The following is a 144,179-nucleotide window of genomic DNA, read 5'->3' on the forward strand; positions in this document are numbered from 1 at the left end:
TCAATCTCCAGGGATGTTCCTGAAAGTCTCCCTTATTCGTTATACAATCTTCCATGGATACAGGGCCATAACTAGGTGTGTGCGGAGTGTGCCCCGCACATAGCACTGCAGGGTAGGGGGCGCTGTTGGCAGCACTTGTCAATTATGAGCAATCTAATTACTTTCACTTGCAGCTTCCCCCTTTTTTGAAGCCCAGTATCTCCTGACCACCCCTGTCTCCTACCCCAACCCCTTTTGTTGCTAATATTTATACAGCATTCATGGACTAGACGTGAATGCTCTTTGTTATTCAGTTTGTTATTCAGTCGCACTGTCCTTTATTACATTTCAGGATGCTGATGTGCCCAGGATTCAAACCCGTTCCCTATGACATTGCAAGTAACAGAATTCCAAGCTAGAGAGTTTTAACTATTTGAAGCTTACCTTGTACTATGTGAAGATGTGATCACGTTGTGACTGGGTAGATCTATGTAGTGTGTGGCTGCAAGAGATTGGATTTGTGGCTGTACACTGCATGGATCTGCTTAATTATGGTGCTTATTATTTTTTTACGGGATACAGGTAGCTTCATATAGTTAGAAATCTCATAGTTTTTCTGCAGTATCAAGTGGCTCGTGGGTGGGGTGTTTGGCTGGGATGCAGCAGGTTATGGGTTTGAGTCCTGGGTGTGGCAGTATATTGAAATGTGTTATTCTATGAGGGGTATTGTGGCTCAATGGAGGCAAGCTCTCAGGTTGAGTGGGTCACTAGCGCTGTCCCAGAGCCTAGAGCGCATGTGCAAATCACAGAGAAAATGGCACGGCAGCCATTAATTATTCCAGTGATATCTGCAGTGTTGCTGCTGCGCCGCGGGACGCCGGAAGGTAAGTATGTAAATTAATAGGTGCAGGGTGTGAGATGTGGACCCCCTGGACTCTCGGGGGAACCTGTGCACCGCACACACTGCACCCATTATAATTACGCCAGTGACCCAGTTCCATCTCTAGCTCCATTTCATAAAAATGAAAAATATCAGAATTAATAAGACCAAAACAAATTTGCCTAATTAAATTCCTTTGACCTTACGCATAGCAAAGGAGGCAAAGTTATATTGTTAGCAAAATATAGGTAACAAAAGCAAATCTAATCATTCATTGTGCAAACAGGTTTATGTCAAATGTGAAAAAAGCTGATAAACTAAACTTCGGCATTACTCTCTGATTAATACTGTATAAAATAATGTGTTTACAATAACTGAACACTGAAATTAAACATGATTATGCACTTTGTGAGTCTTAGCTGTTTATGATTCATCTAGTGCAGGACTATAAATTAGCTGTGAAAAAAAACAGATTAGCGGCTTGCTTGAAATCCATCTACTAAGGTGCCCCAAAGTGACTGCAGAGATAATAGCCACAAATTAGCTAAACAATATTCGCACAAACACTAAAACCTTCTAAATTATAGAGCAAGTAAAACAGTTATTATAACCTTAGCTCTAATGAACATTTCACTACGCATAACAACACTGAAAACATATTGGGCTTGTTGAATTTTGTAAACTATTAATATTACTAAGCACTGCTGTTTCCCATTTAAAACGTATGAAACAAAGGATTCAATTATGAAGGTTAAAAATAGCTCCTCCAGTAGAGGCTTGGAACTCCCAATTCCCTGGGCAGCACTTGCAGCCAATAATGAAGGCATTTTTATGCAGGAGCAACATAACACAGCATCTATGGACTGAGTACAGTAGTGATGCTATAAATCTTCCTGACTTTCAAGTAGTTATTAATGTTTGTAGACACTTTAAGTGATGATTTCATAATGGCTTCCCATCTATCTATGGCTTTGCTGTAGATGAGGGTCGTTTGGTTAATCTATGTTTCAGTCTTCATTGCCTTTTAACTAGCTTTTAATCAGTAATTATTGCTGAGTTGCAATGGAATACATACTCCCGCTCTCCGATCACCGGAATAGTGCCAGTTAATATGTCATGTCAATTAGTTTGTGGTGCGTGGGATGGCATGTGTGTGGTGCCACTTGTATTTTCCATTAAAGCTATAGCAATTTCTATTTACTGTATCTCAGTATTTTTACATGTCAGTTTTAGTGGCTAAAGTATTTTTTCCAGTAATGTTAATAATCTATAAACAAACAAGATTTCTATACATTGTTTTAAATACTATGCATTTAAACTGCTGCCATGTATTTAGTGTTAGTATACTTTATTATTTTAAACTGTCATAAACATATATTTTGATCTTACACTTACAAGTTGTTTATAGGTAAAGAGGAAATGTAAACACCCATAATATGCAGTTTTATTAAAACAGTATTCCATGTGCATGCCCTTTATGATGGTAAAAATGACTTATGTAATTGCATACTCTACAGTAGCTAAAATACAAGCTGCATAATGAAGAAACAACAAACAAACGCAATCAACCCCATGTAGATTGTATGCGCTTATTTTGTAATCTACATACTCTGAAATATTTTTAGTCTGCTTTTGTGCATTACCGACAATAGTCCCTCTTTTATGTATGGTTATTAAAGTCTAATTCAGTTGCTTAATCAATTTAACTACAATATCCCCATAGTCAAAATAGTAATTCTTCTAAACCGAAAAACTAGGATTTTAATACCAACCGGTAATTCCTTTTCTCTTAGTCCGTAGAGGATGCTGGGGATGCTTCAAGAGCCATGGGGGTATAGACGGGATCCGCAGGAGACATGGGCACTTTAAGACTTTAAAAGGGGTGTGAACTGGCTCCTCCCTCTATGCCACTCCTCCAGACTCCAGTTATAGGAACTGTGCCCAGGTAGATGGACATTTCGAGGAAACGGATTTATTTAATTTTTAAAACTAAGGTGAGATACATACAAGCTTACACCTCAAACACGCCGTACAACATGGCATTCAACAACAACGCATGACACGGCATGACCAACATCAGCCACAGACTGACTGAACTTAACTCAACATGAGTGTAACCATAACCAAACTGCAGATACAGCCCGCACTGAGACGGGCGCCCAGCATCCTCTAAGGACTAAGAGAAATGGATTTACCGGTAGGTATTAAAATCCTATTTTCTCATACGTCCTAGAGGATGCTGGGGATGCTTCAAGAACCATGGGGTTTATACCAAAGCTCTAGAACGGGTGGGAGAGTGCGGATGACTCAGCAGCACCGATTGACCAAACAAGAGGTCCTCCTCAGCCAGGGTATCAAACTTGTAAAACTTTGCAAAGGTGTTTCAACCTGACCAAGTAGCAGCTCGGCAAAGCTGCTTTGCCGAGACCCCTCGGGCAGCCGCCCAGGATGAGCCCACCTTTCTGGTAGAATGGGCTTTCACCGATTTCGGTATCGGTAATCCTGCCATAGAATGAGCCTGCTGAATTGTATTACAGATCCAGCGCGCAATAGTCTGCTTGGAAGCAGGAGCTCCAATCTTGTTGGGAGCCCACAGGACAAACAGAGCCTCTGTTTTCCTAATCTGCGCCGTTCTGGCGACATAGATTTTCAAAGCTCTGACCACATCGAAAGACTTCGATTCCGCCAAGACGTCAGTAGCCACTGGCACCACAATAGGCTGGTTTACGTGAAATGATGAAACCACTTTTGGCAGAAATTGCTGACGAGTTCTCAACTCCGCTCTATCAGCATGGAAGATTAAATAGGGGCTTTTGTGAGACAAAGCCGCCAACTCAGATACCCGCCTTGCGGATGCCAAGGCCAACCACATGACTACTTTCCAAGTAAGGAATTTTAACTCAACCTTACGTAAAGGTTCAAACCAATGAGATTGCAGGAACTGCGATACCACATTAAGATCCCACGGTGCCACAGGGGCACAAATGGAGTTTGGATGTGCAGCACGCCGTTCACGAAGGTCTGAACTTCTGGAAGGGAAGCCAATTCTTTCTGAAAGAAGATTGATAAGGCCAAAAAATGGAGCAAACGCCCCAGCTGAAAATCCTCCGTAGGAACCCTCTTGGATTCACACCAAGACACATATTTCCTCCAAATACGTTGTAATGCTTTGCCGTTACTTCTTTTCTAGCCTGAAGAAGTGTGTGAATGACTTCACTGGGAATACCCTTCCGGGCTAGGATTTGGCGTTCAACCGCCATGCTGTCAAACGCAGCCGCGGTAAGTCTTGATACACGCACGGTCCTTGTTGTAACAGGTCCTCCCATAGAGGAAGAGGCCAGGGATCTTCTATGAGCAACTCTGAAGATCTGGATATTAGGCCCTCCTTGGCCAGTCTGGAACAATGAGAATCGCCTGAACCCTTGTTCTTCTTATAATCTTTATCACCTTTGGAATGAGTGGAAGTGGAGGGAACACATAGACTGACGGAAACACCCACGGTGTCACTAGGGCGTCCACCGCTATTGCTTGAGGGTCCCTTGACCTGGAACAATATCTCTTAAGTTTCTTGTTGAGGCGAGACACCATCATGTCTATTTGAGGAATTCCCCAACGACTTGTCACTTCTGCAAAGACCTCTTGATGAAGACCCCACTCTCCTGGATGGAGATTGTGTCTGCTGAGGAAGTCTGCTTCCCAGTTGTCCACTCCTGGAATGAAGACTGCTGACAGAGCGCTTGCATGTCTCTCCGCCCAGCGAAGAACTTTCGTGGCCTCGGCCATCGCCGCTCTGCTCTTTGTTCCGCCCTGGCGGTTTATGTACGCCGCTGCTGTTATGTTGTCTGACTGAATCAAGACGGACAGACCGCGAAGAAGATGTTCCGCTTGCAGAATGCCGTTGTAAATGGCCCTTAATTCCAGAATGTTTATGTGCAGACAAGCTTCCTGGCTTGACCATTTTCCCTGAAAATTTCTCCCCTGTGTGACTGCTACCCAGCCTCGGAGACTTGCATCTGGGGTCACCAGGATCCAATCCTGAATCCCGAACCTGCATCCCTCCAGAAGGTGAGAACTGTGCAGCCACCACAGGAGGGAGATCCTGGTCCTGGAAGATAGGACTATTTTCTGGTGCATGTCCAGGGAAGACCCGGACCACTTGTCCAACAGGTCCCACTGAAACACTCTGGCATGGAACCTGCCAAACTGAATGGCCTCGTAGGCTGCCACCATCTTCCCCAGCAACCGAGTGCATTGAAGAATCGACACTCTTGCCGGTTTCAGAATCTGTTTCACCATGGAAATGTTACCTCAGGTTTCTTTCCTTTAAACATACAGACCCTTGTATCAGGAACAGCAGGGTCCTCCGTGATATGTAATACATCTTTTATCGCCACAATCATGTACTGAATGCTCTTAGCCAGTTTAGGATTTAATCTGGCATCACTATAGACGACACTGGAATCAGAGTCCGTGTCGGTATCCGTATCTGCTACCTGGGTAAATGCACGTTTCTGTGACCCCGAAGGGGTCTGAGCTTGCGACAATGGATCCTCCATGGATTTTCTCCATGTCTGGTTCTTAGACTCAGATTTATCTAATCTCTTAGTCAACCGAGCCACATTTGCATTCAAAACACTCAACATATTTACCCAATCAGCCGTCGGCGCCGACACGGTCACTCCCATCTTTTCTGTCCCCACTCCAGCCTCCTCCTGGGAAGAGCACTCAGCCTCAGACATGTCGACACACGCGTACCGACACCCACAACCACACTGGGGCTATAGGATACAGACCCACAGCAAAGCCTGTTAGAGAAACACAGAGGGAGTTCTGCCAGCTCACAACCCAGCGCCTATCCCGGTTCTGAAGCATGTAATATACTGCCCACACCTGTTAGCACTTTTAAATTAAATAAAATAGCACCAAATAACTTGATCCCAGAGAAAGCCCATGCTATGATGCCCCTTCCCACATAATATATATAATGGGAAGGCGAAGACCTCTTGCTCTGTGTTCCCACTTGGATGTGATGTCCTGATGATGACCACGTTCTGTGGTCGAAACCTCGACATGACTTTGTGATGACATGACCCGTTTACTGAGGTGAAGTAAAGTATTGCTCTTAGAAAAAGTCCCTGGTGAGTGCACCTTATTGTAACTTATTATATATGGATGTTTTCTGCACTGTCAGCATTGAGGAGCACCCCAAGCTTTCAGTGTGTGCCAAAAAATGCCAATGAGTATATATATATATATATATATATGTAGACCCTCTTTATACCACATTCATGCACTTAACTTGAGAGCTCATTGTTATTCGGTTACAGTACGCTTTATAAAATAACACATTTCAATATACTGCCATACCCAGGAATCAAACCTATACTCTGTTTAATTATACTCAAACACCCTACTCATTGAGCTATTTGATCCTGCATAAAACCTATGAACACTATATGAAACTACTGGTATTTTGTAAAAAAAAAAAAGAATCAGCATTGCAATTGAGCAGATCTATGTAGTGTGCAGCCACACATCCAATCTCTTGCAGCCATACACTACATAGATCTGTACATTCGCAATGCTGATAATTTTTTAACAAAGTACAAAGTAAGCTTCACATGGGGCCTAATTCAGATTAAATCGCTGCAGCGGCAGCAATCGCAGTCTTAATTCCCTATGTGGAGTGCGCTCGCGCAGCGGGCACACTGCACGTGCGCACCCGGGAGCCCAGTGAGATGCTAACAGCATCTCAGGGCTGCGATCGACTGCCTGATTGACAGGCAGAGGCGTTCATGGCGCGGTCCGGCAATGCAGGCATGTCCAGACCATTGCAGGGTCAGGCTGCGACGGCTGCGTGACGTCACACGCAGCCGCTGCGACCCGGGACGCAGCGGGCAGCGATCTGCCAGCACGTAGGAGCTGCGCTGGCAGGGAGCTACTCGCCGGGGCAAAAGCATCGCAGCCGTGCAATGCTTTTGCACCTGTGCAGGCGGGTAGGGCCTGACATGCGGGGAGGGGGGGACTGTGAGTAAATGATCGTAGATGTGCTAACTTTAGCACATCTATGATCAAATCTGAAGTACCCTCATACTTAGAATTCTCTTGCTTAGAATTCTCTAGCTTTCTATGGAAGGGCAGATAGCTCAATGACTAGAGTGTCTGACTGCAATGCCACAGGCGATGGGTTAGAGCCCTGGGTATGTCAGCATCTTGAAATTTAATAAAGGACAGTGTAACTGAATAACAAAGTAATCTCAAGTTGAGTTCATGAATGTTGTAAAGGTATTCGAAATAGAAGGGGTTATGGTAGGAGACAGGGGCGGTCAGGAGATGCTGGGCTTCAAAAAGGGGGGAAGCTGCAAGTGAAAGTAACATAGAAACATAGAAACATAGAATTTGACGGCAGATAAGAACCACTTGGCCCATCTAGTCTGCCCCTTTTTTTTATCCTTTAGGTAATCTCAACCCTTTTTGAACCTTAATTCTTTGTAAGGATATTAATATGCCTATCCCAAGCATGTTTAAATTGCTCTACAGTCTTAGCCTCTACCACCTCTGATGGGAGACTATTCCACTTATCCACTACCCTTTCTGTGAAGTAATTTTTCCTTAAATTTCCCCTGAACCTCCCCCCCTCCAGTTTCAGTGTATGTCCTCGAGTTCTAATATTTCTCTTCCTTTGAAGAATGTTTCCCTCCTGAACTTTGTTAAGACCCTTGATATATTTGAAAGTTTCTATCATGTTCCCCCTTTCCCTTCTCTCCTCCAAACTATACATGTTAAGATCTTTTAGCCTTTCCGGGTACGTTTTGTGATGTAGGCCATGCACCATTTTAGTTGCCCTTCTTTGTACACTCTCTAATGTATTTATATCCTTCTGGAGATATAGTCTCCAGAACTGGACACAGTATTCCAGATGGGGCCGCATCAATGACCTATACAGTGGCATTATCACTTCTTTTTTCCTACTACTGATTCCTCACCCTATGCAAGCAAGCATCTGACTTGCCTTTCTCATTGCTTTGTTGCATTGCTTTCCTGCCTTCAAGTCACTTGAAATAGTGACTCCTAAATCCCTTTCCTCCTCAGTAGTTTCCATTATAGTACCCTTGATACTATATTTAGCCTTTGGGTTTTTGAGACCCAAGTGCACGACTTTGCATTTTTTAGCATTAAACTGTAGTTGCCACGTTCTTGACCATTTCTCAAGCCTACCTAGGTCATCAATCATTTGTTTTACCCCTCCCGGTTTGTCTACCCTGTTGCATATCTTTGTATCATCTGCAAAAAGGCATACCTTCCCTTCAATACCATCTGCAATGTCACCAACAAAGATATTAAAGAGAACTGGACCAAGTACAGATACCTGGGGTACTCCACTGGTAACATTTCCCTCCATAGATTGCACTCCATTAACTACAACTGTCTGTTTCCTATCCTGCAACCAGGTTCTTATCCATTTAACTGTTTTTCTCTGACGTCCTAGTGGATGCTGGGAACTCCGAAAGGACCATGGGGAATAGCGGCTCCGCAGGAGACTGGGCACAACTAAAGAAAGCTTTTAGGTCACCTGGTGTGCACTCGCTCCTCCCACTATGACCCTCCTCCAAGCCCCAGTTAGATTTTGTGCCCGGCCGAGGTTGGATGCACACTAGGGGCTCTCCTGAGCTTCTAAAAAGAAAGTATATAATTAGGTTTTTTTCTTTACAGTGAGACCTGCTGGCAACAGGCTCACTACAGCGAGGGACTAAGGGGAGAAGAAGCGAACCTACCTGCTTGCAGCTAGCTTGGGCTTCTTAGGCTACTGGACACCATTAGCTCCAGAGGGATCGACCGCATGGAACTGGCCTTGGTGTTCGGTCCCGGAGCCGCGCCACCGTCCCCCTTACAGAGCCAGAAGCAAGAAGAGGTCCGGAAAATCGGCGGCAGAAGACATCAGTCTTCACCAAGGTAGCGCACAGCACTGCAGCTGTGCGCCATTGCTCCTCATACACACTTCACACTCCGGTCACTGAGGGTGCAGGGCGCTAGGGGGGGGCGCCCTGAGCAGCAATAAAAACACCTTGGCTGGCAAAAATACCACAATATATAGCCCCAGAGGCTATATATGTGATAATTACCCCTGCCAGAATCCATAAAAAAGCGGGAGAAAAGTCTGCGAAAAAGGGGCGGAGCTATCTCCTTCAGCACACTGGCGCCATTTCTCCCTCACAGCTCCGCTGGAAGGAAGCTCCCTGGCTCTCCCCTGCAGTCTACACTACAGAAAAGGGTAAAAAAGAGAGGGGGGGCACTAAATTTAGGCGCAGTATATATAACAGCAGCTATAGGGGACATAATTCAGTTAGTCCCTGCATTATATAGCGCTCTGGTGTGTGCTGGCATACTCTCACTCTGTCTCCCCAAAGGGCTTTTGTGGGTCCTGTCCTCTGTTAGAGCATTCCCTGTGTGTGTGCGGTGTGTCGGTACGGCTGTGTCGACATGTTTGATGAGGATAATGATGTGGAGGCGGAGCAGATGCCTATAGAAGGGATGTCAACCCCTGCGGGGCAGACACCTGAGTGGATGGACTTATGGAAGGAATTGCGTGCACGTGTCGACTCCTTACACAAAAAATTTGACGACATGCCAAATGCGGGACAGCCGGCTTCTCAGCTCGTGCCGGTCCAGGCGTCTCAAAGGCCATCGGGGGCTCTAAAACGCCCGCTACCTCAGATGGCAGACGCGGATGTCGACACGGATACTGACATCAGTGTCGACGACGATGAGTCTAGTCTAATGTCCACTAAGGCCATTCGTTGCATGATTGAAGCAATGAAAGCGGTGTTACAAATTTCTGATATAAACCCAGGTACCACTAAAAAGTAGAGATGTGCACCGGAAATTTTTCGGGTTTTGTGTTTTGGTTTTGGGTTTGGTTCCGCGGCCGTGTTTTGGGTTCGAACGCGTTTTGGCAAAACCTCACCGAATTTTTTTTGTCGGATTCGGGTGTGTTTTGGATTCGGGTGTTTTTTTCAAAAAACCCTAAAAAACAGCTTAAATCATAGAATTTGGGGGTCATTTTGATCCCAAAGTATTATTAACCTCAATAATCATAATTTCCACTCATTTTCAGTCTATTCTGAACACCTCACACCTCACAATATTATTTTTAGTCCTAAAATTTGCACCGAGGTCGCTGGATGACTAAGCTCAGCGACCCAAGTGGCCGACACAAACACCTGGCCCATCTAGGAGTGGCACTGCAGTGTCACGCAGGATGGTCCTTCCAAAAAACACTCCCCAAACAGCACATGACGCAAAGAAAAAAAGAGGCGCAATGAGGTAGCTGTGTGACTAAGCTCAGCGACCCAAGTGGCCGACACAAACACCTGGCCCATCTAGGAGTGGCACTGCAGTGTCAGGCAGGATGGCCCTTCCAAAAAATACTCCCCAAACAGCACATGACGCAAAGAAGAAAAAAAAGAGGCGCAATGAGGTAGCTGTGTGACTAAGCTCAGCGACCCTAGTGGCCGACACAAATACCTGGCCCATCTAGGAGTGGCACTGCAGTGTCAGGCAGGATGGCCCTTCCAAAAAACACTCCCCAAACAGCACATGACGCAAAGAAAAAAAGAGGCGCAATGAGGTAGCTGTGTGAGTAAGCTCAGCGACCCTAGTGGCCGACACAAACACCTGGCCCATCTAGGAGTGGCACTGCAGTGTCACGCAGGATGGCCCTTCAAAAAAACACTCCCCAAACAGCACATGACGCAAAGAAAAAAAGAGGCGCAATGAGGTAGCTGTGTGACTAAGCTCAGCGACACAAGTGGCCGACACAAACACCTGGCCCATCTAGGAGTGGCACTGCAGTGTCAGGCAGGATGGCCCTTCCAAAAAATACTCCCCAAACAGCACATGACGCAAAGAAAAAAAGAGGCGCAATGAGGTAGCTGTGTGAGTAAGCTAAGCGACCCTAGTGGCCGACACAAACACCTGGCCCATCTAGGAGTGGCACTGCAGTGTCAGGCAGGATGGCCCATCCAAAAAACACTCCCCAAACAGCACATGACGCAAAGAAAAAAAGAGGCGCAATGAGGTAGCTGTGTGAGTAAGCTCAGCGACCCTAGTGGCCGACACAAACACCTGGCCCATCTAGGAGTGGCACTGCAGTGTCACGCAGGATGGCCCTTCAAAAAAACACTCCCCAAACAGCACATGACGCAAAGAAAAAAAGAGGCGCAATAAGGTAGCTGTGTGAGTAAGATAAGCGACCCTAGTGGCCGACACAAACACCTGGCCCATCTAGGAGTGGCACTGCAGTGTCATGCAGGATGGCCCTTCCAAAAAAACACTCCCCAAACAGCACATGACGCAAAGAAAAAAAGAGGCGCAATGAGGTAGCTGTGTGACTAAGCTCAGCGACCCAAGTGGCCGACACAAACACCTGGCCCATCTAGGAGTGGCACTGCAGTGTCAGGCAGGATGGCCCTTCCAAAAAATACTCCCCAAACAGCACATGACGCAAAGAAAAAAAGAGGCGCAATGAGGTAGCTGTGTGAGTAAGCTAAGCAACCCTAGTGGCCGACACAAACACCTGGCCCATCTAGGAGTGGCACTGCAGTGTCACGCAGACTGGCCCTTCCAAAAAACTCTCCCAAAACAGCACATGACGCAAAGAAAAATGAAAGAAAAAAGAGGTGCAAGATGGAATTGTCCTTGGGCCCTCCCACCCACCCTTATGTTGTATAAACAGGACATGCACACTTTAACCAACCCATCATTTCAGTGACAGGGTCTGCCACACGACTGTGACTGAAATGACGGGTTGGTTTGGACCCCCACCAAAAAAGAAGCAATTAATCTCTCCTTGCACAAACTGGCTCTACAGAGGCAAGATGTCCACCTCATCATCATCCTCCGATTCATCACCGTGTACATCCCCCTCCTCACAGATTATCAATTCGTCCCCACTGGAATCCACCATCACAGCTCCCTGTGTACTTTGTGGAGGCAATTGCTGCTGGTGAATGTCTCCATGGAGGAATTGATTATAATTCATTTTAATGAACATCATCTTCTCCACATTTTCTGGAAGTAACCTCGTACGCCGATTGCTGACAAGGTGAGCGGCGGCACTAAACACTCTTTCGGAGTACACACTTGTGGGAGGGCAACTTAGGTAGAATAAAGCCAGTTTGTGCAAGGGCCTCCAAATTGCCTCTTTTTCCTGCCAGTATAAGTACGGACTGTGTGACGTGCCTACTTGGATGCGGTCACTCATATAATCCTCCACCATTCTTTCAATGGGGAGAGAATCATATGCAGTGACAGTAGACGACATGTCAGTAATCGTTGTCAGGTCCTTCAGTCCGGACCAGATGTCAGCATCAGCAGTCGCTCCAGACTGCCCTGCATCACCGCCAGCGGGTGGGCTCGGAATTCTGAGCCTTTTCCTCGCACCCCCAGTTGCGGGAGAATGTGAAGGAGGAGATGTTGACAGGTCGCGTTCCGCTTGACTTGACAATTTTCTCACCAGTAGTTCTTTGAACCCCTGCAGACTTGTGTCTGCCGGAAAGAGAGATCCAAGGTAGGTTTTAAATCTAGGATCGGGCACGGTGGCCAAAATGTAGTGCTCTGATTTCAACAGATTGACCACCCGTGAATCCTTGTTAAGCGAATTAAGGGCTCCATCCACAAGTCCCACATGCCTAGCGGAATCGCTCTGTGTTAGCTCCTCCTTCAATGTCTCCAGCTTCTTCTGCAAAAGCCTGATGAGGGGAATCACCTGACTCAGGCTGGCAGTGTCTGAACTGACTTCACGTGTGGCAAGTTCAAAAGGTTGCAGAACCTTGCACAACGTTGAAATCATTCTCCACTGCGCTTGAGACAGGTGCATTCCACCTCCTATATCGTGCTCAGTTGTATAGGCTTGAATGGCCTTTTGCTGCTCCTCCAACCTCTGAAGCATATAGAGGGTTGAATTCCACCTCGTTACCACTTCTTGCTTCAGATGATGGCAGGGCAGGTTCAGGCGTTTTTGGTGTTGCTCCAGTCTTCTGTACGTGGTGCCTGTACGCCGAAAGTGTCCCGCAATTCTTCTGGCCACCGACAGCATCTCTTGCACGCCCCTCTCGTTTTTTAAATAATTCTGCACCACCAAATTCAAGGTATGTGCAAAACATGGGACGTGCTGGAATTTGCCCATATTTAATGCACACACAATATTGCTGGCGTTGTCCGATGCCACAAATCCACAGGAGAGTCCAATTGGGGTAAGCCATTCTGCGATGATCTTCCTCAGTTGCCGTAAGAGGTTTTTAGCTGTGTGCGTATTCTGGAAAGCGGTGATACAAAGCGTAGCCTGCCTAGGAAAGAGTTGGCGTTTGCGAGATGCTGCTACTGGTGCCGCCGCTGCTGTTCTTGCGGCAGGAGTCCATACATCTACCCAGTGGGCTGTCACAGTCATATAGTCCTGAGTCTGCCCTGCTCCACTTGTCCACATGTCCGTGGTTAAGTGGACATTGGGTACAACTGCATTTTTTAGGACACTGGTGAGTCTTTTTCTGAGGTCTGTGTACATTTTCGGTATCGCCTGCCTAGAGAAATGGAACCTAGATGGTATTTGGTACCGGGGACACATTACCTCAAACAAGTCTATAGTTGGCTCTGCAGTAATGATGGATACCGGAACCACGTTTCTCACCGCCCAGGATGCCAAGGCCTCAGTTATCCGCTTTGCAGCAGGATGACTGCTGTGATATTTCATCTTCCTCGCAAAGGACTGTTGGACAGTCAATTGCTTGGTGGAAGTAGTAAAAGTGGTCTTACGACTTCCCCTCTGGGATGACCATCGACTCCCAGCAGCAACAACAGCAGCGCCAGCAGCAGTAGGCGTTACACGCAAGGATGCATCGGAGGAATCCCAGGCAGGAGAGGACTCGTCAGAATTGCCGTGACATGGCCTGCAGGACTATTGGCATTCCTGGTGAAGGAGGAAATTGACACTGAGGGAGTTGGTGGGGTGGTTTGCGTGAGCTTGGTTACAAGAGGAAGGGATTTAGTGGTCAGTGGACTGCTTCAGCTGTCGCCCAAAGTTTTTGAACTTGTCACTGACTTATGATGAATGCGCTGCAGGTGACGTATAAGGGAGGATGTTCCAAGGTGGTTGACGTCCTTACCCCTACTTATTACAGCTTGACAAAGGCAACACACGGCTTGACAAATGTTGTCCGCATTTCTGTTGAAATACTTCCACACCGAAGAGCTGATTTTTTTTGTATTTTCACCAGGCATGTCAATGGCCATATTCCTCCCACGGACAACAGGTGTCTCCCCGGGTGCCTGACTTAAACAAACCACCTCACCATCAGAATCCTCCTGGTCAATTTCCTCCCCAGCGCCAGCAACACCCATATCCTCCTCATCCTGGTGTACTTCAACACTGACATCTTCAATCTGACTATCAGGAACTGGACTGCGGGTGCTCCTTCCAGCACTTGCAGGGGGCGTGCAAATGGTGGAAGGCGCATGCTCTTCACGTCCAGTGTTGGGAAGGTCAGGCATCGCAACCGACACAATTGGACTCTCCTTGTGGATTTGTGATTTCGAAGAACGCACAGTTCTTTGCTGTGCTTTTGCCAGCTTAAGTCTTTTCATTTTTCTAGCGAGAGGCTGAGTGCTTCCATCCTCATGTGAAGCTGAACCACTAGCCATGAACATAGGCCAGGGCCTCAGCCGTTCCTTGCCACTCCGTGTGGTAAATGGCATATTGGCAAGTTTACGCTTCTCCTCCGACGATTTTATTTTAGATTTTTGAGTCCTTTTTTTTACTGATATTTGGTGTTTTGGATTTTACATGCTCTGTACTATGACATTGGGCATCGGCCTTGGCAGACGACGTTGATGGCATTTCATCGTCTCGGCCATGACTAGTGGCAGCAGCTTCAGCACGAGGTGGAAGTCGATCTTGATCTTTCCCTATTTTTGGAACCTCAACATTTTTGTTCTCCATATTTTAATAGGCACAACTAAAAGGCACCTCAGGTAAACAATGGAGATGGATGGATACTAGTATACTTATGGATGACGAGTGACTGCCGACACAGAGGTAGCTACAGCCGTGGACTACCGTACTGCGTCTGCTAGTATAGACTGGATGATAATGATATAAAAAATATATATATATCACTACTGCAGGACAGGTATATATTATATAATGGCGGACCTGCTGGACACTGTCAGCAGCAGACTCCTAAACTACTAATATGAAGAAGATAGAAAAAAAACCCCACCACAGGTAGGTATACAATTATGGACGAGCACTGCCGACACAGAGGTAGCTACAGCCGTGGACTACCGTACTGCGTCTGCTAGTATAGACTGGATGATAATGATATAAAAAATATATATATATCACTACTGCAGGACAGGTATATATTATATAATGACGGACCTGCTGGACACTGTCAGCAGCAGACTCCTAAACTACTAGTATGAAGAAGATAGAAAAAAAAAAACCACCACAGGTAGGTATACAATTATGGACGAGCACTGCAGACACAGAGGTAGCTACAGCCGTGGACTACCGTACTGCATCTGCTAGTATAGACTGGATGATAATGATATAAAAAATATATATATATCACTACTGCAGGACAGGTATATATTATATAATGACGGACCTGCTGGACACTGTCAGCAGCAGACTCCTAAACTACTAGTATGAAGAAGATAGAAAAAAAAAACCACCACAGGTAGGTATACAATTATGGACGAGCACTGCCGACACAGAGGTAGCTACAGCCGTGGACTACCGTACTGCGTCTGCTAGTATAGACTGGATGATAATGATATAAAAAATATATATATATATCACTACTGCAGGACAGGTATATATTATATAATGACGGACCTGCTGGACACTGTCAGCAGCAGACTCCTAAACTACTAGTATGAAGAAGATAGAAAAAAAAAACCACCACATGTAGGTATACAATTATGGACGAGCACTGCCGACACAGAGGTAGCTACAGCCGTGGACTACCGTACTGCGTCTGCTAGTATAGACTGGATGATAATGATATAAAAAATATATATATATCACTACTGCAGGACAGGTATATATTATATAATGACGGACCTGCTGGACACTGTCAGCAGCAGACTCCTAAACTACTAGTATGAAGAAGATAGAAAAAAAAACCCACCACAGGTAGGTATACAATTATGGACGAGCACTGCCGACACAGAGGTAGCTACAGCCGTGGACTACCGTACTGCGTCTGCTAGTATAGACTGGATGATAATGATATAAAAAATATATATATATCACTACTGCAGGACAGGTATATATTATATAATGACGGACCTGCTGGACACTGTCAGCAGCAGACTCCTAAACTACTAGTATGAAGAAGATAGAAAAAAAAAACCCACCACAGGTAGGTATACAATTATGGACGAGCACTGCCGACACAGAGGTAGCTACAGCCGTGGACTACCGTACTGCGTCTGCTAGTATAGACTGGATGATAATGATACAAAAAATATATATATATCACTACTGCAGGACAGGTATATATTATATAATGACGGACCTGCCGGACACTGTCAGCAGCAGACTCCTAAACTACTAGTATGAAGAAGATAGGAAAAAAAAACCCACCACAGGTAGGTATACAATTATGGACGAGCACTGCCGACACAGAGGTAGCTACAGCCATGGACTACCGTACTGCGTCTGCTAGTATAGACTGGATGATAATGATATAAAAAATATATATATATATCACTACTGCAGGACAGGTATATATTATATAATGACGGACCTGCTGAACACTGTCAGCAGCAGACTCCTAAACTACTAGTATGAAGAAGATAGAAAAAAAAAACCACCACAGGTAGGTATACAATTATGGACGAGCACTGCCGACAAAGAGGTAGCTACAGCCGTGGACTACCGTACTGCGTCTGCTAGTATAGACTGGATGATAATGATATAAAAAATATATATATATCACTACTGCAGGACAGGTATATATTATATAATGACGGACCTGCTGGACACTGTCAGCAGCAGACTCCTAAACTACTAGTATGAAGAAGAAAGAAAAAAAAAAAAAACCACCACAGGTAGGTATACAATTATGGACTAGCACTGCCGACAAAGAGGTAGCTACAGCCGTGGACTACCGTACTGCGTCTGCTAGTATAGACTGGATGATAATGATACAAAAAATATATATATATCACTACTGCAGGACAGGTATATATTATATAATGACGGACCTGCTGGACACTGTCAGCAGCAGACTCCTAAACTACTAGTATGAAGAAGATAGAAAAAAAAAACCACCACAGGTAGGTATACAATTATGGACGAGCACTGCCGACACAGAGGTAGCTACAGCCGTGGACTACCGTACTGCGTCTGCTAGTATAGACTGGATGATAATGATATAAAAAATATATATATATCACTACTGCAGGACAGGTATATATTATATAATGACGGACCTGCTGGACACTGTCAGCAGCAGACTCCTAAACTACTAGTATGAAGAAGATAGAAAAAAAAAACCACCACAGGTAGGTATACAATTATGGACGAGCACTGCCGACAAAGAGGTAGCTACAGCCGTGGACTACCGTACTGCGTCTGCTAGTATAGACTGGATGATAATGATATAAAAAATATATATATATCACTACTGCAGGACAGGTATATATTATATAATGACGGACCTGCTGGACACTGTCAGCAGCAGACTCCTAAACTACTAGTATGAAGAAGAAAGAAAAAAAAAACCACCACAGGTAGGTATACAATTATGGACGAGCACTGCCGACACAGAGGTAGCTACAGCCGTGGACTACCGTACTGCGTCTGCTAGTATAGACTGGATGATAATGATATAAAAAATATATATATATCACTACTGCAGGACAGGTATATATTATATAATGACGGACCTGCTGGACACTGTCAGCAGCAGACTCCTAAACTACTAGTATGAAGAAGATAGAAATAAAAAACCACCACAGGTAGGTATACAATTATGGACGAGTACTGCCGACACAGAGGTAGCTACAGCCGTGGACTACCGTACTGCGTCTGCTAGTATAGACTGGATGATAATGATATAAAAAATATATATATATCACTACTGCAGGTATATATTATAATATAATGAATGACGGACCTGCTGGACACTGTCTGTCAGCAGAATGCGTTTATAGAATAAAAAAAAAAAACACCACACGAGTGTTTAACTTTTTCAGGCAGACAATATACTGGTGGTCACTGGTCAGTCACACTGGCAGCAAAAGTGTGCACTGTTATGTACTCCTGCTATAACTGCTCCCCAGTCTCCCCCACAATTAAGCTGTGTGAGCAGTGAGCACTCAGCACAGTCAGATATACATAGATGATATTATCATGCAGCACACTGAGGCTGAACACAGATATGGTATGTGACTGTGTATCGTTTTTTTTCAGGCAGAGAACGGATTTTAAATAATAAATAAAACTGGTGGTCACTAGTATAACTATCAGCAAAACTCTGCACTCTCTGAGTACTCCTAATGCTCCCCAAAATTACTAAAATTAAATTACTAGTAAATCAAGTGTCTCACTCTCTATCTAAACGGAGAGGACGCCAGCCACGTCCTCTCCCTATCAATCTCAATGCACGTGTGAAAATGGCGGCGACGCTCGGCTCCTTATATAGAATCCGAGTCTCGCGATAGAATACGAGCCTCGCGAGAATCCGACAGCGGGATGATGACGTTCGGGCGCGCTCGGGTTAGCCGAGCAAGGCGGGAAGATCCGAGTCTGCCTCGGACCCGTGTAAAAAGGCTGAAGTTCGGGGGGGTTCGGATTCCGAGGAACCGAACCCGCTCATCTCTACTAAAAAGGGTATTATGTTTGGGGAGAAAAAACTACCCGTAGTTTTTCCCCCATCAGAAGAATTAAATGAAGTGTGTGAAGAAGCGTGGGCTTTCCCTGATAAAAGATTGGTAATCTCTAAGAAGTTACTAATGGCGTTCCCTTTTCCGCCAGAGGATAGGTCACGTTGGGAGACACCCCCTAGGGTGGATAAAGCGCTCACACGTTTGTCTAAAAAGGTGGCACTACCGTCTCCGGATACGGCCGCCCTCAAGGAACCTGCTGATAGAAAGCAGGAGGCGATCCTGAAGTCTGTATATACACACTCAGGCATTATACTTAGACCAGCTATTGCGTCAGCATGGATGTGCGGTGCTGCCGCTGCGTGGTCAGATTCCCTGTCAGAAAATATTGACACCCTAGACAGGGACACTATTCTGCTAACCATAGAGCATATAAAAGACTCAGTCTTATACATGAGAGATGCACAGAGGGAGATATGCCGGCTGGCATCTAAAATAAGTGCATTGTCCATTTCTGCTAGGAGAGGCTTATGGACTCGCCAGTGGACAGGGGATGCAGATTCAAAAAGGCACATGGAAGTTTTGCCTTATAAGGGTGAGGAGTTATTTGGGGATGGTCTCTCGGACCTAGTTTCCACAGCAACTGCTGGGAAGTCAGCATTTTTACCCCATGTTCCCTCACAGCCTAAAAAGGCGCCGTTTTATCAGGTACAGTCCTTTCGGACTCAGAAAAACAGGCATGGAAAAGGCGGGTCCTTTCTGTACAGAGGCAGAGGTAGGGGAAAAAGGCTGCAACAAACAGCAGGTTCCCAGGAGCAAAAGTCCTCCCCCGCTTCTTCCAAGTCCGCCGCATGACGGTGGGGCTCCACAGGCGGAGCCAGGTACGGTGGGGGGCCGCCTCAAAAATTTCAGCGATCAGTGGGCTCGCTCACAGGTGGATCCCTGGATCCTGCAAATAGTATCTCAAGGGTACAAACTGGAATTCGAGGCGTCTTCACCCCACCGGTTCCTAAAATCTGCCTTGCCGATTACTCCTTCAGACAGGGAGGCTGTGCTAGCGGCAATTCACAAGCTGTATTCCCAGCAGGTGATAATCAAGGTGCACCTACTTCAACAAGGACGGGGTTACTATTCCACACTGTTTGTGGTACCGAAACCGGACGGTTCGGTGAGACCCATTTTAAATTTGAAATCCTTGAACACATACATAAAAAAGTTCAAGATGGAATCGCTCAGGGCGGTTATTGCAAGCCTGGACGAGGGGGATTACATGGTATCCCTGGACATCAAGGATGCTTACCTGCATGTCCCCATTTACTATCCTCACCAGGAGTACCTCAGATTTGTGGTACAGGATTGCCATTACCAATTCCAGACGCTGCCGTTTGGACTCTCCACGGCACCGAGGGTGTTTACCAAGGTAATGGCGGAAATGATGATACTCCTTCGAAGAAAGGGAGTTTTAATTATCCCGTACTTGGACGATCTCCTAATAAAGGCGAGGTCCAAGGAGCAGTTGTTGGTGGGAGTAGCACTATCTCAGGAGGTGCTACACCAGCACGGTTGGATTCTGAATGTTCCAAAATCACAGCTGGTTCCGACGACACGTCTACTGTTCCTGGGTATGGTTCTGGATACAGTCCAGAAAAAAGTGTTTCTCCCGGAGGAGAAATCCAAGGAGCTGTCATCTCTAGTCAGAGACCTCCTGAAACCAAAACAGGTATCGGTGCATCACTGCACGCAGGTCCTGGGAAAGATGGTGGCTTCTTACGAAGCAATTCCATTCGGCAGGTTCCATGCCAGAATCTTTCAGTGGGACCTGTTGGACCAATGGTCTGGATCGCATCTTCAGATGCATCGCCTAATAACCCTGTCTCCAAGAACCAGGGTGTCTCTGCTGTGGTGGCTGCAGAGTGCTCATCTTCTAGAGGGCTGCAGATTCGGCATACAGGACTGGGTCCTGGTGACCACGGATGCCAGCCTTCGAGGCTGGGGGGCAGTCACACAGGGAAGAAACTTCCAAGGACTATGGTCGAGTCAGGAGACTTCCCTACACATAAATATTCTGGAACTAAGGGCCATTTACAATGCCCTAAGTCAGGCAAAATCCCTGCTTCTACACCAGCCGGTACTGATCCAGTCAGACAACATCATGGCAGTCGCCCATGTAAATCGACAGGGCGGCACAAGAAGCAGGATGGCAATGGCAGAAGCCACAAGGATTCTCCGATGGGCGGAAAATCACGTACTAGCACTGTCAGCAGTGTTCATTCCGGGAGTGGACAACTGGGAAGCAGACTTTCTCAGCAGGCACGACCTCCACCCGGGAGAGTGGGGACTTCATCCAGAAGTCTTCACGCTGATTGTAAATCGATGGGAACAACCACAGGTGGACATGATGGCGTCCCGCCTAAACAAAAAACTAGAGAGATATTGCGCCAGGTCAAGGGACCCTCAGGCGATAGCTGTGGACGCTCTAGTGACACCGTGGGTGTACCAGTCAGTTTATGTGTTCCCTCCTCTGCCTCTCATACCAAGGGTACTGAGAATAATAAGAAAACGAGGAGTAAGAACAATACTCGTGGTTCCGGATTGGCCAAGACGAGCGTGGTACCCGGAACTTCAAGAGATGATCTCAGAGGACCCATGGCCTCTGCCGCTCAGACAGGACCTGCTGCAGCAGGGGCCCTGTCTGTTCCAAGACTTACCGCGGCTGCGTTTGACGGCATGGCGGTTGAACGCCGGATCCTGAAGGAAAAGGGCATTCCGGAGGAAGTCATTCCTACGCTGATTAAAGCCAGGAAAGATGTAACTGCAAAGCATTATCACCGCATATGGCGGAAATATGTTGCTTGGTGTGAGGCCAAAAAGGCCACAACAGAGGAATTTCAACTAGGTCGATTTCTGCATTTCCTACAAGCAGGAGTGACTATGGGCATGAAATTAGGCTCCATTAAGGTACAGATCTCGGCTCTGTCGATTTTCTTCCAGAAAGAACTAGCTTCACTACCTGAAGTTCAGACGTTTGTGAAAGGAGTGCTGCATATTCAGCCCCCGTTTGTGCCTCCAGTGGCACCTTGGGATCTCAACGTGGTGTTGAGTTTCTTAAAATCACATTAGTTTGAGCCACTTAAAACCGTGGATCTAAAATATCTCACGTGGAAAGTGGTCATGTTATTGGCCTTGGCTTCAGCCAGGCGTGTGTCAGAATTGGCAGCTTTGTCATGTAAAAGCCCTTATCTGATTTTCCATATGGATAGGGCGGAATTGAGGACTCGTCCCCAGTTTCTCCCTAAGGTGGTATCAGCTTTTCACTTGAATCAACCTATTGTGGTGCCTGCGGCTACTAGGGACTTGGAGGATTCCAAGTTACTGGACGTAGTCAGGGCCTTGAAAATTTATGTTTCCAGGGCGACTAGAGTCAGGAAAACTGACTCGCTATTTATCCTGTATGCACCCAACAAACTGGGTGCTCCTGCTTCTAAGCAGACTATTGCTCGCTGGATTTGTAGCACAATTCAGCTGGCGCATTCTGCGGCTGGACTGCCGCATCCTAAATCAGTAAAAGCCCATTCCACAAGGAAGGTGGGCTCATCTTGGGCGGCTGCCCGAGGGGTCTCGGCTTTACAACTTTGCCGAGCTGCTACTTGGTCAGGGGCAAACACGTTTGCAAAATTCTACAAATTTGATACCCTGGCTGAGGAGGACCTTGAGTTCTCTCATTCGGTGCTGCAGAGTCATCCGCACTCTCCCGCCCGTTTGGGAGCTTTGGTATAATCCCCATGGTCCTTTCGGAGTTCCCAGCATCCACTAGGACGTCAGAGAAAATAAGATTTTACTCACCGGTAAATCTATTTCTCGTAGTCCGTAGTGGATGCTGGGCGCCCATCCCAAGTGCGGATTGTCTGCAATACTTGTACATAGTTATTGTTAACTAAAGGGTTAATGTTGAGCCATCTGTTGAGAGGCTCAGTTGTTTCATACTGTTAAACTGGGTATAGTATCACGAGTTATACGGTGTGATTGGTGTGGCTGGTAGGAGTCTTACCCGGGATTCAAAATCCTTCCTTATTATGTCAGCTCATCCGGGCACAGTGTCCTAACTGAGGCTTGGAGGAGGGTCATAGTGGGAGGAGCCAGTGCACACCAGGTGACCTAAAAGCTTTCTTTAGTTGTGCCCAGTCTCCTGCGGATCCGCTATTCCCCATGGTCCTTTCGTAGTTCCCAGCATCCACTACGGACTACGAGAAATAGATTTACCGGTGAGTAAAATCTTATTTATAATCCACCCCCACGCTTTCAAGTTTATTTAGCAGTCTGCGATGTGGGACAGTGTCAAATGCCTTACTAAAGTCTAGATATGCTACATCTACAGCTCCCCCCGATCTATTATTTTTGTCACAGAGTCAAAAAAGTCAATAAGATTTGTTTGGCATGATCTACCACCAGTAAATCCATGCTGTTTTGGATCCTGTAAGTGGTTTGATTTAAGATATTCCACAACTGTTTCTTTTAATAGTTTTTCCATTACTTTCCCCACTACTGATGTAAGACTTACTGGTCTGTAGTTACTTGCTTCTTCCTTGCTTCCACTTTTGTACAGTGGAACTACATTTGCTCTTTTCCAGTCCTCTGGAATAGCACCTGTATTTAGTGACTGGTTAAATAATTCTGTTAACGGTGTAACCAGCACATCTTTTAGCTCTTTGAGTATCCTTGGGTGTATCCCATCTGGTCCCATTGATTTATCCACTTTTAGTTGTGAAAGTTCTGTTAGGACCTTCTCCTCTGTAAATGTACTTTCAACTACCTTATTTTTATGAATGTCCTTGCAACTTAACTGTGGCCCCATCCCTTCTTCTGTAGTAAATACTGAGCAAAAATAATTATTTAGGTGATCTGCTATTGCCTTGTCACCCTCCACCAAATGCTCACTCTCTGTCTTAAGTCTTATTATTCCTCCATTTGATTTTCTCCTTTCACTTATATACTTAAAAAAAGTTTTGCCCCCTTTATCTACTGACTGGGCCATTTTTTCCTCAGCTTCTGCCTTTGCACGTCTGATCACTTTCTTAGCATCCTTCCGTCTGTCAAGATACACCTCTTTGTCATTATTATTTTGAGTCTGTTTTTATTTCCTAAAAGCCATCTTTTTTGCTTACACACTAGTTGATACTTCTTTTGTGAACCACACTGGCTTCCTTTTCCTGGTGCTTTTCCTAACCCTTTTGAAACAAAGAACAGTTGCACTTAGTATTGCACTTTTCAGTTTTTCCCACCTCTCCTGCACTCCTTCCAAATTCCACCAGTCCGCCAATGAATCACTTAAACATCTCCCCATTTTTGCAAAATCAGCATTTCTAAAATCCAACACCTTTGTTTTTGTGTGACAGGAGTTGGATCCTGTCTTTATACTAAACCATACTGCTTGATGATCACTGGATCCCAGGTGCTCACCCACATATATGTCGGATATCCTATAACCATTTGTAAGAATTAAATCTAATAAGAATTAAATCTAATAAGTAATTAGATTGTTCATAATTGACAAGTGCCTCGAACAGCGCCCCCCTACCCTGCAGCGCTATGTGCGGTGCCCCTTCCGCACACACCTAATTACGACCCTGGTTGGGATGCCACTAATAGGAGGGCCCTATTACTAGCAAATATGGGAGTTTTACTGACATTAGCATTTTTTTTATTTCGCACTATAAATTACAGATTTCCCTCAGCAATATGCCTGCTATTCTCTACCATCGGCAAGTACGGACCGTGTAATGGTTAGCATTACTGCCTCACAGCACTAACGTCATGGGTACAATTCCCACTATGGCCCTAACTGTGTGGAGTTTATATATTCTCCCCATGCTTGTGTGGGTGTCCTCCAGGTATTCTGGCTTCCTCTCACACTCTAAAAATATACTGGTATGCTAATTGGCTCCCAACAAAATTCACTCTAACATATAAGTGTGTGGTATACATGTGGTAGGGAATATAGATTGTAAGCTCCACTGGAGCAGGGATTGATGTGAGTGGCCAAATATTCTCTGTAAAGCGCTGCGGAATATGTGTGCACTATATAAATAACTGGTAATAAATAAGTAATAAGATTGCTTTTGTCTTGTGTGATGGCTGGATTAACTTTTTGGTCCTCAATGGTTTTAATGAAAACATTGACATTGATTCATCTTTAAGCACTTGATATGGCATACTTACTGACTTTCTGAGGTCGGTACAGCAGGTGGCCTAGCTTCATCATTGAAGGGTGGTGTGGGGGCGTGGACACACAATTGCATCATTGTGGGCCCTCCCCCTGCTATTCAATGCCCAGATTACCAGTATTGAAAAGTAGGGGACGGGGCTACGATGACGCAATTCAGCAAGAATAGTATCATCAGCCTCCCCAAACCGTCTACTTTAAAGGACGGCCATGGGGAGGCTGCATTGGATGCAGGAGGCTGATGCCAATATAAGAGAATAGTTATACCCTCATTATTTCCGGATATTGTTCCTTGACTGATTGTAATACGCAGTTTACATTATAAATCTTTCCTAATTTAGTCCTTTCACTATGTGAAATAACATACAAGACTCACAGCTCTCTGTATAATATTTACTATTCCAAAATGGGATTACAAAGTGCATACATTTAATTACACATACAAAATGCAGTTTGCGCAAGAATATATATTTTAACTGAAGTTTTGCAATACAACAGGAAACATATGATACTTATGGACTTTGTAGCCCAGACATGTGTTCTTCCTTCAGCAGCTAAAAAGCGAGATCCTCCCAGTCTAATAATCCTATATATATATATATATATATATATATATATATATAGAGAGTCAGGAGGGATGGATGGCACTCCAGCATACGAATAAATAGTCAGGAAACCAAGTGAATAGCCAACGTTTCGGAGCGGTGCTCCTTTATCAAGACTTTAAAACTTACTAACATACATAACATATATATACCTAACTGTATACTCACCACGTGTGCACAGGGGAACCGCCGTCGCCGTCCGCTCCGGAATCCATTTATTTATTTATTTATTAACAGTTTCTTATATAGCGCAGCAAATTCCGTTGCGCTTTACAATTTGAAATAACATGTGACGTCATAGGCAGCCGCCGGCGCCCAGGATCCGTCACAGAGGCTGCAGGCGGGGGGAGTGACCATCACCATGGTAACTAGTGATAACAAACTACGGAAAGAAACAGCAATGATGCAGCCGCGTATACAGCCCTGAATCCTAGGATAAAACACTACAGTCTAATTGTGTAACACACTGTGCTATCTGTGCAACTGCAAGAAATATAGGATATATAAAAAACTGCTATATTAATTATATGCAATATTGCTATAGTGATAAGATCCATAAAGGGCTGTAACAAAAAATGCATTACCAAGAAGCACATCTAAAGCAGCTAATCTCTGACATGACAAATGATATATGAGCTGTCTAAAACACTAATCAAAATGATAGGTCACTGCAAGAAGAAGCGCACAGTGTAGCCCAGATGGACCACACATAACGAGTGTAGTATTAATGGTCTTAATAAAACTGCTACTGGAGCTGAATACAACAAAGCAGGAATACATTATAGAAAGCAATTCAGTGTTAATGATTCATTCAGTCCGAATGGTTGGACCGTTTGTAACAGATGTATCCACCTCGCTTCTCACTGGAGTAGAATACGGCCCCTGTTCCCACCTCGTGGACAAGGGGGTACCCAATCAATGATGCGGTACCTAATGGAGGATAAATTATTGTGTAAATCCCTAAAATGTCGAGCAACTGGCTGATCACATTCTTTGCCTTCAAGGGCTGCACGTATACTGGACCTATGTTGGGTCATGCGTTCCTTCATTTGCCTTGTAGTCTTGCCCACATATAGTAGACTGCAAGGGCATTTAATATAATAGACCACGAATCTCGTGGTACATGTAACTGGATGTTGTATCTTGAACACTTTACCAGATCTCGGATGTGAGAAACTGTTGCCAGTCTCCAAGAAACTGCAAGTGGTGCAGCCCAAACAACGGTAATTGCCACCCTTCCTGCTAAGGAAATGAGTGGCTGTAGAAGTGGTATGCTGACTGATGTCATTGTGGACCACCACATCTTTAATGTTTCTACCACGAAAAAAAGACGGTAGGATAGTGGTGTTATATAATGCTGGTAAACTGCGATCTTGTGACACGATGGGCCATATGCTTTTGGCAGATTTCATCAGCGCACTACTGGAGGTGGTATATTGTTGAGTCCATACTATACGGTCTTGTCGTGCTGTGGAATTACTCTTGTGTAAAGCCAGTTCTCTGGAGATTGAGAGGGCCTTTTGCTTGGCTGCTTTTAATGCTCGAGGATGGTAACCGCGTGCCAGAAATTTGATGAGCATCTTATCAATTTGGTCAATAGTGTCCATAGGATCACTACATATGCGGACAATTCTCAAAAATTGTGAGAATGGAAGGCCCTTAATTAGAGATGGTGGATGATGACTGGCGGCATGTAATACCGTGCAGCCAAGCAAAAGGCCCTCTCAATCTCCAGAGAACTGGCTTTACACAAGAGTAATTCCACAGCACGACAAGACCGTATAGTATGGACTCAACAATATACCACCTCCAGTAGTGCGCTGATGAAATCTGCCAAAAGCATATGGCCCATCGTGTCACAAGATCGCAGTTTACCAGCATTACCGTCTTTTTTTCGTGGTAGAAACATTAAAGATGTGGTGGTCCACAATGACATCAGTCAGCATACCACTTCTATAGCCACTCATTTCCTTAGCAGGAAGGGTGGCAATTACCGTTGTTTGGGCTGCACCACTTGCAGTTTCTTGGAGACTGGCAACAGTTTCTCACATCCGAGATCTGGTAAAGTGTTCAAGATACAACATCCAGTTACATGTACCACGAGATTCGTGGTCTATTATATTAAATGCCCTTGCAGTCTACTATATGTGGGCAAGACTACAAGGCAAATGAAGGAACGCATGACCCAACATAGGTCCAGTATACGTGCAGCCCTTGAAGGCAAAGAATGTGATCAGCCAGTTGCTCGACATTTTAGGGATTTACACCATAATTTATCCTCCATTAGGTACCGCATCATTGATTGGGTATCCCCTTGTCCACGAGGTGGGAACAGGGGCCGTATTCTACTCCAGCGAGAAGCGTGGTGGATACATCTGTTACAAACGGTCCAACCATTCGGACTGAATGAATCATTAACACTGAATTGCTTTCTATAATGTATTCCTGCTTTGTTGTATTCAGCTCCAGTAGCAGTTTTATTAAGACCATTAATACTACACTCGTTATGTGTGGTCCATCTGGGCTACACTGTGCGCTTCTTCTTGCAGTGACCTATCATTTTGATTAGTGTTTTAGACAGCTCATATATCATTTGTCATGTCAGAGATTAGCTGCTTTAGATGTGCTTCTTGGTAATGCATTTTTGTTACAGCCCTTTATGGATCTTATCACTATAGCAATATTGCATATAATTAATATAGCAGTTTTTTATATATCCTATATTTCTTGCAGTTGCACAGATAGCACAGTGTGTTACACAATTAGACTGTAGTGTTTTATCCTAGGATTCAGGGCTGTATACGCGGCTGCATCATTGCTGTTTCTTTCCGTAGTTTGTTATCACTAGTTACCATGGTGATGGTCACTCCCCCCGCCTGCAGCCTCTGTGACGGATCCTGGGCGCCGGCGGCTGCCTATGACGTCACATGGATTCCGGAGCGGACGGCGACGGCGGTTCCCCTGTGCACACGTGGTGAGTATACAGTTAGGTATATATATGTTATGTATGTTAGTATGTTTTAAAGTCTTGATAAAGGAGCACCGCTCCGAAACGTTGGCTAATCACTTGGTTTCCTGACTATTTATTCGTATGCTGGAGTGCCATCCATCCCTCCTGACTCCATATTACCTTAGGAAGGGCACCCAGACGCGTTGATCTCACAGATATTGGAGTGCCGGACACTACCCTTGTTTATATATATATATATATATATATATATATATATATATACAGTATAAACCCAGCTCACAGGAAGCGGGGGTAGAGATGTCCTTCCCAATTGGTGTGTGTTTGATGATGCAGGCTCTGAGAGATTTGCCTATCCTTCCGGGGGGGCCAGGGAGCGTCACCCCAATTTTGGGAACCTCCTGGCCGATCCGGGAAGGGGGGGGGTTAAGCAAGTATGTATACACTACCCTGTGCCATTAATTTACTCTATTTTATATCTTATACTGGTACTTTATTAGAAGGGTATTTGTAATACCTTCTAGATCAGATTTTATGAAATTCCTTCACATTCATTATTCTTTGTCAAAAAGTCGACAGGTTAATGGGTGACACAGGAAAAGGTCAACATGAGTTTCTTACAAAAGTTTTTTATATTTTCAACTTTTTCATACTTTACCCTCCACGTGGACTATGATTAGGAATAGTAACCTGTGCTGATTGCATCCGCAGCAGAGCGAGTCACCTTGCCCGCAGCATGATGAGCAAAGCAAGCCATGCAAGGGGACGTGCTACACTAATTGCGGTTCCCAGTAATTTTATAGAGAAAACGACACCCAAAAAAATAAAAAAATTCATGTTGACCTTTTCCTGTGTCGACCTTTTCTGTGTCAATCTTTTTACCATTTCAACCTTTTTACCATGTCGACCATGTGCATGTTGACCTTTTGGGGTCAACCTAGATACTGTCAACCTTTTACAGGTTGACCCAATGATCCACCCCCACAACGGCCAATGGTCACTCAGATGATACAATTCTATGTCTTCTATCAATACAAACGCCTCCTGCAGCATTAGCATATAATTGCACAGCCGCTACATACTTGGCTACTCTCCCGGAAGTTGCAGGAGACTCACAATATTTCAAGTAGTCCCCCGCAACCACAGATGAGTAGGCAAATCTCCAGCATCCCACCCGCTTCCTAGTGAAGTGGACATGTTTGGGAGAAAGTCAGCAAACTTGCAGCCCCGGGGGCGGAGAAGGCAGGGTAAGTGATGCAAATCATGGCATTCAGCCTCACATCTTACCCATGACCCGCAAATTATGGCTGTTTTCTCAGGTTGCGGCAGGGCGTAATGACATGTAAGTCCAACCCTTTTCCCCGAAGTCTCCAGCTGGTTTCTCACGGAGAGGAGACAGAAAATGTAGGCAAGTATGTGCTACATACAAAGTCCCAGTGTCTGTGCAATAGCGTCCATCTCTGAATCAGGCATTATGGCATTTTCAAGTTTACTTTTTTTTTTTACTGTAGTAGGCATCTTTATAACTTCATATCACCTTGAGTAGTGTTTTGCAGTCTAACTATTTCCAGTAGATGTATCTGGGATGGTATCCGGATCCTGGTGCTTGGGTTGCCGGCAATCAAAATGCAGACAGTGGCATTCCAACACTCATGATCCCAACACCTATTTGGTAAGTAAACTACCCCTAACCTCCCTAACCCTCCTTTGCAGCCTGACCCTAACCCTCCCCCCTCCTCCCTGCAGCCTAACCCTACCCCTTCCCGGTGATGCCTAACCCTAATCCCCCTTCCACACAGCCTAAACCTAATAACCCTCCCTCCCCGTAGCCTAACCCTAACCTTCTCACAACCCCCACCACAGCCTAACCCTCCACCCGCAGTGTAGTCCTAACCTTTCCTCCACCGTGGCATACCAGTGCGGTATCCCAACAGCACGGCATTTCAATTCATGTCGGGATGCCGGCGACAGCATTCCAAGCAAGGTCAGGATTGTGTAATCTATTATTTATCGAATAATGGGGGTCCTTCCGACGTAATCGCATGCTGCAGCTTTTCGCAGCGCAGTGATCAGGTCACTACTGCACATGCGTATGCACCGCAATGCACAAGCGCGTCGTACGGGTACAAAGCGGATCGTTGCTAGGTGATGGATTTAACAAAGAATCCATTCGAACAGCCGATCACAAGAAGACTAACAGGAAGAAGGCGTTTATGGGTGTCAACTGACCGTTTTCAGGGAGTGGTTGGAAAAACGCAGGCGTGTCCAAGCGTTTTCAGGGCAGGTTTCTGACGTCAATTCCGGGACCGGACATTCTGAAGTGATCGCAAAGGCTGAGTAAGTTCAGAGCTACTGCACAAAATGTTTTTGTAGAGCTCGGCTGCACAGGCGTTCACACACTTGCAAAGCTAAAATACACTCCCCAGTGGGCAGCGACTATGCGTTTGCATGGCTGCAAAAAGTAGCTAGCGAGCGATCAACTCGGAATGTCCCCTAATAATATGTAACTAATTGCCATGCTTAAAAGATGTTTAATTTGATGCTCAAGTAATATTCTTTTCTCAACTAAATGACTTTTGGCTAATTGGTTTCCTGATTCATTTCGTAGTAAGTGAAAGCAGGTAATGTTTGGTGTTTCAAGTTCAATTATTACACTATTAACATTTATTTACCTGTTTTTTTTTACTACACAAAGCTGCTACACCACACATGTAGAAACACTGATGCGATCTCTAACCAACAGAATCTATACACTTGACAACAAGTATTTCCACAGAGCTTTTTATAGCAATGTATCTATCAACAAAAGAGGAAAAGCTCCTTCTGGCCTTTGCAGATGGTCCCCCCCACATAAGATAAGAAATTTACAAGATAAGAAAAAAATACAGCTTTAAAATGCAAATTAACAGCCGTTCTAATGGTTTCAGTTGACTAATGGAGCCATGATTATTTTCCTTTTCAGATGCTGTGCAGTAATTCTTTGCAATCCTGTTTACATAAATAAATGATGCATGTTTTCACCGTCTCTTCCCACCATCACAACAGAAGAACAATTTGCTCAAATTGTTGGATGACACATTCATACCCTTCAGCATTTTGTTAAACAGTTGCTTAGCAGATATAAATGTGACTATCTACCATCTATTTTTTTAATGGGTAGCATATGACAGAAGTTTGGTCATCTGTGAGCAGCAAGATATATTACAAATAGGAGCAGGTGCCTCACACATGACATTTATGTTCAAGAAATATGTCTCTCAATGCTACAAATATATGTGATGATGTTTTCAAGTTAGAAGATTTGAAGTGATTTTTTTTTCCCTCATAGGTTGCACATTATAAAGTCACTACAGACCTCTGGTAAGCAACCAACTAAGTGATTGCAAACTGTGAAGATCATAAATTGACAAAGGTCCTACATCTTGATTGCCAAATAAAAAACATCTTTGTTTAAAAGTTGATTTGAAGAGTGGTTTTTTTAGATTACATGGGAATAATAATATTTCATAGGTGTGGAAATTTTTTCTGTGTTCTAAATTGTGAAAGAATAGACACAAAGTAATTGAGAGGTATTTAGGATGAAAGGGGGTTATTCAATATCCCCGTTTGAGGCACTACCGCACACGTGCTGGTCCCGTCCTGCGCATGCGCAGCCCAGCCAATGCGATTACATTGCATCGACTGTGAACGCCTCTACCTGATTGACAGGTAGAGGCGTTTGCGGGGCGGTGACGGCAATGGATCATTGCAGGGAGTCTTGGGGAAACAGGGAAAATGGAGGCAGGTCAGTGGCATTTTCAGGGCGGCTGCGTGACATCATATGCAACCGCTCCAAAGGGAAAAATGGTGGCAGGCCATCTGCCTTCGCAGCCGGGGTGCCAAGGTAGGGGGTTGTCCACAGTTGCTGTGACCGCAATTAAATTGCGGTTGCAGCTGATGGGCGGTCTAGTCAGCATGCTGGGCGGCCCTGCCCTACTATGGGCAGCCCCCAGCATGCAAAAGAATGGATTGCAGATTCTTCTTTTTAGCAGAATCTGCCATCCAACCCCAAAGTGCAAACTTGTAGATAACAAAAGTAACCCATCAGACATTTCTTTCATGTATCAGAGCTGAATGTATGCCTGTTTTCTGAGCATATATTACATGATCTTGCACTACACATGCAAAAAAAAAGTGAGAACATGCAAATACAGGTAGGGAGAGTCTTATGCATTTTGAATGCATTTCAGCATGTAACTGAAGAGGTGCAATAGGGATGAGAATAGGTCTTAGGCAATGTCCAGTGGGGGTTATGTTGGCGCAAGGATTGCTTGGATACTCATTACCATTTGATTTCCAGATGGCAAAAAATAGATCTGTTCAGAAACTTGAAGATGTTTTCTGGTAAATCTCAAAACATTTCTTCCTGTACAGCAGTGATTTTCAACCTTTTTTTTACTCGCGGCACACCAAATAGTATTTTATAATTGCCAAGGCATACCATCAGTTCCCCACAGAATAAAAGCAAAAAACACACATTGGCCCTCACAGTAAAAAAAAGTTCCACACATGCATTGGCCTACACAGAAAAACATTGCTCCCCACATAAATCTTATTGTTACCCACATGAATAATTTACATTGTTCCCCCCCATAAATCCTTATTCCCCCAACATAAATCCTATTGTTCCCCACAGGAGAAATAAAACAACAAATATTAACCCCTACTGGTCAGCTGTCCTCCTCCCTGTCCCTCAGTGGCGGGGGTTGTTCATAGTGGAGGGTTGAGAATACTGAGCAGTGGGCGGTTGGGCAGGTGTGGATGTGGGTGGGAACGCTGTGTATGCAGGCGGGAACTGGAAGATGTGTATGCTGGTAGGTGGGCTAGCTGGGTGGTGAGAAGCGGCGGCCGTGACCTAGGATATCACACCGCCGCATCTTCAAGGCATAGGTCACGGCCGGAGCACGACTGCTCCTCTAAGAAGAGCCTGGGCCAACAGTTCACTCTGAAGGTGCACGAAGCGGCTCTGGCACCGCGGCACACCTTGCAACTGGTCGCGGCACACTAGTGTGCCACGGCACATTGGTTGAAAAAGCCTGCTGTACAGGATATGACATCTTTTCTCGGACTCATCCAAGGAATTAATAAAGATAGTGGGTAAAAAAATATATTGGGATCTTTCAGGGGTGAATGGAGCCACTGTAAGCATGGGACAGTTCCTGGTGGACTGCCACACAGTTGTGCACTGCACTCTCCTCAACAGCTTATCAAAGCCCCCAGCCCTCCACTATCAATAAAGCTTTTCATTTTTATTGCGGTGCAGCACACTCAGCATCACAATGCTGCGCCGTGTCATGACATAATGCTGCACTGCTGTTCAGAGGAGCCACAAAGAGGAGCAGCCAGAAGACAGAGAGAAAAGATAAATGTGGGCTGGAACTGGAGGGATGCATCTGCCACAGGCCAGCGGGTGGTAAAGTGGCGGTGTTTCATACCTTAATTTCCCCTGATGATGTGGGTCACAGTCTTCTTGGATTCTGCTTTCTTGTCACGTCTGGACACCCGGCAGAAGGATGAGTACCCCCAAACAGACCCCAGACAAACAAGTCACCACACGTTTGGACAGTGACTGGTATTTTATTATCACCAATAAGGTGTCACTGCTGTCGGGTTAAACGGGTTAGTAGGGTAAAATTGAAATTAAGCAATACCACCATATATAAGAATAGATCAATATACAGAAGATCAGCAGTTCAAGATCATGTGGTATCACAGGCAATATAGTCAAGCATTAAACATTTTAGTTACATATAACAAGTTCACGGCTTTTAGGAGTACTCACAATTACAAGTACACTCGTCGTAAACGAACTTCTCACAAATTATTTATCGTATACGATTACGTCACTATTAACCATAACCTTAATTGTCTACCAATTGACTGGCAGCAAGTAACCAGGAACGGTATTCAAATTAGTGTCCCAAGTGTACACACGGTGGCTGTAGACTTACTATTAACCGTAGTGTTCGTTACAGTATCTCAAGTGTCCACTAGAGGGTGCAGGACTACAATCCGGCAGTAACTAGTAACTGGGTTTTCTCCGGCTGGGTCCACAGGTTATCCACAGGATAACAATGGGATATGATGGAGCGATAGCGGATTGGCACCAAACGATCACAAGCTTTTAGTCCTCCCAGGATGCAATGGGCCCGTCCATATATCCCCGCCCACTGGCTCAGGCAAATCAGTTTTTGTTTGGTGCGGCAGGAGCCGGACCATGGTCAGAGGGCTGCTGTTTCTTGGCAGCCCTAAGCTTTCTTATTTTATCTCTATAGTCTTACTATGGTTTTTGAGTGATCTTTCCTAACAGCGTCTTATACGCATATTGGAAAAAGTCGCTCCAAGAACTCTCCGCCGGGTCGCAACAATGCTTACCCACGGTACAGTGCTGTCTCGGCAGGCATCTGTGTCGGATATATTAGCAGGTCCAGCAGACGTTACCAGGCTGTGGCCGGAGCACGGGGAGAAGGTAAGGCATCGGTTCCACTTAGAAGGGGAATACGGATGCAGCCATACTGTATTGGGAGCAGACTACCAAACAGTAGCTGGCGCGCCGCCACCACGGGTGCTCCAGCGCTAGGCCTTAGGGATCATAAGGCACCAGGAATAGCATGAGGCTGCGATCCCTAGGGTTGATGTCAGCGGTGGGGAGTCAGATGCTCTCCTGGTCGCCCCTCCCCCTAGTTCATGCCCAGTTTCCGTCAGTCTCCCGCCATGAACTGTTGCCTCACTTCTGTCTCAGACACTACTATGAGGGGTCTCGGTCGCAGCATAGGCCGCTGCGTCTGTGTTCACTAAACGCTACCGCGAGGAGACCCGGTCGCAGTACAGGCGTCTGTATGATCAGTGAGCCTGTATGCACAGTGCGTCTGTGTTCACTTAAAGTTCCTGGAGTGGGAGTGTACACTAGTAGCATCTAGATCCACTCAGCATTCGCTAACGTATTGATTGATCTTGGAAGTGAGGCGAGTCTGCCTGTATCCCACTCTACTGAGTACGGGTTATACAGCACTAAATTTCTATCTACTTTTGTTAGTATGAATAGTTAAGTTTAGTGCCTATTGCATATGAGTCTGTGTACATTACTGTGGTTTTCTTCGCATTGCGTCTGAATACGTTAAAATCTGTATAGAACAGAATTCAGTAATATGTACTCCTACATACTTTAAAATGTGTGTAGTTGATATTATGTTCATAATATGACTAATATATAACATGTGACTGACTGCTAGTGTGATTGCTGACTTTAATATATGTTTGTCAGTTGATCTTCTGATCCTCAATGCGGGTGCATGGGTAAGGTCAGATTGATATCACTTTAGAGAGATGGAAGTGCTGATTATTTATCATGTCTAAGAGCGGCAAAAGTGATGAGGGTACACTTACAGTAACAACAACACTCAAATCATGTTGTTTTGCAAAAAATTTTTTATCCTCTATGATCTGGTACAGGATGGTTTACAGGTATGTGTAAAATGGTTTGCTGTTCAGCATAATACATCCCTGATCTACATCAGGTATAGATAGACCCATTGGGGCGATGTTTGCACAGACCTTGTCCAGTTTAGGTGAAAAGTTAATTCTTACAGCTTCAATACCAGGAATAGGGTTCACTATTGACCCATACATGCAGCTCCCTACCTACGGTATGTCCCCAACAGCTTCTCCAATAAGACAAGCTGATGAACCGAATGTAAATAAATCATCGACTTCACAGGCTACACATGCTGATCATCAGACAATGAAATCTCTATATACTCTACTTCAGCATACGAAGAACAGGTAAAAGGTATCAGCTGAATGAATAAGCTGAATAAATGAGAGCAGAAAAGGCTAGTCTGTCATTAGAGGCAGCAGAGCCTGGGTTAAAAATAAGGCACCTGTGTTTAAACGTTCCAAAACAATAATAGGGCCTCCTCACGAGGGCAGAATTCATGTAAAAGGTTTGGGCTACACCCAATAAAATAGAATTCCCGGTAAATGGGATTCCAATATCCTTTTCCAGCTGGGTACTGTTTAAAATAGGGAAGTGCCTCCTAAAATAGATACGCATGTCATTTGATAGTGCAAAAATCTATATGGCCTCTGCCGTCAACATCAAAAGAGGAATGGTTTTCAAAAAATAAAACATAATGTCTCTGCTTGAGGCAGTCATAAGGTCAGCCATGACTTCAGTTTGCATGGAAAGAAGCAAAATATCTGCCTGGGCTTGTAACAGGCAGAAATAGATATGGGTAATGCTTCATGGAGGCGTCACCCTTCACAATAGCTGCTCGCACAGCAGTTTGCTTACATACATGGAAAGCTGATTCAGAATCAAAGTAGGTTCTGGGAACTTAACTTTGGCTGGAACTCTCTGTTGAGTAAAGAATTAACAGATATTCGGGAGTCAGAAGCAGACTCCAAGAAGGTCACGTTTCCTTTCACATATAGCCCCTGGCTAGGGGTCTGATTTTCGGCCTTGTCAATCGTAAAGGAAAAGCAAAAGGATCATAACAGCGACCAGAGGGACAGCTTCCAAACAAGAGGATAAGCCATCAGCATGACGGTGCAGGTCTTCTTCTGGGGAATCCCATGGTAGCGGGCCGACTTCTTCAGTTTGCACAGATGGGTATCTCTAGTTTATGCTTTCCTTTCAAGAAGCATCCTCCTCGAAGGTTCTTCTGTTCCAGCCCGTCTCGGGTAGAGGCAAAGGCGAGGGATTTGCATGAAGCAGTTCAGAAATTGCTTTTGTCAGGAATAGTCATTCCGGTAACCCATGCACAATGGGGGGATTTTACTCCAACCTGGGGTTGATCAAAAGGATCCTTCGCTCTATTCTTAATCTAAAAAAGTCTAAACAGATAAGTTTGGGTACCACGGTTCACATGGAGATATTGCGCTCCATAGTTTTGGCGGGGAGCCAGTAGATTACATAGTATTCCTGGATAAGTCAGGAATCTTACCTTCAGGTTCCTATAGCACTGTCCATCAGTGTTTTCTCAAGGTTTATCATCCTTCAGCAACATTTCAGTTCTAGGCCTTACCCTTTGGGTTAGCCACAGCCCCAGAGTATTTACCAAAATGATTATGGCAGTTTATCTCCGCTAGCAGGGGATAAGAAAATTGCCATACCTTGACCACCTTTTTTATCCTGGCACAATACAGGAAAGGTTTCTGTGCCATCTCCAACACACAATAACTTGTCTGCAGAGGCACGGGTGGTTCATAAATTGGCAAAGTCATCTCTGGTTCCGTCACAACAGATGACTCACAGTGGGGCTGTACTGAATTAAAGTCTGCAGAAAATATTTACCTCGGAACAAGATATCCAAGGTACAGTCAGGGGAGTTGTTACACAGTCAAACAATATCAATTCACGCAGCAATGCGAAGGATGGGTTTGATGGTGTCAACAATAGACATGGTGGAGTATGCACAATTCCACTCAAGGCCTCTACATCATCTGTTTCTATCTACAGCCGCATCACACTGGATATGCCCAATCTCATCTGATATTGTTAGTTAAGCAGTGTTGTGCCTGGTTAAATTCTCTGACAGGAGACCACCTGTGAATACCAGGTGGTGTAGGTGGGCCAGATGGACAATAAACAAACAAGTACATGGTACTGTCAGAAAAGGTAAGAAAGTCAGTAGCCTGGTGGCTACAGACATTCCATCTAGACCAGGGGACACCGTTTTGGATATCAGGTTGGGAGATCCTGACAACAAATGCCAGTCTCTGGGGCTGGGGGGGCCATTGTCTGGAAGATCATGATTCTGGGGACTATGGACCACAGAAGAAAGTTGCCTGCTAATAAACCTGTTAGCACTTCGGGCCATATACATGGTCCTGATTCAGGCATGGGACACTCCTAAAGGAAAACCAGTACAGATCCGCAGGGACAAGGCAACGGCAGTAGTGTACCTCAGAGAGAAACATGCAGCTAAACAGCAAGGAAGGAGGTAAGTCACATACTAAAGTGTGCAGAACTCCATCTTCCAGCCTTGTCCGCAGTGTTCATTCCGGGAGTCCTAAACTGGAGAGCAGACTTTCTCAGTCGACGTGCCATTCAGGTAAGCGAATGGGCTTTGCACCCAAAAGTCGTTTCAGACTCGGGTAGACAAGTGGGGTTGGCCAGAGATAGATCTCATGGAGTCCCATCTGAACAACAAAGAGCCCATAATCGGGTCAGGAACAAAGGATGATCTTTGTGGACGTCTTTTCAATGGGAATTTCATTTCACTTATGTGTTTTCTCAAATCATCCTGCTACACAGGATAGCAAGGAAAATACAACAAAAGTCCCGGGATTCTAATAGCTCCGGCTTGGCCCAGAAGGCGTTGGTACACAGATCCGTAGAAAATGTTGAATGCCTTTTCTGTTTCCTCTACGCCCAGATCTACTAATGCAGGGTCCTTGTTATCACAGATATCTGGATCGACTGTCTTGACGGCGTGGCTCTTGAAATCTATATCCTGAAGTCAAGAGGATTCTCACAGGTAAATCAAACAATGCTCAGAGCAAGAAAAACTTCCTTGGCTCGTATTTATCACCAAATATAGCAAGCCTATATTCATTGGTGCAATGGAAGAGGTATGGACCTGAAATCTTTCAGAGTTTCCAGGATTCTAGCATTCCTTCAGACAGGAATGGCTAAAGTTTTAAGGGGGCTTCCTTGAGAATGCAAGTGTCAGCATTGAATGTATGGTTCCGAAAGAAAATTGCCAAATTGCAGGATGTGCGCACTTTTTCCAGGGAATGCTGCGCATTTAACCTCCTTTTGTTCCTCCTACAGTGCCTTGGGACTTAAGTCTAGTCCTCAAAGCTCTTCAAGTTGCTCCGTTAGAACCACTAAATAAAGTGGATCTTAAATGGTTGACAGCTAAAGTTCTCTTTCTACTGACTATGGCATCAGCTAGATGTTACGTTCCTGATGCTCAGAACTAGAGAGATGTTGCGTAGTGAGTCCAGAGCACCAGGACGTGACGCTGAAATAAGGGGTGGTATGGGAGTAGCCCCTAGCACCCTACCTCCATTGTTTTACCCGTGTGGTCAGTTCACGCCTGAGTGACTATGGTTTCTTGGGCCCACGGCAGCTGCGTTTGAAGGGCGGATTAGGTCTGCCCAGCTCCGATGCCCCCAGGTCTTAGAGTGAGATAAGGCGTGAACCGAGACAGGATAATAACAAGGGGACCTCTAACTAAAGCAAACAGAAAGCTAGGGGCTACTAACTACCCTAAAACTAAATATATGTGCGGCACGCCGCCAAAGGAAAAGAACAACAAAAGATACCACTGTCCACTCCCCCACATGGCACCGCCGAGTTCCGGGGAGGACAGTGAAAAGCGGAAACCTCCGCAAAAACCACCAATACAAAATTAACACAAGGACTAAGCGGCCTAGGCCGCAACACGCGGCAGAAGACGTTACTCACGAAAACCGGGAGAGAACCCCAACAAGCGAGAACCCCCAGATGACTGCAACAGGTTCACTTGGACAGGAAGGATTCCCAGGACCGGCTTCAGAACTCCAGAACTCAGGAGCACAGGGAGCAGGATCGACCAGATACAGCTGACCAGGAACAGACGTTGCAAGGTAGGAACAGCATACAGGAAGCTATCACCGGCGAGGCTGCAGTGTGCTGTCTCCCATAAAAAGACCCTGCTGGCCAATGACAGGAGGGCCAGCAAGACAAGCCCCCAGACCCTAATTACTAGTTGCCGTGCAGCTGCCCTGCTGCACGAGCAACTAATCAATCCTATCTGGCAACGGCGAGAGCGGTCCGCCAATGGCGTCCCCGTTGCTATGGACCCAGCGGCTGAGGACACCCGGCGTCCTAGCGTTGCCAGGGACCCGGCAACTACAGTACGCACGGCGTCCTGGCGTTGCTAGGCGCCGGGCGGGCAGGGAGGGAGGTGCGGCGGCCATGAGCGTCGCTCGGAAGCAGACCGAGCGGCGCCGTGGACCGCGGCGCCTAACACTAGAAGAGTGTCAGATTTAGGTGCACTGTCATGTCGAAGGGTTCTCCTGTCCAATCAGGAGCGTCCCCACCACTAAAAATTGCTTTGGGAAATCCCATTGTTATCCTGTGGATAACCTGTGGACCCAGCCGGAGAAATATATACGTTATGGTAAGAACTTACCGTTGATAACGGTATTTCTCCTATGTCCACAGGTTCTACAGGGATCCCACCCTGACGCACCTGATTTGAGAATCTTTCTACTCACTAACCTCTTCCTTCTTGTACGGAAGGGTGTGCATGTGTGTTCTTCTCGCTTGATTAGGGCTCTACATGATGCTCCTGCCTAAATGCTTTGGAATCCAACTGATTTGCCTGAGCCAGTGGGCGGGGATATAAGGACAGGCCCGTTGCATCCTGGGAGGACTGAAAGCTTGTGATCATTTGGTGCCAATCTGCTATCGCTCCATCATTTCCCATTGATATCCTGTGGAACCTGTGGACATAGGAGAAATACCGTTATCAACGGTAAGTTCTTACCATAACGTATATTTGTGTATTGTTTCAGATATCCTATAGGAAGGCTTTCAATACAAGGTACTGTAAATAGGTACTGAGATAACTGGATGCAATTCTGTCAGATAGCCACTCAATATCAAGGGTAAGGGGGAATCAATACTGTTCGCACGGGCTGGTTCTGTCGGTAGTAGTGCTAACTAATATCACCCTCTTTAAGGTAACTCCTAATAGGCAGTAACCTCTTTTCCCGTTCCTTGAATGCAACACTGTCGCTATCCCCGGGTGACCTTTGCGCAGACGAAAAGCATCAAACTCTCTCCCTGGACTCGGTCTGTCGGGCAAGACTGTGCTGCTGCTGTACTGGTTGGCTGACAGGGGTCATATATCTCAGAGCTCACAGTGGAGAAAGTCTCTTCCCCTCTCTGTCTGTATTAACATAGGGGAGTTATTGCTGCATGATGGAAGCACCAGGCTGAGTTGGCAAGGGTTGGCTAGCTGCCAAGCTGAGCTGCTGCTGAAATGGCCTCACTGACTGACACCACCTCCAACTATCTGTCTGACCCTAGCAGTCTCAGGTGATGGGTGACAGGGGTTTTAGGCTGTGCTGACAGACTTAAGCAGGGCTAACTGGAGGATGACACAAAAAAGGATCCTAGCTGTCACTGAGGTATGGCTGGCTATGCTGAGGCACTGTCACGGACACAATGTGAAGGGGCAAGGTTACTCACTGTTCCCCGCAGCTGCACTCCACCCTCTGACTGTCGGGCAGCCTCTTCAGTGCTTCCCGGCAGTGGTGACAGGGACTCCCTGCTGCTTCACTTGCGGCTCGCATGCTGATCTGATTCCTGTCAGCACTTCTCTCTCAGTGGCTGCGATGCTTCCGTCCCTAGCGTCAGGCGCAGGCGGCTCCACATGCGACCGCTCACCCTTCTCTGCTGGTCACCCCTTCAGGGCTCTCTGGACGACAACTATCCACGCTGCAGCCTCACACACTCTCCTCAGAGCAGTAACCCCGCCTCCTCAGCTTCCTGCTCTCCATACGGCCAATCCAAAGGCCCGTTCCTTTCCACTCTGTAAATGTCAGGGGGTCAGCCAATTGCAGGGTATTTTTCTCCCTGCTCTCTGGCTGTGACAGTTGGGCTCCTCTGATTCTAGGCTTCACTCCCTGGGGTCCTAGTGCCCTTCATGTCAGCTTCTGCTGACGTCATTAAAAGTTAGGAGATAGTTAACCTACGCAGGGCTGCGTTTCGGGGCATCAATATGCACGGGCCTGTGCTGCAGTGTGGCACAACAGGATAGTTGGGTGCCACACATCATGCAGGGAGCTGTATCCAGAGTGACAGGCTGAAGCGGCACGAGAGGAAGTTACTACAAAACTCCAGGGCGGTTGAAGATGCATAAGGGGAAATGGTTCTGGGGAGCCATAGAGGGGCTGGAATGATACAGGGGAACTGGAGCCAGAGAGAAACAAGGGGACTGCAAAGACACAAGGAGACTGGAGCCAGAAGATACAGGGAGGCTGGAGAGACAAATGGACACTGGAGAGACAAGGAGACTGGAGCCAGAGAGACACAATGGGTGGGTAGCTGGAGAGACACATGGGGACTGGAGCCAGATAGACACATGGTGCATGAAACTGGAGAGCTACAGGGGAGATAGTTCTGTAGAGGCATAGCGTGATAGTGCTAATGAGGTACAGGGGTATAGTACTGAAGAGACATGGAGGGATAGTCCTGGAGTGCTGGGGTTAGTGTTGCAGAGGCACAGAAGGATGAGACTGAAGAGAACTGGGGAGAGAGTTGTTGGAGTTTATCCACAACTTTGAGGATCTAAAGAAAAGGCGGGCGGAAAGTAATCTACTTTTATACACCAAAAAAAAAGAAAAGAAAAGAAAGACCCTAAGTTCTGCAACCATCTTACAGAATGTGATACACCCAGGTCATCCTGTATTTTCTTTATATTTTTAAGATGGACTGGGTGGAGACCTAGGGGGTCATTCTGACCCGTTCGCTCACTGCTTTTTATCGAAGCCGAGCGAACAGGTACCCACTGCGCATGCGCCGGCGCATGCCAGATGGCTGAAGGCCGTAGCAGGGCTGCGATTGCCTCTGCCTTTTTGACAGGCACAGGTGGTCGCTGAGCGGGCAAAACGGCAGCGTTTGGCTGCCGTTTTGTGGGCGTGGTCTGGCCAACGCAGGTGTGGCTGGACCGTGCTGGGAGTGGCCTGCAGTGGCTGCATGACATCACACGCAGCCACTGCGGGCCAGGTAGCGATGAGTAGCTCCCGGCCAGCACGCTAAAGCTGCGCTGGTCGGGAGCTACTCTTGAGGTGAAAAGGCATCGCTGCTGTGCGATGCCTTTGCACTTCTGCGCGGGGGGGGGCACTGACATGCAGGGCAGACTAGCCCTGTGCTGGGCGTCCCCCCCGCATGTCTGAGTTCATGATCGTAGCTGTGCTAAATTAGCACAGCTACGATCAACTCGGAATCAGGACCCATGTTTGAGAAATAAAACTTTGCCTCTCTATGTGCAGAGAATTTTCCACAATAGCTTACACTCGACAGTGGTATGAGTTGATGGTGATCCTCCGACTGCTTTATAGAATAGTTGGCAATACAAGCTATTCATACAGTAGTATGGGCAGGCGGATTAAGGGGGGGTCATTGGGGTTAAGTACACCGGGCCCCCCTGTCTGAGAGGGCCCCCTGCCACCCGCCACAGATCATATCTCTATGACCGATCTGCGGCACGGCACAGCACTGTGATCCCCTCCGACAGCTGATACTCACAGCCGCCGGCGCTGCACTCCACACCAATAGGAACTCGCCTGCACGTGATGTGAAGACGCTACGCCTTGCGTGCTCTCCTCCTGTACGCGCTCTCCAGTCTCTCCTCATGTGCGCGCTCTCTTCCTGTACCCGCTCTCCAGTCTCTTCTCATGTGCGCTCTGTCCTCCTGTACCAGCTCAACCCTAGTCCTAGGACACCATCCAGGTGATTGCTAAAAGTAATGCTACAGTTTGTGGGGGGGGGGGGGGGGGATTGTTAGGAATGCTGCTTGACTATTTTGTTGAGGAATATTTGATTGTGAGGCTAGTATGTATGTAACTTATTATATATATACACACACACACACACACACACACACACACACACATATATATATATTATACACATCTTCCAAACATTCTAATAGGCTCTACACACTGGGCGATATTAGTGAAAGATATGAACAATCTCGTTCATTAATGAACGAGATAACGTTCATATCTTTGAGTGTGGAGGCACAAGCGATGAACGATACGCGGCCCCGCGTTCGTTCGTTCGTTCGTTCGTTGCTGGTGCCCCATCGCCTGTGCATGCAGGCCAATATGGACGAGATCGTCCATATTTGCCTGCACTTCTATGGAGCCGGATGACCGGGGGAGTGAAGAAACTTCACTCCCGTCACTGTCCCCCCACCGCCGGGTCGCTCAATGTGTAGGGCCCTTATCTTTCCTGATACATATGTTATGTCCCTTTACCTCACCCTCCCTGTAACTCCCCCTCAGAGTCCCTGCCCTCACCCTCCCTGTAACTCCCCCTCAGAGTCCCTGCCCTCACCCTCCCTGTAACTCCCCCTCAGAGTCCCTGCCCTTACCCTCCCTGTAACTCCTCCTCAGAGTCCCTGCCCTCACCCTCCCTATAATGCCCCCTCAGAGTCCCTGCCCTCACCCTCCGTGTAACGCCCCCTCAGAGTCCCTGCCCTCACCCTCCCTGTAACTCCCCCTCAGAGTCCCTGCCCTCACCCTAAGCATCCCTGCCCTCACCCTCCCTGTATCTCCCCCTCAGCGTCCCTGCCCTCACCCTCCCTGTAACTCCCCCTCAGCGCCCTTACATACCTCCCAGCTGTCCCGATTTTGATGGGACAGTCACTTTTTTGGGGACTGTCCCGCTGTCCCACCCAGTGTCCCGCAGTGGGGTGGGGGGAGGGGCAATTGGGAGGCTCCTGTAGTCACTGCTCTGCGGAAAATAGACACTGTGTTCATGCGCACAGCGTCTATTCAGTGGAGACAGTGGGAGAGAGGGCATGCCAGCAGCTCACAGAGCGCTGGGCATGCCCCCTCAGTGACGAAAACAGAGGCGTGGCTCAGGATCGCGGGCTCTCCTGCTAAACCATGCCCCCCTTTTCCATAGACCACGCCCCCTTTCGCACAGGTGTACCTCTTCATGGTTTTCTAATTTTGGGAGGTATCTCTGCCTATATATATATATATATATATATATATAATATTTTCATTTTATACCTTAGGGCCCCCCTGTCTGAAGCACCCCAGGCCCCCCGAAGCCTTAATCCAGCTCTGAGTATGGGAAATGCGTGTCACATTTTGTTAACATTATCTTTTATTTATTGTTACTGTATATACTATAATTGTCACAATGTTATTATTGAGATATTTCCTTGTGTAATATGCATCATTTGGTAGATCACTGCTGTATCTTTGTCACTAATATTACCGCATAACTACATTACAATTCCCTTTTTGTATTGTATATTCTCTAATGTGTCAATAAAATAATTAAACATGTTATTAATGCAAATATTATACCAATTTTGCAAATAGAGGTTAATAATAATGTAAAATTGTTTGATTAGGGAAATTCACATTTTGTCCTGCACTAACCCTTCTTTTACTAAGTATTATCTGGTTGAACCTCTATTCCATGGTGATGACATTGGTTATATTTCTATGCAAACAGGTGTCTTCTGGATCATGTTATCTTCTACATCAACAGTGAATACTGGCTGAAGACACTGTCGGTTATTAAGGTTCAAATTCTTCAGTGGGTCCTCAATGCAGAGAAACTACCATATAAGTAAGAAAAGACTCTTAAGTGACTGGCCTATACATGTCAGGGAGGTATGGTGGCACTGAAAAACCAGGGCCTCATGATTTCTGTTGCTGGCCCTGTGTGTTGCTAAAAGTGGCTGTACAGTATACAGAGATGCTGAATCAATCCCACTGGAGGCCATGCTAGGATGTATGATCTGCACCTAGCATAGCGTTTATGTAAGTATCAATGGTGCGACTGGTGGTGGCTTCTAAAGATGCACATAGTATGATTGCAGCATCCGCAGACTCTGAAAGTGGGTTCTCATTCCTTGCACATTTAAATGCACAGATGTACACCAGGGAAGGGCTTTGTAGCAGCATTATCATAAAGTCGCAGACACAACTGCAGCAGAAGTTGCAAGGAGGGCTGCAACTGTGTCTGACTCATAATGAGACCGTATGAGCAGGGAGTATCCTAGCCCCTCCATAGACACCCGCACCCTTAAGACTGCTTCCAGAAATTTCCGGGACTGGTTTTCCCAATCTATCCCTAATATTGCTGAGAATCTTTTAGGGATAAACCTGGTAGATCAACTTGAATGTTTCATCTCCAAAGAACAAACAAGGCACCTTGCAAGAAAGAGACTAAGGGGCAGATTTACTAAAGCTTCTAGAAAACAGACAAGTGGTAGTGTTGACCATAACAACCAACCAGATTCTGTCTATAATTTTCTAGAATTCAATAGAGAAATAATAGTTACACTCGGATAGGTTGCGATGGGCAGCATCACCATTTTTCATTTTTTAGAAACTTTAGAAAGTCTATCCCTAAGAAGCTAAGGCAGATTTGAATGAACTCCTGCATGAGTAGTGCACCTTGCATTTTTCGGCTCTACAGTACTTTAGCTCTGAAACCAACCATATGCAAGAATTAGCAATACAGATACAGTGATATTGCCTGGGCAGTCTAGCTCCTCGCTTGTTCTGAAAAGGTCTTCCTGGGTTCTGTATCCCAAGTCGGCTACTCAGGTTGTGATCAGGGAAGAATCTGGGACCAACCTGGATGGGCTGCAGTGTGAAGGAACAATCCGAGTCATCCGATCCAGGTCAGGCTAAAAAGAACCGAGAGGAGGATCAGTTGCACTTGGAAATTATGTCATCAACAAGTGCCAGAAGATTTGGAAGAATTGTTGACACGGCAATAATGCCCTCAGTGTGAACACAGTTTTAGCAGCTGAGACACAGCTTGAAACCATGTCCAATAACCTAGGTTAGATCCAGGTTTTCAGTGTGAAAGAGGTATTAAATACTCCTGTTTAAAGGCGTATCATTTGCACCAATTACAGACTGTGCTAGTGCACCCTAATGATATTAAACAGATGGGGAAATGTATCAAGCCTTGTAAAAAGTGGAGAGGTGGACAACAGCTTATACCTATCATTTTATAGAATGTACTTGACAAATGTTAGCTAGATGCTGATTGGTTGATATGCGCAACTTCTCCACTCTATAGAATGCTTGATACATCTCCACTATGTGTATGTATAGGGAAGGGGGGTACTCAGTTATATACAGTGGGGGGGAAAAGTATTTGGATAGCCACCGATTGTGCAAGTTGACCCACTTAAAAAGATGAGAGAGGTCTGTAATTTCCATTACAGGTACACTTCAACTGTGAGTGACAGAATCTGAAGACAAAAAAAACTAGGAAATCACATTGTATGATTTTTAAACAATTTACTTGTATATTCTTGAGGAAAATAAATATTTGTACACCTACCAAGCAGCAAGATTTCTGGCTCTCACAGACCTGTTACTTCTTCTTTAAGAAGCTCTTCTATCCTCCACTCGTTACCTGTATTAATGGCACCTGTTTGAACTGGTTATCTGTATAAAAGACACCTGTCCACACCCTCAAACAGTCAACTGCTACCTCTCCACCATGGCCAAGACCAGAGAACTGTCTAAGGACACCAGGGACAAAATTGTAGAGCTGTACAAGGCTGGGATGAGCTACTCGACTATAGGCAAGCAGCTTGGTGAGAAGAGATCAACTGTTGGCGCAATTATTAAAAAATGGAAGAAATACAAGATCACTGACAATCTCCCTCGACCTGGGGCTCCATGCAAGATCTCACCTTGTGGGGTATCAATGATTGAGAAAACAGTGAGGAATTAGCCCAGAACTACACAGGGGGACCTGATCAATGACCTCAAGAGAGCTGGGACCACAGTCACAAAGGTTACCATTAGTAACACAATATGTCGTCATGGATTGAAATCCTGCAGCACCCGAAAGCTCCCCCTGCTTAAGCCAGCACATGTCCAGGCCCATCTAAAGTTTGCTAGTGACCATCTGGATGATCCAGATGAGGATTGGGAGAATGTAATGTGGGCAGATGAGAGCAAAATCAAACTTTTTAGTATAAACTCCACTCGCCGTGTTTGGAGGGAGAAGAATGATGAATGGCATCCTAAGAACACCATACCCACTGTGAAGCATGGGGGTGGAAACATCATGCTTTGGTTCTGTTTTTCTGCAATAGGGACAGGATGACTGATACGTATTAAGGAGATGATGAATGGGGCCATATATTGTGAGATTTTGGGCAAAAATGTATTTCCCTCAGTAAGAGCATTGAAGATGGAACGTGGCTGGGTCTTCCAGCATGACAATGACCCCAAACACACCGCCCGGGCAACTAAGGAGTGGCTCCGTAAGAAACATTTCAAGGTCCTGGAGTGGCCTAGCCAGTCTCCAGACCTCAACCCAATAGAAAATCTGTGAAGGGAGTTGAAAGTCTGTGTTGCCCGGCGACAACCCCAAAACATGACAGATCTAGAGAAGATCTACATGGAAGAGTGGGCCAAAATACCTGCTACAGTGTGTGTAAACCTGGTCAAGAACTACAGGAAACGTTTGACCTCTGTAATTGCCAACCGAGGTTCTATTACAAAGTATTGAGTTAAACTTTTTGAGTGTCCAAATATTTATTTTCCGCAAGAATATACAAATAAATTGTTCAAAAATCAATGTGATTTCCTCGTTTTTTTTTCCAGATTCTGTGTCTCACAGTTGAAGTGTACCTATGATGGAAATTACACACTTCTCTCATCTTTTTAAGTGGGTCAACTTGCACAATCGGTGGCTGTCCAAATACTTTTTTGCCCCACTGTATATATATATATATATATATACACACTGCTCAAAAAAATAAAGGGAACACTAAAATAACACATCCTAGATCTGAATGAATGAAATATTCTTATTACATACTTTGTTCTTTACATAGTTGAATGTGCTGACAACAAAATCACACACAAATTATCAATGGAATTCAAATTTATTAACCAATGGAGGTCTGGATTTGGAGTCACACTCAAAATTAAAGTGGAAAAACACACTACAGGCTGATCCAACTTTGATGTAATGTCCTTAAAACAAGTCAAAATGAGGCTCAGTAGTGTGTGTGGCCTCCACATGCCTGTATGACCTCCCTACAATGCCTGGGCATGCTCCTGATGAGGTGGCGGATGGTCTCCTGAGGGATCTTCTCCCAGACCTGGACTAAAGCATCCGCCAACTCCTGGACAGTCTGTGGTGCGACATGGTGTTGGTGGATGGAGCGAGACATGATGTCCCAGATGTGCTCAATTGGATTCAGGTCTGGGGAACAGGCGGGCCAGTCCATAGCATCAATGCCTTTGCCTTGCAGGAACTTCTGACACACTCCAGCCACATGAGGTCTAGCATTGTCTTGCATTAGGAGGAACCCAGGGCCAACCGCACCAGCATATGGTCTCACAAGGGGTCTGAGGATCTCATATCGGTACCTAATGGCAGTCAGGCTACCTCTGGCGAGCACATGGAGGGCTGTGCGGCCCCCCAAAGAAATGCTACCCCACACCATTACTGACCCACTGCCAAACCGGTCATGCTGGGTCATGCTGGAGGATGTTGCAGGCAGCAGAACGTTTTCCTTGGCGTCTCCAGACTCTCATGTCTGTCACATGTGCTCAATGAGAACCTGCTTTCAACTGTGAAGAGCACAGGGTGCCAGGGGCGAATTTGCCAATCTTGGTGTTCTCTGGCAAATGCCAAACGTCCTGTAGGGTGTTGGGCTGTAAGCACAACCCCCACCTGTGGACGTCGGGCCCTCATACCACCCTCATAGAGTCTGTTTCTGATCGTATGAGTAGACACATGCACATTTGTGGCTTGCTGGAGGTCATTTTGCAGGGCTCTGGCAGTGCTCCTCCTGTTCCTCCTTGCACAAAGGCAGAGGGAGCGGTCCTGCTGCTGGGTTGTTGCCCTCCTATGGCCTCCTCCACGTCTCCTGATGTACTGGCCTGTCTCCTGGTCGCGCCTCCATGCTCTGGACACTACGCTGACAGACACAGCAAACCTTCTTTCCACAGCTCGCATTGATGTGCCATCCTGGATGAGCTGCACTACCTGAGCCACTTGTGTGGGTTTTAGGGAGATCATACAGGCACGCGGAGGCCACACACACTACTGAGCCTCATTTTGACTTGTTTTAAGGACATTACATCAAAGTTAGATCAGCCTGTAGTGTGTTTTTCCACTTTAATTTTGAGTGTTACTCCAAATCCAGACCTCCATGGGTTAATAAATTTGATTTCCATTGATAATTTTTGTGTGATTTTGTTGTCAGCACATTCAACTATGTAAAGAACAAAGTATTTAATAAGAATATTTCATTCATTCAGATCTACGATGTGTTATTTTAGTGTACCCTTTATTTTTTTGAGCAGTGTATATATATATATATATATATATATATACTATTGCATACAGATGTATATATGCATTTAGTTCTGTGCACCCAATCAGGGGCACATTTACCACTACACAACCAAAGCGGGCCCAGCAGGTCCCAGGGAGCTCACTGACAGGGCTCAATCATGGAGCCAGGAAGGCATTTCTGATTTCCGTCATATGCTGACTGGGGAGGGGGCCTGTCTGCCTGCCTCAATCAGGGGTGAGCGTGGGGGCACACACTGAGGATTATATGAGAATGGGAGGCCCCAAATCGGTGTCTTGCTTAGGGCACGATGAGGTCTAAATCCACCTCTGCACCGAATACGAGAGCAATTGTTGCTGAGTTGCATTTAACTCATCAGACCACAGCTCATTGATTCTTCTGACTAAAATCAAGGCTAACAGCAAAACAGCAAGAAACCATGACATGAAGAAAATATATGCAAAGACACAGCCATAAGGGGCTGAACTTGTTTCCCCCCAAAATATGATATGGTATATTGTGCTGCCTAATTAAGCTTCTAAAAATATATTGCCTGAAATACAGCTGTACCACATAGTGTGCAAGTTGGAAAAATACCACTACTCTTATTGGTTTTTTACTTACCTGGTTACCGGCTGGCGTGCAACCTGTTCCGGGGACAGTGGCAGGTGGGGAGTTTGACTAGGGCGGAACACCTGTCAAACCATAATGCAGGTGTCCTAAGGCATTCACCAGATGGACAGAAAACTGCCCATGAATAAGATGCACCTAAAACTTGTAAGCAGAAATGCCACAGGGCAGTAGTAACAGAGGTCAGCTACTAATGTGACTGCTGGCACCCCCCACGTGATTGCCAACAGTGCTGGGAAAGTTATTCTTTCATTTTTTTAGAGTGCATGGCCACACCCCCATTCAGCACCTGGGCCCATCGCAATTCTCGGCAGCCCTGGTTACACAGCTAGGGCTCCCTTTTGCTTAGATAAGATAAAAAAAGCATTTTTTAGTTTGGTGTTCTTTGATGTGACTGCTAAGCATTCCTGTGATTAACAACAGGACTTATTGCTGGATAGTCCTTGGATCTAAGCCTCTGAAATATTTAGCTGGAACTGCTGATACATTTCTATCCGTAAACATATTTGGCTGGCTAGAAAAGTAATTAGAGCGCTCCTTGTTCCCCATAGTCTGTTGAGATATGTTGCTGCTGGTCCCTAATTCATCCTGATTTTCACAGCCAAACCTATTATTCTGAGATTTTAGCACTCTCCAAATTGCCAGAAGGTCCAGATACCTGGAAAGAACACACTCCGTCTGTGACCACTTTTCCTTATTAGAGTCAGAAAGCTCTGTATCCTTCTATCTGACATCTCTGGCCAGTGATATCCAGTTTTCCGCCATCCAAGGTAGTTTCTGTCTGCTCCACTGTGATAAGAATGTTTTTTTTCTCATGATGAAATCTATATTGGATAATGAAACTGCTGTAGGCTGCTTCTGATCAATGCACAGAGAAATGTTAATTGCAGTATCCTTACAGACAAGCTTAAAAAGGAAGAGGATAATGTGCTTTGCAAACCAGAATCTGTTGATGAAGACTCATAAGCACTGGCGTATTTATATTGGGTGCAATGTGTGCAGTGCACAAGGACCCCCGGGGTTCAGGGGAGCCCACACCAAAGAACCTGCACACATGTTTTTCAATACTTATCCCCGGAATCCCGTGTCACAGCAGCAGCACTGCAGAAGTCACCAGGAAAATGGTGCAGTGGCCTGGTGTTTCGCGCATGCACAGTAGGAAAATCACTGTAATAATGGCTGCTGCACCATTTTCCCAGAGTCCTGCACATGCACACTATACTCTTGGACAGCACTAGGGTCCCCTAGTGACCCTAGTTCCCAGAGTCAAGAGAGCTGCTGGCTAGAGATGAGGGGTCACAGAAGGAGACTGCACACGGGCCTCCTCCTCTCTGAAGAAGCCCCATTAGATCTCTTCTGATAGGAATGGAATGGATCCAGAAATAAGGAAGAAAACAGCACTGCATTTGGCAAATAAATATTACGTGCCAGAGCTACTTCTGTCTTAATAAACTAATGAAGAAGCTACAACATTGTTGTTTTGTGAGCTTATCTTCCATAAAGAGATATAACCCTATACTCCTGTCCCTCCAATGGATTACTACTTCAAAAATAAATACCCTCGGTGCCAAATTCAGAGACAAGGTACAAATTAAACATGTGAACCCTTTTGCCTGGAACAGCATTAGAGAAACATTAAATGCTGTACTGTAATTTGATGGGGCATGTGGGTATCATGTAGATCTAGGAAGTCTCCCTGACTTAGCATATTTACAGAATGTAAAGTATCTGATGACTCTGTTTGGGAATTGTAAGTCCAGAATTAGTTGAAACCCTCCAAGAGCTTTGGAATGAGGATAACTATTACATATCTGTGCTGCATTGTTGTTGTGAGCAGTATATAGTAGGACAGTACAGCATTTTGGTGACCAACAGTATATAGTTGTACAGTACAGTAGGCCATTGCTGTATCTTGCAGCTCTGTGTCAAGTATACTATCCATATCTATGCTGCATTGTTGTTGTGAGCAGTATATAGTAGAGATGAGCGGGTTCGGTTCCTCGGAATCCGAACCCGCCCGAACTTCAGTTTTTATTACACGGGGCCGAGCGACTCGGATCTTCCCGCCTTGCTCGGTTAACCCGAGCGCGCCCGAACGTCATCATCCCGCTGTCGGATTCTCGCGAGGCTCGGATTCTATCGCGAGACTCGGATTCTATATAAGGAGCCGCGCGTCGCCGCCATTTTCACACGTGCATTGAGATTGATAGGGAGAGGACGTGGCTGGCGTCCTCTCCGTTTAGAGTGACTAGAGTACTAGAGAGAGATACAAATTTTGGGGAGCATATAGGAGGAGTATTACTTGCTGCTGATAGTGTGACCAGTGACCAGTGCCACCAGTTTAATTAATCCGTTCTCTGCCTGAAAAAAAACGATACACAGTGTGACACAGTCACACATACCATATCTGTGCTCAGCCCAGTGTGCTGCATCATATACTGTATATCATTATCTGACTGCACTTAAGTACAGTGCACACTTTTGCTGCCAGAGTGCCACTGCCAGTGTGACTGACCAGTGACCACTGACCACCAGTATTGTGATTGTCTGCTGACCACCAGTATATTGTGATTGTCTGCCTGAAAAAGTTAAACACTCGTCGTGTGGTGTTTTTATAAACGCATTCTGCAGACAGTGTCCAGCAGGTCCGTCATTACATAATATATACCTGTCCGGCATCAGTACTAGTGTGATATATATATATATTTTAATTTTATCTCATTATCATTCAGTCTATATTAGCAGCAGACACAGTACGGTAGTCCACGGCTGTAGCTACCTCTGTGTCGGCAGTCGCTCGTCCATCCATAATTGTATACCACCTACCCGTGTTTTTTCTTCTTCTATCTTCTTGATACTAGTAGCTTACTTTAGGAGTCTGCAGTGCTGAGTCTGACAGACAGTGTCCAGCAGGTCCGTCATTACATAATATATATACCTGTCCGGCTGCAGTACTAGTGTGATATATATATATATTTTAATTTTATCTCATTATCATCCAGTCTATATTAGCAGCAGACACAGTACGGTAGTCCATGGCTGTAGCTACCTCTGTGTCGGCAGTCGCTCGTCCATCCATAATTGTATACCACCTACCCGTGGTTTTTTTTTTTTCTATCTTCTTGATACTAGTAGCTTACTTTAGGAGTCTGCAGTGCTGAGTCTGACAGACAGTGTCCAGCAGGTCCATCAACTGTCCTTCCACCGGAAAATTATGAATATTATGCCCACTCCACTATCCACTCCTCCCCTGCGTATTAAACACCCCCTTCCACCCTGGTAGTCATGTACCGGGGCCCTTTCATTCAGCCCAATGCCTCCTTCTACAGTTTAGTGTTCTCCCTTCTGCCCTATCTTCCACCATCTGTGCAGTAAAGAAGTAAATAGCAGAAATTACTGCTCCAGGTCCTACATTCTGAGGGGAAGATAGAACACCCCAGAGCCGTAACTACCTATGGGCAAACGGTGCGTTGCACACAGCGCAAATGCGCTGAGGGCGCAGCCGCTGCCATGTCTCTTTGCCGGCACCCGCTTAGATGAGTGTTACCAGCGGTGCTCAGCTCACTGCTCGCGGCTTCAGTTAGAGATGAGCGGGTTCGGTTCCTCGGAATCCGAACCCGCCCGAACTTCAGGTTTTTTTACACGGGGCCGAGCGACTCGGATCTTCCCGCCTTGCTCGGTTAACCCGAGCGCGCCCGAACGTCATCATCCCGCTGTCGGATTCTCGCGAGGCTCGGATTCTATCGCGAGACTCGGATTCTATATAAGGAGCCGCGCGTCGCCGCCATTTTCACACGTGCATTGAGATTGATAGGGAGAGGACGTGGCTGGCGTCCTCTCCGTTTAGACTAGATACTAGAGAGAGACACAAATTTTGGGGAGCATATTATTAGGAGGAGTACTTCTTGCTGCTGATAGTGTGACCAGTGACCACCAGTTTAATTAATCCGTTCTCTGCCTGAAAAAAAACGATACACAGTGTGATACAGTCACATACCATATCTGTGCTCAGCCCAGTGTGCTGCATCATATGTAATACTGTATATCATTATCTGACTGTGCTGAGTGCTCACTGCTCACACAGCTTAATTGTGGGGGAGACTGGGGAGCAGTTATAGCAGGAGTACATATTTTAAGTACAGTGCACACTTTTGCTGCCAGAGTGCCACTGCCAGTGTGACTGACCAGTGACCACTGACCACCAGTATTGTGATTGTCTGCTGACCACCAGTATATTGTGATTGTCTGCCTGAAAAAGTTAAACACTCGTCGTGTGGTGTTTTTATAAACGCATTCTGCAGACAGTGTCCAGCAGGTCCGTCATTACATAATATATACCTGTCCGGCTGCAGTACTAGTGTGATATATATATATTTTAATTTTATCTCATTATCATCCAGTCTATATTAGCAGCAGACACAGTACGTTAGTCCACGGCTGTAGCTACCTCTGTGTCGGCAGTCGCTCGTCCATCCATAAGTATACTAGTATCGATCCATCTCCATTGTTTACCTGAGGTGCCTTTTAGTTGTGCCTATTAAAATATGGAGAACAAAAATGTTGAGGTTCCAAAATTAGGGAAAGATCAAGATCGACTTCCACCTCGTGCTGAAGCTGCTGCCACTAGTCATGGCCGAGACGATGAAATGCCAGCAACGTCGTCTGCCAAGGCCGATGCCCAATGTCATAGTACAGAGCATGTAAGATCCAAAACACCAAATATCAGTAAAAAAAGGACTCAAAAATCTAAAATAAAATTGTCGGAGGAGAAGCGTAAACTTGCCAATATGCCATTTACCACACGGAGTGGCAAGGAACGGCTGAGGCCCTGGCCTATGTTCATGGCTAGTGGTTCAGCTTCACATGAGGATGGAAGCACTCAGCCTCTCGCTAGAAAAATGAAAAGACTCAAGCTGGCAAAAGCACCGCAAAGAACTGTGCGTTCTTCGAAATCCCAAATCCACAAGGAGAGTCCAATTGTGTCGGTTGCGATGCCTGACCTTCCCAACACTGGACGTGAAGAGCATGCGCCTTCCACCATTTGCACGCCCCCTGCAAGTGCTGGAAGGAGCACGCGCAGTCCAGTTCCTGATAGTCAGATTGAAGATGTCAGTGTTGAAGTACACCAGGATGAGGAGGATATAGGTGTTGCTGGCGCTGGGGAGGAAATTGACAAGGAGGATTCTGATGGTGAGGTGGTTTGTTTAAGTCAGGCACCCGGGGAGACACCTGTTGTCCGTGGGAGGAATATGGCCATTGACATGCCTGGTGAAAATACCAAAAAAATCAGCTCTTCGGTGTGGAAGTATTTCAACAGAAATGCGGACAACATTTGTCAAGCCGTGTGTTGCCTTTGTCAAGCTGTAATAAGTAGGGGTAAGGACGTTAACCACCTCGGAACATCCTCCCTTATACGTCACCTGCAGCGCAATCATAATAAGTCAGTGACAAGTTCAAAAACTTTGGGCGACAGCAGAAGCAGTCCACTGACCAGTAAATCCCTTCCTCTTGTAACCAAGCTCACGCAAACCACCCCACCAACTCCCTCAGTGTCAATTTCCTCTTTCCCCAGGAATGCCAATAGTCCTGCAGGCCATGTCACTGGCAATTCTGACGAGTCCTCTCCTGCCTTGGATTCCTCCGATGCATCCTTGCGTGTAACGCCTACTGCTGCTGGCCCTGCTGTTGTTGCTGCTGGGAGTCGATGGTCATCCCAGAGGGGAAGTCGTAAGCCCACTTTTACTACTTCCACCAAGCAATTGACTGTCCAACAGTCCTTTGCGAGGAAGATGAAATATCACAGCAGTCATCCTGTTGCAAAGCGGATAACTGAGGCCTTGACAACTATGTTGGTGTTAGACGTGCGTCCGGTATCCGCCGTTAGTTCACAGGGAACTAGACAATTTCTTGAGGTAGTGTGCCCCCGTTAACAAATACCATCTAGGTTCCACTTCTCTAGGCAGGCGATACCGAGAATGTACACGGACGTCAGAAAAAGACTCACCAGTGTCCTAAAAAATGCAGTTGTACCCAATGTCCACTTAACCACGGACATGTGGACAAGTGGAGCAGGGCAGGGTCAGGACTATATGACTGTGACAGCCCACTGGGTAGATGTATGGACTCCCGCCGCAAGAACAGCAGCGGCGGCACCAGTAGCAGCATCTCGCAAACGCCAACTCTTTCCTAGGCAGGCTACGCTTTGTATCACCGGTTTCCAGAATACGCACACAGCTGAAAACCTCTTACGGCAACTGAGGAAGATCATCGCGGAATGGCTTACCCCAATTGGACTCTCCTGTGGATTTGTGGCATCGGACAACGCCAGCAATATTGTGTGTGCATTAAATATGGGCAAATTCCAGCACGTCCCATGTTTTGCACATACCTTGAATTTGGTGGTGCAGAATTTTTTAAAAAACGACAGGGGCGTGCAAGAGATGCTGTCGGGGGCCAGAAGAATTGCGGGACACTTTCGGCGTACAGGCACCACGTACAGAAGACTGGAGCAACACCAAAAACGCCTGAACCTGCCCTGCCATCATCTGAAGCAAGAAGTGGTAACAAGGTGGAATTCAATTCTATATATGCTTCAGAGGTTGGAGGAGCAGCAAAAGGCCATTCAAGCCTATACAATTGAGCACGATATAGGAGGTGGAATGCACCTGTCTCAAGCGCAGTGGAGAATGATTTCAACGTTGTGCAAGGTTCTGCTGCCCTTTGAACTTGCCACACGTGAAGTCAGTTCAGACACTGCCAGCCTGAGTCAGGTCATTCCCCTCATCAGGCTTTTGCAGAAGAAGCTGGAGACATTGAAGGAGGAGCTAACACAGAGCGATTCCGCTAGGCATGTGGGACTTGTGGATGGAGCCCTTAATTCGCTTAACAAGGATTCACGGGTGGTCAATCTGTTGAAATCAGAGCACTACATTTTGGCCACCGTGCTCGATCCTAGATTTAAAACCTACCTTGGATCTCTCTTTCCGGCAGACACAAGTCTGCTGGGGTTCAAAGACCTGCTGGTGACAAAATTGTCAAGTCAAGCGGAACGCGACCTGTCAACATCTCCTCCTTCACATTCTCCCGCAACTGGGGGTGCGAGGAAAAGGCTCAGAATTCCGAGCCCACCCGCTGGCGGTGATGCAGGGCAGTCTGGAGCGACTGCTGATGCTGACATCTGGTCCGGACTGAAGGACCTGACAACGATTACGGACATGTCGTCTACTGTCACTGCATATGATTCTCTCACCATTGAAAGAATGGTGGAGGATTATATGAGTGACCGCATCCAAGTAGGCACGTCACACAGTCCGTACTTATACTGGCAGGAAAAAGAGGCAATTTGGAGGCCCTTGCACAAACTGGCTTTATTCTACCTAAGTTGCCCTCCCACAAGTGTGTACTCCGAAAGAGTGTTTAGTGCCGCCGCTCACCTTGTCAGCAATCGGCGTACGAGGTTACATCCAGAAAATGTGGAGAAGATGATGTTCATTAAAATGAATTATAATCAATTCCTCCGTGGAGACATTGACCAGCAGCAATTGCCTCCACAAAGTACACAGGGAGCTGAGATGGTGGATTCCAGTGGGGACGAATTGATAATCTGTGAGGAGGGGGATGTACACGGTGATATATCGGAGGATGATGATGAGGTGGACATATTGCCTCTGTAGAGCCAGTTTGTGCAAGGAGAGATTAATTGCTTCTTTTTTGGTGGGGGTCCAAACCAACCCGTCATTTCAGTCACAGTCGTGTGGCAGACCCTGTCACTGAAATGATGGGTTGGTTAAAGTGTGCATGTCCTGTTTATACAACATAAGGGTGGGTGGGAGGGCCCAAGGACAATTCCATCTTGCACCTCTTTTTTCTTTAATTTTTCTTTGCATCATGTGCTGTTTGGGGAGTGTTTTTTGGAAGGGCCAACCTGCGTGACACTGCAGTGCCACTCCTAGATGGGCCAGGTGTTTGTGTCGGCCACTTGGGTCGCTGAGCTTAGTCATCCAGCGACCTCGGTGCAAATTTTAGGACTAAAAATAATATTGTGAGGTGTGAGGTGTTCAGAATAGACTGAAAATGAGTGGAAATTATGGTTATTGAGGTTAATAATACTTTGGGATCAAAATGACCCCCAAATTCTATGATTTAAGCTGTTTTTTAGTGTTTTTTGAAAAAAACACCCGAATCCAAAACACACCCGAATCCGACAAAAAAAATTCGGTGAGGTTTTGCCAAAACGCGGTCGAACCCAAAACACGGCCGCGGAACCGAACCCAAAACCAAAACACAAAACCCGAAAAATTTCAAGTGCACATCTCTAGTATATAGTAGTACAGTGCAGCATTGTGGTGACCAGTATACTACAGTACAATAGTCCAGTGCTGTTCTCGCTGCTCAGTGTCAGTTCTCCATAGTATCATCAGTGCTCAGTAAAATCAGTGCTCAGTATAATCAGTGATTGATCAGTATAATCAGTTCTCAGTATAATCAGTGTGCTGTTAGACGTGCGCCCGTTTTCCGCCATCAGTGCATTGGGATTTAGACAATTGATTTAGAAATTGAAGTTATTCTGTCCACGGTACAAAATCCCATCTAGATTCCACTTCACTAGGCAGGCGATAGCGAGATTTTACCAATTAATATCAGTGATTTATAATTAATTATTAATTACAGTGATCTTGCCAAATGATTCCAGTGAATTGGACCAATAATACCATTGATTAGAACAAATCATTCCTGTGATTTTGTAATTTTCTTCCAGTGATTTGGACCAATAATACCATTGATTAGAACGAATAATTCCTGTGATTTTGTCATTTTCTTCCAGTGATTTGGACCAATAATACCATTGATTGAACGAATAATTCCTGTGATATTAAGGTGTTTGTGTAGCTTAGCTTAGCCATCCAGCGACCACAGTGCACCTCTTTTTCTTTTTTCTTTGCATCATGTGCTGTTTGGGGACTATTTTTTTAAGTGCCAACCTGTCTGACAGTTCCATATACGTCCAGTGGTACTGCCATTTGATATAATTCCCGACATTACTGCCATATAATTCCAGTGATTTTGTCATTTTCTTCCAGTGATTTGGACCAATAATACCATTGATTAGAATGAATAATTCCTGTGATTTTGTCATTTTCTTCCAGTGATTTGGACCAATAGTACCAATGATTACAACGAATAATTCCTGTGATTTTGTCATTTTCTTCCAGTAATTTGGACTAATAATACCATTGATTAGAACGAATAATTCCTGTGATTTTGTAATTTTCTTCCAGTGATTTGGACCAATAATACCATTGATAAGAACAAATAATTCCTGTGATATTGAGGTGTTTGTATCACTTAGCTTAGCCGTCCGGCGACCACAGTGCACCTCTTTTTCTCTTTTCTTTGCATCAAGTGCTGTTTGGGGCCAATCCTGTCTGACACTGCAGTGCCACTCCTAGATGGGCCAGGTGTTTGTGCCTCCCTCTTGGGTCGCTTAGCTTAGTCATCCAGCGACTTCGGTGCAAATTTTAGGACTAAAAATAATATTGTGAGGTGTTCAGAATAGACTGGAAATGAGTGGAAATTATGGTTATTGAGGTTAATAATACTATATGATCAAAATGACACCCAAATTCTATGATTTAAGCTGTTTTTGAGGGGTTTTGAAAAAAAACACCCGAATCCAAAACACACCCGAATCCGACAAAAAATTTTCAGGGAGGTTTTGTCAAAACGAGTCCGAATCCAAAACACGGTCACGAACCGAATCCAAAACCAAAACACAAAACTCGAAAAATTTCCGGTGCACATCTCTAAATAATAATAATAATTGTGTTACAACTTAATTCGTTTTCCTTTCAAAACTCCAATCCAGATGGTGTCAGAACTTGTTATTTTATTGGGACTCTCAATGGTATGCGGTTAATGAACCGCCTGTCGGGATCCCGGCATTCAGGATCACAACAGTGGAATCCCGACAGGCGGCTAAATGCCAGCAGTCAGAATCCCTGACCATAGCTCTGTATTCCCACTCAAGTGGTGGGTCCACGCCACCACCCGAGTGGGAATATAACTCGGCCCCCCGGCCCAATGCGCTCGCTGACGCTATGCCGGCTGCCGGCATCCTGACAGCCCGTATTTCAAATGTATTCTGAAGAAAAGAGACGCCTCCATCCGGCATCGCATATCTGACTGCTGTATCCAAAGACACAGCATCAAATAACCATCGCAGCCATCTGCCATCTGAATAAGTCTGAGCTGCCCCACTTGTAGTGTAAATTGGCTTCGCCAAGTTGCAATGTTACTTGGTTTTTCCTTTTTTTTTTTTGTTGCTCCCAACTCAGTAACAGCCCTATGTCTAATCCTTTTTTCACTTGAGGTATCCACATTTTAAGAGCACTAAATCAAAGAATAAGAGTGTGTGGTCACAGCAAGCATTCATGTATGATCTTTGGCTCCTGAATATCCTCACAATGTGCTAGCTGGAAAATTTCCCAGAAGCCTGTACGGAATTATTACTTACATGCCTGAAACAGCTTGATCTCTGGTACAAGCATTAACTATTGTTTGGTTGCACTGAAACTTTGCCTGTGTTTACTGTAATACATTATGTCTAGTTTTACTTTTATTTGAGGCATCCACGTCTTTGGAGCACAAATCAAAGCATTTTTAAGAGTGAGTTATCACAGCAAGCATTCATTAATGGTATGCAATCATTTATATGTATTCAATTGTTTTTGGCACCTCCAGCTTTTGCTAATGTATCTACATTTTTTACATGAGAACAGATGTTACTCAGTGTAAGCTGCCATTCTGTATGTACAAAACAACTGTTTTCAAATTGAATTCACATTATTATATACCTATCTTTAGACACTGAGCACTGATACTGTATACAGGTATACAGGAAACTCAACACAATTTGCCCTGGGGCACTGACAATAACATGAAATTGTTGGCAATGATGTGTGTGCAGGTGTTGATATTGCAGAGTTATATAGGCACACACCAGCTGATGACTCAAACTATGAACAGCCCAGTTATTTAACCAGTGGGATTGATTGATTGATTGATTGATTGATTGATTGATTGATTGATTGATACAACTGTACTCACTGTTACATGTATACTGGTGATGGAGCGTAGCTTGAGCAGAATGGGGTTTCATACAGCCCACTAGCCAGTGAGTGTATGCTGTAAATGGGTAGCAGTGCAGGGATGCAGGAACAGCTTCCTATGCAGATATTAATCAAGTCTCTTATAGGATGTAAGCAGGAGACTTCTGTCTCCCGCCATGTCACTGTACACAGACTCACACAGTCTCAAGATGGTTCCCGCACATGCTCAGCAGAGATCTCTGTGGCCATCTTGTGATAGGGCATGAAGCCTCCCTGGAGAACAGGGTCACTGGATTCTGCACAGTAGTGCATTCCTCTTTCAACAGAAAAGAGGGAAAGAATGGAAAGCTAAATTCTTATTCAATAATACTTTGTACAATGCCAACTTTCAGCAATGTTTTCAAATATACATTACAGTATATGATACATCAGTTTGCACTTAAAAAGCACCAAGTAAAGTTTCTACATAAAAAAAGACCAAGTAAAGCCAATATCTCACAATATTGAATCAAAAGTATTACATTACTAAGCTGCATAACATTCACGAATTAACTAGAGCAATATCAGTCGCTGAAATAAATGTAGGTTCAGCTTTTTGCCCCGCATTAGAACATGGGGGTAATTCAGAATTGATCGCAGCACCATATTAGCAGTTGGGCAAAACCATGTGCACTGCAGGGGGGGGGGGGGCAGATTTAACATTTGCAGAGAGAGTTAGATTTGGGTGGGTTATTTTGTTTCTGTGCAGGGTAAATATTGGCTGCTTTATTTTTACACTGAAATTTAGATTTCAGTTTGAACACACCCCACCCAAATCTAACTCTCTCTGCACATGTTATATCTGCCTCCCCTGCAGTGCACATGGGCCCTCATTCCGAGTTGATCGCTCGCTGCCGTTTTTCGCAGCGCAGCGATCAGACTAAAAATCGGCACTTCTGCGCATGCGTATGGTAAGCAGCGCACACGCGCAAAGTACTTTCACACAAAACTATGCAGTTTTACACAAGCTTGAGCGACGCTTTTCAGTCGCTCGAGTGTTCGTAGTATGATTGACAGGAAGTGGGTGTTTCTGGGCGGCAACTCAGCATTTTCAGGGAGTGTGCTAAAAAACGCAGGCGTGCCTGATAAAAACGCAGGAGTGGCTGGGGAAACGGGGGAGTGGCTGGCCGAACGCAGGGCGTGTTTGTGACGCCAAACCAGGAACTAAACTGTCTGCACTGATCGCAAGATAGGAGTTGGTCTGGAGCTACTCAGCCGGCATGAAATTTTTTCAAAGCAGTTTTGCTAATCTTTCGTTCGCACTTCTGCTAAGCTAAGATACACTCCCAGAGGGCGGCGGCTTAGCATTTGCACTGCTGCTAAAAGCAGCTAGCGTGCGATCAACTCGGAATGAGGGCCATGGTTTTGCCCAACTGCTAAGAAATTTGCTGCTGTGATCAACTCTGAACTAGGCCCATTGTCCTAAACACTGTAGATGAGAGAAGCTTTGGGTGTCTTTAATGGAGACAGTATATAATAATTTACTTTCTAACCAGAATATTGATGTTAATTAAAGTAACCATTAGTAACAGGATGTGAACTGCAGCATTCACATCTGAAAATTAATATTTTGGTGTTAAACGTTTTTTTAATTGTTGTTCTGAAGTGAGATTGATTGTTGTTCTTATTGTAGGCAAAGTCAGATTACTGAACATCCTCTCATGGTAGCACCAAAGACGAGATTGAGAACATCCTATTTTGTGTTAACTGCTGGGATGGCTAGCAATACCTATGCCCATATGGCGGAATCAATTTCAGGTGAAGGGTGCAAATTAATGTTGCCATTGCTTTTAAATGCTGGCAACAGCACCACATCTTGCACTCTTCATCCACCCAACCAAATGCAAAATTCACTCAAAAGTGCTAGCTACCCTATAGGGTAGCGAACATTTTTGTGTAAGATCGGGCTGCTGTGATGCGTGACTATTGCTGTTCTGATTCGGCCAGGTGGATGTATTTGCCAGCAATTGAATTTCCCCCTAAAAGTCAGTGGAGTGGTAAAATGTGTGGAGTGGGTACTTGGTGACCCTTGGTAGCCTGGCAGTGAAGATCAAGGTTGGGGCAGATAGGGCTTCGGCTTCAAACATGCTGAGTTACAGTATAGGAAGACACTATGCAAAGCATTAGTTTCCTATTGATTTGTGTGGTCACACTGCTTATGGGTTGTCCACATACTGTAACACTGGTTTATACTGAAGCTGAAGAGTATGAGCCTTGAGAAGAAGCCAAAGAAGCCTGAGAATAGTTTTGGCAGTCCTACAAAAAGGACATGAGATTAGAGCCTCTAATATCAACTAGAGATGAGCGGGTTCGGTTTCTTTGAATCCGAACCCGCACGAACTTCACTTTTTTTTTCACGGGTCCGAGCGACTCGGATCTTCCCGCCTTGCTCGGTTAACCCGAGCGCGCCCGAACGTCATCATGACGCTGTCGGATTCTCGCGAGACTCGGATTCTATATAAGGAGCCGCGCGTCGCCGCCATTTTCACACGTGCATTGAGATTGATAGGGAGAGGACGTGGCTGGCGTCCTCTCCATTTAGATTAGATTTAGAAGAGAGAGAGAGAGAGAGATTGCTGTGATACTGTAGATTAGAAGAGAGTGCAGACAGAGTTTAGTGACTGACGACCACAGTGACCAGTGACCACCAGAGACAGTGCAGTTGTTTGTTTTATTTAATATATCCGTTCTCTGCCTGAAAAAAACGATACACAGTCACACAGTGACTCAGTCTGTGTGCACTGCTCAGCCCAGTGTGCTGCACATCAATGTATTGTATATAAAGCTTATAATTGTGGGGGAGACTGGGGAGCACTGCAGGTTGTTATAGCAGGAGCCAGGAGTACATGATAAATAATATTATATTAAAATTAAACAGTGCACACTTTTGCTGCAGGAGTGCCACTGCCAGTGTGACTAGTGGTGACCAGTGCCTGACCACCAGTATATTAGTAGTATTGTATACTATCTCTTTATCAACCAGTCTATATTAGCAGCAGACACAGTACAGTGCGGTAGTTCACGGCTGTGGCTACCTCTGTGTCGGCACTCGGCAGGCAGTCCGTCCATCCATAATTGTATTATAATATATACCACCTAACCGTGGTTTTTTTTTCATTCTTTATACCGTCGTCATACTAGTTGTTACGAGTATACTACTATCTCTTTATCAACCAGTGTACAGTGCGGTAGTTCACGGCTGTGGCTACCTCTGTGTCGGCACTCGGCAGGCAGTCCGTCCAACCATAATTGTATTATATACCACCTAACCGTGGTTTTTTTTTCATTCTTTATACCGTCGTCATACTAGTTGTTACGAGTATACTACTATCTCTTTATCAACCAGTGTACAGTGCGGTAGTTCACGGCTGTGGCTACCTCTGTGTCGGCACTCGGCAGGCAGTCCGTCCATCCATAATTGTATTATAATATATACCACCTAACCGTGGTTTTTTTTTTCATTCTTTATACCGTCGTCATACTAGTTGTTACGAGTATACTACTATCTCTTTATCAACCAGTGTACAGTGCGGTAGTTCACGGCTGTGGCTACCTCTGTGTCGGCACTCGGCAGGCAGTCCGTCCAACCATAATTGTATTATAATATATACCACCTAACCGTGGTTTTTTTTTCATTCTTTATACCGTCGTCATACTAGTTGTTACGAGTATACTACTATCTCTTTATCAACCAGTGTACAGTGCGGTAGTTCACGGCTGTGGCTACCTCTGTGTCGGCACTCGGCAGGCAGTCCGTCCAACCATAATTGTATTATATACCACCTAACCGTGGTTTTTTTTTCATTCTTTATACCGTCGTCATACTAGTTGTTACGAGTATACTACTATCTCTTTATCAACCAGTGTACAGTGCGGTAGTTCACGGCTGTGGCTACCTCTGTGTCGGCACTCGGCAGGCAGTCCGTCCAACCATAATTGTATTATAATATATACCACCTAACCGTGGTTTTTTTTTCATTCTTTATACCGTCGTCATACTAGTTGTTACGAGTATACTACTATCTCTTTATCAACCAGTGTACAGTGCGGTAGTTCACGGCTGTGGCTACCTCTGTGTCGGCACTCGGCAGGCAGTCCGTCCAACCATAATTGTATTATATACCACCTAACCGTGGTTTTTTTTTTCATTCTTTATACCGTCGTCATACTAGTTGTTACGAGTATACTACTATCTCTTTATCAACCAGTGTACAGTGCGGTAGTTCACGGCTGTGGCTACCTCTGTGTCGGCACTCGGCAGGCAGTCCGTCCAACCATAATTGTATTATAATATATACCACCTAACTGTGGTTTTTTTTTCATTCTTTATACCGTCGTCATACTAGTTGTTACGAGTATACTACTATCTCTTTATCAACCAGTGTACAGTGCGGTAGTTCACGGCTGTGGCTACCTCTGTGTCGGCACTCGGCAGGCAGTCCGTCCATCCATAATTGTATTATAATATATACCATCTAACCGTGGTTTTTTTTTCATTCTTTATACCGTCGTCATACTAGTTGTTACGAGTATACTACTATCTCTTTATCAACCAGTGTACAGTGCGGTAGTTCACGGCTGTGGCTACCTCTGTGTCGGCACTCGGCAGGCAGTCCGTCCAACCATAATTGTATTATAATATATACCACCTAACCGTGGTTTTTTTTTCATTCTTTATACCGTCGTCATACTAGTTGTTACGAGTATACTACTATCTCTTTATCAACCAGTGTACAGTGCGGTAGTTCACGGCTGTGGCTACCTCTGTGTCGGCACTCGGCAGGCAGTCCGTCCATCCATAATTGTATTATATACCACCTAACCGTGGTTTTTTTATACCACCTAACCGTGGCAGTCCGTCCATAATTGTATACTAGTATCCAATCCATCCATCTCCATTGTTTACCTGAGGTGCCTTTTAGTTCTGCCTATAAAATATGGAGAACAAAAAAGTTGAGGTTCCAAAATTAGGGAAAGATCAAGATCCACTTCCACCTCGTGCTGAAGCTGCTGCCACTAGTCATGGCCGAGACGATGAAATGCCAGCAACGTCGTCTGCCAAGGCCGATGCCCAATGTCATAGTACAGAGCATGTCAAATCCAAAACACCAAATATCAGAAAAAAAAGGACTCCAAAACCTAAAATAAAATTGTCGGAGGAGAAGCGTAAACTTGCCAATATGCCATTTACCACACGGAGTGGCAAGGAACGGCTGAGGCCCTGGCCTATGTTCATGGCTAGTGGTTCAGCTTCACATGAGGATGGAAGCACTCAGCCTCTCGCTAGAAAACTGAAAAGACTCAAGCTGGCAAAAGCACCGCAAAGAACTGTGCGTTCTTTGAAATCCCAAATCCACAAGGAGAGTCCAATTGTGTCGGTTGCGATGCCTGACCTTCCCAACACTGGACGTGAAGAGCATGCGCCTTCCACCATTTGCACGCCCCCTGCAAGTGCTGGAAGGAGCACCCGCAGTCCAGTTCCTGATAGTCAGATTGAAGATGTCAGTGTTGAAGTACACCAGGATGAGGAGGATATGGGTGTTGCTGGCGCTGGGGAGGAAATTGACCAGGAGGATTCTGATGGTGAGGTGGTTTGTTTAAGTCAGGCACCCGGGGAGACACCTGTTGTCCGTGGGAGGAATATGGCCGTTGACATGCCAGGTGAAAATACCAAAAAAATCAGCTCTTCGGTGTGGAGGTATTTCACCAGAAATGCGGACAACAGGTGTCAAGCCGTGTGTTCCCTTTGTCAAGCTGTAATAAGTAGGGGTAAGGACGTTAACCACCTCGGAACATCCTCCCTTATACGTCACCTGCAGCGCATTCATAATAAGTCAGTGACAAGTTCAAAAACTTTGGGTGACAGCGGAAGCAGTCCACTGACCAGTAAATCCCTTCCTCTTGTAACCAAGCTCACGCAAACCACCCCACCAACTCCCTCAGTGTCAATTTCCTCCTTCCCCAGGAATGCCAATAGTCCTGCAGGCCATGTCACTGGCAAGTCTGACGAGTCCTCTCCTGCCTGGGATTCCTCCGATGCATCCTTGCGTGTAACGCCTACTGCTGCTGGCGCTGCTGTTGTTACCGCTGGGAGTCGATGGTCATCCCAGAGGGGAAGTCGTAAGCCCACTTGTACTACTTCCAGTAAGCAATTGACTGTTCAACAGTCCTTTGCGAGGAAGATGAAATATCACAGCAGTCATCCTACTGCAAAGCGGATAACTGAGTCCTTGACAACTATGTTGGTGTTAGACGTGCGTCCGGTATCCGCCGTTAGTTCACAGGGAACTAGACAATTTATTGAGGCAGTGTGCCCCCGTTACCAAATACCATCTAGGTTCCACTTCTCTAGGCAGGCGATACCGAGAATGTACACGGACGTCAGAAAAAGACTCACCAGTGTCCTAAAAAATGCAGTTGTACCCAATGTCCACTTAACCACGGACATGTGGACAAGTGGAGCAGGGCAGGGTCAGGACTATATGACTGTGACAGCCCACTGGGTAGATGTATGGACTCCCGCCGCAAGAACAGCAGCGGCGGCACCAGTAGCAGCATCTCGCAAACGCCAACTCTTTCCTAGGCAGGCTACGCTTTGTATCACCGCTTTCCAGAATACGCACACAGCTGAAAACCTCTTACGGCAACTGAGGAAGATCATCGCGGAATGGCTTACCCCAATTGGACTCTCCTGTGGATTTGTGGCATCGGACAACGCCAGCAATATTGTGTGTGCATTAAATATGGGCAAATTCCAGCACGTCCCATGTTTTGCACATACCTTGAATTTGGTGGTGCAGAATTTTTTAAAAAACGACAGGGGCGTGCAAGAGATGCTGTCGGTGGCCAGAAAAATTGCGGGACACTTTCGGCGTACAGGCACCACGTACAGAAGACTGGAGCACCACCAAAAACTACTGAACCTGCCCTGCCATCATCTGAAGCAAGAAGTGGTAACGAGGTGGAATTCAACCCTCTATATGCTTCAGAGGTTGGAGGAGCAGCAAAAGGCCATTCAAGCCTATACAATTGAGCACGATATAGGAGATGGAATGCACCTGTCTCAAGTGCAGTGGAGAATGATTTCAACGTTGTGCAAGGTTCTGATGCCCTTTGAACTTGCCACACGTGAAGTCAGTTCAGACACTGCCAGCCTGAGTCAGGTCATTCCCCTCATCAGGCTTTTGCAGAAGAAGCTGGAGGCATTTAAGAAGGAGCTAACACGGAGCGATTCCGCTAGGCATGTGGGACTTGTGGATGCAGCCCTTAATTCGCTTAACAAGGATTCACGGGTGGTCAATCTGTTGAAATCAGAGCACTACATTTTGGCCACCGTGCTCGATCCTAGATTTAAAGCCTACCTTGGATCTCTCTTTCCGGCAGACACAGGTCTGCTGGGGTTGAAAGACCTGCTGGTGACAAAATTGTCAAGTCAAGCGGAACGCGACCTGTCAACATCTCCTCCTTCACATTCTCCCGCAACTGGGGGTGCGAGGAAAAGGCTCAGAATTCCGAGCCCACCCGCTGGCGGTGATGCAGGGCAGTCTGGAGCGACTGCTGATGCTGACATCTGGTCCGGACTGAAGGACCTGACAACGATTACGGACATGTCGTCTACTGTCACTGCATATGATTCTCTCAACATTGATAGAATGGTGGAGGATTATATGAGTGACCGCATCCAAGTAGGCACGTCACACAGTCCGTACTTATACTGGCAGGAAAAAGAGGCAATTTGGAGGCCCTTGCACAAACTGGCTTTATTCTACCTAAGTTGCCCTCCCACAAGTGTGTACTCCGAAAGAGTGTTTAGTGCCGCCGCTCACCTTGTCAGCAATCGGCGTACGAGGTTACATCCAGAAAATGTGGAGAAGATGATGTTCATTAAAATGAATTATAATCAATTCCTCCGCGGAGACATTGACCAGCAGCAATTGCCTCCACAAAGTACACAGGGAGCTGAGATGGTGGATTCCAGTGGGGACGAATTGATAATCTGTGAGGAGGGGGATGTACACGGTGATATATCGGAGGGTGAAGATGAGGTGGACATCTTGCCTCTGTAGAGCCAGTTTGTGCAAGGAGAGATTAATTGCTTCTTTTTTGGGGGGGGTCCAAACCAACCCGTCATATCAGTCACAGTCGTGTGGCAGACCCTGTCACTGAAATGATGGGTTGGTTAAAGTGTGCATGTCCTGTTTTGTTTATACAACATAAGGGTGGGTGGGAGGGCCCAAGGATAATTCCATCTTGCACCTCTTTTTTCTTTTCTTTTTCTTTGCATCATGTGCTGATTGGGGAGGGTTTTTTGGAAGGGCCATCCTGCGTGACACTGCAGTGCCACTCCTAGATGGGCCCGGTGTTTGTGTCGGCCACTAGGGTCGCTAATCTTACTCACACAGCTACCTCATTGCGCCTCTTTTTTTCTTTGCGTCATGTGCTGTTTGGGGAGGGTTTTTTGGAAGGGACATCCTGCGTGACACTGCAGTGCCACTCCTAGATGTGCCCGGTGTTTGTGTCGGCCACTAGGGTCGCTAATCTTACTCACACAGCTACCTCATTGCGCCTCTTTTTTTCTTTGCGTCATGTGCTGTTTGGGGAGGGTTTTTTGGAAGGGACATCCTGCGTGACACTGCAGTGCCACTCCTAGATGTGCCCGGTGTTTGTGTCGGCCACTAGGGTCGCTAATCTTACTCACACAGTCAGCTACCTCATTGCGCCTCTTTTTTTCTTTGCGTCATGTGCTGTTTGGGGAGGGTTTTTTGGAAGGGCCATCCTGCGTGACACTGCAGTGCCACTCCTAGATGGGCCCGGTGTTTGTGTCGGCCACTAGGGTCGCTAATCTTACTCACACAGCTACCTCATTGCGCCTCTTTTTTTCTTTGCGTCATGTGCTGTTTGGGGAGGGTTTTTTGGAAGGGACATCCTGCGTGACACTGCAGTGCCACTCCTAGATGGGCCCGGTGTTTGTGTCGGCCACTAGGGTCGCTTATCTTACTCACACAGCGACCTCGGTGCAAATTTTAGGACTAAAAATAATATTGTGAGGTGTGAGGTATTCAGAATAGACTGAAAATGAGTGTAAATTATGGTTTTTGAGGTTAATAATACTTTGGGATCAAAATGACCCCCAAATTCTATGATTTAAGCTGTTTTTTAGTGTTTTTGGAAAAAAACACCCGAATCCAAAACACACCCGAATCCGACAAAAATAATTCGGTGAGGTTTTGCCAAAACGCGTTCGAACCCAAAACACGGCCGCGGAACCGAACCCAAAACCAAAACACAAAACCCGAAAAATTTCAGGCGCTCATCTCTAATATCAACCACACTTCTTCGGCAGAATCCACAGGTTATCCACAGGATAACATTTGGATATGATGAAACGACAGCGGATTTGCACCAATCGGTCAAAGCTTTTCGGCCTCCCGGCATGCAACGGGCTGTAAACGTCGGTTTACTTACAGGGCTAAAAGCACTACTTTAAAAATACATTTAATACACTTTAAATGGAGCTGCTGTGGCCGCTGTACTCAATCCTTAGCCTACGTACTTTTTACACCATTAGCATACAAAGCCCCGTACCGTATACGTACTTTGAGTACAAACGCTGCGCTGGCCGTACAAAGTACACTCAGTGCGTACACCCCCCCAAGATACTCCGTGAGCACTTAGCAGCTACACGGGTGACTGTAATACACTTATAACCTTAACAGGGAAAAGAGACACGACACCAGATTGTATTTAAAATGCCAGGTTCCGACACACCAACATATAATTACTAAAAGGGGGTTACAATAACAAAACAATACAATACAATAGAATAATGGCTACAATCAATGGTACATACGCGTTTGGTTTCGCCTGCGCTTCCCAGTCTGGTCTTCAGTCATCAAGGTAGATGACCTTCAGAGTCTCTGTGTGACCGGGCATGCAGCTGGCTCTTTTATATAATAGTCCAAAACCTAACACAATGGATACTGTAATCTCTTTGTCCATTGGACACAGGGATGGTCATTTACAGTACAGGAGAGGTCATAGGTCGGTTTGAATATGTGGGCGATGTCTGTTCCAGGTGCACTTGCAGGTGGTCTCCTCTGGGTTCCCGCCGCATACCAAATGTACACAGTTAATATTTATATTCTGCTCCTGCGCATAACTATTCGCAGGAGCGTGCGATCTTCTGCAAACCAACACCAGAATATTTCCCTTAATATACCCTAAAGCTGGATACCAAACACCACCTTATAGCCTTGTTCTGTCCCCTCCTATCCTGTAAAGGTGAATCCCTTTGTTCTGATACCATTTGAACTATTGTTACTTGCTGGTGGGGTGCAGGGAGACTATGTGTACATTGTGCACTATTTGGATTAAATATGTAATGTGTTTTTATGGCTTTTCCATGCGATCACAAACTCTACCGTAATTACCCATACCACGCACTAATACGCAGGACCACGGGAGCGACCATATGCAAATTGTGAATATGTGCACGCACGGCAGAATAAGTACGCGCTTGGGGGCCATCTGTGTGTAGTTTGTACGTGATGTGTGTACTGCAATATTTTTCTACTTCGACAGTCCACCATTTGGCACTCACCAATAACTGCCACTAACTAATCAATAAACAGAAAAATATCTATACAATATATACAGAAGCTTGGATGATCGAAGGAGAGTTGTAGGTGGAAAAGGCATGACCTAGTGGGATAGTAAAAAGCATGTATGTATGAATCCATGTCTGAGGGGCATGTATCATCGTGCCGTATATGTTCTAAATAAGCTTTGAGGTATTGTGAAGTATACATTAAATACTTCTCATCCCATATTAAGGGTCTGTAAATGGGCCAACAAACACTACCGAGCTCTTTTCGGCTTCTTGCTCCAACAGATGGGGTGCACATTTAGTTGATGATACATGGAGGGGGAACATATGTGAGTGCTAGTATATGTGGATATCACCTGTCGACTATGTGTGCCATTAACTGGAGGTTGCAGAGATGAAGATAAGACATATATATAAAATTACATTCACATAAACATTTTGGGTAGGGTTGACGTCTTTTCTGGTTGGATGTATCTGGGCAGAGGGGGAGACAAAGAAAAACGGGTGAAAGAAACAGGCCATGAAATTCATTTGCAATCCTTATCATAACGCTGTCTCTATGGATGGATCATAAATTAAATCTGCTGCTGTAACAGCGCCCTCGCTCCTTAGACTCATCAAATTTGTGCCGTGCTTGCGCTGCGTTAGAATTTAAACACACCTAAATATCAAACCAATAATTATGATGACTCCCAGTATACAAAGGAGAAACTTCCCCACACTCATAATGACATTTTGAGCCCACTCTCCTAAACCTGGGAACCATTTGCGTGGGTTCAACCATGAGACCCAGCCGGTCAGTTCATTACCCACAGTCGCTAAGGAAAGGTTGTGCTTCCTCCTAAACTCCCACTTCAACTGCAAGATCTCGTCCATCTTCTGATCGATGATCTCCGTGGGGTCATCAGTGCTGTTTGTAATATACGTAGAGCACTTCACACCATATTGAGTTGCCAGAGTAACACAGTACCCACCTGTCACGGCTGTGACATAATTAAGGACCATCCTGTGCTGGATCAGTTCCTTCTTGTAGGCTTGTAACTCCCTTCCCATATACCTGAAGGTGTCATCATACATCTCAGTGATATTATCTATCAAGTTCGCTAGCGCATGGATATACCTATAGTTTATAGTTCCTCTGGCAGTACAGGTGATGTTTAATGCGAGAAGGAACTGAATCCCAGTGGATTCATGGATCAAATCAGAGGCTGCGTGCTCTGCCCTATCTATGAGGTGTCTCTTGATGATGTGTTCATAGTGAGTATGAGTATAAGGAGCATGAGCACTGCGGTGAACGTCTTTCATTTTATCATTGGTTATGGTCATGACCTCCGGTAGTACTCTCCCAATATAACACAATCCCTCAGAGCTCGGGGCAAGCCACTTGTACGCTTTCCTCCCACATATGAAATAGGCATCATCTGGGAGAACATAGGGGACAAAATGTAACATCACCATATTGCAAACTTTCCAAGTAAAGAAACCAATCCCTAGTTCTCCCATCTGCTCAGTACAAGTATCGGGCTGGATGATATGGGCACAATAGCCTGACGATACTTTTCCAACCCACATGGTCTTGCTTCCACGGGTATACCTATACGAAAATACCTCCCACTGTTGGCTATTTGGCGTACAAGTTCAGAGTCTATGGGTATTTTATCAGCTCTGTGTGAAAAGGTCACTGTCTGGTTATTCCACGTCACTTCCCAATTTCCTGGTCTTCGGTGATACCAGCCTTTACTCGAGTGATGTGCTGCTCCTGAGATCCTACAAATTCGTACTCGCCATCAGAACCATTCCAGATCCCCGCTCGACCTCTCTGGGACCCTCACCAAAGCAAATTGTCCTGATCAAAAACAGAATTACTAGCAGAACCCGAAACACAGTCTCTTGTGATAGATCCATTTCGTTAGGGGAAAGAAGGAAAATAAGAAGGAGAAAAGGAAGGAAAATGCAGGGGGGGTGAAAAAGAAAATGGTGCAACAACCGTCCTAGATCTTGCTGCTCTCCGTGCTCAGATGCCTTTCAACAGTCTTGCCTCTCAACTTTCCCGGAACAAACACTCCAGTGATACGAGGTACTCCACACCCTGCTCTTTGTCACGAGTACTCTCCGGGTGAGCGACCTTTTTGCAGTGGGACGAGTGGACCCAGTCTCTCTTTCAGCGACCTTTAGTGCTGTCGTGCTGGTTAACAAGACTTGGTATGGTCCTTCCCACCTGTCTATGAGGCAACCTGAGCATAAGAAATTTCGAATCATCACATAATCCCCAGGCTCAATGTCATGACAATTACTTTTCGGTAGGTCAGGAATCACCAGCTTTAGATTTCTTTGTTGATTTCTCAGCTGCTGGCTCATCCCAACCAAATATTTCACAGTCACTTCATTATTGCATTTCAAATCATCCTGGGGGTCTATCATTACATAAAGGTTGTCGACCAAAAAGAATTTCAAAGGGTGATAAGTTAAGTTTAGACCTGGGAGTGGTTCTGAGTCTGTACAACACGAGTGGCAAAGCTTCTGGCCACAGTAATCCAGTTTCAGCCATCATTCTGCTCAGCTTGTTCTTAATAGTGCTGTTCACTCTCTCTACCTTTGCACTCGCCTGTGGCCGGTACGAAGTATGCAGCTTGCTATTAATTCCCATCAGTTTGCACATGACCTGAAATACTTCACCTGTAAAATGGGTACCCCTATCACTTTCAATCATTCTAGAGATATCATATCTACATACAAATTCCTGCACAATTTTCTTTGCAGTGAACGTAGCAGTATTTGTGGTAGCAGGGAACGCTTCTACCCAGTTGGAAAATACATTGATAAAGCTAAATATTTATCTTATATAATACCCTTTATGAGGTCTAAGAACACTGTACGCTATCTACGTATGAAGTACCGTAAGGGTACGCTCGTTGCGTAACAATCGCTTAGCCGTAGTCGAGACGCTCAAGCGTCACGTTCGCTCACGGCCAAGAGATCACAGGCAGGCACGCTATTGGCTGCTGACTAACTTAATGATTCGCTATAGCGTAGCGGACGCTCGGGACCACGAGGAGATCACCAGCGGCGCTGACGCTCACAATGTTAAACCTTTGTATCTAAACCATAAACAATGTAATATGCTGTAAAACCTTAGTGTATAGATAGAGTGTAAATGCAACACAGTGTAACCTTATTAACTCAAAAGCTGTATGAGCGTCACCGACGCTCTGAGAATACTTAACACTATAAGAAATACACAGATACCTGGGCTTAGGGTCCAACGCCTAATATATATATTATGAATGATGTACTTGCAAAAGAATTAATACAAATACAAATCATACACTACAATATAACATAGACTACCTAACCAGATAACTACACAGGAAATACAATACAATTACTATTTAAGGGAAAATAAGAGAGAAAGAGGAGAAGAGAGAGAGAGAGAGAGAGAGAGAGAGAGAGAAATTGGCCCACAATAACAAGAAGATCAATATAGTTGCGGAGAAACACTTACGCACAAAGGAAACGATCGCATGCGCCTCGATATCCAGCTCCCGATTATCAGCAATGAGAACCATTGAAGAGAGTGAACTGGATATGGTCGGCCTGCCTATTTATGCCCCACACACAATACAATTCAATGGTCCCTACAATCTCATTGTTCATTGGACACAGGAATTCGGCTTCGCATTATAACAAAAGGTCATAGGTTGATTCATACAGGTGGGCTGTGACTGCTTCCAACTGTTCAGGTGGGTGGGATACTGAGTTTCCCGCCGCATGACTAAATAAGAACAAATAATAGTAAATGGACATAAACTTCTTATGTCCATAACTATTCGCACGAGCGATTAATCCGCTCCAAACCAACACCGGAATATTGCTATTTAAATACTCTTCCGATGGGTACTAAACACCACTGTATTACTCCTGTCTGACCCTTCGTATCAAACAAAGAGGGATTTCTCTGTTCAGGAACATTCTATATTAACCAAACTTTCAGAATCTATCAAAGGGACCATGATCTACAAAATACATTATATAGTGAAAATATGTAACGATTGAGTCGCACGCTACGATCACATAAACTCTACCGTAAATACGCATACCGTGCGCCTGCGGGTGCCCGCGACTGTGAGTATGCGCACGTACGGGAGAGCGTACGCATGCGCAGCACGGACCTGTGTGAGGTGCAAATATGGTAGTGTGCATAGAGATATTTTTCTGACTTTGACAGTCCACCCTTTGGCAGTCAACAATAACTGCCACCTTCTAAAACATTTCAAAAAGAGAAAAATATATGTCAGGGGTTAATACATTTACATGGTTGGGTAGGGGAGGAGAGGAGAAGGTAGGAAAAGGGTATGACCTAGTGAGATAGCAGAAGCATGTGTGTATGAATCCGTGTTTGGGGGTCATGTATCATCATGCCGTACGTGTTTTAAATTAAGCTTCGAGGTATTGCGAAGTATACATTTGAATTCCTTCTTATCCCGTGGTACGGGTCTGTGGATGGGCTGTCAAACTTTACCGAGCTCTTTTCGGCTTTGGTTGTAACAAAATGAGGGAGCACATTTTAGTTGATGATACATGAATGGGGGAGATATGTGATTGCTGATATCTGTGCCTGTATTCCCTATCGACTATGTGTGTCATTACCTGAGGGTTGTAGAAATGAAGAAAAGACATAATTACGGTAAATGCGGTGGTATTCTATGTTAGGTAAATGTACATTCGTCGATTGAGGTCTTGTTTGGTGTCTGTTGAATGCAGTCTTCTTTGTGCTTTTGCCCATAAGGTGCGAGCAAAAGCTGTCAATGTCCATAGATTTACAAAAGTGTTGGGCTAGCGTAATTTTAAAATTTCTAGGGAAACTGGGGATCCATGGCATAGTTCATCAAAAATCTGTGTATCAGGTTGTCAAAACTTCTTCTTTAATCCCTCTGTTGTCTGTATATCGGCTCATCAAATTCCTCGTCCAAGTGGGTCTTTTTACCTTGGAGGAAACGGAAAAACAGGTGAAAGAAACGGACCGTAGAAATCGCATTTTCATCACATCATTGTTTCTACATTTGGGTCATAAATCAAGTCCATTGGAATTACAGTTTCCTCACTCCTTAAACTCATTACCCTAGTACGACGATTGCACCTCATTAAAGCCTGACCGCATCTAAATTTCAAACCAATCATTATGATAACACCTAAGATACATAGGAGAAACTTCCCAACATCCATTATGACTCCTTGAGCCCAGTCTCCTAAACCAGAGAACCAATTTCGCGGGTTCAACCATGACACCCAACCAGTCAGCTCATTACCTACAGCAGCAAGAGTGAGATTGTGTCTCCTGCGAAATTCCCACTTAAGTTGGAGAATATCGTCCATCTTTTGGTCTATGACCTCGACCGGGTCCTCGGTGCTATTCGTAATATATGTGCAACATTTCACGCCGTATTGTGTTGCCAGTGTGACACAATATCCGCCTGTCACTGCTGTGAGGTAATTAAGAACCATTCTATGCTGTACCAGTTCTGTTTTATAAGCCTGAAGTTCTCTTCCAGTATACCTAAACGTGTCATCATACATTTCAGTGATATTATCTAACAAATTGGCGAGCGCAGATATGTATTTATAATTCAACACTCCTCTGGCGGTGCGAGTGATATCTAACGCGATTAGAAACTGAATCCCGGTGGATTCATGGATCATGTCAGAGGCCGGATGCTCTGTTCTTTCTATCAGGCGCCGTTTAACTACGTGCTCGTAATGGGTGTGAGTATAAGGAGTTTGGGCAACACGGTGTATGTCTTTCATTTTGTCATGTGATACAGTCATTACTTCAGGCAGTACTTTTCCAATATAACACAATCCTTCAGAGTTTGGGGCAAGCCACTTATACGCCTTTCTCCCGCATATGAAATATGCATCATCGGGGAGAACATATGGGACGGAGTAGGACATAACCATATTACACATCTTCCATGTGAAATCTCCTAACCCTAATTCTTCCATCTGCTTAGTACACGTATCAGGTTGTACGATATGTGCACAGTATCCTGGTGATACCTCTCCAACTCTCGTGATCCTATTTCCTAAGGTATACCTATACCGGAAAGATTTTCCTCTACTGGCTATGTGGCGTATAAGCTCTGTATCTGTAGGCATTCTATCTGCTCTATGTGAAAAGGTCATGGTTTGATTACTCCATGACACTTCCCAATTTCCCGGCTTTCGGGGATTGGAGATGTTAAAACATAATAGGGACCTATCCACATGGTATTGGTGGAGCTTCAAACTAGGAGGGCTGGAGATATTAAACCTCCTGTCCACCGGTCTCCCACCACTTAACTCAAGTACCTCCCCTAACGTTAAAGGAAATGGTACTAGCCCTGATTTGCTATGACCTTGAGGTACTTGAGAGCATACCCAACAATCTGTTTTATTTAACACACTACCCACTAAGGAGTGATAGTCACTCAATGGATGCCGGTCCATATGGATATTAAAACTGGATTGGCATTTCTTTATGCACCCATCCTCAATGACATTGTTACAGAGCCGACAGATACAGTTTTCTTCAGCTAACAATCCTTCACAATTCCTTCTATGGTCAATGCTATCGGATCGTTTTCTGATACTCGCCTTTACTTGTTGGTTAAGTTGTTCTTGGAAAACTACGCCTCCATCTTTATCATCAGAACCCATTCCAGAACCTCTGTCGACCTCCATGGTACTCTCGCCGGAACAGACTGCTCTGGTCAACATCATAGTCAACAGGAAAATCCGGATCACAGTCTCTTGGGGCAAGTCCATCTTGTAGGAGGAAATGGAGAAGAATGAGAAGGGGGAAAAAATAATTTGAGGGAGAGGGGATGGGAAGTTGGTGAAAAACAATAAAAGGGAACAGGGGATCGACAACTGCTTTTGGTCTTGTGATTTTCAATGCTCAGGTGCCGCCTCAATCCTCCTGGAACAGACACTCCAGTGATACAACCTCTACCGTCTGTTCCTTATCACGGGACCTCTCTGGATCAGCAACCTTCTTACAGTGGGACGAATGAACCCAAGTCTCTCTCTCAGCAACCTTCAATGCTGTAGTGCTAGTCAATAAGACCTGGTATGGTCCTTCCCATCTGTCAATAAGGCAACCTGAGCGTAGAAAATTCCGTATCATTACATAATCCCCAGGTTCAATGTCATGACAATTACTATCTGGTAAATCAGGAATCACTAACTTCAGATTATCATTTTGATTCCTTAACTGTTTACTCATGTTAATCAAGTATTTTACAGTCACTTCATTGTTACACTTCAAATCATCCTGAGGGTTAATCATAACATGCGGTTGTCGACCAAACAAGATTTCAAAGGGAGACAGATTAAGAGGGGGCCTGGGAGTGGTTCTGATGCTGTACAGTACAATGGGTAAAGCTTCTGGCCATGTCAATCCTGTCTCTGCCATCACTTTACTCAGTTTATTTTTAATAGTGCTGTTCACTCTTTCCACTTTCGCACTCGCCTGTGGACGGTATGGAGTGTGCAGCTTGCTATCAATTCCCATCAATTTACACATTCCTTGAAAGACATCACCTGTAAAATGGGTACCCCTATCACTTTCGATAATTCTAGGGATACCATATCTACATACAAATTCCTGCACAATTTTCTTAGCAGTAAACATAGCGGTATTTGTGGCCGCTGGAAATGCTTCGACCCAATTTGAGAAAACATCTATACAAACAAGTACATATTTCAAATTTCAACAAGGGGGTAATTGAATAAAGTCAATCTGTATTACCTGGAAAGGGCCGCCGGCAGGTGGGATATGAGATGGTTCTGTAGGTATTGCCTTTCCGATCTTCTTTCTCAGACAGGTAAGGCATGACATTGCCCTTTTACTCGCATGAGATGAAAATCCTGGGGCACACCAATATGCTCTCACCAACTTGCACATCCCTTCCTTGCCCAGATGAGTCAGCCCGTGAGCTGCCTCAGCTAAACATGGAAGGTATGCTCTGGGGGCCACTGGTTTACCGTGTCCATCCGTCCAGAGTCCTGAGGACTCCTGGCCATATCCTTTTGCCTTCCAGACTGCCTTTTCCTGTGTGGAACACAAATTTTGCATCTCACACAACTTCTGTGTGTTGATGGTATTAAATACCATCAGTTGTGTGGTGTCTGTCTGTCTGGGGGTAGCAGCTGCTAATTTAGCAGCTTCGCCTGCTCGGCTGTTACCAAGTGATACTGGGTCTTGGCTATATGTGTGTGCTTTACACTTGATAACAGCCACTCTGTCGGGTTCCTGTATCGCTGTTAGAAGCCTTTTTATGTGAGCTGCATGCGCTACTGGTGTACCAGCTGCCGTCATGAAATTTCTGAGGCGCCATAGGGCTCCGAAATCATGGACTACCCCGAATGCGTATCTAGAATCGGTGTAGATATTGGCTGATTTGCCCTTAGCCAATTCACATGCTCTGGTTAGGGCGACCAGTTCAGCAACCTGGGCTGAGTGAGGTGGGCCTAGCGGTTCCGCTTCTATGGTGCCTTGGTCATCTACGACTGCGTATCCAGTACACAAGTCTCCCGAGTCTGACTGTCTATGACAACTACCGTCCGTGTAGAACGTAAGTTCTACATCTTCCAGTGGGTTGTCACTGATGTCAGGCCTTGCGGTAAAATTTTGGGTCAAATATTCCATACAATCATGTGTGTCTTCCTTTGTATTAAATTCTCCTTCCCCACCACTCTCATCCTCCACCCTTTGTGCCTGTCCAGGCACACCTGGGAGATATGTTGCAGGATTTAATGCACTGCATCTCCTTATGGTGATGTTTACGGGGGCCATTAGTGCCAATTCCCATCTTGTAAACCGCGCTGATGAGACGTGTCTGGTTTGGGCAGAATTTAACAAGGCTGACACTGCATGTGGTGTATGAATTGTGAGGTTGTGACCTAGCACGACGTCTTCGCTTTTCGTTACTAGCAATGCTATCGCGGCAACGCTTCGCAAGCATGTGGGGAGGGATCGCGCTACCGTATCTAGCTGAGCGCTGTAATATGCTACCGGCCTGCTGGCATCACCGTGCTTTTGGGTTAGTACGCCTGCCGCGCAACCAGCACTTTCTGTTCCGTATAATTCAAAGGGTTTCCCATAGTCTGGCATACCTAATGCTGGTGCCTGCGTTAGGCACTGTTTAAGTCTCTCAAATGCTGTCTCAGACTCGTCTGTATGCGAAATCCGATCAGGTTTGTTTGAGGAGACCATCTCCTGCAAGGGTAACGCTAGAATGGAAAACCCTGGGATCCAGTTACGGCAATACCCACACATTCCTAAAAATGTTCTGATCTGTTGCTGGGTTTGTGGCAGAGTCATGTCTCTAATTGCTTGAATTCTATCAGCGGTCAGGTGTCTCAGTCCTTGTGTTAGACAGTGTCCCAAATATTTTACCTTAGTTTGGCATAATTGCAACTTGTCTTTGGAAACCTTGTGTCCTGTGTCTGAAAGATGAAACAGGAGCTGTTTCGTATCCTTCAGGGATGCTTCCAATGAATCAGAACACAGTAGTAGATCATCCACGTACTGTATTAATACTGATCCACTCACTGGTTGGAAAGACTGTAAACAATCATGCAAAGCCTGGGAAAATATACTTGGGCTATCTATGAATCCTTGTGGTAATCGAGTCCATGTGTATTGGACTCCTCTGTATGTAAATGCAAACAAATATTGACTGTCAGGGTGCAGAGGTACCGAAAAGAAAGCGGAGCAGAGGTCAATAACAGTGAAAAATTTCGCAGTGGGAGGGATTTGCATTAGGATGACAGCTGGATTTGGCACTACGGGGAACTGACTCTCAACTATTTTGTTAATCCCCCTTAGATCCTGCACTAGCCGGTAACCCCTCCCCCCACTCTTTTTAACAGGGAAGATGGGACTATTGGCAGTGCTGGACGTTCTTACCAGAATGCCCTGTTGTAGCAAGCGCTCTATTACGGGATACACTCCTAACTCCACCTCTGGCTTCAGAGGGTACTGTGGGATTTTTGGAGCTATCCTACCATCTTTTACTTGTACAACTACCGGAGCTACGTTTGCCATTAATCCAGTGTCCTGTCCATCTTTAGTCCAAAGTGACTCTGGTATCTGAGATGTCATTTCTTCTACTTAGGAGGGAGTCCTATTTGTCATAATGGTATGTGACATTAATTTTGACGGGGAGTCTAACATGTCTCGCACTTCCTGAGCGTGATTCTCAGGTATGTCCAAGAATACACCTTCAGGAGTACAATAAATGACGCACCCCATTTTACACAGTAAGTCTCTTCCCAGGAGATTAGTCGGTGCCGATACAGCCAGCAAAAAGGAATGCTTGGTATGTAAAGGCCCTACTGTAATCTCGGCTGGTTTGCTAACAGGGTAGTGCTGGACTACTCCCGTTACCCCTATGGCTGGAATTGTCTTACCAGTGGTTCTCATGCCCACTGTCGAATTTATCACTGATTTGGCCGCCCCTGTGTCTACAAGAAAGTTTAATGATTTACCAGCTACATTGATTGCAATTTCTGGTTCACTTCCAAGACTTGCAATCAATTTTACTGGCTGCAGATTACAGGTATGGCCACACCCCTATTGGGTATGGTGACCTCCCTGAATCCCGCTGGCAGCAACTACTTGTGATGGAGTTAATTGGGAGCTACCAGAGGCTTGCCAGTCTCTGTTCGGGGGATATCTTTTTGTTTCCCCTGTATGTGGCTCATAACTCCGTTTCTGCGGACCCTGATCCCAATGTCGTGTGTCGTGTCGTTGTCTAGGGGGTTGGTATGAGTTTCGTGAATTCTTCACTCTACAATCTCGTGCCATGTGTCCCTGTTTATGACAAGAATAACAAGTAACCACATTTGACTTACCCACAGGGTTTGGTGATATAAACAAAGGCTGCCTTGTGGTCAGGGCCTGTATACTTACTGCCATTAACTTATCACCTTGTTGTTCCCTGTGTCTGGTGATGTTCCTATCGTGATCAATAGCAGCCTCTCTCAAAGTAGCCACAGACAGACCTCGCCAACATGGTTGTGTGGTCTGTACCCTAGTCTTTAATGATTCTTTTAAACCATCCATCAGTACCGATACTGCTACTTCTCGATGGTTTATGTTTGTTTTAATGTCCTCTATGCCTGTGTATTTTGCCATTTCTGATAATGCTCTGTGAAAATACTCTGCAGCTGTTTCTGACTCCTTCTGTTTAATGGAGAATATTTTGTTCCATTTAACTACGGCTGGGAAATACTCCTTTAACTGTAAACTTATTCTTTTTACATTGTCTTTGTTGTACACTTCTGTAAGAGGTACATCCTGATCTAATCCACAGTCAGCTAAAAATTGAGCTGCGTCGACATTGGAGGGTAAACATGCTCTCAGCAATATCTGCCAGTCTTTATTGTTGGGCTCTACTGTGTTACCTAGGTCTCTGATGTATTTTTGGCTGGCAACTAAGTCTTTTCTAGGGTCAGGGAATTCCGACACTATGGTCCTTAATTCCATTCGGGAAAATGGGCTGTACATGGCAATGTTCCTAACAGGAGTGACTCCTGAAGTGTCTGTTTTCCTATTTGGAACTACTATTACCTTAACAGGATTAACTCTAACAACCTCATTCTGTGTATATTCTACAGGCTGTGGTGAAATAGTTTCAGCATAGTGTATGGTGCCGTACTTACCCGTTGATACGACCTCACCTATCCCTCCGCTATGGGCCTTTGTTACTAATCTCGGGGGTGGAGCTGTGCCTACTGTGGTCTCTGCTATGGTGGCTGCTAGAGAGAGCGCTGAAATTGTTGCCGATTCGTCCTCTTGATCACACTCCTGAGGAAAGTTCAAAACAGGGTACAACTTGCACGGGTTAATATTTGCATTGGTTAATTGGTTAACATTATCTTTAACATTTACACAGTTGCTAAGTGTTTGTGTGTTACACCTTAGTGCGTCATTCTCCGCATCCAATTTCTCTCCTGATATGTATGGTGGCGGTGGGGCCGTGGCTATCAGTTTTCTGATCGAGCCAGATCCCGCCGCCTGAGCCAATCCTCTCTGTATGTCACCCTCCTGTTGCCACAACTGTAAATAATCATAATGCTTGATTCGTCTCTTGGCTGATTTAATGAGACATATCCTTCTCCTTAAATTCGTTAACACTTCTGTGCTGAAGCTACCTACTCTTGGGAATTTCTCCCCGTCATGTATTGTCATTCTCTCCCATTCATCACATAAAGCTTCTGTGTGACTTCCGTATTTCTCACACATTACGTACCTTGCCGACCCGACTGGTCGGTTCACTGAATCAACCCGAACCGAGGTTGATCGCCCCCTACCTGAACAAGTGGCCCCCATAGTTCGAAGGTGTTGCTTTATTCAGCCAACCCTTACGCAAACCAAAATGTTCAAAATAGGCTGACGGTGGCGGTTTACCGAGTACCCCACTCACTCGCCCACGCCGACCAATACGACCTGATCACACCGATATGGTGCTGGCGTACTCGACCCAGGGCCCCTGCGACCTGAACCTCTATTTACTGGAACCTGTGAGGGTGATCCGAAGAACACTTACTCTTTCCAGTAACTATTGGTTGTTGGATAGTTCCTGAGTGAGCAGCGAACCTCCCTTAAAATAAAAAAAATTACACAAATCACGTTAGAATGTACAAATAGCGTTTATGACCTTCGTACACAAATAGTACCGGTCAGGTTTACTAATGCACACAATTACGTGCGGTACAATCGTTCAGCACATAAGCAACTAATCTTATGTACGGAGCGACCAGTGGAATCGAAAATTACGGCTGCGAATTCCTTCAGCCAGAGCTTGTATGGCCTATATGGGTGTTGCACCAACCCTTTTAGGTGTTGTGCCTGTGGACTGTATAGCGGACTTCCTTGTCTGCTGTACCTGAACCTGCTGGTCTGCTATGACCTCCTGGTCTGTTACAGTATGACCTCCTGGTCTGCTACACTCTAATGCTCAAATTGTATGTTTTAACCAGGGATGCCTCCCTAGCCACCATGTACGTCACTTACACGCATGTACCTCACGAGAACTCGACTTTTCTTGTGGTTCAACCTCAAAAATTGTAAAAACAAGCACTCACTCACCACATATACACTTTTGTTTCTATTTCTATTTCTGCGCAGAAATTTCTCTTTAGACCAGATGTGTTACAAATTAGGAGAAGGATCTGTTAATTTAAATTTCGAATGTTAAAATAGATTTGCGCGATTTATCGCCTTGCGTTATTTACCGCGTTGCGCTATTTATCGCGTTGAAAAAAAAAATTAACACTTGTGATTTGAGTTACGTGGGCGTACCCGTACGCTCCGTTGCGTGATATACGCTGCGTGCGTCGGCCCTTGGGTTGCGTACGCAAGTCTCAGTCCTTTGTTAGAGACACGTGTACGCAAAGCAAAGATCCACCGTAACACAATTTATACGTTTATCAATGTAGATGATCCTTTATCATCTACCACGCACCACACTGACTTCGCCTTGTCTCTCAGGCACAGCTGTGTTTGTCTATACTTTAACTATATTACCTTTTTACTCTTAAACTATGAAATAGCAGCAAATCTCTCTTAGCACGTTTATCAACTATAAAACTGGCAAACAGGAGAGTGATATACGAAAATACACAAATGAAAAAAAGAAATGCAGATATATATGTGTGCGTGCGTGTGTACGCAAGACAGAAAAATAAACAGTTTTAAAAGAGACTAGCGTGTTGTTCTTACCTCCGGTTCCCGGATTCCTTCAGCACCCTTTACTAAGAGAAGCAGACGCTTATCCAAACAGCACTACAAGGAATATGATCTCCCGCCCTTTGCTGCTGGATAATGTCTGCTGAAATTACCTAGTGCAGATATGTGAAGGACAGGACGAGCCCGCAATTGATAAAGCTAAATATTTATCTTATATAATACCCTTTATGAGGTCTAAGAACACTGTACGCTATCTACGTATGAAGTACCGTAAGGGTACGCTCGTTGCGTAACAATCGCTTAGCCGTAGTCGAGACGCTCAAGCGTCACGTTCGCTCACGGCCAAGAGATCACAGGCAGGCACGCTATTGGCTGCTGACTAACTTAATGATTCGCTATAGCGTAGCGGACGCTCGGGACCACGAGGAGATCACCAGCGGTGCTGACGCTCACAATGTTAAACCTTTGTATCTAAACCATAAACAATGTAATATGCTGTAAAACCTTAGTGTATAGATAGAGTGTAAATGCAACACAGTGTAACCTTATTAACTCAAAAGCTGTATGAGCGTCACCGACGCTCTGAGAATACTTAACACTATAAGAAATACACAGATACCTGGGCTTAGGGTCCAACGCCTAATATATATATTATGAATGATATACTTGCAAAAGAATTAATACAAATACAAATCATACACTACAATATAACATAGACTACCTAACCAGATAACTACACAGGAAATACAATACAATTACTATTTAAGGGAAAATAAGAGAGAAAGAGGAGAAGAGAGAGAGAGAGAGAGAGAGAGAGAGAGAGAGAAATTGGCCCACAATAACAAGAAGATCAATATAGTTGCGGAGAAACACTTACGCACAAAGGAAACGATCGCATGCGCCTCGATATCCAGCTCCCGATTATCAGCAATGAGAACCGTTGAAGAGAGTGAACTGGATATGGTCGGCCTGCCTATTTATGCCCCACACACAATACAATTCAATGGTCCCTACAATCTCATTGTTCATTGGACACAGGAATTCGGCTTCGCATTATAACAAAAGGTCATAGGTTGATTCATACAGGTGGGCTGTGACTGCTTCCAACTGTTCAGGTGGGTGGGATACTGAGTTTCCCGCCGCATGACTAAATAAGAACAAATAATAGTAAATGGACATAAACTTCTTATGTCCATAACTATTCGCACGAGCGATTAATCCGCTCCAAACCAACACCGGAATATTGCTATTTAAATACTCTTCCGATGGGTACTAAACACCACTGTATTACTCCTGTCTGACCCTTCGTATCAAACAAAGAGGGATTTCTCTGTTCAGGAACATTCTATATTAACCAAACTTTCAGAATCTATCAAAGGGACCATGATCTACAAAATACATTATATAGTGAAAATATGTAACGATTGAGTCGCACGCTACGATCACATAAACTCTACCGTAAATACGCATACCGTGCGCCTGCGGGTGCCCGCGACTGTGAGTATGCGCACGTACGGGAGAGCGTATGCATGCGCAGCACGGACCTGTGTGAGGTGCAAATATGGTAGTGTGCATAGAGATATTTTTCTGACTTTGACAACATCAATACAAACTAACACATATTTCAAATTCCTACAGGGTGGTAACTGTATGAAATCAATTTGTATTACCTGAAAAGGTTTGTCTGTCGGAGGGATATGGGATGGCTCTGTTGGTATTGTCTTACCAATATTCTTCCTCAAGCAAGTAAACATGTCATTGCTCTCTTACCTGCATGAGAAGAGAATCCTGGCGCAAACCAGTAGGCTCTTACCAACTTGCACATACCCTCTTTGCCCAGATGAGTCAGACCGTGTGCCGCCTCAGCTAGACTTGGAAGATATGTTCTGGGGGCCACCGGCTTGCCAAGAAGACATTAGTACACAGATCTGCAGAGAATGTCGATGGATGCCCCATTCCTGCTCCCTCAACATCCAGATCTACTGATGCAGGGTCCTTGTTATCACAGATATCTGGATTGACTGTCTTTGATGGCATGGCTCTTGAGACCTCTATCCTGAAGTTCAGAGGATTCTCACAACAGGTAATTCAAACAATGCTCAGAGCAAGGAAACCTTCCTCAGCTCGAATTTATCACCAAATATGGCAAACCTATATTCATTGGTGCAGTGAACGGAAAATGGACCATAAGTCTTTCAGAGTTTCCAGGTTCTTAGCATTCCTTCAGGCAGGAATGGATAAAGGTTTGAAGGTGGCTTCCTTGAGAGTGCATGTGTCAGCATTGATTGTATGGTTCCAAAAGAAAATTGCCAACTTACAGGATGTGCATACTTTTTTCCAGGGAATGCTGTGCATTCAACCTCCTTTTGTTCCTCCTACAGTGCTTTGGGACTTAAGTTTAGTCCTAAAGGCCCTTCAAGTTGCCCCATTTGAACCACTTAATAAAGTGGATCTTAAATGGTTGACAGATAAAGTTCTCTTTCTACTGGCCATGGGGTCAGCTAGAAGATTGTCAGATTTAGGGGCATTGTTATGTCGTCCTCCATTTCTGATCTGTTATCCAGATAGAGTGGTTCTCAGAACTAAATCTGGGTATCTTCCTTAGGTGGTGTCAAAATTTCACCTTAATGAAGAAATTGTAGTCCCGGCTTTCCAGGAAGCGGGCCTTTCTGCGGGAGATGCATCGCTGGATTTGGTCTGTGCCTTAAGGACGTGGATTGTACCAGTGCCATCAGAAAGACAGATTCTCTCTTCATTCTCTATAGATTTCACAAGAGAGGATGGCCTGCTGATAAGCAGACACTGGTGAGGTGGCTTCGGATGACTATTTCAGAAGCATAGTCTTACGCTGATCTCCCTGTTCTGGATAATGTCTCTGCTCACTCTACTCGTAAGGTAGGTCCATCATGGGCAGCACAACGTGGTGCTTTAGCAGAACAGATATGTAAGACAGCCACATGATCTTCCATTAACATTCATTAGACATTATGCCGTGGATACCTTTGCCTCTCAGGATGCTGAATTCGGGCACAGGATTCTCCTGTCGAATCAGGAGCGTCCCCACCACTAAACTGCTTAGGGAAATCCCAATGTTATCCTGTGGATAACCTTTGGACCCTGCCGAAGCAATATATGTTATGGTAAGAACTTACCGTTGATAACGGTATTTCTCCTAAGTCCACTGGATCAACAGGGATCCCACCCTGATGCACCTGATTTGAGGATCCTTTTACTCACTAACCTCTTTCTTCTTGTACGGAAGGGTGTGGATGTGTGTTCTTCTCGCCTGATTAGGGCTATCTATGATGCTTCTGCCTTAAGCTTTGGGAAAACAACTGATTTGTATGAGCCAGGAGGCGGGGATATATGGATGGACCCATTGCATGCTAGGATGCCAAAAAGCTTTGACCGATTGGTGCAAATCCGCTGTCGCTTCATCATATCCCAATGTTATCCTGTGGATCCTGTGGACTTAGGAGAAATACCGTTATTAACGGTAAGTTCTTACCATAATGTATATTTTCCATGCTGTACATTATCGTTGGAATAAATGGACAGCTAAGTATAGCCTATAGCCCATCTTTAGATTCCCAACCCATCACTTACATGTCGGAACAGCCAACATTTCATAGGTGAGAATTTAGGGTCAGATTTATCAAAGCTTGGAGAAATAAAAAGTGGAAAGAGAGAATGTAACAAAGCTCCTAACTGCTATTTTACAGGCTGTGTTTGCAAAATGTTAGATAGGAGCTAATTGGTTGATACTTTCTCCATTTTATCTTTCTTCAAGCTTTGATAAATAATGTATTTGAATAATGACAGTAATGTAATTGAATATATCACTTATTAAGTGTTTTAGGCAGGCTCTAAACCTTGGTGCCTTAGGTGACAGTCTTAGGTTGCATAGTGGTAGTACTGACACTGCTCACTGCCATATGCTTTGGCTGATTTGTAAAATGTATTTGTGATCATTTTTAAGATGCAGTCATGATTCCAGCCTGTGCCCAGATACCACAATCTAAGACAGCTGGGTCATGATGTATAATTTAATGGGCCCGGCTAAGCTAAGGATAGACAGGAACTGCAAACTGGACCAACAGTCCAGGGACGTGCGGTGAGCTAAATAGATCAGGAGGCACTGGCTAGAACCAGAGCCAGATTTACATGCAATTTTCGAGCCAAAGCGTACATCTGGTCATTATACACAGGTACAGCAGGATAAACTCCTGGAAATTTGGTGAGGTTTGATCAGAGATGTGCGGAAAAGTTAGTCAGGTGAGGCAATGAGTCACTGTAGCTTGCAGAGAGATATCCAGCATTACTAAGGCACAATGAAAACAGGAGCCTTGAAGTCAGCAACTGACTTGTTTATCTGGTGGAGAAGTGATGCATTGAAAAGACCTAACTAAACTTTCCTGGGAGTAGATAGGCTGCAGTAATCATGTGAAGTAATGCATGAACCAGATAGGTGCAGGAGTGATCACATGACGAGAGTCAAGATGGCCATGCCCATGTTGTGCTGGGCCTAGTCACACACCCAGACTGGAATCAAAAGCAATGCAGGATGTGACATGCACAGGGTGCTCCAGGAGACAATGCATGCACAGTGGACCACAGGACATTCCAGGATGCCACATGAGCAAGGTCAGCTGAACCATAGGAGTGGGTCATGACATATGCATCCTCAACTAGCAGTTTTCCCCAATGAATGCACACTACTTTAAGTTAAACAGGCATTTTCATGCTTGCAGTAAACTGTTCCTTGGCCCCCACCTTTTGAATTAACTCCTTCAGTAACAAAATTAATTGGTTGAGGCCTGTTTGTATAGTCTCCTTTGTTCTTTTGACACTGGTTCTACCTGTCACACTAGCATGGTCTCTTATCACTCCTATTGACAGATTATGGGTTAATCAGGAAGGAGATTCCAGGAAGGAGATTCACCTTATTGAAGGTTTCTCAGATCCCTTCTCCTTAAGACATTTTTGTCACTTGTGCAGCCACACAGTCAGTTTCCAAAGCAAAAAAGTAAGAATTCCCTAGGCCACACACAGCCCCCTGTGGTGTATAGTACACACAGTTCTCTTTACAACCTGGGAGGGGCACAGACCACCAGATGTATTTTGACTTTTCCATACAGAATATACACTGATTGGCAGGGGTGTATCTTCCTATTGGCCATGATGACACTCGCCGGGGCGCCAGTCGAGGAGGAGCACCATCCAGAGGTGCCAACCGCGGGCAGTAGGTACTGTAGATTCACTTTTACAGGCAGCAGCTATCCCCCCACCCCCGTGTAGTTCCTCACCAGCATGGATGCCCAGTAACGATCACAGCATGCAGCAGCAGCTGCTGGGAAGTGTAGTTTACAGTATGTAGAGTTTCTTGTCTGTATTGTGGTGTGGTGCTGGACCACGGCGCCAACTACAGTGGCTGCTGCTGCTGCATTCTTTGATCAATAATGGGCATCCCTGCTGTTGAGGAACTACATGGGGGTGGGGGGATACAATAGCTGCCGCCTCTAAAAGTGAATCTACCTAAAAGTGCTGCCTTTAATAGTAAAATCAACATGGGGGAATACTGAATGTGTGTCTGGCACTGTGGGGGCATATATGTATCTGGCACTGCGGAGGCATACAGTACATGTATCTGGCACTGTGGGGGCATACATGTATCTGGCACTGTGGGGGCATACATGTACTGTATCTGGCACTGTGGGGGCATACATGTATCTGGCACTGTGGGGGCATACATGTACTGTATCTGGCACTGTGGGGGCATACATGTACTGTATCTGGCACTGTGGGGGCATTTGAGTGTCCGGCACTGTGGGAGCATACAAGTGTCTGATACTGTGGGAGTATACTGTATGTGTATCTGGCCTCTGTGGGGGCATACAGTATGTGTATCTGGCACTATACTTGGAGGCATTACAGTATGTGTATTTGGCACTGCACTACTGGGGTCATTATGTGTAACTGGCACTATACTGGGGGACATTACTGTATGTGCATCTGACACTATACTCGGGACATTATGTGTAAGGAGAACTACTGTGGGTATTGTGTGTAAGGCTGCTAATTGTGTGTGTGCATGTGTAGGGGGTGTGATTATATGGTATACTGTATTTATAGTTTGATATCATAATATAAAATTGTGAGGCCATGCCCACTTTCCCAGGAGCGTGCATGCCTGCCCATATATATGGGCACTACTGTGTGGCATAATGTGTATAAGGGGTAGAAGGGGTGGCATATCTATAATGGGACACACACACTGCACCCATTTCTCCTATACCTGTACTTACCTTTCCAGAGTCCATCGCTGATTGTGTGTGGGCCCCCTCCTCTCCTGTAGCCATCACTGCCGCTGCTATTGAATTGAGCACTAGAGATTATGGCACAGTGCCAGAGTCTACAGTGCATGTGTGGGACTTTGAAAAATGGTGCAGAGTCCTGCGCATGCGCTGTAGACTCTGGCACTCAGAGCACTAGCAGCAGCGGTGACGGCTACAAGAGAGGATGAGGCCCAAACATGGAGTCTGCACATGGATTCCCTCCTCTCTAGAGACGCCCCTGGTACTACTGTGTAGCATAACGTGAATAATGTACTGTACATTACTGTGCTGTGTAATGTGAGTAAGGCACACTATTGTGGTGTACTTTGATTTGAATTGGGGTACTATTGAGTGGCCACGCCCCTTTTTTGGAACGTGCCTTCCCTATTTCAAATATGGGGGGGGGGGGAAGGCACCAGTCCTTTACTTTGCCAGGGGCGCTCGGACCCCTAAATACACCCCTGCTGATTGGTTACACATAGGAAAATAGCATTTTATGGTTCCTATGTCACAGATGCTATCCAGCTTTTGCTGCTTTTTAGTAGTTATTGCAGCTTAGCCATGAGGACATGCAGGAATTGTCTTTTAACAAACTAGAGATGAGCGCCTGAAATTTTTCGGGTTTTGTGTTTTGGTTTTGGGTTCGGTTCCGCGGCCGTGTTTTGGGTTCGAACGCGTTTTGGCAAAACCTCACCGAATTTTTTTTGTCGGATTCGGGTGTGTTTTGGATTCGGGTGTTTTTTTCAAAAAACACTAAAAAACAGCTTAAATCATAGAATTTGGGGGTCATTTTGATCCCAAAGTATTATTAACCTCAAAAACCATAATTTCCACTCATTTTCAGTCTATTCTGAATACCTCACACCTCACAATATTATTTTTAGTCCTAAAATTTGCACCGAGGTCGCTGTGTGAGTAAGATAAGCGACCCTAGTGGCCGACACAAACACCGGGCCCATCTAGGAGTGGCACTGCAGTGTCACGCAGGATGTCCCTTCCAAAAAACCCTCCCCAAACAGCACATGACGCAAAGAAAAAAAGAGGCGCAATGAGGTAGCTGTGTGAGTAAGATTAGCGACCCTAGTGGCCGACACAAACACCGGGCCCATCTAGGAGTGGCACTGCAGTGTCACGCAGGATGTCCCTTCCAAAAAACCCTCCCCAAACAGCACATGACGCAAAGAAAAAAAGAGGCGCAATGAGGTAGCTGACTGTGTGAGTAAGATTAGCGACCCTAGTGGCCGACACAAACACCGGGCCCATCTAGGAGTGGCACTGCAGTGTCACGCAGGATGTCCCTTCCAAAAAACCCTCCCCAATCAGCACATGATGCAAAGAAAAAGAAAAGAAAAGAAAAAAGAGGTGCAAGATGGAATTGTCCTTGGGCCCTCCCACCCACCCTTATGTTGTATAAACAAAACAGGACATGCACACTTTAACCAACCCATCATTTCAGTGACAGGGTCTGCCACACGACTGTGACTGATATGACGGGTTGGTTTGGACCCCCCCCAAAAAAGAAGCAATTAATCTCTCCTTGCACAAACTGGCTCTACAGAGGCAAGATGTCCACCTCATCTTCACCCTCCGATATATCACCGTGTACATCCCCCTCCTCACAGATTATCAATTCGTCCCCACTGGAATCCACCATCTCAGCTCCCTGTGTACTTTGTGGAGGCAATTGCTGCTGGTCAATGTCTCCGCGGAGGAATTGATTATAATTCATTTTAATGAACATCATCTTCTCCACATTTTCTGGATGTAACCTCGTACGCCGATTGCTGACAAGGTGAGCGGCGGCACTAAACACTCTTTCGGAGTACACACTTGTGGGAGGGCAACTTAGGTAGAATAAAGCCAGTTTGTGCAAGGGCCTCCAAATTGCCTCTTTTTCCTGCCAGTATAAGTACGGACTGTGTGACGTGCCTACTTGGATGCGGTCACTCATATAATCCTCCACCATTCTATCAATGTTGAGAGAATCATATGCAGTGACAGTAGACGACATGTCCGTAATCGTTGTCAGGTCCTTCAGTCCGGACCAGATGTCAGCATCAGCAGTCGCTCCAGACTGCCCTGCATCACCGCCAGCGGGTGGGCTCGGAATTCTGAGCCTTTTCCTCGCACCCCCAGTTGCGGGAGAATGTGAAGGAGGAGATGTTGACAGGTCGCGTTCCGCTTGACTTGACAATTTTGTCACCAGCAGGTCTTTCAACCCCAGCAGACCTGTGTCTGCCGGAAAGAGAGATCCAAGGTAGGCTTTAAATCTAGGATCGAGCACGGTGGCCAAAATGTAGTGCTCTGATTTCAACAGATTGACCACCCGTGAATCCTTGTTAAGCGAATTAAGGGCTGCATCCACAAGTCCCACATGCCTAGCGGAATCGCTCCCTTTTAGCTCCTTCTTCAATGCCTCCAGCTTCTTCTGCAAAAGCCTGATGAGGGGAATGACCTGACTCAGGCTGGCAGTGTCTGAACTGACTTCACGTGTGGCAAGTTCAAAGGGCATCAGAACCTTGCACAACGTTGAAATCATTCTCCACTGCACTTGAGACAGGTGCATTCCACCTACTATATCGTGCTCAATTGTATAGGCTTGAATGGCCTTTTGCTGCTCGTCCAACCTCTGAAGCATATAGAGGGTTGAATTCCACCTCGTTACCACTTCTTGCTTCAGATGATGGCAGGGCAGGTTCAGTAGTTTTTGGTGGTGCTCCAGTCTTCTGTACGTGGTGCCTGTACGCCGAAAGTGTCCCGCAATTTTTCTGGCCACCGACAGCATCTCTTGCACGCCCCTGTCGTTTTTTAAAAAATTCTGCACCACCAAATTCAAGGTATGTGCAAAACATGGGACGTGCTGGAATTTGCCCATATTTAATGCACACACAATATTGCTGGCGTTGTCCGATGCCACAAATCCACAGGAGAGTCCAATTGGGGTAAGCCATTCCGCGATGATCTTCCTCAGTTGCCGTAAGAGGTTTTCAGCTGTGTGCGTATTCTGGAAAGCGGTGATACAAAGCGTAGCCTGCCTAGGAAAGAGTTGGCGTTTGCGAGATGCTGCTACTGGTGCCGCCGCTGCTGTTCTTGCGGCGGGAGTCCATACATCTACCCAGTGGGCTGTCACAGTCATATAGTCCTGACCCTGCCCTGCTCCACTTGTCCACATGTCCGTGGTTAAGTGGACATTGGGTACAACTGCATTTTTTAGGACACTGGTGAGTCTTTTTCTGACGTCCGTGTACATTCTCGGTATCGCCTGCCTAGAGAAGTGGAACCTAGATGGTATTTGGTAACGGGGGCACACTGCCTCAATAAATTGTCTAGTTCCCTGTGAACTAACGGCGGATACCGGACGCACGTCTAACACCAACATAGTTGTCAAGGACTCAGTTATCCGCTTTGCAGTAGGATGACTGCTGTGATATTTCATCTTCCTCGCAAAGGACTGTTGAACAGTCAATTGCTTACTGGAAGTAGTACAAGTGGGCTTACGACTTCCCCTCTGGGATGACCATCGACTCCCAGCGGCAACAACAGCAGCGCCAGCAGCAGTAGGCGTTACACGCAAGGATGCATCGGAGGAATCCCAGGCAGGAGAGGACTCGTCAGAATTGCCAGTAACATGGCCTGCAGGACTATTGGCATTCCTGGGGAAGGAGGAAATTGACACTGAGGGAGTTGGTGGGGTGGTTTGCGTGAGCTTGGTTACAAGAGGAAGGGATTTACTGGTCAGTGGACTGCTTCCGCTGTCACCCAAAGTTTTTGAACTTGTCACTGACTTATTATGAATGCGCTGCAGGTGACGTATAAGGGAGGATGTTCCGAGGTGGTTAACGTCCTTACCCCTACTTATTACAGCTTGACAAAGGGAACACACGGCTTGACACCTGTTGTCCGCATTTCTGGTGAAATACCTCCACACCGAAGAGCTGATTTTTTTGGTATTTTCACCTGGCATGTCAACGGCCATATTCCTCCCACGGACAACAGGTGTCTCCCCGGGTGCCTGACTTAAACAAACCACCTCACCATCAGAATCCTCCTTGTCAATTTCCTCCCCAGCGCCAGCAACACCCATATCCTCCTCATCCTGGTGTACTTCAACACTGACATCTTCAATCTGACTATCAGGAACTGGACTGCGGGTGCTCCTTCCAGCACTTGCAGGGGGCGTGCAAATGGTGGAAGGCGCATGCTCTTCACGTCCAGTGTTGGGAAGGTCAGGCATCGCAACCGACACAATTGGACTCTCCTTGTGGATTTGGGATTTCGAAGAATGCACAGTTCTTTGCTGTGCTGCTTTTGCCAGCTTGAGTCTTTTCATTTTTCTAGCGAGAGGCTGAGTGCTTCCATCCTCATGTGAAGCTGAACCACTAGCCATGAACATAGGCCAGGGCCTCAGCCGTTCCTTGCCACTCCGTGTGGTAAATGGCATATTGGCAAGTTTACGCTTCTCCTCCGACAATTTTATTTTAGGTTTTGGAGTCCTTTTTTTACTGATATTTGGTGTTTTGGATTTGACATGCTCTGTACTATGACATTGGGCATCGGCCTTGGCAGACGACGTTGCTGGCATTTCATCGTCTCGGCCATGACTAGTGGCAGCAGCTTCAGCACGAGGTGGAAGTGGATCTTGATCTTTCCCTAATTTTGGAACCTCAACATTTTTGTTCTCCATATTTTAATAGGCACAACTAAAAGGCACCTCAGGTAAACAATGGAGATGGATGGATTGGATACTAGTATACAATTATGGACGGGCTGCCGAGTGCCGACACAGAGGTAGCCACAGCCGTGAACTACCGCACTGTACTGTGTCTGCTGCTAATATAGACTGGTTGATAAAGAGATAGTATACTCGTAACTAGTATGTATGTATAAAGAAAGAAAAAAAAACCACGGTTAGGTGGTATATACAATTATGGACGGGCTGCCGAGTGCCGACACAGAGGTAGCCACAGCCGTGAACTACCGCACTGTACTGTGTCTGCTGCTAATATAGACTGGTTGATAAAGAGATAGTATACTCGTAACTAGTATGTATGTATAAAGAAAGAAAAAAAAACCACGGTTAGGTGGTATATACAATTATGGACGGGCTGCCGAGTGCCGACACAGAGGTAGCCACAGCCGTGAACTACCGCACTGTACTGTGTCTGCTGCTAATATATAGACTGGTTGATAAAGAGATAGTATACTCGTAACTAGTATGTATGTATAAAGAAAGAAAAAAAAACCACGGTTAGGTGGTATATACAATTATGGACGGGCTGCCGAGTGCCGACACAGAGGTAGCCACAGCCGTGAACTACCGCACTGTACTGTGTCTGCTGCTAATATAGACTGGTTGATAAAGAGATAGTATACTCGTAACTAGTATGTATGTATAAAGAAAGAAAAAAAAACCACGGTTAGGTGGTATATACAATTATGGACGGGCTGCCGAGTGCCGACACAGAGGTAGCCACAGCCGTGAACTACCGCACTGTACTGTGTCTGCTGCTAATATAGACTGGTTGATAAAGAGATAGTATACTCGTAACTAGTATGTATGTATAAAGAAAGAAAAAAAAACCACGGTTAGGTGGTATATACAATTATGGACGGGCTGCCGAGTGCCGACACAGAGGTAGCCACAGCCGTGAACTACCGCACTGTACTGTGTCTGCTGCTAATATATAGACTGGTTGATAAAGAGATAGTATACTCGTAACTAGTATGTATGTATAAAGAAAGAAAAAAAAACCACGGTTAGGTGGTATATACAATTATGGACGGGCTGCCGAGTGCCGACACAGAGGTAGCCACAGCCGTGAACTACCGCACTGTACTGTGTCTGCTGCTAATATATAGACTGGTTGATAAAGAGATAGTATACTCGTAACTAGTATGTATGTATAAAGAAAGAAAAAAAAACCACGGTTAGGTGGTATATACAATTATGGACGGGCTGCCGAGTGCCGACACAGAGGTAGCCACAGCCGTGAACTACCGCACTGTACTGTGTCTGCTGCTAATATAGACTGGTTGATAAAGAGATAGTATACTCGTAACTAGTATGTATGTATAAAGAAAGAAAAAAAAACCACGGTTAGGTGGTATATACAATTATGGACGGGCTGCCGAGTGCCGACACAGAGGTAGCCACAGCCGTGAACTACCGCACTGTACTGTGTCTGCTGCTAATATAGACTGGTTGATAAAGAGATAGTATACTCGTAACTAGTATGTATGTATAAAGAAAGAAAAAAAAAACACGGTTAGGTGGTATATACAATTATGGACGGGCTGCCGAGTGCCGACACAGAGGTAGCCACAGCCGTGAACTACCGCACTGTACTGTGTCTGCTGCTAATATAGACTGGTTGATAAAGAGATAGTATACTACTAATATTATATATACTGGTGGTCAGTTCACTGGTCACTAGTCACACTGGCAGTGGCACTCCTGCAGCAAAAGTGTGCACTGTTTAATTTTAATATAATATTATGTACTCCTGGCTCCTGCTATAACCTATAACTGGCACTGCAGTAGTGCTCCCCAGTCTCCCCCACAATTATAAGCTGTGTGAGCTGAGCAGTCAGACAGATATATATAATATTATATATAGATAATAGATGATGCAGCACACTGGCCTGAGCCTGAGCAGTGCACACAGATATGGTATGTGACTGAGTCACTGTGTGCTGTGTATCGCTTTTTTCAGGCAGAGAACGGATTATAAATAAAACTGGTGGTCACTATCAGCAAAACTCTGCACTGTACTGAGTACTCCTAATGCTCCCCAAAATTAGTAAATCAAGTGTCTCTCTAATCTATTCTAAACGGAGAGGACGCCAGCCACGTCCTCTCCCTATCAATCTCAATGCACGTGTGAAAAATGGCGGCGACGCGCGGCTCCTTATATAGAATCCGAGTCTCGCGATAGAATCCGAGCCTCGCAAGAATCCGACAGCGTCATGATGACGTTCGGGCGCGCTCGGGTTAACCGAGCAAGGCGGGAAGATCCGAGTCGCTCGGACCCGTGAAAAAAAACATGAAGTTCTGGCGGGTTCGGATTCAGAGAAACCGAACCCGCTCATCTCTATAACAAACCACCTCTCACCGCTGATCAGCTCTAAAAATAGCCAAACAACTTCACGCTTGAAATCACTGCTGACAGTGTGGACACTGCTATTTAATGAACTATTCCAATGATCAGCAAAGATTAGCAGAGAAATGCATTAGTTATTTTCACTGTTATTTTGCAAGGTATCACCTTCATTTTGCAGTTCCATCTGCATTAGGTAAGTGATATTTGGCGGTGATGCCAAGATTCATGGGACGCTACATATTTCCTGCCCTCTTGTATTATTTTTACAATTTTCAAATATGGAAACATGCCTAGGTGAGTATACCATTTATTAAAATGAGCAGCATGTGCTATTCAGTCCCATTAAATACTCAAGATTTTTATAATCAGAGTTAAGAGCATCTTAAGAGAAACACCTCAGGGCTAATTCAGAGTTGCACATAAGTTGGCTACAATTAATGAATGAGATATTTGCCGTAGGCAGAGCTGTACACATCTATGATGTGGTCATACCACTCCTACCCATGTGCTTTAGTTAAATTGCCACCATCAGCATTATTCTTACAAATTTACACCAGCTCTATAGTATGTGTAAGAGTACCCTTGAAATGAAACAAATCTCTGTGTACACGCCATTCTACATAAACCGCATAGCCTACTCTAGCTTGATAATCGTATCCTTACTGCGAACACCCTGTTGCTAGGCCCAGATTTAGCCATGAGAGTCATACAAACAAAGTGCTAAAACCACAGGATCAGTTGCAAAATGAACTTGCATTCAATTCTGAACGAGCAGCAATGTTTTACGCATATTTTGAAGAAAGCATGCTAACTGGTATCCTTTACATTTATAATTTAGATGGTCTTTGGATAATTACTGGTATACTGTATAATCATTATGTTTGTTTTATATGTTCTGAGCTATTTTTAACCCCTATCAATAGTATTTTATTTCTCTTTTCATATATTGCATTGTTTCTAAATAATAATGAAAAAAACAGGCATTGCTATACTTTAGTGATTATCTGACAAAAATAATTGTTTTTCTGATTACATTTTATAAGTGTAGTTCATCATTTGTTGTGCTAATTTTCTAATGATCTTGTGCTTTTAATGCTGAAACCATTTAATTCTAGGATGGTTGTGTTCAGTAAACAGCACTAAGAGCATAGGGCATTCTGAAAATATTGTCATTCTTTATCCTTCACTTTGTACCGTATAAATACACTATGAATGTGAAGTTACGCTCTAGAGATATATTGAAAATAACATTTTCATAGTGGCAGGTGACATGAGTGGCTTGCATTTTATGTCTGGTGAAGGGTGCTGTGTCCTTGAAAGGCACTGTAACTCATGTCACTAGCCACTGTGTGATGCCATTGTGTAAGCAGCAGAGTTGCAATGCATTCTGTTCTGCATACGGCCTTATACAATGATATTTGCCTGGTAATAATGATTTTCAGTACCTGCTTCAATTAGTTATTGCACAAAAAAAATCTCAATGGAATATAAACAATAACATTAGCAGAACTGGATTTTCTTTTGGTTTTGGTAAGACACATGCTCTGGTGATAAATTCACCCCTATCTCTTTTCCATGGCTACTCTAACTTTACATGTACATGGTACTGTACATACTGTATAAACGTCTGTAGTATTATTATTATTATTATTATTATTATTATTATTATTATTATTATTATTATTATTATTATAATAATAATAATAATAATAATTATTATTATTATTATTATTATTATTATCTAACTACATCAGCAGATGACACTGAGATGAGTATCTGGGTGGCCAAAAACTGAAGGATTTTGGGGCAGCTGAGGATTATTAAAGTAAGAAAAGGATAAGCACATGAGGTGCAGACAGACAGGGGTGACACAGATGGGGTAGACCGAGCGTGAAACAGAGGGTTAGGATGAGATTTGGCTGGGTTTGGTAAAAAGGTGGGTCATAAGAGCCCGTTTGAAGTTCTGTAGCAAGGTGGAGAGTCTGAGGGGGAGAGGAAGAGAATTCCAGAGTAAGGGAGCAGGAGTGTGAAAAAGTAATCAGAAGACAGGAGAGTCGGCGTGCAATAGCAGAGTCAAGAGGACGGGTGGAAGTATAAAGGAAGATAAGGTCAGAGATGTAAATGGGAGAGCAGTGGGTGAGTGCTTTGTAAGTGAGTGTGAGAAGTTTGTATTGGATTCTGAAAGGTAAGGGGAGCCAGTGAAGGGCTTGTAGGAGAGGGGAGGTGGGCATAGTGCATTTGGTGAGGAAGATGAGCCGTACTGCAGCATTGAGGATAGATTGGAGTGGAGAGAGGTAATTGTCAGGGAGGCCAGTTAGGAGGAGATTGCAGTAGTCCAGTTTGGAAATAATCAGTGAGTGGATAATGGTCTTGGTGGCATCCTGGTTCAGAAAGGGTCTGATCCTGGAAATGTTTTTGAGATGAAAATTATAGGTTTGTGAGAGTTGCTGCATGTGTGGTTTGAAGGAGAGGGAGGAGTCAAGGATTACGCCAAGACAGCATACTTGGGGGCTAGAGGAGATAGTGGTGCCATTAATAGATAATGAGATTGTGGGAAGTGAGGTTGTGCGGGAGGGTGGGAAGATGATCAGCTCAGTCTTGGACATGTTGAGTTTAAGAAAGCGCTGGGACATCCAGGAAGAGATAGCAGAGAGACAGTTGGAGGTGCGAGTGAGAAGAGCTCAGGGGAGGAAAGGTAGATTTGAGTGTCATCAGCATAGAGGTGATATTGGAAGTTAAAAGAACTAATGAGTTCACCTAAAGAGGACGTATAGGGAGAGAAACGGAGAGAACCAAGAACAGAACCTTGGGGGACACCAACAGTTAGTGGAAGTGGGGGGGGAAGAGGTAGCGTCACGAGAGGAGACAGAAAAGGAACGATCAGAGAGGTAGGAGGACAGCCAGGAGAGGGCAGTATCATGCAGAACAAGAGGGTGAAGGATTTGCACAAGAAGAGGGCGTACCAATACACAAGGAGGACTTAAGGCTGGGCATAGTGGCATCAACAGGGGGTCGCACTTGGTGACACAATCCAAGGGAGTGACACAAATATAGCAGAGCTCTACTGCAGTGATGTATGACAAACATATGTGCATGTCATCTACACTGTCCTGGAAGATCAGTAGGCTGCCCAGCAGCTCCCGGACCCAGGCCCGGTGACGAGGGGGGGGGGGGTGTCAAGGGGACAGATGAAGGTGGAAGGGGGGGTAAGTACCCCAGACCCCACAGTTTTAGGGGGCTCCCCGGCTGGAGCAGCTCTGAAGCTCTCCCCGTCCTGCCAGCAACAGCAGCATTGTGCTCCTGTCAGCACACGCTGCTGTGTGCTGGCTGGTCTGTGGTAGTGCAGGGAGGCTGCTGCCACTTAGCAGCAGCAGCAGTCTCTTCTGCCTATGCTAGGGTGTAAAGGGAGCCACACTGGTCGAGGGGCCAAAATCTGCACACAAAAAATCTGATCCCCGTAATTTGCATATGCGGCGTTGCCACACCTCCTGTGATTAGGCCACACCCCCAAACCAGCCTCGGGCACAGCAATCTGGTAGGGTCCCCTTGTCTCAAGTGCACTGGGACCCCTGAAGGCATGATCCGGCCCTGCCCACCAATGTACTCTGGCTGTAGTGAGTTCCTCCAGGGTCCTGGCACCCTCACTGTGTATGTGTTTATATAAAATTATATGTGTGCATGTGTCTTGAGAAAGGTTGATGGGGGGAGCCCCGGAGAAATACATGTACCGGGCGCCAAAATTTCTGTTGCCGGCCCTGGCCAGACCACTGGGAAAGCCTCCAGTGTGACAAACACGTCTAATCCATAGTCAAAGGGTTAACATTATTGAAAAACAGTTATCTTTTAGATTCCTGATCCCCTTTGTGTTTTACTTTTTGTTCTTTATAGGATTCTTTGCTGGCATCCTGGTCCCGTCTTATAGCTTCTGCGTTTACTCTTCAAGTCCTTCTTTAGGGACCCTTATAAGACTGAATGCTTTTGCTGATTTATGACCATCATTTGTATTAAAAACGTTTATGTGAGATTATGTATTTTCATTTGAATACCTAATATGTTACTCTGCCATCCCCCTTACTTACGTTTACGAGGGCAGTGATGCTTGGCTAATTTGTGACTTTTTATCAAGTTATCTTCCGTGCAAACGTATCTTCAGTTTTTGATATTACATGAGACTTTGCCATTTCAATGTTGGATTTTTACTTAACACTTAAGTTCTCTTTATTTTGTGTTTCAATAAAAACATTTAAGTACCAGTTATCAGTCTGTCTTGAGAGCTAGAGAATATAGTATACAATTTAGTAACATTACTATCTTTACTTAAAAGTAGTGATGAGCGGGTTTGGTTCTTCGGAAACCGAACCCCCCCGAACTTCACCCATTTTATACGGGTCCGAGGCATACTCGGATTCTCCCGTATGGCTCGGTTAACCCGAGCGCGCCCGAATGTCATCATCCCACTGTCGGATTCTCGCGAGATACGGATTCTATATAAGCAGTTGCGCGTCGCCGCCATTCTCACTCGTGCATTGGAAATGTTAGGGAGAGGACGTGGCTGGCGTCCTCTCCGTTTATTAATCTTGAATTCTTGATGCAAAAATATTTGTGCTTATTGCTTAATTGTGGGGACTGGGGAGCAGCTGTATTATATAGGAGGAGTACAGTGCAGAGTTTTGCTGACAGTGACCAGCAGTATACGTTGTCTGCCTGAAAAACACTCCATATTTGTGCTCAGTGAGCTGCATATATTTGTGCTCACACTGCTTTATTGTGGGGACTGGGGACCACCAGTATTATATAGGAGGAGTACAGTGCAGAGTTTTGCTGACAGTGACCACCAGTATATATAGCAGTACGGTACGGAAGGCCACTGCTCTACCTACCTCTGTGTCGTCAAGTATACTATCCATCTAGATTCTTTACCTGTGGTGCATTTTAGTTTTGCAGTTTGCTGACAGTGACCACCAGTATGTATAGCAGTACGGTACGGAAGGCCACTGCTCTACCTACCTCTGTGTCGTCAAGTATACTATCCATCTAGATTCTATACCTGTGGTGCATTTTAGTTTTGCAGTTTGCTGACAGTGACCACCAGTATATATAGCAGTACGGTACGGAAGGCCACTGCTCTACCTACCTCTGTGTCGTCAAGTATACTATCCATCCATACCTGTGGTGCATTTCAGTTGTGCGCAGTATATATAATAGTAGGTCATTGCTATTGATACTGGCATATAATTCCACACATTAAAAAATGGAGAACAAAAATGTGGAGGGTAAAATAGCGAAAGATCAAGATCCACTTCCACCTCGTGCTGAAGCTACTGCCACTATTCATGGCCGAGACGATGAAATGCATCAACGTCGTCTGCCAAGGCCGATGCCCAATGTCATAGTAGAGAGCATGTAAAATCCAAAAAACAAAAGTTCAGTAAAATGACCCAAAAATCAAAATTAAAAGCGTCTGAGGAGAAGCATAAACTTGCCAATATGCCATTTATGACACGGAGTGGCAAGGAACGGCTGAGGCCCTGGCCTATGTTCATGGCTAGTGGTTCAGCTTCACATGAGGATGGAAGCACTCATCCTCTCGCTAGAAAACTGCAGTGCCACTCCTAGATGGGCCAGGTGTTTGTGTTGGCCACTTGTGTCGCTTAGCTTAGTCACACAGCAACCTTGGTGCGCCTCTTTTTTTCTTTGCATGATGTGCTGTTTGGGGACTCTTTTTTTGAAGTGCCATCCTGTCTATCACTGCAGTGCCACTCCTAGATGGGCCAGGTGTTTGTGTCGGCCACTTGTGTCGCTTAGCTTAGTCACACAGCAACCTTGGTGCGCCTCTTTTTTTCTTTGCATCATGTGCTGTTTGGGGACTATTTTTTTGAAGTGCCATCCTGCCTGACACTGCAGTGCCACTCCTAGATGGGCCAGATGTTTGTGTCGGCCACTTGTGTCGCTTAGCTTAGTCACACAGCGACCTTGGTGCGCCTCTTTTTTTCTTTGCATCATGTGCTGTTTGGGGACTATTTTTTTGAAGTGCCATCCTGCCTGACACTGCAGTGCCACTCCTAGATGGGCCAGGTGTTTGTGTCGGCCACTTGTGTCGCTTAGATTAGTCACACAGCGACCTTGGTGCGCCTCTTTTTTTCTTTGCATCATGTGCTATTTGGGGACTATTTTTTTGTAAGTGCCATCCTGTCTGACACTGCAGTGCCACTCCTAGATGGGCCAGGTGTTTGTGTCGGCCACTTGTGTCGCTTAGCTTAGCCATCCAGCGACCTCGGTGCAAATTTTAGGACTAAAAATAATATTGTGAGGTATGAGGTGTTCAGAATAGACTTAAAATGAGTGTAAATTATGGTTATTGAGGTTAATAATACTATGGGATCAAAATGACCCTCAAATTCTATGATTTAAGCTGTTTTTAAGGGGTTTTTGTAAAAAAAAGCACCCGAATCCAAAACACACCCGAATCTGACAAAAAAAATTCAGGGAGGTTTTGGCAAAACGCGTCCGAATCCAAAACCAAAACACAAAACCCGAAAAATTTCCGGTGCACATCACTACTTAAAAGTACATTGTTTATACATAAAAATTGTTATAAACTTATATTTAAAAAAGAAAAAACCAGGAACAGGTCAAATGAAGAGATATAAACAGAAGTGTGTATGTAACTGATGGGGATGTAGAGACTGCCAGTCACATTACCTCCCCCTGCATCCCGCCCCTTCACAATCCCGACGATCCCCCACCAGGGACTATTCCCATTAGTCCACGACACCCATAGAGTGGGAATAGAACCTGTGGCACGCTTGCTACGTTCGCCCCCCTCAGCCCCGGCCAGCATTCTGCGGCCAGGATCCCAACATTGGGATAGTGACCGCCGGGATCCCATCCGCCGGTAAAACTATACACACCCCAAGTATGTCCGTTAATTCACCTACTGGAGTGCAGACCATATTTCTCAAGGAAAGTGAATGATACTAGCCCGTGCCTCCAGGATGAATTGGGGGCAGTGTTGTCATAGAGGGTGGAGGCAGAGGAGAGACCATTTCTTTTCCTAAGTTGTACACTTCTCCTGAGAGGAAAAAAATACAGAACAGTACGATGAAGCAGGACTGTTTGGCCATTAAGTGGGTAATAGAGACCTTCTGGTACTACCTGCTTGGATGGGAATTTACCCTGGTCACCAACCATGCTCCATTACAATGGATGTACCCAAATAAGGAGGTAAATGACAGGGTGGCACGTTGGTTGGAACATAGACCTGGTGCTCTCCATAATAATGCTGATGCCCTGTTGTGGAAGTTTGTGCTTCTCAGGGCAGCTGCTTCACTTTAGTTTGTGAAGCTAAGAGAGGAGGTACTTGGCCACATGTTTATGTCCAGAACAGGACTCGTTCCCTAAGAAAAGGGGCAGCCAGGGCTAAGGATCCTGCTATTTCCTGTAGAAAGGGTTCTACAAACAGCTGCGCTGCATGAGTGTGATTGGTCTGGGAAGGGTGAAGTGGATAAAAGGACTGTGGGATCCAGTGGGCAGGGCTTCCATCGTTGAATAGCAGACAGATGATAGCAAGGGCTTGTGGGTTCAGCTAATGTCAGAGAGCCGTGGAGTGTTTCAAATGTTTTGTCACAATGTATCTGTGACAAAATAAAGAAGCCATCTAACTAAGCAGAACTGAGTGAGGAGCAATTTGTAAGCAGGGTTTTTACAAAAGAAATTACAAGCAGGACAAAAGTGCATAGTATCCACAGTCATCGATGTTGTATAGGCCATTATTCACAAATTACAGTATGTTTATTATCCACAAACATTTCCTGTTTCAAATAATTCCAGTGATGTTTCAGCAGATCAGGAACCAACAAAACCTTAAAAGGTTTATAAAAGAAGGTTACAAACACTTTTTGTGGCAAGCACAAGTTCAATATAAAGACCAGGCTAAAAGAAAATTCTTATAGGCACCAATAATTGCAATTCCTCTATTCAAAGTAAAGAACATGATTTTTTGGAGAAAATATGAATTCCAGAATTAGAGTAACATCTATTTTTTTCTTGCTAAATTTACAGTTTATGGGTTGGAAGAAAGTTGAAAGTAGCCAGTAAACAGCCATTCTGCATATTTGATTCAGGATTTTTTTTTTTTACAATTATTCCAATAAACCCAGAGTACCTAGAGAAGTCACCCTTTGAGCAGGGGTATACAGTACTGTCACATTCTGCAATATTTTCAGCAGTGCATCAATGCTCCTTTTTGTGGGTCAGGGCATGTCATTTATTTTATGAAGATGACTAGACAATGGAGTGGCAGTTCACGGTGTTGTGGTCTCCAGTATGTATATACATTAAAAGTTAACAGTTGTCTGAATTTGGTGCCACTCTCCAATTACTATAAATTTGGAACTCGACTGACACTCAGTGCTAGGTGATTTACCCTGCCTGATCATTGCTTGTACACCTGCCTCCTACTACTGTCTATTATGCTTTCATTTAACAACTACTCTGTCTGTTATACTAAAGTTGTGGTTTCACAGACCCAGCTCTGTTATCTCTGCTCATCTATTGTCTATCCCTGCAATTTAAACCTGTCAGTTTACCAAACCTCAAATTGTATTTGTACTTGCTTTGCCTTCTTGCAGTTGGCTCTCACCTGATCATCAGTGTATCAGACTCAAATTAACATGCCTGCGGATGCTGAGAAATACAGGCAGGTACTTATCCATCATACAGTACCATCAGGGAGGCTTCTGATTTGCTCCAAATTTATTCTGCAGCAGGACAATGACCCCAAACATACAGCCAATGTCATTAAGAACTATCTTCAGTGCAAAGAAGAACAAGGAGTTCTGGAAGTGATGATATGGCCCCCACAAAGCCCTGATCTCAACATCATCGAGTCTGTCTGGAATTAAATGAAGAGACAGAAAGATTTGAGCAGGCCTACATCCACAGAAGATCTGTGGTTAGTACTCCAAAATGTTTGGAACAATGTCCCTGTTTAGTTCCTTCAAAAGCGGTGTGCAAGTGTACCTAGAAAAATTGCTGCTGTTTTGAAGCCAAAGGGTGACCACACCAAATATTGATTTGATTTAGATTTCTTTACTGTTCATTCACTTTGCATTTTAAGAATTGATTGAAAAAACTACTACAGTAACACTTCTATTTTGAAAACATTACTACTTTGCAGAATTTTTTCCACACCTGCCTAACACTTTTGCACAGTACTGGGTGTATATATATATATATATATATATATATATATATAGTCTCTGTATAATCCGGCACTCTCTGTATTAAATCAACTGCCTGCGTGCCCTTGTCTCATAGATTCAGACACAATAGGGTTCAGAACCCTATTGTGTCTGTATATATATATATATATATATATACATACATACATACATACACTGCTCAAAAAAATAAAGGGGACACTTAAATAACACATCCTAGATCTGAATGAATTAAATATTCTTATTAAATACTTTGTTCTTTACATAGTTGAATGTGTTGACAACAAAATCACACAAAAATTATCAATGGAAATCAAATTTATTAACCCATGGAGGTCTGGATTTGGAGTCCCACTCAAAATTAAAGTGGAAAAACACACTACAGGCTGATCCAACTTTGATGTAATGTCCTTAAAACAAGTCAAAATGAGGCTCAGTAGTGTGTGTGGCCTCCACGTGCCTGTATGACCTCCCTACAACGCCTGGGCATGCTCCTGATGAGGTGGCGGATGGTCTCCTGAGAGATCTCCTCCCAGACCTGGACTAAAGCATCAGCCAACTCCTGGACAGTCTGTGGTGCAACGTGGGGTTGGTGAATGGAGCGAAACATGATGTCCCAGATGTGCTCAATTGGATTCAAGTCTGGGGAACGGGCAGGCCAGTCCATAGCATCAATGCCTTCATCTTGCAGGAACTGCTGACACACTCCAGCCACATGAGGTCTAGCATTGTCTTGCATTAGGAGGAACCCAGGGCCAACCGCACCAGCATATGGTTTCCCAAGGGGTCTGAGGATCTCATCTCGGTACCTAATGGCAGTCAGGCTACCTCTGGTGAGCACATGGAGGGCTCTGCGGCCCCCCCAAAGAAATGCCACTCCACACTATTACTGACCCACTGCCAAACTGGTCATGCTGGAGGATGTTGCAGGCAGCAGAACGTTCTCCTTGGCGTCTCCAGATTCTGTCACGTCTGTCACGTGCTCAGTGAGAACCTGCTTTCATCTGTGAAGAGCACAGGGCGCCAGTAGCGAATTTGCCAATCTTGGTGTTCTCTAGCAAATGCCAAACGTCCTGCACGGTGTTGGGCTGTAAGCACAACCCCCACCTGTGGACGTCGGGCCCTCATACCACCCTCATGGAGTCTGGTTCTGATCGTTTGAGTAGACACATGCATATTTGTGGCTTGCTGGAGGTCATTTTGCAGGGCTCTGGCAGTGCTCCTCCAGTTCCTCCTTGCACAACGGCGGAGGCAGCGGTCCTGCTGCTGGGTTGTTGCCCTCCTAAGGCCTCCTCCACGTCTCCTGATGTACTGGCCTGTCTCCTGGTAGCGCCTCCATGCTCTGGACACTAGGCTGACAGACACAGCAAACCTTCTTGCCACAGCTCGCATTGATGTGCCATCCTGGATGAGCTGCACTACCTGAGCCACTTGTGTGGGTTGTAGGATCTGTCTCATGCTACCACTAGAGTGAAAGCACCGCCAGCTTTCAAAAGTGACCAAAACATCAGCCAGAAAGCATAGGAGCTGAGAAGTGGTCTGTGGTCACCCCTTGCAGAACAACTCCTTTATTGGGGATGTCTTGCTAATTGCCTATAATTTCCACCTGTTGTCTATTCCATTTGCACAACAGCATGTGAAATTGATTGTCAATCAGTGTTGCTTCCTAAGTGGACAGTTTGATTTCAATGAAGTGTGATTGACTTGGAGTTACATTGTGTTGTTTAAGTGTTCCCTTTATTTTTTTGAGCAATGTATATATATATATATATATATATATAGAGAGAGAGAGAGAGAGAGAGAGAGAACAGAATAGGGGATGGCACTCGTGGAGACTATCATCAATGAAAAAATAAAAGCGCTGACAGCTAAATTCAATCAACGTTTCGGAGCTATGCTCCTTAATCAAGATTAGCCAGCATAATACAAAATACAACATGCATATAAATGTATTTTGTATTATGCTGGTTAATCTTGATAAAGGAGCATAGCTCCGAAATGTTGATTGAATTTCGCTGTCAGCGCTTTTATTTCTTCATTGATGATAGTCTCCACGAGTGCCATCCCTTATTCTGTTCTATACATATTGCATGAGGAGGGGCACCGGAGCAAGTTGCTATTCATATAAGACACACGGAGTGCCAAGCTACTTTGCTGATATATATATATATCTATATCGTAGTTGTACTATACTCAGTAACAGTAACATTAGCAGTGTGGCTGAAAGTACCTAGACCTAAAGCATCACTGAAATAACAAACATCTTGTGTTTGGACAAGTGCTGATGTCATCCTGCCATTTGAACTATTTGATCTAGTTCTTTAGACCTCATGCTTTCAGACATGTTATGAAGCCAGTTTCCTGTAGCTACCTGAAAATAATAAGTTCAGGGAATAGTGACATCTGTAAATGGTGTAGTTTCCAGGGGAGGATATCTATTTGAGCAATTGTTTACTAGTCAGAAAGCTACAGTATGTATCAAATACTGAGAAATGTAGAATAGTCTGGGCTGTAGCTCAAATGCAGTATCTCAAAAAGTTCAAACATGGGTAAACATTTAGGAACGTATTAATGAAGTGTATTCTGCTACTGTACACATCATGATCTGGTAATCCCAATGAAATAATAAGAATTTACTTACCGATAATTCTATTTCTCATAGTCCGTAGTGGATGCTGGGGACTCCGTAAGGACCATGGGGAATAGCGGCTCCGCAGGAGACTGGGCACATCTAAAGAAAGCTTTAGGACTAACTGGTGTGCACTGGCTCCTCCACCTATGACCCTCCTCCAAGCCTCAGTTAGGATACTGTGCCCGGACGAGCGTACACAATAAGGAAGGATTTTGAATCCCGGGTAAGACTCATACCAGCCACACCAATCACACCGTATAACTTGTGATCTGAACCCAGTTAACAGTATGATAACAGAGGAGCCTCTGAAAAGATGGCTCCCAACAATAATAACCCGATTTTTGTAACAATAACTATGTACAAGTATTGCAGACAATCCGCACTTGGGATGGGCGCCCAGCATCCACTACGGACTATGAGAAATAGAATTATCGGTAAGTAAATTCTTATTTTCTCTAACGTCCTAAGTGGATGCTGGGGACTCCGTAAGGACCATGGGGATTATACCAAAGCTCCCAAACGGGCGGGAGAGTGCGGATGACTCTGCAGCACCAATTGAGAGAACTCCAGGTCCTCCTCAGCCAGGGTATCAAATTTGTAGAATTTAGCAAACGTGTTTGCCCCTGACCAAGTAGCTGCTCGGCAAAGTTGTAAAGCCGAGACCCCTCGGGCAGCCGCCCAAGATGAGCCCATCTTCCTTGTGGAGTGGGCATTTACAGATTTTTGGCTGTGGCAGGCCTGCCACAGAATGTGCAAGCTGAATTGTACTACAAATCCAACGAGCAATAGTCTGCTTAGAAGCAGGAGCACCCAGCTTGTTGGGTGCATACAGGATAAACAGCGAGTCAGATTTTCTGACTCCAGCCGTCCTGGAAATATATATTTTCAGGGCCCTGACAACGTCTAGCAACTTGGAGTCCTCCAAGTCCCTAGTAGCCGCAGGCACCACAATAGGTTGGTTCAGGTGAAACGCTGAAACCACCTTAGGGAGAAACTGAGGACGCGTCCTCAATTCCGCCCTGTCCGAATGGAAAATCAGATAAGGGCTTTTACAGGATAAAGCCGCCAATTCTGACACGCGCCTGGCCCAGGCCAGGGCCAACAGCATGACCACTTTCCATGTGAGATATTTTAACTCCACAGATTTAAGTGGTTCAAACCAATGTGACTTTTGGAACCCAAACTACATTGAGATCCCAAATTGCCACTGGAGGCACAAAAGGAGGCTGTATATGCAGTACCCCTTTTACAAACGTCTAAACTTCAGGGACTGAAGCTAGTTCTTTTTTTTTTTTTTTTGGAAGAAAATTGACAGGGCCGAAATCTGAACCTTAATGGACCCCAATTTCAGGCCCATAGACACTCCTGTTTTCAGGAAATGTAGGAATCGTCCCAGTTGAATTTCCTCCATTGGGCCTTACTGGCCTCGCACTACGCAACATATTTTCGCCAATTGTGGTGATAATGTTTTTGCGGTTACATCCTTCCTGGCTTTTGATCAGGATAGGGATGACTTCATCCGGAATGCCTTTTTTCCTTCAGGATCCGGTGTTCAACCGCCATGCCGTCAAACGCAGCCGCGGTAAGTCTTGGAACAGACAGGGCCCTTGCTGGAGCAGGTCCCTTCTTAGAGGTAGAGGCCACGGATCCTCCGTGAGCCTCTCTTGAAGTTCCGGTTACCAAGTCCTTCTTGGCCAATCCGGAGCCACGAATATAATGCTTTCTCCTCTCCATCTTATCAATCTCAGTACCTTGGGTATGAGAGGCAGAGGAGGGAACACATACACTGACTGGTACACCCACGGTGTTACCAGAGCGTCTACAACTATTGCCTGAGGGTCTCTTGACCTGGCGCAATACCTGTCGAGTTTTTTAATTATGTGGACGACTTCTGGGTGAAGTCCCCACTCTCCCGGGTGGAGGTCGTGCTGAGGAAGTCTGCTTCCCAGTTGTCCACTCCCGGAATGAATACTGTTGACAGTGCTATCACATGATTTTCCGCCCAGCGAAGAATCCTTGCAGCTTCTGCCATTGCCCTCCTGCTTCTTGTGCCACCCTGTCTGTTTACGTGGGTGACTGCCATGATGTTGTCCGACTGGATCAACACCGGCTGACCTTGAAGCAGAGGTCTCGCTAAGCTTAGAGCATTGTAAATGGCCCTTAGCTTCAGGATATTTATGTGAAGTGATGTATCCAGGCTTGACCTTAAGCCCTGGATATTCCTTCCCTGTGTGACTGCTCCCCAGCCTCGCAGGCTGGCATCTGTGGTCACCAGGACCCAGTCCTGAATGCCGAATCTGCGGCCCTCTAGAAGATGAGCACTCTGCAACCACCACAGGATGGATACCCTTGTCCTTGGTGACAGGGTTATCCGCTGATGCATCTGAAAATGCGACCCGGACCATTTGTCCAGTAGGTTCCACTGGAAAGTTCTTGCGTGGAATCTAACGAATGGGATTGCTTCGTAGGAAGCCACCATTTTTACCCAGAACCCTTGTGCATTGATGCACTGAGACTTGGTTCGGTTTTAGGAGGTTCCTGATTAGCTCGGATAACTCCCTGGCTTTCTCATCCGGGAGAAACACCTTTTTTCTGGACTGTGTCGAGGATCATCCCTAGGAAACAGAAGACAAGTCGTCGGAACCAGCTGCGATTTTGGAATATTGAGAATCCAATCGTGCTGCCGCAACACTACCTGAGATAGTGCTACACCGACCTCCAACTGTTCCCTGGATCTTAGTAAAGACCCGGGGTGCCGTGGACTATCCCTACGGCAGCGTCTGAACTGATAGTGACAGTTCTGTACCATAACCTGAGGTACCCTTGGTGAGAAGGGTAAATTTTGACATGAAGGTAAGCATCCTTGATGTCCCGAGACATCATGTAGTCCCCTTCTTCCAGGTTCGCAATCACTGCTCTGAGTGACTCAATCTTGAATTTGAACCTCTGTATGTAAGTGTTCAAAGATTTTAGATTTAGAATCGGTCTCACCGAGCCGTCTGGCTTCGGTACCACAATAGTGTGGAATAATACCCCGTTCCCTGTTGCAGGAGGGGTACCTTGATTATCACCTGCTGGGAATACAGCTTGTGAATGGCTTCCAAAACTGCCTCCCTGTCAGAGGGAGACATCGGTAAAGCCGACTTTTGGAAACGGCGAGGGGGAGACGTCTCGAATTCCAATATGTATCCCTGAGATATTACCTGAAGGATCCAGGGGTCTACTTGCGAGTGAGCCCACTGCGCACTGAAATTCATTGAGAACGGGCCCCGACCTTGCCTGAGCTTGTAAAGCCCTAGCGTCATACTGAGGGCTTGGCAGAGGCGGGAAAGGGTTTCTGTTCCTGGGAACTGGCTGATCTCTGCAGCCTTTTTCCTCTCCCTCTGTCACGAGCAGAAAAGAGGAACCTTTTGTCCGCTTGCCAACAAAGGACTGCGCCTGATAATACGGCGTCTTATTTTGAGAGGCGACCTGGGGTACAAACGTGGATTTCCCAGCTGTTGCCGTGGCCACCAGGTTTAAAAGACCGACCCCAAATGTCCCCTTTCAAAGGCAATACTTCCAAATGCCGTTTGGAATCCGCATCACCTGACCATTTTACTGGTAGAATTGGACAACGCACTTATACTTGATGCCAGTCGGCAATTATTCCGCTGTGCATCATGCATATATAGAAATGCATCTTTTAAATGCTCTATAGGCAATAATATACTATCCTTATCTAGGATATCAATATTTCCAGTCAGGGAATCCGACCATGCCAACCCAGCACTGCACCTCCAGGCTGAGGCGATAGCTGGTCGCAGTATAACACCAGTATGTGTGTAAATACCTTTTTGTATACCCTCCTGCTTTCTATCAGCAGGATCCTTAAGGGCGGCCATCTCATGAGAGGGTAGAGCCCTTGTTCTTACAAGCGTGTGAGCGCCTTATCCCCCCTAGGGGGTGTTTCCCAACGCACCCTAACCTCTGGCGGGAAAGGGTATGCAGCCAATACTTTTTAAGAAATTATCAATTGTTATCGGGGGGAAACCCACGCATCATCACACACCTCATTTTATTTCTCAGATTCAGGAAAACTACAGGTAGTTTTTCCCTCACCGAACATAATACCCCTTTTTGGTGGTACTCGTATTATCAGAAATGTATAAAAACATTTTCCATTGTCTCAATCATGTAACGTGTGGCCCTACTGGAAATCACGGTTGTCTCTTCACCGTCGACACAGGAGTCAGTATCCGTGTCGGCGTCTGTATCTGCCATCTGAGGTAACGGCCGCTTTAGAGCCCCTGACGGCCTATGAGACGTCTGGACAGGCACAAGCTGAGTAGCCGGCTGTCTCATGTCAACCACTGTTTTTTTATATAGAGCTGACACTGTCACGTAATTTTCAACAGTACATCCACTCAGGTGTCGACCCCCTAGGGGGTGACATCACTGTTACAGACACTCTGCTCCGTCTCCACATCATTTTTCTCCTCATACATGTCGACACAAACGTACCGACACACAGCACACACACAGGGAATGCTCTGATAGAGGACAGGACCCCACTAGCCCTTTGGGGAGACAGAGGGAGAGTATGCCAGCACACACCAGAGCGCTATATATATACAGGGATAACCTTATATAAGTGTTTTTCCCCTTATAGCTGCTGTATGTTTTAATACTGCGCCTAATTAGTGCCCCCCTCTCTTTTTTTTAACCCTTTCTGTAGTGTAGTGACTGCAGGGAAGAGCGAGGGAGCTTCCCTCCAACTGAGCTGTGAGGGAAAATGGCGCCAGTGTGCTGAGGAGATAGGCTCCGCCCCCTTTTCGGCGGCCTTATCTCCCGGTTTTTTGTATATTCTGGCAGGGGTTAAATGCATCCATATAGCCCAGGAGCTATATGTGATGTATTTTTTTGCCATGTAAGGTATTTCTGTCATGTTTTATTGCGTCTCAGGGCGCCCCCCCCAGCGCCCTGCACCCTCAGTGACCGGAGTATGAAGTGTGCTGAGAGCAATGGCGCACAGCTGCAGTGCTGTGCGCTACCTTATTGAAGACAGGAACGTCTTCTGCCGCCGATTTTTCCGAACCTCTTCGCTCTTCTGGCTCTGTAAGGGGGCCGGCGGCGCGGCTCCGGGACCCATCCAGGCTGGACCTGTGATCGTCCCTCTGGAGCTAATGTCCAGTAGCCAAGAAGCCCAATCCACTCTGCACTCAGGTGAGTTCGCTTCTTCTCCCCTTAGTCCCTCGATGCAGTGAGCCTGTTGCCAGCAGGTCTCACTGAAAATAACAAACCTAAACTAAAACTTTCACTAAGAAGCTCAGGAGAGCCCCTAGTGTGCACCCTTCTCGTCGGGCACAGAAATCTAACTGAGGCTTGGAGGAGGGTCATAGGGGGAGGAGCCAGTGCACACCAGTTAGTCCTAAAGCTTTCTTTAGATGTGCCCAGTCTCCTGCGGAGCTGCTATTCCCCATGGTCCTTACGGAGTCCCCAGCATCCACTTAGGACGTTAGAGAAAAAGGGAATAAAAATCAAGAGTTGTAAAGCCTCATTGTTTGTAACATGCTCATTACTCATATCAGAACAGCTCCCTGGATCATTTACATGGTATGAAGCTATTACATTGACCCTTCAAAATGTTGACATTGTGAATATTGAAAGCCACTATGTCGAGAGTCCATGTTAGTGCTAGCTTTAGAGTTAGGTTTAAGCTAAACCAGGGGCGGTTCAACAGAGGAGGGGGCCGTGTGCACTTCCGGGTTGGCCCCCTCCTCTGCATGGCACAGTAGTCTCCGGCATTGTGCTGGAGTCTACTATGCAAGCGCAGGTCTATGGAAACATGGCGCCCACCATATTCCGGAGACCAATTTGACTACTGCCCATGTGTGGCGGCTATTTTGGCTACTATTTTTGCATCGAATGCAGCGCCCGACTCTGGAAAGGTAAGTATTAAAATATGGGTTCAATGTGTGTGGTTTGGGCCCCCTCTGGACCAAGGAGCCCGTGTGCACCACACATTGCCCCCATTATAGAAACGCTGATGGGCTGAGGTTAGGGTTAGACTGCGGTTAGGGATAGGCTGTGGTTAGGGTAGGGTTAGGGCAATTTACTGTTTGTTCATTGGGAGGATTGCCACCTAGCAACAGCTAGTGGACAGACTACCACATAAGTTCAGAGGATCAAAGAGCAGTGTGCATTATAGATTGTGGGGACATACCCTTTGCTGCCACATTAATTGTCGCAGTATCCTGGATGGAGTGAGGGCTACTGAAGAACAAAAAAAACTCAAGTCTGTAAGTAGCACAATAATGTCACTATCCACATGTACTGTGGTAATGTGTCCAGGAGATCCAGAGTTTCCTGAAAGCAGTATTTGGAGAGGAATTTTAGGCCCATCACGCAACGGGCTGATTATCGGGAACCATACTCTGGATGGACAGAGAGGATAAAATGGATTAACCGAGGTACCTGATGTGCTTTTATTTTGTGCAGTGTCTTCAGTGAAAGAGCAGATGGGAGAAAGGCATAGAACAATGGCCCTCATTCCGAGTTGTTCGCTCTGTATTTTTCATCGCATCGCAGTGAAAATCCGCGTAGTACGCATGCGCAATGTTCGCACTGCGACTGCGCCAAGTAACTTTACTATGAAGAAAGTATTTTTACTCACGGCTTTTTCTTCGCTCCGGCGATCGTAATGTGATTGACAGGAAATGGGTGTTACTGGGCGGAAACACGGCGTTTCAGGGGCGTGTGGCTGAAAACGCTACCGTTTCCGGAAAAAACGCAGGAGTGGCCGGGGAAACGGTGGGAGTGCCTGGGCGAACGCTGGGTGTGTTTGTGACGTCAACCAGGAACGACAAGCACTGAAATGATCGCACAGGCAGAGTAAGTCTGGAGCTACTCTGAAACTGCTAAGTAGTTAGTAATCGCAATCTTGCGAATACATCGGTCGCAATTTTAAGAAGCTAAGATTCACTCCCAGTAGGCGGCGGCTTAGCGTGTGTAACTCTGCTAAATTCGCCTTGCGACCGATCAACTCGGAATGAGGGCCAATGTCTAACCATGGGAAAGACACTGCATCCACATTGTATGTGTCCATACTCTGGATACAAAGGTGGGTACCTGAGCATTCAAAAGGGTTGCAAAAAGATCTATTCCAGCAACCCCAAAGGCTTAATCTATTTTTTTTTAAATAAATAATAATTTCTTGAAGACCATTAGACCCAAATTAAGATGTTGGTGAGAGGAAGGATTGGGTATTTTTTCAGTTCTCCAAATGTACTGTACATTGCTTTTTGAATAGCCCACTCCCAAATTTCTACAGCCTCTATGAAGAGAGGAGAACAAGTACCTCCTATGCTGTTCAGGCAAGTTGCAGATCCAAGAAATATCTGAATTGCAATGTACCAAGGATGATTGGGATGGGAAATAATGCTTTGAGGGCCAACTTGGTTGCCTCACATTCAGAAAATTTATATGACATTTTTGTTCCCATATTGGAACAAAAGAGGCCTAAGAAAAGATATACAGTAGTGTATAGTTCAATTGATGACTTCTTCGTAGACTGGAAAAATTATCCTGTCTGAATATGTGCAATTGTTGTGGATCAGCTCTCTCAAGGGGGTAAATTTACTAAGGTCCCGATTTTGACCGAGATGCCGTTTTTTCATCAAAGTGTCATCTCGGTAATTTACTAAGCAATAATCACGGCAGTGATGAGGGCATTCGTAATTTTTTGGAAGTCCAACAAAAAAATTACGAATGAATACACCATCGGTCAAAACGCGGCTGTTTAACTATGAATCTCGGTAATTTACTAAGAAGTGCAAAGCAAAAAAAAACCAAACACTGCCGTGAAAAATTACAACTCGTAAAAAAGTGCTTAAAAAAAACAGACCTGCTTTTTTTTACCGTGATTGTATAGGCATGCACGGATCCATGAGATCCGTGCATGTATATCAGTGGGAAGGGGTGGGAAAGCGATTATTTTCTCAAAAAAAATTGCGTGGGGTCCCCCCTCCTAAGCATAACCAGCCTCGGGCTCTTTGAGCCGATCCTGGTTGCAGAAATATGGGGGGAAAAATGACAGGGGTTCCCCCATATTTAAGCAACCAGCATCGGGCTCTGCGCCTGGTCCTGGTTCCAAAAATACGGGGGACAAAAAGAGTAGGGGTCCCCCGTATTTTTAAAACCAGCACCGGGCTCCACTAGCTGGACAGATAATGCCACAGCCGGGGGTCACTTTTATATAGTGCCCTGCGGCCGTGGCATCAAAAATCCAACTAGTCACCCCTGGCCGGGGTACCCTGGGGGAGTGGGGACCCCTTCAATCAAGGGGTCCCCCCCCCAGCCACCCAAGGGCCAGGGGTGAAGCCCGAGGCTGTCCCCCCCCCATCCAATGGGCTGCGGATGAGGGGGCTGATAGCCTTTGTTGTAAATGAAAAGATATTGTTTTTAGTAGCAGTACTACAAGTCCCAGCAAGCCTCCCCCGCATGCTGGTACTTGGAGAACCACAAGTACCAGCATGCGGCGGAAAAACGGGCCCGCTGGTACCTGTAGTACTATTACTAAAAAAATACCCAAATAAACACAAGACACACACACCGTGAAAGTAAAGATTTATTACATACATCCACACAAACATACATACATACTTACCTTATGTTCACACGAGGGTCTGTCCTCTTCTCCAGTAGAATCCAAGGGGTACCTGTTGAATAAATTCTACTCACCAGATCCCGTGTCCCAGGGTCCTCGGGGCAACCATTTGTAATCCAGGTACTTGAATAAAATAACAAAACGGAAAGCCGAGCCACGAACTGAAAGGGGCCCCATGTTTTCACATGGGACCCCTTTCCCCGAATGCCAGAAACCCACTCTGACTGATGTCTAAGTGGGTTTCTTCAGCCAATCAGGGAGCGCCACGTTTAGCACTCTCCTGATCGGCTGTGTGCTCCTGTACTGTATGACAGGCGGCACACGGCAGTGTTACAATGTAGCGCCTATGCGCTCCATTGTAACCAATGGTGGGAACTTTCTGCTCAGCGGTGACGTCACTTTAGGTCAACCGCAGGGCAGAAAGTTCCCACCATTGGTTACAATGGAGCGCATAGGCGCTACATTGTAACACTGCCGTGTGCCGCCTGTCATACAGTACAGGAGCACACAGCCGATCAGGAGAGTGCTACAACGTGGCGCTCCCTGATTGGCTGAAGAAACCCACTTAGACATCAGTCAGAGTGGGTTTCTGGCATTCGGGGAAAGGGGTCCCATGTGAAAACATGGGGCCCCTTTCAGTTCGTGGCTCGGCTTTCCGTTTTGTTATTTTATTCAAGTACCTGGATTACAAATGGTTGCCCCGAGGACCCTGGGACACGGGATCTGGTGAGTAGAATTTATTCAACAGGTACCCCTTGGATTCTACTGGAGAAGAGGACAGACCCTCGTGTGAACATAAGGTAAGTATGTATGTATGTTTGTGTGCATGTATGTAATAAATCTTTACTTTCACGGTGTGTGTGTCTTGTGTTTATTTGGGTATTTTTTTAGTAATAGTACTACAGGTACCAGCGGGCCCGTTTTTCCGCCGCATGCTGGTACTTGTGGTTCTCCAAGTACCAGCATGCGGGGGAGGCTTGCTGGGACTTGTAGTACTGCTACTAAAAACAATATCTTTTCATTTACAACAAAGGCTATCAGCCCCCCCATCCGCAGCCCATTGGATGGGGGGGGACAGCCTCGGGCTTCACCCCTGGCCCTTGGGTGGCTGGGGGGGGGGACCCCTTGATTGAAGGGGTCCCCACTCCCCCAGGGTACCCCGGCCAGGGGTGACTAGTTGGATTTTTGATGCCACGGCCGCAGGGCACTATATAAAAGTGACCCCCGGCTGTGGCATTATCTGTCCAGCTAGTGGAGCCCGGTGCTGGTTTTAAAAATACGGGGGACCCCTACTCTTTTTGTCCCCCGTATTTTTGGAACCAGGACCAGGCGCAGAGCCCGATGCTGGTTGCTTAAATATGGGGGAACCCCTGTCATTTTTTTCCCCATATTTCTGCAACCAGGATCGGCTCAAAGAGCCCGAGGCTGGTTATGCTTAGGAGGGGGGACCCCACGCAATTTTTTTTTTAATTTTACACTGTTTAATTTAAAAAAAAAAAAAAAATGAACCCCAGCACGGATCACACAGATCCGGCCGAGATTCATTTTTAAAAAGTAGGCAGTGTTTTGCTAATCACTGCCGTAAAAAAACAGAAAAAAAAAACGAATGACATCGACATCGGAAAACCCGAAAAGGCTAAATACGGCAGCTTAGTAAATTAGACGTAATCAATTCAAAAAGTTGCAGTTTTACACTTTCGATGTCATTCGTGATTGAACTTTGACCTCAAACGGGAAAACACGAATCTTAGTAAATTTACCCCAATGGGTTTTGGGAAGAGACATGAAAGAAGCCTGCAACTTCCCAATGACATCAGCTAAGTCCATTAAGGACACATTTGATTGTCTGACCACTTCTCTGGAGGGATAGGAGGACTATTTTAAATTCCAAAAGCATTATATTTTGTAAAGGAATCAGAAATGATTTTTGTTCTTTTATGGAGAAGACATGCTTGATCGTGATAGTTTCAACAAGTTTTTTTGTGCAAGAGAGCAAAACAAGAAAATAAATAAACCTCTTTTTATGGGCACACTTAACTTACGACTGTTAGTAAAGAAAATAACTTTTACTAGGTATGCATTAAAAACTTAATATACTGTATTGTTATTTAGTGGGGAGTACAATCTCTACCTTTTAAGATCAGGGCCACAAGTCTGCTATATACAAGTAGATCAACAGATCAAAAACCTCTCACTAATGTATCAAATTTACAGTGTGTGCAGGTGTAGTTGGCAGAGTATTGGATGCCAACAGGACGAGTATCTGAAAAGAAAACTCTTATGGCATCCGTTTATGATTTTGATAGCCATCTAAACCGGTGTAAAGGGACACACAAATTCAATCTTGCAGCATACTGTAACTATTTTCTGATGTAGCCAGAAATATTTCTTGTATGTAACATGCTGTCATGCTGTACTATGATCACATTGATGGGATTTTTGCATGAAGTTTGAGGTTACTGGATATTACAGTATGTTTTCTAAACAGTTGTACGGGACACCTTTTTAAGTGAGATATTCTGTATATATTTCTCCTCTCTACTTACTACTTATAGCGTAAGTTACATGCATGAAATATTTCTGGGATGATCTACAGGGAAAATGCATCCAAAAATCAGAAAAATGCAGTTTTCAGAATTTTGACATGTTTCCCATATGTACCAAACTCCGTAATTTGATGCATTTGGAGCTTGGTCCCAGTGGGTACCCACCATCTCTATGTGGCATTACCCAATAGAAAACTTCAAATCAAATACAAAAAGAGCCCAAAGATGACAGGTAATATCAAAATTGAATGCAGCATTATATGCATCCGATCATTGGACCGATATATTTACAATAATAAAACTTAAGCCACTGTGAAAACTGACATGAGCTTCAGTAAAATTCAATATACTATATAACGTATACACTTCCAGGACAAGGATGTTAAAAAAAGGTTATTATGTCTCAAAGAAGGATACTTATTCATTTGTTACAAAGTGAATTTGTCACTGTTGCAACTACGGTTCCTATTAAAATGTCAAGACATGAGACACATTGTAAAAATGGGATGCAGTGAGGATACCGACGGACGGGATTCCGGCGCTCGAAATACTGACGCTGGAATCACGTCTGCAGCTGGAACACTGATGTCAACATCCAGACAGGACTCTGGATCCCGACGTCTAAATACGACGCACAAAATACAGATCCTTCTTTAAGCGGAACATGATCGGCCGAGGAAGGGGGGTGGTTAGATTTATCCGTCAGAAGGGGGGTAAGGGTTCAGGGATGAGAAGGTTAGTGTTAGGTACCGGACAGGGAGGGTTAGAAATTTAGCAGGGGAGGTTAGGGTTGGGCACCTAACACAGGGGCAAACGCAGGATTTAGCGAGGGGGGTTTCTGTCGGTGGGTGTGTATGTATACGTGCATGTATGTGTAATATATATATACATACACATAATACACATATATATGGAGACTGGTATACCATAGAAAATCAGTACAGGACGCTGTAGCTGTTTGTCGACGTTTCAGAGTCTACAGTAACAGTGCAGATTTTCTATAGTATACCAATGTCTATGAGTGCCGTCCTGCCTCCGTACATATTATCTGATTCCCGGACAATCTGCACTCCATCCATACATAATTAAATGCCCAGGTGCCCTCCTAAGTCACAGAGTCAGCTAGAATACAGTTCAGATATGCTGGCACTCTCGGGACTTAATTTGCAGCATAATAAATCCAGTAGACGGCGGTGCGTACCATAACGTTTTAGTTTATTTTCAAACCGTTTTCAAGGATACAAGAAAACTATACATGTTCTTACATACAGTATATAGGATAATACCCAGTGATCACTGACGTCATCGGGAGCGGACAGCGTTTGCAGGGATAGCGGCATGGAGGATCACTGGATGTTATCCTATAAAGGTAAGAACATGTATGGTTGTATTTTTGTAACCTTGAAAACGGTTTGAAAAGAGTAAGCAACGCCGTTGCTGCAGATTAAGTCCTGATAGTGCCACTTGCATATCTGAACTGTACGTGTGTGTGTGTGTGTGTGTGTGTGTGTGTGTGTGTGTGTGTGTGTATATATATATATATATATATATATATATATACATATAGCAAGGATACTGTACACTGTCTACATCATTGAAAATTCCTAAGAGTGCCGCCCGGTATTGTTGCTGTCCATAGTCCCTCACAGGTCTTTGGTAGGGCACCCAGGTGCTATTCCATTATGTGGAGTGTTCCTTTCTATATATATATATATAATACATATATAACACACATATATACATACACACACTCACATAAACAAACACACATCCATCCATACATACAGTACATACACAAACACAAACCCACATACATACTGTACCTAACACATACTGCATACTGTACAAATACACACATAAACAAAGATTTTGAACTTACATATACACAGTGGGCTGGGAGCAGAGGAGTGGACGTGTGAGGACGGAGGGAGCCCCCGGACCCCGGGACATTCGTTACTGTAAGCAGAGAGCTGCATACTTAGCTCTCTGTGGACTGGTTGCTGCAGCTCCGCTCCCGCGATCGCGGCTTTTTTATTTATTTTTATTTTTATTTTGCTGAGACGGAGAATTAGCTGTCTCCGTCTCAAAAAGAAAATTCAGCTCATCAGGGGGGGTTTCCAGGTACTCGGAAACCCCCCTGCGTGCGCCACTATAACAGGGAGGGTTAGAATTAGACAGTGGGGAAGGGAGGGTTATGGTTAGGCACCTGACAGGGAGGGTTAGGGATAGACACCACGGGGAGGGTTAGGGTAAGGCACCCACAAGGAAGCATTAGGGTAGGGTAAAGGTGAGGGTTAGGGGGATTACTGGGGGACTGTCGGTATTTTGATGGACGGGATAGCACTGTCGGTATACTGACAACCGGAATCCCGTCCATCCGCAAATCATACTGATCCCATAAAAATATACAGAACTGAAGCCAAGGGTCATAGGTAATCAAACTCTTGCCACGCACACATGTAAGTGTTTACAGCATTTGCATAACATATACTAGAGATGAGCGGGTTCGGCTTTCAGAGAACCGAACCGTACCGAACTTCACGCTCTGAACCCGGTTCCGAGTCAGGCGCGGGTTTTCCCGCCTGACTCGGAAACCCGAACGAGGCAAAATGTCATCATCCCGCTGTCGGATTCTCACTGGATTTGGATTCCATATAAGGAGCCGCGCATCGCGGGCATTTTCACTCCAGTCTTGGAGAGTGTAGTGAGAGGACGTGTCTCTGTCCTCAGTGTCTGTGTGGGGGTGGGAAAGTGGAGTGGCGAGTATTGTGCTGTGTTGTGCTGCTCAGTCCAGTCCAGTGTAGTCAGTGTATTGTGCTGCATCAGTCCAGCCAGTCACAGTGTTGGTGTCCTCTGCTGCTATATGTCCCGAGTGCTGCTGCCTGCTGTATAAGTCACTTGCATTTTTGCTGTGTTGTCTTGCATCAGACCAGGGGAAGTGTTTTGTGCAGCATCAGTCCAGTGACCAGTCACAGTGGTGGTGTCCTTTGATGCCATATATCCAGTGTAGCTGTATAAGTCCCTTTCAGTGGTGCTGGGTTGTTCTGCATTAGACCAGGGGAAGTGTCTTGTGCATCAGTCCAGTGACCAGTCACAGTGGTGGTGTCCTCTGCTGCCATATATCCAGTGTTACTGTCGTATAATTCCCGTGATACTGGAGTATAATTACCGTGATACTGGCATATAATTCCTGTGATATTGCTGTATAATTCCTGGAATACTGCCATATAATTCCTGTGATATTGACGTATAATTACTGTGATATTGCCGTATAATTCTCGGAATACTGGCATATAATTCCTATGATATTGCTGTATAATTCCCGTGATATTGCCGTATAATTCTCGGAATACTGGTGTATAATTCCTGTAATATTGCCATATAATTCCCGTGATACTACCGTATAATTCCAGTTATCCTGCTGTATAATTACATATAAATCCATATAATTCCGTATAAATCCAGTCCAGTGGTGCTGCCATATAAGTTCATTGGTTCTGTCCTGTGCTGTATATTATTTACTCCAAATAAAGGGGTTATTAATATTTAATCCAAATAATTTTTACAGGGTTTGCCCTGTGAGTTGTAGGGGTACGCTCTCTTGTGCCGCATACTGTGTTATATAACTCCAGAAAAATAATGGAGAACAAACATTTGGAGGATAAAATAGGGAAAGATCAAGAACCACTTCCTCCTAGTGATGAAGCTGCTGCCACTAGCCATGACATGATCGATGAAATGCCATCAACTTTGTCTGCCATGGCCGATGCCCATTGTGATAGTAGAGGGCATGTAAAATCCAAAAAGCCAAAGTTCAGTAAACAGACCCAAAAAAAGAAATTGAAATGGTCTGAGGAGAAACATAAACTTGCCAATATGCCATTTACGACATTGAGTGGCAAGGAACGGCTGAGGCCCTTGCCTATGTTCATGACTAGTGGTTCAGCTTCACATGACGATGGAAGCTCTCATAACTGAGGCCTTGACACTTATGTTGGTGTTAGACGTGCATCCGGTATCCGCCATTAGTGCAGTGGGATTTAGGCAATTGATGAAGGTATTGTGTCCTCGGTACCAAATCACATCTAGGGGTATATTTACTAATATTCGTGTTTTTGCCGTTTTTAAGGGTGTTTGAACTCGAATGGTATTGGGTGCATTTTACTGCAACTTTTTGAATCCTGATACGGTCATTTACTAATCTGCCGAGTTTGCAACATTCGTCTTTTCCGATGTCGATGTGATTCGTAATGTCAGGCAGTGTTTTACGGGAGTGATGAGTAAAACACTGCCTGACAAAACACAAGGAATCCCGGCCGGATCAGTGAGATCCGTGCAGGGCTTCATTGTGCACCTTAAAAAAAAAATTAAAGTGTTAAAATTAAAAAAAAAAATTGCGTGGGGTCCCCCCTCCTAAGCAAAACCAGCCTCGGGCTCTTTGAGCCGGTCCTGGTTACAAAAATATGGGAAAAAAATTGACAGGGGTTCCCCCATATTTGAACAACCAGCACCAGGCTCTGCGCCTGGTCCTGGTGCCAAAAATACGGGGGACAAAAAGCGTAGGGGTCCCCCATATTTTTAACACCAGCACCGGGCTCCACTAGTCAAAGAGATAATGCCACAGCCGGGGGACACTTTTATATAGGTCCCTGCGGCCCTGGCATTAAATCACTAACTAGTCACCCCTTGCCGGGGTACCCTGGAGGAGTGGGGACCCCTTAAATCAAGGGGTACCCCCTCCAGCCACCCAAGGGCCAGGGGTGAAGTCTGAGGCTGTCCCCCCCATCCAAGGGCTGCGGATGGGGGTCTGATAGCCATGTGTAAAAAAAAGATTATTGTTTTTCGTAGCAGTACTACAAGTCCCAGCAAGCCTCCCCTGCAAGCTGGTACTTGGAGAACCACAAGTACCAGCATGCAGGGGGAAACGGGCCCGCTGGTACCTGTAGTACTACTACAAAAAAATACCCAAATAAAAACAGAACTCACACACCGTGAGTAACCTCACCGCTGACCGCAAAGTTCCCACCATTGGATACAATGTAGCGCCTATGCGCTACATTGTATCTCTGCCGTGCGCAGCCTGACTGACAGCTCAGGAGCGCACAGGCAATCAGGAGAGTGCCACGACGTGGCGCTCCCTGATTGGCTGAAGGGACCCTCTGTGACAGGAGTCACGGGGGGTCTCGGCAGTCGGGGAAAGGGGTCCCATGTGTAAACATGGGACCCCTTTCAGTGCGTGGTTTGGGTTTTTGGGTTTGTTTTTTTGCCAAGTACGTGGATTACAAGCTCAGAAGAGTACCGATCTACACTGAATTTTTGTGAGTATAATTTTATTCACAGGTACCCCATGGATTCTACTTGGAGAAGTGGATCGACCCTCGTGTGAACATAGGTAAGTATGTGTGAATGTAGGTGTGCATGTATGTAATAAAGTTTTACTTTCAAGGTGTGTGAGTTCTGTTTTTATTTGGGTATTTTTTTTGTAGTAGTACTACAGGTACCAGCGGGCCCGTTTCCCCCCCCCCCCCGCATGCTGGTACTTGTGATTCTTCAAGTACCAGCTTGCGGGGGAGGCTTGTTGGGACTTGTAGTACTGCTACAAAAAACAATATTCTTTATTTACACATGGCTATCAGCCCCCCATCTGCAGCCCTTGGATGGGGGGGACAGCCTCGGGCTTCACCCCTGGCCCTTGGGTGGCTGGAGGGGGGACCCCTTGATTTAAGGGGTCCCCACTCCTCCAGGGTACCCCGGCCTGACTAGTTAGTGATTTAATGCCAGGGCCTCAGGGACCTATATAAAAGTGTCCCCCGGCTGTGGCATTATCTCTCTGACTAGTGGAGCCCGGTGCTGGTGTTAAAAATACGGGGGACCCCTACGCTTTTTGTCCCCCGTATTTTTGGCACCAGGACCAGGCGCAGAGCCCGGTGCTGGTTGTTCAAATATGGGGGAACCCCTGTCAATTTTTTCCCCATATTTTTGCAACCAGGACCGGCTCAAAGAGCCCGAGGCTGGTTTTGCTTAGGAGGGGGGACCCCACGCAATTTTTTTTCCAAGTTTTTACAGTAAACAGACCCTTTTCCATAGATAACCATGCACAGATCTCACTTATCCGTGCATGATTATCCAAACTCGCCTGGAAAAAGCAGGTCTATTTTTTTGCTGCTTTTTTTAACGAATCGCAAAAAAATACACCCGCACTTGAGCATTCAGAGACTAACACCCAAATACAAATGAATAGTGAATACCCATGTTGTAGGAAATAACAGCCGCGTTTGACCGATGGTCTATTCATTCGTATTTCTAAACTTTGTCATTCAAACCATTACGAATAGTCCAAACACTGCCGAGATTTGTGCTTAGTGAATTCCCGTGTTGGGACTTAGAAAAAAAAACACAAATCGGACAAACTCGATTTTTTTGTAAATTTTGGCCCTAGAGTCCACATCACTAGGCAGGCAATAGTGTGATTTTGCCATTTAATTCCAGTGATTTGGACATATAATTATTAATGACAGTGATTTTGCCAATTAATTCCAGTGATTTGGACATATAATTACAGTGATTTTGCCTATTAATTCCAGTGATTTGGATGTATAATTATTAATTACAGTGATTTTGCCAATTAATTCCAGTGATTTGGACATATAATTACAGTGATTTTGCCTTTTAATTCCAGTGATTTGGACATATAATTATTAATTACTGTGATTTTGCCAATTAATTCCAGTGATTTAAACGTATAATTACAGTAATTTTTCCTATTAATTCCAGTGATTTGAACGTATAATTATTAATTACAGTGATTTTGCCAATTAATTCCAGTGATTTGGATGTATAATTACAGTGATTTTGCCTATTAATTCCAGTGATTTGGACGTATAATTATTAATTACAGTGATTTTGCTAATTAATTCCAGTGATTTTGCCTATTAATTCCAGTGATTTTGCCTATTAATTCCAGTGATTTGGACGTATAATTATAGTGATTTTGCCAATTAATTGTAGTGATTTGGATGCATAATTATTAATTCCAGTGATTTGGACGTATAATTATTAATTACAGTGATTTTGACAATTAATTCCAGTGATTTGGACGTATAATTACAGTGATTTTGCCTATTAATTCCAGTGATTTGGACGTATAATTATAGTGATTTTGCCAATTAATTGTAGTGATTTGGATGCATAATTATTAATTTCAGTGATTTGGACGTATAATTATTAATTACTGTGATTTTGCTAATTAATTCCAGTGATTTGGACGTATAATTACAGTGATTTGGACGTATAATTCCAGTGGGAATTGTTTGTGTCGCTTGGCTTAGTCATACAGCTACCTCATTGCACCTCTTCTACATCTTTGCATGAGGTGCTGTTTGGGGCCTAGTTTTTTAAAAGTGCCATCATGTCTGACACAGCCGTATGAGTCCAGGGGTACTGCTGTATTAATCCAGGGCTTGGGCCCTATAAGTCCACCAATTGCAGAATTTAAAAAAAAATTACAGGGGAGTGCTGGAGATGCTGTCAGTGGACCAAACAATTGCGGACCACTCTCAACATTCAGCAACTGCGTGACACTACTAGATGGGCCAGGTGGTTGTGTCGCTTAGCTTAGTCACACAGCAACCTCGGTGCACCTTTTTTTCTTCTTTGCATCATGTGCTGTTTGGGGACTAATTTTTTAAAGTGCCATCCTGTCTGACACTTCCGTATATGTCCAGTGGTACTGCCATTTAATTCCAGTGATTTGGACGTATAATTCCATTGATTTGGATGTATAATTCCAGTGATTTTGCAGTATAATTCCAGTGATTTTGCCATTTAATTCCAGTGATTTGGGCGTATAATTCCAGTGATTTTGACGTATAATTCCAGTGATTTTGCCATTTAATTCCAGTGATTTGGACGTATAATATCATTGATTTTGCCATTTTAATTCCAGTGATTTGAATGTATAATTCCAGTGATTTGGACGTATAATTCCAGTGATTTTGCCATTTATTTCCAGTGATTTGGACGTATAATTCCAGTGATTTTGCCATTTAATTCTAGTGAATTTGCCATTTAATTCCAGTGATTTGGACATATAACTACAGTGAGAATTGTTTGTGTCGCTTGGCTTAGTCATACAGCTACCTTATTGCACTTCTTCTACATCTTTGCATGAGGTGCTGTTTGGGGCCTAGTTTTTGAAAAGTGCCATCCTGTCTGACACTGCAGTGCCACTCCTAGATGGGCCAGGTGTTTGTGCCGCACCTTGTGTCACTTGGCTTAATCATACAGCAGCCTCGGTGCACCTCTTTTTCTTTGCATTATGTGCTGTTTGGAGACTAGTTTTTGAATAGTGCCATCTTGTCTGCAACTGCAGTGCCTCTCCTAGATGGGTCAGGTGTTTGTGTTGCATACTTGTGTCGCTTAGCTTGGTCATACAGACACCTCGGTGCAACTTTTAGACCTAAAAACAATATTGTGAGGTGTGAGGTGTTAAGAATAGACTGGAAATTAGTGGAAATAAATGTTATTGAGGTTAATAATACCGTAGGATCAAAATTACCCCCAAATTCTGTGATTTTAGCTGTTTTTATGTTTTTTTCAAAATCATCCAGATCCAAAACCAAAACACGAAAGGGTGGTTTTGGCAAAACCAAGCCAAAACCAAAACACGAAAGGGGAATTAGAACCAAAATCAAAACACAAAACACGAAAAGTGCCAGCCGCACATCTCTAACATATACTGTATCAACAATAATAAAACATAGACAAGTATAATCAAATTAGAGTATTTAGACCAGTGTCCTCTCTATATCCGTCTGCAGTACAGATTATTTTGAGCCCTCCAAATTTGATCACATATTTACTTTGTTATATAATTTGGAAAATCATCAAAAAATGTCCTTAAATCCCATGTATGCTGTTAAAGAATGGAGCGGCTTTACATACTCCACCATATGGGGATTCAGGAGTATATCCCTGTAAATCGAGGACTTCTGTATGCTGTATACACACTTAAGTGTTTTTGCTTTGCCATGTGAAAAAAAAGGTAGTCACTTGTCAGCTGGCCGGCCAAGCTGTAATCTGTACAATCTTTCCCTGTGTTGTCTGTTTACTGTGGGTCCTGGTGCAGCAGAGTTGCAATGCCAATGGATCTGACTGCTTTCCCGTCAGGAATGTGAATCTTGGTGCACCAGGTGGCACCACCCACAGTGGCACGCATCACTTGGCACATGCACAGAAGGGTTTCCAGGTCTTAAACCCAGAAGTCCTATTGCAAAGGACAGCTCTCATCAGGAGGGCTGTCCTTTGCACATATCTAGGTACATGCCAACGTTAATAACACTGGTATGTACCCAATAAGTGGTGGGATGTACCTACATTAGAAATTCATTTCCTTTGGCAGATCTGTCAAGCTAGGCTGGAGTTAACAATAATGGCTCCTAGCATTGGCGTTTCTATCATGGGTGCAATGTGTGCGGTGCACACGGGCCCCTGGGTCCAAGGGGGGCCCACACCACACAGATTGCCCCCATATTTTAGTACTCACCTCTCCGGAGTTCCGCGTTGGGTGCTACAGCCGCATCTGTCGCACAAAAAATCCCCTCCAAAATGGACGCAGCACACGTGCACTTTGAATTTTGTCTCTGGAACATGGCAGGCACCATGTTTCCGGAGACCTGAGCATACGCTGTAGGCTCCGGCAGAGTGTCATAGTTTACGGTACCGTGGAGAGGAGGGGGCCCACCTGGAGTTTGCACACGGGCCCTCTCCTCGCTTAAGATGCCCCTGGCTCCTAGTCCCAACTGCAGCAACTTGCAGTGATACTGTACACCCTTTAAATAGGAGCTCTGGACACTTGCTAAGTGTGGGTTACTTGTTGTCCTTTTCTCTGCCATGAGCTAGGTTTCCTAGTAATTCCTTGCCTGGCTAGATTGTGTCCCTTAGACTACTGATGTTCCTGGGAACCCCCCAACTTTATTCTGGCAGGAAGAGGGACATCTTCACATGCCGAAAATTAGGGGGTGACCTCACGGATAGGGGTCGGGGCCTCATGGAAAATGTCATGACATAAGCCACGTTTCAATTTTTCAAGTCTGTGGGAGTATGCACAGCGCTCCGGGAGCTATCGGTCATGACCCCAGTTCCTCTCTCCTGTGAATAGATGATGTGGATAGATGACAGTCCCCAAATGTTGGGACCGTGTCGTCAAAATCGCAACAGTTGGGAGGTATGTGATCCTGTGTCATGTTATTACAGCTTTCACTAAAGATCACTATCCCTGCTTCTTTGCAACCTGGAGTGCTGGTCTCCCTGCATTGCCTGTGCTACTGCATCTTTTAAACCTGCTTAGTATTGCTCATAACATTCAGTTTCTGTCCTATTGTGTCATTGCATTCCTGACAGTGCAATCAGTTTGTTCTGGGTTATTTGCATTCATGTACCGGAGTATGCATTATATCGTTGGAAAATAAACCTGTTATAATTACAATTGTCAATTGATGGTTGCAACTCCTAAGTATAATCATAACAATAATTAGCACTAGAATCAGAAACTACTTAAAATTGGATCTTATGTATTGTTTTGTTTTTAGGGTCGCTCTTAGCCCTATTCCCTACAAAGCAACATAAAAATGATCAACTTCAGAGGCTAATAGTATGGGTGCAATATGTCTGGGAGGGGTTGGGGATGGGATGCCGGCGGCCGGTATCCCAACGGTTAGCATACTGATGCTGGGATGCTGGCCGCTAGAATGCCGGCAGGGGGGCGAGCACAATGAAGTCCCTTGCGGGCTGGCTGCGCTCACCATGCTGCGGGTTGTCATGTTCTCCCACAAGTGGGAATAGCCCATTAGTCGGGATCCCGGACGGTGGCATTGTCAGTGGTCGGGATTCCGGTGTCGGTATCCTGACTGCCGGGACCCTGACTGCCGGTAATATATCTACATCCCTCTGGGAGCCCTGAATGAATCATTCAAATCCATTTGTTCTCTTTCACTAGGATTACTTTAAAGGCCAGCTGGGCAAATCTGGATAACTGGGATCACTCAATTAGTTTCCAATGTCCGGTTTATAATAGAGATGAGCGGGTTCGGTTCCTCGGAATTCGAACCCGCCCGAACTTCAGGTTTTTTTACACGGGTCCGAGCGACTCGGATCTTCCCGCCTTGCTCGGTTAACCCGAGCGCGCCCGAACGTCATCATCCCGCTGTCGGATTCTCGCGAGGCTCGGATTCTATCGCGAGACTCGGATTCTATATAAGGAGCCGCGCGTCGCCGCCATTTTCACACGTGCATTGAGATTGATAGGGAGAGGACGTGGCTGGCGTCCTCTCCGTTTAGAGTGACTAGAGTACGAGAGACACAAATTTTGGGGAGCATATAGGAGGAGTACTACTTCTTGCTGCTGATAGTGTGACCAGTGACCAGTGCCACCAGTTTAATTAATCCGTTCTCTGCCTGAAAAAAAACGATACACAGTGTGACACAGTCACACATACCATATCTGTGCTCAGCCCAGTGTGCTGCATCATATACTGTATATCATTATCTGACTGCTGAGTGCTCAGTGCTCACTGCTCACACAGCTTAATTGTGGGGAGACTGGGGAGCAGTTATAGCAGGAGTACATTTAAGTACAGTGCACACTTTTGCTGCCAGAGTGCCACTGCCAGTGTGACTGACCAGTGACCACTGATCACCAGTATTGTGATTGTCTGCTGACCACCAGTATATTGTGATTGTCTGCCTGAAAAAGTTAAACACTCGTCGTGTGGTGTTTTTATAAACGCATTCTTCAGACAGTGTCCAGCAGGTCCGTCATTACATAATATATACCTGTCCGGCTGCAGTACTAGTGTGATATATATATATATTTTAATTTTATCTCATTATCATCCAGTCTATATTAGCAGCAGACACAGTACGGTAGTCCACGGCTGTAGCTACCTCTGTGTCGGCAGTCGCTGGTCCATCCATAATTGTATACCACCTACCCGTGGTTTTTTTTTCTATCTTCTTGATACTAGTAGCTTACTTTAGGAGTCTGCAGTGCTGACAGACAGTGTCCAGCAGGTCCGTCATTACATAATATATACCTGTCCGGCTGCAGTACTAGTGTGATATATATATATATTTTAATTTTATCTCATTATCATCCAGTCTATATTAGCAGCAGACACAGTACGGTAGTCCACGGCTGTAGCTACCTCTGTGTCGGCAGTCGCTCGTCATCCATAAGTATACTAGTATCCATCCATCTCCATTGTTTACCTGAGGTGCCTTTTAGTTGTGCCTATTAAAATATGGAGAACAAAAATGTTGAGGTTCCAAAAATAGGGAAAGATCAAGATCCACTTCCACCTCGTGCTGAAGCTGCTGCCACTAGTCATGGCCGAGACGATGAAATGCCAGCAACGTCGTCTGCCAAGGCCGATGCCCAATGTCCTAGTACAGAGCATGTAAAATCCAAAACACCAAATATCAGTAAAAAAAGGACTCAAAAATCTAAAATAAAATCGTCGGAGAAGCGTAAACTTGCCAGTATGCCATTTACCACACGGAGTGGCAAGGAACAGCTGAGGCCCTGGCCTATGTTCATGGCTAGTGGTTCAGCTTCACATGAGGATGGAAGCACTCAGCCTCTCGCTAGAAAAATGAAAAGACTCAAGCTGGCAAAAGCACAGCAAAGAACTGTGCGTTCTTCGAAATCCCAAATCCACAAGGAGAGTCCAATTGTGTCGGTTGCGATGCCTGACCTTCCCAACACTGGACGTGAAGAGCATGCGCCTTCCACCATTTGCACGCCCCCTGCAAGTGCTTGAAGGAGCACCCGCAGTCCAGTTCCTGATAGTCAGATTGAAGATGTCAGTGTTGAAGTACACCAGGACGAGGAGGATATGGGTGTTGCTGGCGCTGGGGAGGAAATTGACAAGGAGGATTCTGATGGTGAGGTGGTTTGTTTAAGTCAGGCACCTGGGGAGACACCTGTTGTCCGTGGGAGGAATATGGCCATTGACATGCCTGGTCAAAATACCAAAAAAATCAGCTCTTCGGTGTGGAAGTATTTCAACAGAAATGCGGACAACATTTGTCAAGCCGTGTGTTGCCTTTGTCAAGCTGTAATAAGTAGGGGTAAGGACGTTAACCACCTCGGAACATCCTCCCTTATATGTCACCTGCAGCGCATTCATAATAAGTCAGTGACAAGTTCAAAAACTTTGGGCGACAGCGGAAGCAGTCCACTGACCAGTAAATCCCTTCCTCTTGTAACCAAGCTCACGCAAACCACCCCACCAACTCCCTCAGTGTCAATTTCCTCCTTCCCCAGGAATGCCAATAGTCCTGCAGGCCATGTCACTGGCAATTCTGACGAGTCCTCTCCTGCCTGGGATTCCTCCGATGCATCCTTGCGTGTAACGCCTCCTGCTGCTGGCGCTGCTGTTGTTGCTGCTGGGAGTCGATGGTCATCCCAGAGGGGAAGTCGGAAGACCACTTGTACTACTTCCAGTAAGCAATTGACTGTCCAACAGTCCTTTGCGAGGAAGATGAAATATCACAGCAGTCATCCTGTTGCAAAGCGGATAACTGAGGCCATGACAACTATGTTGGTGTTAGACGTGCGTCCGGTATCCGCCGTTAGTTCACAGGGAACTAGACAATTTCTTGAGGTAGTGTGCCCCATTACCAAATACCATCTAGGTTCCACTTCTCTAGGCAGGCGATACCGAGAATGTACACGGACGTCAGAAAAAGACTCACCAGTGTCCTAAAAAATGCAGTTGTACCCAATGTCCACTTAACCACGGACATGTGGACAAGTGGAGCAGGGCAGGGTCAGGACTATATGACTGTGACAGCCCACTGGGTAGATGTATGGACTCCCGCCGCAAGAACAGCAGCGGCGGCACCAGTAGCAGCATCTCGCAAACGCCAACTCTTTCCTAGGCAGGCTACGCTTTGTATCACCGGTTTCCAAAATACGCACACAGCTGAAAACCTCTTACGGCAACTGAGGAAGATCATTGCGGAATGGCTTACCCCAATTAAACTCTCCTGTGGATTTGTGGCATCGGACAACGCCAGCAATATTGTGTGTGCATTAAATATGGGCAAATTCCAGCACGTCCCATGTTTTGCACATATCTTGAATTTGGTGGTGCAGAATTTTTTAAAAAACGAGAGGGGCGTGCAAGAGATGCTGTCGGTGGCCAGAAGAATTGCGGGACACTTTCGGCGTACAGGCACCACGTACAGAAGACTGGAGCACAACCAAAAACGCCTGAACCTGCCCTGCCATCATCTGAAGCAAGAAGTGGTAACGAGGTGGAATTCAACCCTATATATGCTTCAGAGGTTGGAGGAGCAGCAAAAGGCCATTCAAGCCTATACAATTGAGCACGATATAGGAGGTGGAATGCACCTGTCTCAAGAGCAGTGGAGAATGATTTCAACGTTGTGCAAGGTTCTGCTGCCCTTTGAACTTGCCACACGTGAAGTCAGTTCAGACACTGCCAGCCTGAGTCAGGTCATTCCCCTCATCAGGCTTTTGCAGAAGAAGCTGGAGACATTGAAGGAGGAGCTAACACGGAGCGATTCCGCTAGGCATGTGGGACTTGTGGATGGAGCCCTTAATTCGCTTAACAAGGATTCACGGGTGGTCAATCTGTTGAAATCAGATCACTACATTTTGGCCACCGTGCTCGATCCTAGATTTAAAACCTACCTTGGATCTCTCTTTCCGGCAGACACAAGTCTGCTGGGGTTCAAAGACCTGCTGGTGACAAAATTGTCAAGTCAAGCGGAACGCGACCTGTCAACATCTCCTCCTTCACAATCTCCCGCAACTGGGGGTGCGAGGAAAAGGCTCAGAATTCCGAGCCCAGCCGCTGGCGGTGATGCAGGGCAGTCTGGAGCGACTGCTGATGCTGACATCTGGTCCGGACTGAAGGACCTGCCAACGATTACGGACATGTCGTCTATTGTCACTGCATATGATTCTCTCCCCATTGAAAGAATGGTGGAGGATTATATGAGTGACCGCATACAAGTAGGCACGTCAGACAGTCCGTACTTATACTGGCAGGAAAAAGAGGCAATTTGGAGGCCCTTGCACAAACTGGCTTTATTCTACCTAAGTTGCCCTCCCACAAGTGTGTACTCCGAAAGAGTGTTTAGTGCCGCCGCTCACCTTGTCAGCAATCGGCGTACGAGGTTACTTCCAGAAAATGTGGAGAAGATGATGTTCATTAAAATGAATTATAATCAATTCCTCCGTGGAGACATTGACCAGCAGCAATTGCCTCCACAAAGTAGTACACAGGGAGCTGAGATGGTGGATTCCAGTGGGGACGAATTGATAATCTGTGAGGAGGGGGATGTACACGGTGATATATCGGAGGATGATGATGAGGTGGACATCTTGCCTCTGTAGAGCCAGTTTGTGCAAGGAGAGATTAATTGCTTCTTTTTTGGTGGGGGTCCAAACCAACCCGTCATTTCAGTCACAGTCGTGTGGCAGACCCTGTCACTGAAATTATGGGTTGGTTAAAGTGTGCATGTCCTGTTTATACAACATAAGGGTGGGTGGGAGGGCCCAAGGACAATTCCATCTTGCACCTCTTTTTTCTTTAATTTTTCTTTGCGTCATGTGCTGTTTGGGGAGTATTTTTTTGAAGGGCCATCCTGCGTGACATTTCAGTGCCACTCCTAGATGGGCCAGGTGTTTGTGTCGGCCACTAGGGTCGCTTAGCTTACTCACACAGCTACCTCATTGCGCCTCTTTTTTTCTTTGCGTCATGTGCTGTTTGGGGAGTGTTTTTTGGAAGGGCCATCCTGCGTGACACTGCAGTGCCACTCCTAGATGGGCCAGGTGTTTGTTTCGGCCACTAGGGTCGCTTAGTTTACTCACACAGCTACCTCATTGCGCCTCTTTTTTTCTTTGCGTCATGTGCTGTTTGGGGAGTGTTTTTTGGAAGGGCCATCCTGCGTGACACTGCAGTGCTACTCCTAGATGGGCCAGGTGTTTGTGTCGGCCACTAGGGTCGCTTAGCTGACTCACACAGCTACCTCATTGCGCCTCTTTTTTTCTTTGCGTCATGTGCTGTTTGGGGAGTGTTTTTTGGAAGGGCCATCCTGCGTGACACTGCAGTGCCACTCCTAGATGGGCCAGGTGTTTGTGTCGGCCACTAGGGTCGCTTAGCTTACTCACACAGCTACCTCATTGCGCCTCTTTTTTTCTTTGCGTCATGTGCTGTTTGGGGAGTGTTTTTTGGAAGGGCCATCCTGCGTGACACTGCAGTGCCACTCCTAGATGGGCCAGGTGTTTGTGTCGGCCACTAGGGTCGCTTAGCTTACTCACACAGCTACCTCATTACGCCTCTTTTTTTCTTTGCGTCATGTGCTGTTTGGGGAGTGTTTTTTTTGGAAGGGCCATCCTGCGTGACACTGCAGTGCCACTCCTAGATGGGCCAGGTGTATGTGTCGGCCACTAGGGTCGCTTAGCTTACTCACACAGCTACCTCATTGCGCCTCTTTTTTTCTTTGCGTCATGTGCTGTTTGGGGAGTGTTTTTTTTGGAAGGGCCATCCTGCGTGACACTGCAGTGCCACTCCTAGATGGGCCAGGTGTTTGTGTCGGCCACTAGGGTCGCTTAGCTTACTCACACAGCTACCTCATTGCGCCTCTTTTTTTCTTTGCGTCATGTGCTGTTTGGGGAGTGTTTTTTGGAAGGGCCATCCTGCGTGACACTGCAGTGACACTCCTAGATGGGCCAGGTGTTTGTGTCGGCCACTAGGGTCGCTTAGCTTACTCACACAGCTACCTCATTGCGCCTCTTTTTTTCTTTGCGTCATGTGCTGTTTGGGGAGTGTTTTTTTTGGAAGGGCCATCCTGCGTGACACTGCAGTGCCACTCCTAGATGGGCCAGGTGTTTGTGTCGGCGACTAGGGTCGCTTAGCTTACTCACACAGCTACCTCATTGCGCCTCTTTTTTTCTTTGCGTCATGTGCTGTTTGGGGAGTGTTTTTTTTGGAAGGGCCATCCTGCGTGACACTGCAGTGCCACTCCTAGATGGGCCAGGTGTTTGTGTCGGCCACTAGGGTCGCTTAGCTTACTCACACAGCTACCTCATTGCGCCTCTTTTTTTCTTTGCGTCATGTGCTGTTTGGGGAGTGTTTTTTTTGGAAGGGCCATCCTGCGTGACACTGCAGTGCCACTCCTAGATGGGCCAGGTGTTTGTGTCGGCCACTAGGGTCGCTTAGCTTACTCACACAGCTACCTCATTGCGCCTCTTTTTTTCTTTGCGTCATGTGCTGTTTGGGGAGTGTTTTTTGGAAGGGCCATCCTGCGTGACACTGCAGTGCCACTCCTAGATGGGCCAGGTGTTTGTGTCGGCCACTACGGTCGCTTAGCTTACTCACACAGCTACCTCATTGCGCCTCTTTTTTTCTTTGCGTCATGTGCTGTTTGGGGAGTGTTTTTTTTGGAAGGGCCATCCTGCGTGACACTGCAGTGCCACTCCTAGATGGGCCAGGTGTTTGTGTCGGCCACTAGGGTCGCTTAGCTTACTCACACAGCTACCTCATTGCGCCTCTTTTTTTCTTTGCGTCATGTGCTGTTTGGGGAGTGTTTTTTGGAAGGGCCATCCTGCGTGACACTGCAGTGCCACTCCTAGATGGGCCAGGTGTTTGTGTCGGCCACTAGGGTCGCTTAGCTTACTCACACAGCTACCTCATTGCGCCTCTTTTTTTCTTTGCGTCATGTGCTGTTTGGGGAGTGTTTTTTGGAAGGGCCATCCTGCGTGACACTGCAGTGCCACTCCTAGATGGGCCAGGTGTTTGTGTCGGCCACTAGGGTCGCTTAGCTTACTCACACAGCTACCTCATTGCGCCTCTTTTTTTCTTTGCGTCATGTGCTGTTTGGGGAGTGTTTTTTTTGGAAGGGCCATCCTGCGTGACACTGCAGTGCCACTCCTAGATGGGCCAGGTGTTTGTGTCGGCCACTAGGGTCGCTAAGCTTACTCACACAGCTACCTCATTGCGCCTCTTTTTTTCTTTGCGTCATGTGCTGTTTGGGGAGTGTTTTTTGGAAGGGCCATCCTGCGTGACACTGCAGTGCCACTCCTAGATGGGCCAGGGGTTTGTGTCGGCCACTAGGGTCGCTTAGCTTACTCACACAGCTACCTCATTGCGCCTCTTTTTTTCTTTGCGTCATGTGCTGTTTGGGGAGTGTTTTTTTTGGAAGGGCCATCCTGCGTGACACTGCAGTGCCACTCCTAGATGGGCCAGGTGTTTGTGTCGGCCACTAGGGTCGCTTAGCTTACTCACACAGCTACCTCATTGCGCCTCTTTTTTTCTTTGCGTCATGTGCTGTTTGGGGAGTGTTTTTTGGAAGGGCCATCCTGCGTGACACTGCAGTGCCACTCCTAGATGGGCCAGGTGTTTGTGTCGGCCACTAGGGTCGCTTAGCTTAGTCATCCAGCGACCTCGGTGCAAATTTTAGGACTAAAAATAATATTGTGAGGTGTTCAGAATAGACTGAAAATGAGTGGAAATTATGGTTTTTGAGGTTAATAATACTTTGGGATCAAAATGACCCCCAAATTCTATGATTTAAGCTGTTTTTTAGTGTTTTTTGAAAAAAACACCCGAATCCGACAAAAAAAATTCGGTGAGGTTTTGCCAAAACGCGGTCGAACCCAAAACACGGCCGCGGAACCGAACCCAAAACCAAAACACAAAACCCGAAAAATTTCAAGTGCACATCTCTAGTTTATAATTAACTTGCTAATGCCATCAAGGCTATCTGCATGTCACCTTTAAAGAGGCTGAAGACCTAGGCATCTCTTCTGACTCCAAGTCCACTGAATAGTGACCTGGTAGACATACATACTCAGGAGAGTGCAATAGTATAGTATTATGATGGAAAGCCTTATATCTTAAATGGGTATGTCTGTGGCGGTATCTGCATACAAAATGTTACGTTGCAGTGTTTTCTAGAAGCACAGAGGGATAAAAGGCAGAGAAGGGTTAGCGTTTCAATGCAGATACAGCCACGGTCGCATACAGAATATAGGCATGCCCCATATCATTTTAATCAGTATAAGCTGCTTGTTTATTCTATTTGCATTGAATGAGATGCATTTTAATGGAAAAAAGACCAGTCTTTCAGTCTATGGCCCAGATCAGGGCCTGATCAACCAATAGGCTGATCAGGCTGTAGCCTGGAGCGCTGGATCCTGGGGCAGCACAATAGATTAATTAGGTTTGTTTTTATTTATTTTTATTTCTGCCATTGCTGCACATCTGCCCTAAACTGTCATCGGGGCTGCCCCTGGTTTCAAAGGGGCGGGCCCCGTCAGTCACTAACACCCAGGCTAAGATCTGCAGGCAGCTAACAGCAAATCCGATGCTCAGATCCTGTCGGCCCGGGGTTGGCTGCAGGGGGAGGCGGGCGGCGGTGTGTGGAGGCCGGGACGGCTCGTGGGCAGCAGCTGGTCCCTGCCTTCCCTATTAGTGCGTCCCTGGGTGCCAGTTCTGAGCTCCCCCATGCGGGGGGGGGGGGGGGGGGGGGGGCGGCCCTTGCGTACTCACTGGCCATGGGTGGGTGTAGTGGGCCGGACACTTCAGGGTTTGTGGACGGGGTTCACAGGTTTCCTCCGGGGGCCCATGTGGTGCAGGCGACTCCTCTGACGGGGTCGCATGCCACGGTGTTCACGCCGAGGTCTCACCTGCATAACTACCCTGCTCCCTTGGGGCTGCTCAGTTCCTCGCCCCCCCCCCCCCTTTTACCGGTTCACAGGTGCGCCCGGCTGGCCGGTGTCTGCACAGTCTTCCCTGGCAGCCGCATTCCACTTGCCTGGCCCTCCTTCCCTGCTTTTGGCGCCGGTTGGGTATGCAGCCTTTTTCCGTTGCGCAGTCATTCCCCATATCCTTCGTGGCGCGGCAAGCGGGTCTGTCTGTTGCCTCTGCCCCACAATTTTCTCCCTATTTTACGGTTTCGGCATCGGGGGTCCAGGCCTCGGGTCTCCATCCCCCCCCCCCGGCCTTTGCGGGTTCGTATCCCGGGAATTCCCCCACGACTATGGCCCCGCAGGCACAGTTTTGGCAGCCGTCACCCACTCCTGTGCAGTTTCCCACTGTTCCTCATATGTTTCCCTGGACTGCGGGTTATGTGCCTCCCCTCATGGCTTCAGCCTACACCATTGGAGACGTCCCGTTGGTCAGGGCTGTCCCTCCTGCCACGAGGTCCTCCCTCCCATCCGGGAGTCCTCCCCCGCCTCTGCCCGCTTCCCCCCCCCCCCGGTTGTAGCTATGAATTGCCCCCCTCCCACCTCTGCCTCCTGTTTCTGTTGATGATGCGCGGGCGCTTCCTACGCTTGTTGTCCCCTCTGTGTTGTCTGTGCAGATGTCAGTGAGTCTAGGGGAGTCAATGGCTTTGTCGCAGAGGAATCGGAGGTCGAGGAGGGATGCGGCTGCAGTGCCAGCGGAAGCCGCACCACCGGGATCGGTGGCGGCGAAGGCGGTTGATGGTGTTCCAGGTCCTTCAGGCAATGGTGAGCATGCTGTTGTTTCTCCTTGTTCTTCCAGTACTTCTTCTAACTCTTCTAGTAGTGTTTACTCTGGTTCTCCTAGGCGCCCGCATAAGTTGGCTAGACTTATTGCGCATTGCGTGGCGAAGGAATCTAGGAAAGTCAAGGCGCCAGCAGCTTCGGTTCCCTCTGATCCCCCGCTTTTCACGGAAATGGTGCAGTGCGCGAATACAGCTGTTACCCGGGGCATTCGCAAAGGGATGAGGGAAAAGGTTAGGAAGGGCAAGTACGTGGACATGTTCACACTTACGGATGACATGCGTCAGGATTTTGATGCGAGAGGCATTGGGAAAATGCTTTCCGTAATTTCCATCAGTGGTTACGAGGGTTTTTGGTCTTTACGGCCTGTTACACGGAGTCGCGGCCTACCGAA

Source organism: Pseudophryne corroboree, chromosome 2, assembly GCF_028390025.1.
Source record: "Pseudophryne corroboree isolate aPseCor3 chromosome 2, aPseCor3.hap2, whole genome shotgun sequence".
NCBI lineage: Eukaryota > Metazoa > Chordata > Amphibia > Anura > Myobatrachidae > Pseudophryne > Pseudophryne corroboree.